Consider the following 144,179-nt stretch of genomic DNA (forward strand, 5'->3'; position numbering starts at 1 on the left):
CCAGATGAAAGTGTACGAGAGTAGACTATTGCCCGAACGCATTAGACTACCAAAGCTGAACAATTTAATGACGATTGACTATTCATACCACATTCAAGCGGTTGACCGCTTTGCTACTCTTGATTTAGAGTCTAATTATTCTGCGATCTCAGCCGTAGCGGACGCTTGCAGAGTACGTAATGAGAGGGGCGAGGCGGCGCGGCCCGGGGGAGGCGGGATGCAAAATGTTGCAATTGCATTTCCCCGTCAGAAAAACAGCTTACACTAGCAAAAATAATTAAGAGTATTAGCGGAGTCGGCGAGCGGAGTGTCGCGCAGTAAATAGTCTGCTAAATACCCACCTACATTTATTGGCGCGGGGGCTTTGGGAAGGCCACTGTAATGGCGGAAACAATTTTGCCTTTTAAAACAGTGTACGCCTTTGTTTATAAACGCTTCCGTTGAACAAGTACATAGCTGCGTGTTTTACGTGATTTCAAGTGATGTCAAAGTGGAAATATGGAGCTCGATTTTTATAATGAGAGTAGGTACCTACGTAGGCAGATCGTTATTCAGCTTTTGAGTGCTCATTATAAAATAAAAGAGGCTTTGAGTATTCCTGAATATTATTAAATTACCAGGAATAAACTAAGCACGAGTTTTTCTTTAATAATTGACCTCGAGTATTCAATTTGAGGAACCTACGCGATTTTATCGTAGACATGTGGGAGTATACAACACACTACCATCTGACTAGGTAGGTACCATCGTAGGTAGCCTTCCATTATCGGGCCCGGCAGGACAGCAGAGACCATTAAGCCGGATATTTTCATACTTATCACCTGCCTAGACCTTAACTGGCGCACATTAAACAATTGGCGATGCATCATTTGTCGTCTGTCGCCGTCGCCCTTGACAACGGTCCGTCCCAACCAAAGCGGAAAAAGATAATCCCCCAATTAAATTGAACCACTACCCATGAAATTGTTTACCTTTTTGAGGTAAAGACTTTTTAGTCAGACGTGGAACGGAATTTCGCTTGCTATCAGGTTCAGCAAAATGAAAATATTTCAAGGATAAAATCAATATACTTACTTGGTTTTTCACGAATTTTATCCTCCCTTCAAAATACCCGTTATTTCAGCCTAGTTTTGCATAAGCGAAATAAACTTGCGTTGTTTTTCAAATAGAACTAAGATCTAAAAGTCGGGCACAAAAAGCGGTTTCTAGGCAAGTCTTTTTAGATATCTAAAACCCCTATTTAATATTTATGAACAAAACAGTACAGAAGACAAGAAATTTATGACTTTTACATATGTTATACCGTATATAGTTTCGCTTCTAAGAGATCACTGGCTAGTCCTTGAGGGTTTTTTATCTGCCATCAATTCATCAAGTTGTAGACATGTCCGGGTGTCTGCTAGTACCCGCTAGTCACACGACAATGGGTGACAGGGTTCGCGGAAAAAATCTATAGTCAGCAAACGTGCTCAAATTGTGGAACTCGCTGTTATAAATTACGATTCGACGAAAATTTCAAAAAAAAAAAATTGCTATTACAATAAACTACAATCATTTCTTTGAAATTGGGCCAAAGCTACCTATTTTATTATTTCCCCTAAACTGATTCAGTTATCCATGATTTACATCTGAAAAAGATATTGCAAACGAAAGAGTTCCTGAAAAAGAAGTAGAATACTCTCCAGAATGATATACAGCTGGTACTTTGCTTTAAAAACTACATAGTAAGCTACATCTCCGTAAACCTAATTAGGTCAAACATTTTAAGCAGATTGGAGACGTATCGAACAATTTATTGTAGGTAATTAGTCGGGTCCGAATATGGGCACATTTACGGGAGCGAGTTGGCATCGGGGCCCCGCTGGCTTTCTCCCAACCCTTATAGAGAAGTGGTCTCAACGTTTACCGCTCGCATTTGGCAGTCTTTCACTGCATAGTAATGCGCGTTCAATTCATGTTGCATCATTACCGGTTTTGAATAATTTAGTGTCACCTTCGACAATACTCTTCGAGGGGATGAAAGTTATTACGTTATTATCTGAGCCCGGATTTGTTTGATGTTCACTTTTTGTTTTACAGTTGCAATATTGGATGTGACGGATATTGCAGTTTCAAGTTTACTTTTGAAACGCTTTTCATGTGTAACCTTTTTGAGTTCCGTAACGTACCTAAGGGTAAAAATGGAACCCTAATGATATTGCTTCGTTGTCTCTCCGTCTGCCCCTCTGTCAGCTCGTCTGTTACCAGTTTACATCTTAATACATTTTAGAACAATTCATTTTAGAACTCCAAAAGATTTACTACATCGAAAGCTTTCCTTCCGTCCTTTCTGTCTATCACCATGCTATACATACATCCTTACAATGACCTAAAAATAAGCTACCGTTAAGAGTTACCTCTAAAAAAGAGACTGATCTTTAAATCATTCAACAAATTTTCCTTAGCTATTTCTTTAAAAACCTGGCCAAAATGACTTAATTCCCGCCTATAACATCCATCTATGATGGGCTAAAAAAATAGAGAAAGTAGAAAATGTATACACCTCAAATCTGAACCTACGTTTTACCAACGTGATATAATGCTAGTGTAAGCATTTAATAACTTCCCCTTGTATTCAGCAAACTCTTTGACCTCCCCTAGTACACGGGCTTGGTAGGTGCTTATAGCTCAACTATAAGCTCTCAAAATCGGGATAAGTACGCTTTTAAACGTAGGTACCTAGAATACCTACATATATTGGTAGTGATTGTATATTAAGACATTGTATGGATACAGTTCGTTCTTCTCTGTTGGATACAGTTATATTTAAAAGTGGAATCTGAAATCGCCAAAGGTGTTCATCTGTCATAATCGATACTAACATTATAAATGCAATCTCAGTCTGTCTGTCACGCCAAAACTACAGTACGGATTGTATTGAAGAAATTTAGTACCACAGATAGTCTAGAGCCTAAGAAAGGACGAGTAAGAGGGTAAGGGGGTCAAAGGTTAGTTTTTTTTAGACTAGTGCTTTGGAATTAGGCTTATATTTTCGTTTACCGAAAGAGAGAGTATATATCTTCAAGGCAACTTTTTTGGCTTTCTCCTTTATAATCCTCCTTTTTTAAATATGATTTAGATCCGCAAATGGAAGCGCAGCTTGAAGAAAGAAATAAGCATAAAATGGTAACACATACGCAGATAGACATTCACATAAGACATGTTTAATTTTAATAGTGCCTCAGTATTTCGTGTGGGTAAAGTTAAGAGCAAAAATAAAAACCTTCGAATTAATAAAAATGCTTTAATTAAGTTAAATCAAATAAATACTTATATAGATACTTATTACAAACAAATATTTTATCTGAATAGATGGAATGCTAAACGTTTATTTTATTGTGAATTATGATATGTATTAGTTATAGCCAATTAGCCACTAGATTTCTAGATTTTATTGCTTTAATATCATTCAGTCTAGTCAGCAACAAAGGACTATGAACACAAATCTAAAAAAAACACAGGTACTTACTAGATTTATTACAAATTTTCAACATTGGCGTCCGGGGATGAGAGCCTTAAAAAATCTGCATCCGCATTGACATCCGCGGATGTAAAAATTGACGTTTGCTACACCACTGGTACGTACAATCGATTGCAATGAGTAATGCCCTATTTTCATGATTTCAGTACTTTCAGTGCTAAAATCTGCCTAAGCCCAAACTCTAAGTGTAAGTGAACATTTCAGAAAGTCTTTTAATCTAATTTAGGTCATCGACTTCTGTTGCTGACTGTCCGTAAATAAGACTAACACATAACGAGCATTAAATAATTGCACCATAATAAATAAGGTCTTTGTACACAATAATCACAATATCAACTGTTTTATTGCTTCAATTTATATTATTTTACATTATAATTACCTATAAGTACAATCAGCAAATTAAATACGTTAACAGCGCTACTATGACCTCACGTATGTAAAAAACAGTTGTGAACTTCATATTATTTTATTTGCTGACTTTACATTCAAATATGCACAAAACCTCAACAAATAATTTCTTCCAAACTTCATTCAATTTCACAAAAAAAATATCTCCCGATCTTATTTAAATACAGCATGCAATTCACGTTAATACATCATAATAGTAAAATAATTAACTAAAAATATCCAATATCATTAATTGAAATAATAATTCGATATAAATAACATAATTCGTCTATAACCCAAAAAAAAAACGAAAATATCAAGACATTTTCTACCTATCATAAAAATAATAATATAATTGTATATTTTTCTAATTAATAATTCATTAACTAACAACGAAGAGCTTAGAATATAATTTCAATTTAGGTACAATTTCATTTATCACAATTTGTAACACTGCCGGGAAAGTATTGGCAGGTTTTTGGCACTGTAATCTTTATAATTTTGATGCTCTATTATTTTTAATAAAATATTTTTACAGTAAGACAGTGCTAATCTCATTTATCGCCAATACGTGTGACACGTACAATATTTGGTGTTTTCGTTCCACTAATCATTATTATTATTACATCATTCTCATTACCCCATAATACTTTTAAATCAATGATATATTTTACTTTAAGAGCTCAGCTCCGACTTGCCAATAGTCACAAACTATACCATCGGACTACAGTCACAATAAATACGAAAACTACACTAAATATTTAAGCTCAGAATTCCCAAATATGAGTAAAACCGGATCACAATACACTATTCCAAAACTGGCTTTATGTGGACGTCGATAAAGTTTGCAATTGCTTAGCAGCCACGGTAGAGCCTATGTAACTTGTACATAATACATATTAGGTAGTACGAGTGAATGTATCATGAAGTCATATTGCCATTTTAGTTAAATTTCAGAAAGAAAACTACTGATCTAGCTTCTTTTAACCTACTACAGTGGGTTGTTGAATAATAATAGATAGTCTTTACATGAAAAAAAAAACTGAATTTTGGCCTACAGGTAGCTTAAACTCAGACTCATACATACGAAAAGCTCAATCTTGTTTGACTGAAAGTCAACATAAACAAAGCTTGACAAAAGGCTAAGTTAAGTTCACACTTTCCACAGCTACAATAACTTCACTCAGCATGACTTATGACGTCACAATATATCTTTAGGCCAATGCAACAAACAAAATATAAAAATAAATCATATAACCGCAATAAAAGACTTGAGCAAAAGCTTCACTACGGCTTTGAGACACTACACGATACCTTTAAAGTAGGTACAATACAAATTAACAACTAAAATAAAATACATTTAGTCAAACGTTGACAGATTTCTTCGAAGGAGGCACACGCGGTGAGTTCGAGTATATTTTCTTAAATAACTCGGGGATGTTGTTGTCAGGGAATAGGTTTGTTAACATCGCTGGAATAAACATAATAATGAGTATCAATATTAGTTTCATTTATTTATATTAGATCTCAACAAGGCCTCTGCATGTTGGACCTGTGTCCGCGTGCACGCCTTTAAAAAAGGCCGGATCTCTTCACATTGAAGCTATTTCGTGAATGAAAAGAGATATAAATAATACCAGTAACAATAATGTCCTACTCCTGAGTACAGGCTTCTTCCTATATGGAAAGCTGTGAGTATTGAGCATAATATGTATTATTTTAGTTTAGTTCAAAAACTATTAAATGAGTGAGCGTTTCTTAAATAATGGTCGAAGTATTTATGTTACGTAATTGCATATATTGCTTGAATAAAAACATAAAAAACACTTACTTTCTAATAAGACAAATATCAGTCGCCTATTAATTTCCTGATTCTGGAACAGATCGAATACCGTCAGCAATCCTCTTCGCGCTGTGTCCGACCCCACTATGTGTCGCAAATCATCTGGAACAAAAAATACGTCACTTTTATTTATGATTTTGCATTTTGCATTTTAATGTGCGAAGAGTATTATATTGTTCAAGCTTATGATTAACGAGTATAGAAAAAAAATAGAAGAATCCGAAAGAACTAAAAGATGTGGTCTATGCTTTCTTCTGGCTTTATTTCTTTTATTTTCCGAATGAATGGCAAAAACGATAAAATGTATGTGTGTAGTGGTTATTCTATTAACAGCAACTTTAAATATCTCTGCGATGCCTTTTTAAAAACCGATGCAAAAAAAGGCTGTAATAAAATTGTCATGCCTGCCTTTTTGTCTGTGACATCATAGCTCCCGAATGGATTGAACGAAAGTTCTAAGCCTTTTCTGATGAGAAAATTGGTGGTGGGTTGTAAGAGGGGGTATACGGAAGAGTAAACAAGTTACCTGAACAAGCGGAAAGTAAAGCGACCTTAGCGGCAACCCTCGTCCTGGCTTTGGTTGCCGCGTCTCTGTTACCGTAGTTTGAACCGCTGCGGCTGGTCAACCACTGTCTATAGCAAAACATATTAGTAAAAACAGTTTAGTTAAGATAACAAACAAAGAAAGTGTATTGTAACGGAATGTTTATCACTTACTTGAAAGTCTTCAAATATTGTACAACGTTCCTAGGCGATGTTAATGACGAAACGAATTCCAGCACTTTCCTGTAATGAAGAAGGTATTAATTTTAGCCTTTACCACACCACTGTTAAATATATCTGTATTAATATTATAAAGAGTAAAGAGCTGTTGTTTCAGCGCGCTAATCCCAGAAACTACTCCGATATGGAAAATTCCTTTAGATAGCCCATTTATCATGGAAGACTATAGAATATACATACCTATACCACTAAGAAAAGAAGCCGAGCAAAAAAAAAAATATTTCTAAATAATTAATATCATTGCATTTTAAATGTATATGACAGACCAAGGTTGAATTCAGTTCTACCCAAAAAAAAAACTATCCAATGTATGAACATATCATCAGTTAAAGTTCCAGAATACTTACTTATTCACTCTATCGGCAATCAATGTCCTGATTGGAGCAAGAAGGCGTCTCCTCAGCCATAGACCCCTTATACCTAATACTTCTTCAAATAACTTGAGAGCCACGCTTTCATCTTCCTGTTAAACAAAAGAACATACAAATTGTTAATGACTGGAGAAAGATCAATCGAATCTTTGAAGTTCTATTAAAATATATGTAGCTTAACATTCATGTAGGTAATCGTAATGATAATACAAAACTCCTTACATCTTGACCATCGGATGAGTTTCCACTTTTGATGCCATCATAATAACACTCATCACTTTTTCCTTGAAATACTTTTGAAATACCTGCAATAAAAGTCGAATAATTGGGTCTGTTACAAAGGTAGAGTTAACACAGTAAATTAAGGTTTTTATGATGGTGTCCTGATCTTACCATCCATTACTCCATCGACAGTGTTTGCAAACTGATCAGGCATGTTCTTTAAAGTCCTCATCCCTGCTCTCAAAGAGTTAACAAGTAGGGCATCAATCTGGAAAACCAAATCAAAGGCTGAACTAAGAATTACAAGAATAAAAAACTAGCATGCCAGAAGTAAAAATTAATAAAATATTTTTATTTATAAAAATATATTGCCACCTTAATTAGAACGTATTGCCTGTTTTTGAGGACGCCAAACCTGCAAGGGACTGTTACAAGCACATCACATTAAATATGACAACAATTTGCTTCATAATATTCAAACTTACGATTTTAAAAATCAAGTCCTTGCAAGAGCGAGACAACTGATTCTTGATTTACTTATCGTGCAAGCTTACTACAAAATCTCATATTCAGCCCATAAAGCTACAAATATACAATGTTGTAACTCACCGTATTACTATGTTTCTCAGTCTGATTCTCAGGACTAAGGAATCCTCCCAAATAGTCAGGAGATAACAAAGTCATGTACTTGGCATCTCGTGACAAACTCGCTAAGGTCTGTAGGTAACTATTTAACATTCGTTTTCGACTCTCCAAGACAGTGCGAGAAGTATTCTGGAATGTTTTCTTACCGGGGAACGGGAGGCTAGCTAGCTCTGGCCACTGTAAAGGAATTTGAGTCATTAGTTAAGGCGAATAAAGTTTCAAGTCGAAGAATTGTATCTATAAAAATAAACTTGACACTTAGCAGTATTAGAATAGAGATTAAAATAGCAGAATTATATGGGGTATGGTTACCTTATCTTTAATAGACGTATGTAGGTCGTAGAAATCACTGTATCTCCTGTATATATGCCATACTTCGTTGTCTGATAGTCTAGTAACAGCTATAGCGTAGATACCAAATGCTCGCCCTTTATCTTGTACTAAGGCTAAGGAATAGACATAAAAACAATTGGCATTATGGAGAAAGGAATAAGAAGAAAAAATAAGCTGAATTAAAATACATTCAAGAGCGTATGCATCGAATGTATTGTATTTAAAATTGAACTTCGAGTCAAGTACATATGAAGATTTTGATGTCTGATGGATTTAGCCTTTTTTACAAGCTGCAAGGTTCGTCCTCCGGGAGTATAATATCCACGAAGTAGTACAATAGTATTTATATTTGTTTTCATCGTAACTTAATTTTTTAAACTGCATTACACATTACCTTACTCACCAGTCTCAATAATACAAGCCGACAAAGGTGACATTAGTTTCTTTGCATTTCTACTAATTTCTGAATGTGACAAAGACAAATTGGAACTGTTCGCCGAAGATAAGTTTGAAGGACCTAAAAAAGTAGATAATAATGAAAATATTTTCATAAAAGTTGTCGTTAAGTTAATGTAAAATGGGAAAAAGAAAAAAGGGGTATTAGGAAATGGCCCCGAAAATTGTCAAAAAAATATATTTCTAATAATAAAATTATCATTATTAAATCAATTTTCAACAAAAAAAATAAGCTATAAACGTAACCTGCACTTTCATTGATCATCCTTTGCGCTAGATTGCCAACAATATCCGACCTAGACCGATTATGTCTTGTTCCTGGTACTGGCAACAAATCACCTGCAACATTGAACAGTTTTGTAACATCAAACATATAACGAAACAACTAAAACTACGCACACATATTCGTGCGTAAGAAATAATCTGAAGAACTACACTATCACATCAGTTCGCTAAAAAGTTTAGAAAGAAAAGAGGGTACCATTGCCAGCGAAGCATATTCAAATCCTGGTTGGTTAACAAAAAAATATTACCTTTTACGGGTTGCTATTAAAAAATCTAACTAATAATCATAAGGTAAATGGGATGGGGTAATAATAAAATTAAATCTGTATATAGGAGTTTAAAATTTAAGAACAGCCATTATCCAAAATAATGGCTGAGTTCCAGTCTGCATAGCAGCATGCATTTTGATAATGCAGCCATAGAGAAGCTCATTATAGAAAATGCTACAATGTATCACGATCCGGTCTATGTTTCTGCCTATTTTCTACTAACAACCGAAAGTAATAACTCATCCATCTATTTTCACTCGAGATAAAATTTTGACAATAAATTAGCCAATATCCTATCTTCAGTACGTAAAATACAGATGGACTTGCTTATCAATTTCGGGTGTCAAAAGGATTTTTTAACTTCGCTTGCAATATACCTAAAGAAACAGTGACTGAAAGGAAGTAAGAAGGAGAAATAGAAGTAATGGTACTATCTAGCAATAATCAAGTTGCCGATGCAAGGATCTACAATACGCATACAACTATGTGGAAGGGTCTAGAACTTCATTTTGAAATTTAATACCAAACGCATTGCATTTAGGAAGTGTGTGGTTCTTGTTACTTGGTACTCTTCGAGTGAGGGACCGGGGAAACGTAGATGACTTGTTGGGCAGATCGTACTTGTATTTCGACTTGAAGAACAACTTTGGCAACTGATTGAGACATGACTTCATAATTTTCTTGCATTTGTCTGCACATTTTGGATGGGTATGCATGGTGAGTGGGGGAAATGGACAGTTAGAGAACACAAATTATTGAAAAAAAATCGTTACTTACCACTGTATTTTTTGTTGTCTGGTTTTTCGTCTTTTTTGGAATCACTGTAATGAAACATATTCGTTAGTGAATTGTTGGTTGTAGACTACAAATATATAATAACTAAAGAAAATTACCTGTTTTTATCAGAACCATCTTCGCTATCTAGCATAAAATCAGATTGCCATGACGGATCATCCTGGAATACAAAAATAAACAGGAAACCTTTACCTTACATACAAATACTATAATTTACAATTTCAAGACTTGTCCCTGCTTCAGACAATTATCGATTCAAAAGTGTTAGTATTTTTAATGAGGCAACCCTATTTAACTGTGGCTGATGTATACATACACGAGAAAATATATTGAGACATAAAATCAATAAATTCTTCAAGACCAACGGTTAAGAAATTTCAGCATAAATTCCAGTTACGTACCTCTAAAGCATCACATACGCATTTCTGTACATCATCAAATGAGATAACCGGGTTGTTTGTAAACTCTTCGCCTTCCGTCGTGATCTTCCTCACTAGTTCTGAGTAGCAGTTCTCTGGTAGACCCATCACTGCTGGCCGGTTTGGAGACAGGTAAAGATCGCAAAGCTCAAGAGCTGATGACCGTAAATTGTCCAGGACGGCTTTTGATGTGTTTGGTGCATCTAGAAATTAAGTATTTTTTATGATGTCTGATGGTTCGAACACTGAAGATTTCTTTGTTAATGTACTGTTGTTAAAATGATTGGCCAAATCTCTAAAAACGAGAAACTTCAACATGACGTAATAAAAAAGATACTATGATGTATATAAGAACTAGCAGAACCTATATAAAACAAAGTGGTAGTTACAAAGATTAATAATGTAAGTGTTAAGTGACTTCTACAAAATTGAAAACTGACCTTCGTCGTTACTATATTACTATAGGTATTTAAAGAGAAACTAAGTAATAAAAAACAATGCTATTACAAAGGCTTACCAGCTTCATTTAATTCAATCTCCAATAAATACTGAGCGTTGGATCTCCACGCGGTTGTCGCCCTCAAAAACTTCAAAGACCTTGTGACCTCTTCCGATACCTTGTCCACATTGGGTGTCTGCGATAGCCCTTCCTGCGGCCCTAGAGTGGCCCTCCTAGCTTGTAAGATACGAGTCAAGTATTGGAGTGAGGAGAGCTTCTGTCGGTCTTGCAGTTCCCATTCACCTGCACTGTCTCTGGAATGCTGTTACTCCATTAAAAATAGGTAAAGAATATGTAGATCTGTTTGTCTGTGCGTCCAGTAGTTACTTTAAGAGGAAGAAGTTTTCTTTCGTGTGGTTACTGTTAGTACTGTTGACACGCCAAAGTAAAACAGCTAAATAACAATTACTGTGAAAAACCATTTCGTGAGTGTACTACATGTATTTCAAAACGAAAATCACCAAATAATGTATTTGTATCTGTTTCTTTCTCTTTCTATCTTACTTACTAATTTCTGTATATCCTTCTGAACGAGTTCCAACGTGGCATCTAATTCTTCCGCGTCGGTGCAGCACCGAATTACTATTAAAAATAATTCCGAAGGTAGAGATGAATCACGGCAACACTGTCAACATAGTTATAAATTTGTAGAAAGGAGAGGAAGGGTAAAATATAAATCAATTCTGTTAAATGAAGAAAAGTAACATACTGAAGCATGTCATACTTGTATTTCTGTTTTGATGAAATAAAACTAGAATACTTTGTTCTCAGAGTTCTTCTTTGATTTAAATTATTTTACCGGTTTATTGCAGTAAGTACTATCCCACCAAATTGCTAATGCGCCTGGTCGCCATTTTAGTGGCGCTTATTTTCAATTTAATTCTATTGCACGCTCTTTTCAATACTGTTTTTTACGTCACTATGACGTCAATAATAATTGCCCTTTAATATGACAAAGTTCCTGCGCTTTATCAATTTGCGAGGATAATAATACTCGTATATCCAAATCCGGTACGCAAATAATAACCAACACTCACACATAGAAAACAAATACCTACTTAATGAGGACCTTTTTTGATTAGACTCAACCCAAATGAACTTACACTTCGAATAATAGTCCTGTTAATATTATCAGGATCGCTTAACAAGTTGATCATTGGTCGCAGTACAACAGCTGACAACAACTCAATCAGTATCAACTTTAAGGCGTGGCAGTTCCAGGCTTCTTCTGGTGCTATCAGATAAAGCACGGCTTCGGACACCTCACACAGCAACTCTACAAAGAAAAATGTATCTTATCGTGAATGAATACAGATGATTTTACAAAGTGCTATTTACATTGTAAGGAATTTGCTTTTGTTTTTCTCGGTTTTGAAGGAAAATGGTCTTTATGAACAACTAAAGAGTTTTTGCAATGGATTATGCAGCGATCTTTTGTTTGTTGGCGTTAGATTTACGATACGAATATTTTATTATAGTAACAATCAGCTATACTTAATGAGGTATGGCCGTTAAAAATGATGAACAATGGTCCAATATTATTTTAATACTGGCCTCGAAACGAATAGATTTTATATGAATGAAAGTCGAATATAGCTAGTAGTATAGCTATTTCTAAGCTAGTTTTCTCGTCTATATTTTATTTTTATTTGTGCCTCAGAACTTCGGACTGTATGAACCGATTTCGCTGATTCTTATTTCATTTAACGTGAAACAGCCGCCCTTTGGCACCATAAAAATTCATCAAGATTGCCTCAGTAGTTTTTATATGGAGTCGATTGTTTGTTTTTTGTTGTCCAAAAAACATTATTTTGTAGGTAATTATAAGCGATACAAATTACGAAAATTCTACTTACCATATTCTTTTTCAGTATCTGTACAAAATATGTCTCGACACAACTGCCTGTTTTCTATAGAGCATTCCAACTCGAAAAATATATCTTTGAGTGTCTTTCCACTTATATTCTCGGAGCTGTCGTAAAACTTAGATTTTCCGAATGTTTGTGCCTCTGCAATAAAGTGATAAAACATCAATGTAATTGCATAACGAATGCGCAATGAAATATCTCAGCGCAATGGCCAGTTACTTGAGGAATCCGCGCATTCCTTCATTTCATCGGATGCACCTTTCGCTTTGAAAGTTTGAATTTTATATGATTGACATAAAGTTCAATATGCTACGTTCAATATTGTTGCAAAACTATTTTTAGATAGGTAATCAATAAAAGCCGAAAATATATTTCCGTTATTATGAGTATGCACAGCTTGTAGAGGAGCTCGTGGCTAAGCTACAACCGCATAAGTGAATCGATCACAGGTTAACCTACTCTTGACGCCGTTGGTCCGTAGATGAGTGACCATCTTTTATATAACGAGTTCTTTCGTGTTTCGGAAGGCACGTTAAATCGTGGGTCCCGGCTGTTATTTCTACATCTTTGACACTCGTTACAGGTAGTCAGCAGCTTTAAAAGTCTGACAACCAGTGTAACCAAGGCGTATCGTGTTGCCCAGGTAACTGGGTTGAGGAGGTCAGATAGGCAGTCGCTCCCAGTAAACCACTAATACTCAGCTGAAACCGGTTAGACTGGAAGCCGACCCCAGCATAGTTGGGAAAAGGCTAGGCGAGTGACATGATGACTGTTATATAGGCATGACATATGCGGATAGTGGGTTTAGTTACTTACCTGGGGGCCAAGGTAAATCAGTATCACTTTTATTCCGTCTATGAGTTTTCTTGTCATCCTGTTTCTTAGGACTGGGTCTCGAAGTCCCATTGGACACATCTTTGGCACTCAACAAATCTATATGTTTCAATCTCACTCTAGACTGTTTGAATAACTTTAAATGTGTTGTTAACTCCTCTGGAAACCGAGTTGAGAGGAGGTGGATCCAATCCACACATTTCACTCTAAAATTCAAATTTATGTCTTAAAACATGGCACTCAATAATTAGAATACAAAGCACATTATATTTCCAGTCCAGTCATCAATATGTAACTTTGTAACCAATTTAAAAAAGTAAACAACACTCCCTCTTTGTAACTATTTGACACCTATTTCATACAAAACTCAACCTCCTCTCGCCATGATACATTGATTTAATTCTGTTACTGGCTGCTACAAAAACAGAACATATTTCTTTTTCTGTGTATTTTGCCTTTTGCATTAAATAGGTGTTGAGAATAGTCTTTGCGCCAAATTAAACCTTTTTTTTTTCTTATTAGCTTACTTTGGACTAATTACAACTTTGCACTTCTTTAATAGAACTCACCTATTTGCTACATTAGCACCAGCGGCCAGCACCAACCGTTTTATAGAGTGATTGATTAGCTCTTCATCATTTGTTAGGATTTCATACCAAGGAGTTACATAATCATTAATGATTATTGTTATAATCTCATTGAGGAATGAGTCCACTGTCTCGCTGCCAGTGATCCTGTTATCATATTTAGGTAATGGCGTTTCATCTTTAAATAATTCCAGTACCTGTAAGATATTTAACACAAATTATTTGAATTAATATTTTATTGATTTCAAACGTTCAACTTTTTGTGAATGAAACAAATTATCCAATTTTAATATTTATATTTGATAAGATTTGGGAGTACCTTCACTTTTCAAGCTTTTAATCGTATTTACTTCAAAAAATAATAAAGTAAAAAAATTGTTCTTACCCTAGGTACTTGAATGGAAAAGTTTGTCTGTTGTAATGGATCATCCAAACAGTCCAAATCAACAGAGAATATCTTTTTATTATCATATGTGAAGTAGAGAATTGTTATTATTCTGTAAACAAAACAACAAACATTAATAAATAATTAGTCTTATTTAGATAATATGAGAAAGTTTGTTGACCCTATCCCATGTAACTGAACTGAGATAAAAAAAATAAGCTGTATGTTTAAGTTCCTTTGACTTTAGTTAAAGAAAAGCGCCCTAAATACCGATAACCCATTACGTTTGCCGGCCTACTTTGTGCGGCCAAAACGCTTACTGATAAAAGCGTAGAGAATAAAATTACTCCGCGCAATTTATAACAATAATATTATACTTATAATAAAGCAAAATACGCCTTCTTATCAACTTACCCTGCGAGAAAAGAGACGATGAATGCAAGGAACGTTAAATACAGCCCAACACCAAACAAACCACTGAATATAATGGTGACAAGGCCTAACCAACCGAAAATTTTAATAATCATGTCTATGTTCTATAACAAAACAACTACAATTTACAATATAATAACAAAATAAAAGTGAAAACAAACTTCAACGCCTCAACTCTTGACGATTTATTTTTGTTAATATGACGTTTCATATGTCATCCGTCATGGGATGCTAGGGATGTGACATCAACTGTCGATACTGAAAGTCCTAATACTGTCCTAAATCAGATAAGTATCACATATCATATTGTAAAGGAATCAACAGACAAACTATGTAGATAGTTTTGTTGGACATTGCTCCAGATTTAGTGTTTTTATCATGCACCTTTTTAATAAATAATAATCAAGCTTTGCATTTACAAGCGTATTGTTGAAATGAACGTAACACATTAACATCACACATACGTAAGTTCACTTGTGAACTTAAGCAATTTACTTATAAAGCAAACTGCTTTAACTCGTTTATAAGTTAAATAAAAGAACTTGCCAGTTACATTATAAGAAACATTGGGCTTCTTCACGTATAGTTTGCCATTCTATATAACAACAAAACAGTTTTTTTATAATTAATGGTTGTCAAACAATTTATGAACTATTTATTTAGATTGGTGACGGATCAAAATGTCAATATTAAAAACTGGTAGTATTTTTCAGTAACTGTTACGTTACGTAAGCTACAGATGAGGCATCCCTAGCTTTGACGTAACCTTAACGTTTACAAAGTTACTTTAATATTAATACGGTTTCACCATTGCATTAGTAAGTATGATAGTAGTAGTAGCCAATAGGTAAGCAAGGAACATAATTTTTAAACTCTACTTTATACTTGAATTACGCCTTAAAGTGTCATACATGGCGTCCATATCCTCAATAGTTATTCAGACGGCGGCTTTGTCAGTTTTCATAATATCGGACGTTAACAGATTACTTAAACAATAAAATGAATTGTTTTATCCTATCGTGAGATATCAACGTCCTATCATATTCATAGCAACGTTTCTTGCTAATCATCAGATCAATCCATCCATGATGCAATCATTTTGTATACATCAAGTATTTATTTGCATAAACAACAAAAGAGGTGAATAAAACAAATTTTGCATAACAGCATTTTGATTTATTGAAATACAACACAATCACATAAACTGTTTATACAGTAGGTATAGATAAAATAGTCTTGAGACTACCTAATAATACTAGTACAATAATTTTATTGTCAAACATGTCAAATAAATAATTTGAACATGATGGTTCATTACAAATTCGAGGCCACTCCCTCAAAACAATTACTGTGGAATATATTTCTCAATTAAATGCAGCTCATGAATATTTCAGGCAGAAAGCCAATGAGGTGATTCCTCGATTTAAAAAATAATACAATAGTAAAGATATAATTTCACAAGACTGATCATAGCGAATATTCAGAAAGTGCGTTAACAATTTATTATATTTAGTTATCAATATGTGCATAAAAATACAATTTCATCATTCATTGCCAATTCCTTTGCCAATTATATTATAAGGTTTTTCTTTGCTTTAATTACATTAGTGCTTCCCAATAATGATTTGAAATTTACTTTATAATGTACTATTACATTAATTTCTTTGAATATTGGATAATATACAATGAACCAATTTATTTAGGTTTTTAATCTGTAAATTGTAGTAAGTTAAAAATCTTTGAAAGGACATTAACATTGGAAAGATTATAAATAGCTCATAATAAAGACGATATTACATTCAAAAAAATTGTTTGTTTATTTTTCATATATTTAATGAATTTTTAAGATTAAACTGATTTCCAAATACCCTCATTTCACATTCAAGGTTCGTTCCTAATTTAAACAACATTAAATACACAACCTTTTTATTATTAATTGTGTGTGATTATATTATAAACATTTAGCACAATATTATGTAGAAAGCGAAACAGTGCTTTGAATATCTATATTGCAAGCTGTTTATAACTTAACAATTAAAATATGTTAAGCTCAATCAATACTCATAGAACAATTTAGAAATACCCTCAGTATCTAAAAAGCTATTTTACTTTACCCCCACCTTCAATAGCTGATCAATGTCATTGGCTGTCAAACAGACTAAATTACCAAAAGATTAACATTGGCAGTAATTGTTGTACAATACAGCAAATTGCCAAAGCCTTAAAGAAAAAGATAGACAACCAATGACAACCGTAAGCCAGTCTTAGATGGTAAATTAAGTTGATTAGCTATTTAAAAGATAGAGGTTGAATGAACACAGGTGATTAGTTTACAGTGATTATTATTTATATTTTTATACATATTAGTAACATGTTTAATATTTCTGTTAGATTATATAAAAGTGGATAACAGCATTAATTATCTTGTTATGATAATAGTATTAGCATTTGAAAATCATATTCAAAATTCGTTTTACAGGCTTTTGGGAAGCATAGCCGGCTTATCAGTTATACTCTTAATACAAGATGTAATTATCACATTTTTATAAGAAATTGGAATTCCTTTAAGTCAAATTACTTAGATACAAAGTGAATCTTGTTTTTATTTTAATTGACTATAATTGTTTAGAACGGTTGTTTAAAAACGCCACCTTAGGTTATGATTTAGGGTTTTTCAAATGAGTGGCCGGAGGAAGAGCTTTAGTGGCGCTGTTTCACAAGTACACATTTAATTTCTACAAGTGCAACACTAGCACCTCCTCATATCTGTAATGGCGCCACTGGAGCGCTTTCTCTCTTTTTTTTATCTCTCCGATTAAGTCGAAATTTTTCAGGCGAGCAATAAATGGGCGTGAGTAAACCGTAATTAAACAATTATAAATCCACCTCAAGAAAGTTACAATTAATTGACTATGACTATGCTCAGAATTTTCTCATGAAATTGAAGAAGAAATTAATTAAGTTAAAATCATTGATGGTTTGTGAAGATGAAACTGTTATTACGTTCTTATTTTAGGAATACATATAAATAAATTGTGTTACTGAAACTTTGGCAACTATGTCTGTTTTTTTTTCATACTTTTTATCAATACCAGATACTTCCATCATTATAAAAAAGCAATATTTCATAAGCCAGATATCTATAGTTTTGTATTGACGGATCCATTCTTACAATTTGATTACATTATCAAATATCTACATGTATATCTATAATAAATTAGTATTTTCATTTAACTATGGCATTACAGAAATAAAATTCGAAGCTATATTGCTTCGAGATACACACTTTATAACCATTAACTATACATTCAGATCTATTAAATAACATAGAAAATAAATAACTAATATAATCATTTTGTTTATTATGCGTATATTGTTATAGACCCTTTGTATGATGCTGGTATTTTTGTGTCTTGTGCTATGTGATATGATATGAAAGAAATAAAGACTTTTGAACTGAATAGGTTTTAGAAAACACAACGCAAGAACTAATTGTGGCTCGGCTTGGTGTACTATAGCGAGAGAATAGTCAGTTTATTAATTAATAAGACCTTACCCAAAATACTAGCTGTAAATGGTCAATTAAACATAAATAAACGTGTATCATCATTCGATTACCACATTCAAAGGGTCAAACTTAAAATAGCCTCTATACAGAAATAGAAATCGTTAAATAATACCGCACGGAATCAATTACTAATTCAAGGCATTGGACCATCATTCTAAATCGGACTTTATATCAACGTCATAAGCAACATTTTAGCAAGATTCGTAATTATGCTTACGTTAATCCATTAGTAGAAAATATTATTGCTTTGTAAGATCGTATCTTGCTTGTTGCGGTAATAATATTAACAGGAGAAATTTGTTAGAGGAAAATTAACCCGACTTAATATGTCGCGTATACTATAAGTTGTTAAAGCATGCTTGCTGCTGTTATTGAAGCGAGACGGGGCACATTACAAGTATCAGCATCTCGCTTTTGCAAAAGCAAAATCCGCGCTTAGAGTGCCCGATGGTAATGACTCAGTATTGTTTGCTTTTATTGCGAATCTGAGATCGTCGAACTTTGTTCAACTTTATTCGATAATCATATTTAAAAAAAGGAATTAAGTGTTCGTTGGTATGTTACTACCCAACTTTCATAAGGTGCTTGTTACCACATCTTTTGTCAGCGTGGGTGGAATACTAAGTTGCTAAAGCCTACGAAACCAGACAGAAGCCTAACAATATACCCTCACAATAAATAACATAACTCTTAATTCGAATTCATAATTTAACATTAATCTTGCAACTGTAAGTAGTCATAATAAATTAAAAGAATACTTAAATCCCATTTGCTATGTCTCAAAATATACACATGGCAGACCCAATGTTAGTTTACTGTTCACCTACATATAGTTGTAACATTAGTTTCTATACATTATATTACATCATACTCAACAAGAATATCAACAATGGACTCAATAACTATAACTAAATAAATACATGTACTTACATACAATCGTTTTGTATATTACGCATACCTAGAGGTATATAATGCTTAGATACATTTGATTAGGTAACATCGTTGAAGGTGTTCAGTTAAACACCATGGAGGCAGATCTTGATCCCACTGTGAAATCTTTGTATTGGGAGAAGACGCAAAGCTGAAAAGAAATAAAATAATCTTACATAACATATTATAGAACATTGTATCAGAGCGCTTACTATAATCTATTAAACTGGCCTGTTACAATTGTGGAAAAGGGACAACGCTATGCTAAGTTTACAGCTCTGTCTCTTTTTTACAAGGCCAACTATCTTATTTAACTATCTTTTTTTCGTGTCTCCACGGAAAGTCGAGTGGTTAAGGTCACCACGCCAAACCCACTGAGCGCGACGTGTTGCGGCTTCGATCCCTGCGTTTGTGTGATCCACGAATTCTTGTCATGAGTCTGGGTGTCTTCGTGCATGTGACTTGAATATTTGTGAAAACCCCCAGCGACACAAGATGAAATTCATTCCTTCGGGAGTAGTACATAAATGAAAAATTCAAGACCTCATAGTACAAGCACGGTTTAAATATTGCATGGAGACAGATTATTGATTCAGCACACATGTTATCAAGTTTGATGACTGATAAAAATCGTGTATTGGTAAATGATGTGTTGTCCGTGAATCATACGGGTTTACCCACGTGCATATACCGTGTTCAGTTCTCGATCGAATTCTGACATGTACTAAGCACTCATCGGTCATTAGGGGGCCAGATTTCGCATGTGAATAAAATAGATACGTGATAACATATACCTACGTACTAATATTCAAAATGTATCGACATGAAAAGCCCCACAGACTTTAATCGATCCTTAGACTAGTGATAACTAGACTGACTAGGGATATCTCAAAATTAGTTTTCTCAAATCAGGACTTTTTTGAGTTACAGACGTTACAGTAGTATTTATAATACACGTATTGAGCGAATATGAGCGCTTACTGAATTCGATCGAACTATTGGTCGATAATTTATGAGGGCTTTCATAATATAATAACATTCCGCATATCTCCTAGAATAGCATATGAACGCTTTCTTGACATACAACAATCTAGTACACAATGAAATAGATTCTCCAAGAAAGGAGACCATGTTACTACTGACTTCTTTTACTGATTAATTAAAATTAAGAGATTACTGAAAACTATGCGGGCAAAACCGCTGTCAAAAGCTAGTAAACTACATAAATGATACCAATGTACATATTACTTATAAACACTTATACACTGGATAACAGAAAAAAACTACAATAATATGTCGATTGATAACAACTAATCACGCGATACGTTATCATAATATGTCAATATAAAAACACTAATAAAATTAATATTAATCTCCAATTTAATACGATTAAATAATACAAGTGCAAAACGCCGCATAAAATCTTATCGGTAGGTTATATTCTTTTCGCGTCACGTCTGAGAGATATAAATCAGATTGTAAACATTTAGCTTCCAATATGATAAAATAAATTGATGTTGACGAGAAAAATCTGAAGGTCTTTTTAGTACAAATATGTATTTAGATTTCAGAGACGAAAACTTTTGATAAAGTGGAAACCATAGCTAATTATATATCAGTTATAATTTTGATGCTCTTTAGGTTTTCTACCTTGTCTGTCCGTCTGCCACTTTACTGTATCTAATGAACTATAGTAGTTAGGCAGTTGAAATATTTACGTTTGATGTATATATTTCTATTACCGCTGTGACAACAACAAATGGCTACCATGGAACAAACGTGTTTTAACAGATACGTAATTGTGAATTGTACGGAATTTCTGCGCGAGTCAGAGTTGCATTCCACCGGGTTTTTTTTAAAGCATGAATATCTATATCTAAATCATCGCCGAAAATGTTTGGAGTGCCCGACAATTTCCATAAAGGTTATTTAGATAATAATTTTCAATGAATTATAAAACCCGGTAACAACAAACTGTTTGAGAATTGAGTAATGTTGGTTTTATTTTACCATACCCAGGTACAAATAGGTGTTTATGTAACTTGTCCGTAATAGGTAAGACAAATCGATAAAAATAAATAACGGTAACATTGATAGCGTTGACATTTGCTTTCAATTGTGAAATTGCGTTATTGTGGACGAGCGTGCGGTGTGACAGGCAGTTGTCAAGTTTACAGTTTGATTTCATATGGAAAAAATATAGAAGAACTATAGCTACTATACGTTGATGTATGTATATAGGTAAATCACACGGTTTTACATGCCTTGTGAAGATTCATAAAGAATAGTGGCCTTCTTCGTTGTCGAGTCATCCCAATCCCGATTTCATCAAATTCGTTAAAGCGGTTTAGCCGTCAAAGCGTCCCAAACAAATGAAGCCACATTTTCTTTCAAGTAAAGATAAGTTTTATAATCTCACCTTATCCTTAAGTTGTTGACACATATGGAGTGCTGCAGTTAACATGAAAAGGACATCACTCAGCCAGGGAACAGCGCAGTCAGCTTGACACGAATCGATTCTCATCGTCCCGTGCACTGAGCTTAGTTGGTACGCGACGAATATAAGCTTGTGGGATTGAATGTAGAAGGATATTGCTAGGTCTTCTGGTAGATTTGGTGATAAGGCTTTCTGAAATCATAATTGGTGCATTTATTACGGCTCTTGGGAATTATTGCTGTTCTAGGGGCATTTATTAGTGTTCTTGGGTCTTTATTTCTATTCTAGGACATTAAGTACCTCTCTAGGGATTTAGAGCTGTCTAGAAAGTTTATTACCGTTCTTGAGCATACATTAAGTATTGATAGCCTTGACGTATTATATTGAAAGATATAATCGTTTTCAGAACGAACTACAAGGAAAATTAACGTTTTTCCTCTTGACCAATATATAGATAGTATTATCTATCTTATTATAATATGCGAAGTTAATACTGTTCGAGATGTATGTTATATAAAAATCATACCATATTTCTACTCTTCATAAGCTCATCAATTGCTTTTTTCTTAGGCAATACTAATGCGGTACGAGCCCGCTGTAGCGAGCCGATCAGACACTGTATAATGTGCAATACTTCTTCTGATGACCTGCGAAACATAAAATATAATAAAACTCAATCAAATCAATCCTCAATTGGATATGGGACAAAACAATACAACAACGACTTGATAGTAATGAATGTGCCATGTGGGGTTTCGTGAGCATACATGATACAAAGTACTTGCGTCATATAAAAAACGCGATGGATCATTATGCGATCTAAAATATTCTTACTGTGCTGAAAGTTCTCGATCCTAACATGAGAAAAACATGATCCCCTAATGCTTGCTTTCTGTTAATGATCTATGAATGTTTATAAGAATAGATTTTAAAAAAAAACTAACTTTAAAAATAACGTAATACTAGTTTTCAAACCAATTATTGGCCACGACGGCTAGTTATGCAAGACACCAGCCAGCTCCGCAAGACATAATAAGCGCGTGCGCCAACAAAGAAGCACTCTCCGTGCCCTTTCTGTCATAGCCCGACGGGACGGCAAACTGACGTGACCAGAGCGGATTCAAGGACATTGCCCAGAATTTGCGTACCCTTCGAAACCCGGAAGCTACGATATTTATTTCTAAAACGCAAGCAACATTCGATAAGTCAGTGCGTGCCTTGGTATCGAACTCGAGGTCTTTTACTTGGCAGTCGGCACTTGGCTATTGCATGCCTCAGGTACGGGGTGTAAAAAAGAAAACTTTGGTAGGAGTTCCTTTTATTTGTTTAGTAAAAAAAAGCCGAAAAGTATGTAGAAACAACCACAAAAGTTGCTATTCACTAATAAATCAGTTTCAAATAAAGACAAAAGCCTGAGATGATAAATAACAGGTGTTCAAGTGAAGTAAATTTACATAACCTTGAGTTAATTCACAATCTATGCTAAGGTCACTTATGATAATGAAGGATGCCAGTTATTTCCTTTCATAGTTAAATGAGTAATTATCACATGCACTCTACAATATATTTGTTGTCTATACTTTTTGATGTCATGTTCAGTATGTATGTGTGGAGTCAGTTTATTTTATTGATTTTCAATAAAGTAAACGTTGTAATGTATGTTATCAACAAACCATTTCGATATTGGCTTCACAAATGTACAATATTCTAAAGTAGTAAAGATGGTTATAATTTAAATTCATTCAAATATTCTCTTTTTTTAATTATATGATTTGCAAAAATAAATGTAACTGAATATGTTTTATAAACCTTCAAGTGAACAAGCATTACAACAACAAATTCTTTTATGGAAATATGCCTATTCTAGTAATGATTACAAGCCACTAAATATAATTTAAATGGTCAGAAGGTTCATACCCAAACTGCGGGATTGACCAAAGTGTTACCTAGCTGGTACACAAAATGCAACAGAAAGTAACATGAGAGAGTTTTTGAAAAAAATGGATAGAAGGATAGTTTTGATATGTTTATACCTATATCTTGAACAGCATAGTCTTGATATTAAATAACATAAATAATTTACTTCCTGAAGATCTTGAATCAACTATTTATAAGTGCTAATATGACAAGAACTAACAAACACTTAATTAAGCCTTGAATTTAAACAATTAAGGGTGATTACAAGTTGAAGTATGATCACTTAATATTCAATTATGCTAATTGTTACTATGACCAGTAATTTATTTTCTGCTCATTTGATTATAATAAATGTTCTTGATACAATAAATGATTTCACAAAAAGGATACTATGAAAAACCACATAATTAGTGAATTCCATACAATAAACCTGTTTGCTATACATTGTAGAATTGTACTCATATGAAAGTAATTGAGAATATATTTTTTAATCATTGTTGCCCTGCTTTGTGTCTATGTGTATTAAGACTGACAGGCTTCAGTTAAGTCTTTTGGTTTACTACTAATTAGCCAGTGAAATGGTGTTCTGTAAGGTCTTTAAATCAGCTAAACATTAGCCAATGTACATACCTGAATACATAGTGTTTGTCCACATTGTCAATATAACCGATGGCTTGTTGTAAATGATTGGCCGCATCTTGGATCTGCTGGAGCTTCCAAGGGCCATCCTGATTGATAGATGTACGGCATATTGTGTGCATCTGCCGTAGCACTTTGAAACTTATGTCCTGGGGAAGAGAGTATAGTATTGACAATGACATATTTGTGATTTAATATTTATTTATTACTGATTTAATTAAAGAGATTTTATTGCTTACTGCATGAGTTATACTGTCTCCAGTTAGTGTCACAATACATTTTAGTTGTTCAGGCTGTGATGTCAGTATAAATTTATCTTGTTTCTGGCCCTCGTTCCCGTACAAGGGCACCGGAAACCTGTGAGCGCACTCCTAAAAAGCAAAGATAAAGAAAAATTAACGTTAAAATATTATATCTAACAAAAACACAAATATTTAAAATTTAATTCATACACTTACGACTAAGACTGAATGCAGCTGATGTAATATCGCGTGAACCTCTTCACGCAGGACCCATTCGAATTCCTCTTTCTAAAAACAAATCACACATTATGAATAATAAAATATCCATGTATTTTTTAAGGTTTTCGTTTCACCATAGCTACACGTCAAACTGATTAACACACCAAATTAGCTGCTTCTTCTTTTTCGTTATCACACATTTCAACAATATGTTAGGAAGCTAATGATTTAATATTCTCCCGTTTATACAGGCAAAGGATGTTCGTTGCCTTTTTCACGAGACTTCCACAAATCACAATTGAAAGGGGCAATCAAAGAAGCGGGGGTAGAATTTGGAAAAGTGACAGCTATGACTTCGTCTAGAAGTGACGTTTAATTACTGTTATATAATGATTTCTTGACTAATGCCTTCCGTTCACTTTTCCATTCAATTAATTTAATTTTGTAATTGATTTTTATTCATGTTCAAAAATCATCAAATTTTATGAATGTATTCATTTAGGTTATAGTACTACTGAGTTATTTTATTTTGATTATATCACAATGTTCTATGGGGGAAAAACATTTCGTTTTTGAGGTGTTAACTGTATTAAAAGCATTAACATCATTTTATTCAGCAAAAAGTTACGTAGCGATCTCGGCAGTGCTGCTACTAATATTAGACTTATATAAAATTATATTGGAACTTTTAAATTTGAGTATATTATAGTATAAATAATACAAACTTTTCTTGTTACGAAATTGAGAGTGTCCCATATTAAATTGCTTGGTGTAATAGTTGTTCTTTGTATAAACTTTTACCATATTCACTGATTTATTGAAGTGCGGAACCTCCTAACAAAGGATACCTCCTAACAAATCACGTAAAAGGAGGTCTCTATTAACTGTAAAAGTTTGAATGTTGAAGAATAAACAAATTTTTGTACGGCGTCGCCGTCACTTTAAATCCATTATTCCCGTTCCCTAATATTTTTGAAGATTAACGTCAATATTGACAAGATTTCATAAACGTCTGTTAATCTGAATTTCAACGAACGTGCGTAATAATGGTGAAACCTAAAACTTTGATAGAATTTTACGATCAATTGGAAAGGAAGAGTCGAGAAAATGGATATACTGCAGGGTAATATAATTTTAAGTTTTTCGTCAAAAGCCTTGCATAGCTGTACAGCTATTAAGTCAGAGTTACATAGAGTTGCATGGATCTGTTATTTATTCTAACAGTGTTTTATTAATAAAAGGTTGTTTTTAAGGAAGTCTGGTCGACACATGAAGTTCCCGTATACATTCTCAGCTAAAATCGCTCAGTTTCCTCTATTTTTTTACATGAAGAACAATTGGATCTGGATGTATTACCCTGTAGGTGCTAGTGTTGCATTCTATGCTTTCTATAAAATACATAGAGTAGTTAATTCCGAATCTAGCAAGAAGAATTGGGCAGATTCACAAAGAAAAATTGCCGAAAAAGAAGCAGAACACCATCATTAAGTTTCTTGTCAAATATTCTATAATGATATAATTAATTTTAAAACTAAAGGAAGCTAGTAGGTAGGGTAAAGGGTTGGCGAAGAAATAAAAAGCAATGTTTAACGAAGCTACGTTTTATTGGTAATTTGTAGATAGAAGTAAAACATTTTTTTTTATTTGATTATAATGGAAAACATTTTCTTAATTAATTATATTTGCAAAGTTAAGATATGTAGAATCCGACGACGCGCGACGTTACCTTATAAACTTCTAAGGCACGATGGGCTAATGGCTATTAACTTCCCATTCTCATATATTCACCACACGTTTAAAATACTTTAATTTGCAACTAATTGAGAAAAACGTATAAGTTCCTCGGAAAAACGCAAATCTGACAAGATTCGAATGGCGAACCTCACAAAAAGGTCTGTTTTTTTTTACTCTCACCCTTTTTCTTTGTCAATGCTTTCAATAAACAGCAATATTTAAGTCATCAGAAATTTTAATATCAGAAAAATGAAATTCTTAGCTCGTCCAATAGTCCAAAGACGGTCAAATGTCATTATAAATAAAAAAGCCAAAGTGTCAAAAGACATTTGTTGTTTGTGTGTCCTTGTTGAAATTTCTGTTTTCAAAAAAAAATATTCCGATCGAACTAATGATGATCGAAAATAGTGAAAACTAGTTAATAATTTGAAGTGTGCTTTAATAGAATTTCGAAATGTGGGTTAAACCTCAAGAAATTTTCCTGAAAACTGCGCTCTGGTAATTATGTTTACGATGGCCGCTTATCTTTTTATTTAATTTGATTGTGAAATGACTATTGTTATTAATTTCGCACTAACTTTAGGGACACTGACGAAACTACGTTGTACTTCGTCCTTCAAAGGAGAAAAGGGCATGGGAAATCTAAAGGGTTCTCCGCGCTTCTTGTGGGTACTATAGATAGCGTACGAGATACTAAACCAGCGCCCTACAGGATTTTGCATCAGACACCTAATTCAGAAGTATATTACGGTAAAGTATAATTATGAACTGTTTCTAATCGATTTTATCCACTTGTAAAAGGAAATAACATGAGTATCAAGAGTTATATGAATTTTTAATACAGGGAAATGGTTTGTTGATAAATATGATGTATTGATGTTAGTGTTTATAAACAATGTAACTACTGTTATTGATTGTTGGACAAAATTTTATAAAACTGCAGTTTGATACCAACTGCATTCTTAATTAAATCATAGTCCTATTATATCAAACATTTAATTATACCACTTATTTTTGAAGTATGTTATCTCCAGTAACGGATCCAAGATTGTCTTTAAAGAGCTGCTGAGGAGTAGATAAAATTTTATAAAATCTCATTTCATTTGGCATGTAAATTCCAACACATGTGGTAATTGAAAAGTATTCTTTTTTGAGATTGGGCGTCATAGATACCACATTGAAACCAGTAGCAATGTACCCTCTAAGTATGGTGCGATGCCTTCACTGCATTATGCTCTACTAACAATTTAAACAAGACAATCTATAAGTAACAATAAAATCTAACAAGATTCCAATATTACAGTGATATCAACAGCACTAACTGAGCCAGAAATACGCCAGGACTGGCAATGGTTGTTTGACAATGTTAGTCCGACATTACATTCATTTGACACAGAGGAAGAAGTGACTGAATTTGTGTGCTGCAAGATTAATTCTATCATCGCTACTGAACAAGAGAACTTTACTGAAGGTAATCTAATTATATCATCTACATACCTTCATCAATTATGATAGGTTGAGCTTCCTGCATAGTCAGATGCATAAACACATTAAGTACTAGTAATTTCCAAGGAGAGACTGCATATCGGACATTCTCACCTAGATAGCCACACAAAAAACCTTAAACAATTGTCCAAGATGTACAAATGGCGATCCCAAACATGGTGGAGCCCATTTTGAAATTAATTGTCACCCATCTCTGGACTTTCCACGCCGCTGATTGATTGACCTGTAAGGATTATACTTTATTTTTATGAGAATTGTGTTATTGTTTATTGCATAGGCCTTTGTATTAGCAGTAGTACATTTATAGGCAGATATTATTATTCATTGTTATTGTATTTATGTTGCAACTTCATTGCATATAAAAAGGATAGATTAGATTGTGCAAATGATGAACAAATGACAATAATGTTAGCCGGATGTTTTTTATAGATTGGTACTTTGCAAAAGATAACTGTTATTATCTGATCTGTAAGATATATTGTTACTTCTAATAATTCTTCGAACTAGTTGCTAAATTAAAACATTCATTGGAATTGCTAAAACATAATAGCGTGTTAATATAAGTAAGAATAACTTTCCTTGACCTTATAAAATTCGCCTCAAATGTCATCAGGTCAACTACATGAATCAAATGGTGTAACAAGCACAGGTCTGACTCATGGAATTCAATTTTTTTCTTTGATTACCGAGTCCATGCCTGACACTTATATTAATTGTAGATATAGCTTTTGTTGCTGGCTCGTCTCGTCACTCCCGAGACAACTGCGCGAGACGAGTTACTCGAGCAACGATTACATTCGCGTCTCGGGGTTTACTTGGTATATGCATGTGTGTTTAATAATTCAAATTGTTTTAGATGAAGATACAGTCACATACAAGAATGTTGACTATGAATTCCATGAACGGTTTCGCATGCCGAAAGATGAGAAGCTCGTTTGTTACTACTCTTGTAGGTAAGTGAATATTTAACTAATTTTAATTGTATAACATTTAACACTTGGATTTTGCCAAAAATCTCCTTACGCGCTTACTATGAGCTCTTCGAGCAGGCTAGACCTGTGCCCCACCGGAGTCGCGCAGATCACCATGAGTGTTGTTGAACTCCAGAACTCCAGTTAGATCTAGGATGAGGACTATCGAAACGATACGCCGCTTTGTGGATTGTTCATTTTCCTACCGGAAAACTTAAATTCGTTCTTTGAGTCTAAATAATCGGAATACAATTAGACAAAAACTATTAAGGTGACCTGTCTGTGTGTAAAACTCAGGTTAATATTAAATTAACCTTCAATAGTAATTGTAGTTACCATCTCAATTTCAATAGCGCATGTGTTTTGAGGATGATTCACGCGTCCATTATCGGGCGGTTCTCATCGACCGCTGTGGACAAAGACGGAGTGATACATTTTATTAAACTTATGCACGCAAAGCTAAGCCGTAGCTTTACAGATTTTCAGCATAAGTCATTTGTTTGCAGACGCGAAAGTCCCCTTACATTAAACTGTGTAATTTATAATTCATGCCTTTGTTAGTCATTTGAATTATAAGATTAACTTATTTAGGTCTTAAAAGAGGTTTGTTGATTGAATAGTTTCTTGAACTAAAATCTCAGCTCACCCTTAGTCGTAAAACTAAATTATCAGCCACGTAGGACCAGTATACTCAAGGTCATTCCGTCCTATCCTCACCCATTTTAAACATAATTTTTTTTTTTTTTTTTTAATAGTTATTGGAAAGGTAAGATGCCGCGTCAAGGATGGATGTATCTCTCGGTCCATTACATGTGCTTCTATTCCTACATATTTGGACGTAAAACGCTGATCAAAATCAGATGGGCTGACGTCACGGAGTTAGCGAAAACCAACAGTCTTCTGTTTCCTGATTCCATCAAAGTGGTCACCAGAGATGGGGAACATTACTTCACGTTGTTTTTGAAGAAAAGCGAAACTTTTGCGTTGATGCAGCAGTTGGCAAATATAACTATGAAACAGTAAGTTTTTTGTCATTATTTTTTTTCTTCTACAGTTGAAGTAATATTATTTTAGGGGAACCATGCCAATCAAAAATAGATTAAAACTTTTCTAAAAAAAGGTTATTAGTAACCATAAGGGTAATTACTAATACCAGTGCTTACTGCAGCATTGCAGTGCAGTTGTAGTCTTATAGCAGGTAGTGGGCGTATCAAGCATTTTTAACCGACTTCAGAAAAAAGGAGGTTCTCAGTTTGTTACGTCCATTGTTATCTTCAAGCCGAGACAGTTAGTACAATAATATACTGTAAGATGATATGTATTACGAAATAAATCTCTAGAGTTGGTTTATACAGCTTCTGAAACCTAAGCAAGATAAGATGAAACCGACTGGTCTAAAAACAAAAGCAGTTACGTCACTGCAATAACCACAGATTCACAGGAGACTAATGTGCCACATAATGTATGTTATCGTATACTTAAGTACGTCTAAATGAGTCTAACGACGTGATAAGTGGTTTTCTATACATACGTCACTCTTAAAGACAATTGTGGACGTTTAGTCACATTTTGTATAGGATTCTTTCATTTGAAGTCAAATAATTGTCTGTAGGAAGAGGTATTTTCGGAAGGGAAATCTTTTCATTCCAAAATATGTGAAGAGTATCATTTCGTTCTCATTCTTAACTGAAAACATTACACTTTTGTTTAAACTGAACGTACAACGTACCAACATACTGTAAAATCAATAAATATATCCAAAATTGAATAAAATGGGTGTTTTATATATAAATTTGTGTTTGTAAAGCGATTGTATAACCTTGGAAAACTCAAAACAACAGATGCGCTAAAATATAATTAGACCACAATCACTACGAACGAACGAAATCTCCTAAACCAATACCAACTGTTTATGAATCAGCTGTTATCTGTTATGATAGCATAATAAATATAATAATATGTGATACAATCATGACAGCTTTCTGTTTTGGCTATTTTTGTATATAAAATTGTTCGTATATCAATGATATGGATTAATTATAATTATTATAACATGCGCAATATTGCGAATTGGATTGCAAGCAATGCAGCTTTTCTAAATGCGTTCTTTGTTTAAACTAAACTATTTACTATAGGCATTTTAATATAGGTACAAAATGATGACCCAATTTTGACCCATTATGACCCAAATTAAAAGGGTCGCTCAGTCAGCATATGACATAAATTGTTATACATTGACAGGACCCATTGAAAACAAAGAGAAACATTGATATACTATATACTCATAGCATAAGTAATCGTTATATATAAAAAAAAACCGCACGAATAACCATGTAGTGTTGGTCAACACGCCAATCGCCAACATGGACGAAGTGTCAGGGGTTTACTCCCGTGTAGGACAAGTATTTGTATGATCCTAAAATGTTTACTCTATTTCTGGAAGTGACAGACTCGAACCATTCAAAGCACATGCACAAATATTATGATTTGAATGCGACTCAAAGGTGAAACTTTTTAGTGCGAGTGTCGTTTTTTTTAACATGCATCATATCTTTTCAGACTAATCGACGATAAATCAGGACCATTCCACACTGACAAAGATCTCTTAACGAAACTCAGTAAAAACGTGCCAAAGAAACCATCCTTCTTAAAACGAGACTTGGACGCGAGGAAACAGTCTAATCTGTTCACCTTAAGGTTCAGATTGCCACAAAATGAGAAGCTTGATGGTTCCGAAGAATGTACCTTATGGACTCCTTATAATAAACGACATAATTGGGGGAGGTTATACCTGTCGCAGAACTTCCTTTGTTTTGATAGTCGGGTAAGTAATATTTATTTATTTATTTATTTAATTATCACACTAATCTACCATTACAGGTTACTTAACCTAATGCGGTAGCTAGGACTAAACAAAGGTCTAAGTATTTATGTGAACTAGGGTTTCAAATATATCTCATTTACTCACGTGCAAATTTTCTGGGTTGCCTAGTTACTAGATTGGACCTTATGCGAATTTGTGAAATGACAGCGGAACCGGTGGCGTAAATTTTTACTTTTAATGCCATATTTTTTTTTTAATTACAACACGTCTTGAAGTTAATTGATAAGAGTGCTTTTTTGAAATAACTGAATTTAGCTAAGGTATATTTTTTATATTTAATGATATTCACTGTTTATATGTAACTGTATGTAAAAGGATTGTGTGTCAAAATATTTTTCAAATAATAAAACTTAAATAATGTTATCGCAAAACAACAAATATAGGTAATGAAAGATTACAACACCAGACAATGCTCCATTCTGCAAATAAACAATTATAAATAGGTCATAAATACAATCGCATTATTATGAAATTTGTTATTGACTTATTTCAATGCTTTTACAAGCAAATATCGTCTTAATGACTCAGTCATAAGGTTGATTTGTGGTAATTAATTATACTATGACATTGATAGCTGTTACCACTTCAGTTTACTTTTAATAAATCATTTTGATAGGAAATAGAATAGAAGATCCGTATTAAGGTGTAAGCAGAAATAGTATGAAGGTTGTATTACATCCTAGCGAAGATAAATTTCCTTATTGACTGTTTCTGATAAAGGAATTTGTACAAATAATTATTGTAGTACGATGCACTTAGCTGTTAGTCTTAATGCTCAGTTCGTAAATGTTCAGGAATTTACGGTTAAAAAAATATTGTAACTACAATATAACATGTTTATGGTCTTCTAACTGTTGCTTTGGTTTCACTCAAACATTACCGTCTTTAAAGCAGTCTTTCAAAAGAATCCTATGTGTTAAGCCGAGCTATCTCAGTATCTCAGTACCTAATTTCATAGAAATCGCTACAGCTTTTTGGTTACACCTTATTTTTAGGGGAAAAAGGAACATTCATGTACAGGATGTTTTATTTATACAAGTTATTGAACATGTACCTTTTAAATGTTTATATTCAAAGTAAGTAAGTAATTTAATAGATGTTCATTGTTATCATGTGTTTCGTGACTAACGAATCGAACGAGTTTACGTAACCTTTGTTGTTCTCATTATCGCGGTTAGTTTTTATGTTTGTTTTAGACTTATGTTTTCATTGCACTTGGTAGAGTTACTAGGTTTATCTTTTAATGGTGTGTTGTAAAGGAGTAAAAGTTGACGGATGCTTTGAATGATACTGCGGTAACGAATTATTATTTTAAAGACGTACCTATTTTAAAATTAGAATGACAATTAAAAACTGATGTTTTTAGAGACTCTTTTGGGAGAGTCTTTCGTACTTATTTTGATTTATAAATGATATTCATAATAATTAAGCTTTTTAATGAAAACTGACTGGCGCTGCCACATTAGTAACACACACATCGAACCTTTCACTCAATTTTCTTTTTCTTCGCATGCGGTTGTTAATTCTTCTCTTTAATTAATACACAATTTTCCTCCAGGTCCGTAACCTAGTCCGTCTGACAATCCCGCTCCGTAACGTCCACCAAGTAGAACGCGCCGACTCGGGCGGCACAGCCAGCTCATCAGCTGACACTGGCAGCATCCTCATCACCACAGCTCATCATACAAGCTTCCTATTTGGGAATATATCGGATCGGGACTTCTTGGTGCATAAGATTTCGGAGCTCCTTGCTAAGTTGCCAAAGTAAGTATCGATCTGGGTCATAGATTTAATCGCCGATGTTAATCTGGTTACCTTTTTTGTTCTCACGAATCTGTCATTGACTTGAAAGGGAGAAATTTTATTGAAGGTCTCTCATTGCACCTATTTGCTTTTTAAAATACAGCAGGCATATGTCTCTATCTACAAATATGCTTTATCTTTCCTTTATTATTTTGCCAATAATGTCTACTTTGTATTATTATTTGCCTGCCTGTTTAGGTCGTTGCATGCCAACGGATTCTTTGTTACAAATGTTTTTTTCCAATGTTAGTGAGTGCTACGTAACGGCTTTATATTTTTCTCTGTTTTGGACATCAGCAAGTTTAGTGGAAAGGCCAAATGAATGTGATTTTTGTCCATTCGTAAAATTCTGCGAACGAAATAACTAAGAAAACATAATAATTTAATATTGGGTTATTCGCAGTTGTTTAATTATATAATACGGTCGCTATTTAATCATAATCATGTTCTCTTACTCATATTCCATCTTGTTTCTGTCGCGGCGCTGCACCTGCGATAAAATAGATAATAGTTTTTAATTTAATTAGCTTTGTGCTGTTTTCTTAAAATTTTCCTTTAACAGTTTCAACTAACTCAGCATGATCCGGCTGCTGTCATCGCTAACATCGGTTTTCGACTTTGGGACTTACACTTAAGGTCCATATTACCGTGTACTAATCCAAATCCGTGAATATGCAGTGATGTGTACAGGGAAAAGGCGAGTAAGGTGTTGGCGCAATCTGAAGTCGAGGGCTGGACTCCACAGCCTCCTCTCATGACGTTATTCAGGACGCACCAGACTTCGCCCATCAAACAGATACAACAGAAAAAGGTAATTTTTAAATCGTCTTTTTTCTCTGTATTATAAAAGAGTAAATTATTCGAAATATAACTTACATGATCTTATAAGTCGCTTAATAAAAAACAGCTATTTAAAAAATTATATGCTCCTCCATGACCGACTGAAAACGTCCCGTATCTACAATTGATTTGTTAGTTGAAAAAGTAAGTCTCAAGTATTTGCATAGCATTTTAAATACCATCAACGATTACTCTAATTTCTTAGGAGAAACAATGGGAAGATCATATGGCGGAAGTGGGTCGCGGCGTCAGTATGTACCAGACGACGGAAGGCAGCGAATTAGTCGTGAACGGTATACCGGAGTTACTTCGTGGAGAGCTATGGAGCGTCTTCTCAGGGTCTATACTTCAGAAGGCACAGAACAAGGGCTTGTATGAACGGTTGGTCAATGAAGCCTTGTCATCTAAGAACCAAGCGAATGATGAGATTGAAAGAGACTTGCATCGGTCTTTACCAGAACATCGAGCATTCCAGAATGATGTTGGTAAGTTATTTGCCTATAGTAATAATTTTTTACGAGTCTAGATGTCCCCTGAGCAAGCAACATTTTTTTTGTGTACGGATATCAAAATTCTTACAAGAATTAAGCTTGTGTATACTGTCACAATAATCCTAATAATTACAAACATTACTTAGCATTTCTAATATGTATTCTTGAGTAGATACCAGTCTTTCTTTTCTAGTCAAACACGATCTACTTGCTTTTAATCTATTTTGCGCATAAATGTTTATCACTTTTTAAATATAGTTATTAACAAACCTTATTCGCACCATGAACTTTTTTGCCATAGGTATCTCAGCACTCCGTCGCGTTTTATGCGCGTACGCATTGAAGAATCCAACGATCGGTTACTGCCAAGCGATGAACATAGTAGCGTCAGTATTACTGATATATTGTCCAGAAGAACAGGCCTTCTGGCTCCTAGCGACCATATGCGAGACGTTGTTACCTGATTATTATAATACAAGAGTTGTTGGGGCTTTGGTAAGTTTTATATACTTGTATTTTATTTTCCAAAAAGATTTTCATTTACTTGGGGTGTGCTTGTAACTGAGGAAATATTTCGAAATGCAGCTTAAAAAACTAAATTGTTTGTTGATACACCGTTTAATCTAACTTGCGTAAGTCAGTTAGCCAAAGTAACCAGTTTAGACTTGACGACTTTTGAAACCGTGGGAATTATATGAAAACTAGTTAAAGCACGACTATTGCAACAGTGGCGCCACTACATTTTTTCCTCAGAATCCAAATCTTAATATATATAAATCTCGTTTCACAATGTTTGTCCTCAATGGACTCCTAAACCACTTAACCGATTATAATAAAATTCGCACGCCATGTGCAGTTCGATCCAACTTGAGAGATAGGATAGTTTAAATCTCAAGTTATAGTCGCAATTTCTTCTAACCACGCGGACGAAGTCGCGGGCAACAGCTAGTACTATATTAAAATTCTCACCACAGGTAGACCAAGGCGTTTTAGAAGAGTTAACCGAAGTCCACCTTCCGGAGCTCCACGCAAAGTTAGACGAGCTCGGCATGATGAAGATGATCTCCCTCTCCTGGTTCCTGACGCTCTTCATCAGCGTCATGCCCTACGAGTGCGCCGTCAATGTTATGGACTGCTTCTTCTATGACGGTGCTAAAGTTATCTTCCAGGTTTGTGTTTGTTAAGACTTGTTTTTTAGTTTTAAAAGTTACGTTTCACGCAATTTCAAGGTTTTGGGTTAAGAATAACATGCGTGTAATGTCTTATTTACTATGAAAACTTATTTACGGCGAAATAAAAACAGACCATATCCAATACAGAAACATACAATTTTAATGTCATCACGTGTCTTTTTACTTTTTTAATGTCTTAAAAAGAGAAAAATGTACCCCTCATTTGAGTTTATACGACACCTAAACTTTCACCACAATTTTCTTTTTATCGACAGGTAACATTAACAATACTGGATATAAACCGTGAGAAGCTGCTCAAATGTACGGAAGACGGTCAGGCCATGCAAGTGCTGAACGACTACCTCCAGGGCATTTACAATGAGGAGGCTATGGCCTTGTCCACTGAGCCTAGGACTGCTGACAAGGTAAATATGACAAATTCTATTTTATTTTTAGTCATTTCACCGCCTATCATCTTCTTTATATTACCCAACTGGGGCAATGGTCCCTATCTTCGGTAAAGGTCAGGCAAGTAAATCGTCAGGCAATATTATACGTATTAATGTATAGACACGTTTCTACTGATGTAATAATTTTCAAAATCAGTTTAGTAGTAGGTAAAAATAAGATCACAAATTAGACCTCTTTATAATATTAGCTTTATTTACTTTGAGTACTGCGTCTTCTGATTCCAACGAAATAAAAAAACAGGTATTAATATACTGGATATATGTCGTGTAATCCTTAAGAGAGAATCGTTCGCTTAGAACAGTGTGAGGTAGCCGTCTGTTCCTTGAATACTCATTTTTGCTTACCTAGCAGTCTTGCCATGCATACTTATGCTTATCACAAAATTGTATTATTCCCTTTGCAGACTATAAAAATCCAAGACTTAATATACCAATCCTACCGTTCATATGGTAGTAACGTGTCAAGCGAGAATATTGAACGTTTAAGACTGAAGCATCGCCTGAGGGTCGTCAGGCAGCTGGAAGACAGCCTCGAAAGGAACACGCTTCGAGCGTTACAGCAAGATAAACTGCTGGAGTTAAATGAACTTCAGGTCAGTGAACTCTCATTCAAATTAGGCTACTAAGTAGCACTTTTTGAAGGTCAGATTACATTGGACAGCACCCAGTTGCGCCCACCCATCACCGCCTAATTGCTTTTGCTGTGAGAGAAGAAACGGCCCATCATGCTCCCTAGCAGCACGCTGTCTCTCAGTGGTAGAGGATATTTGACTAAAAAAATTAAGCAGCATGGATTCCTGGCAGACAGTTGTTTTAGCAACATTTGGCTTCAGGCTAGTAATTTAGTATTTGGAGCATTATGTACACAACTGTAAATAAATAAAAGAAACTTCCTTAATGCTTTATTCTTCCTAAAAAAAATTCCTTTATGCTTTAATTCCGTTTTTCCAAACCTTAAAAATGACTAGACAAGTTTCGAACGAAGTATATAAACCTTACTAAACATGTAAAATATTTTCAGGAGTTATTAAGTGCCATCCGTGAAGAGCTTCTATGGGCTAAGCGCGTGCCTTGTGAGAGGTTAGAAGCCCCTTATGAAGCGTATAGGTTAGACTTCACACAGTTTAAGACTTTGTACTCGGCGCTGTCGCCCTGGGCGAAGGGAGACTTTGCTGAGGCAATCACTGCTAGGATGTTTAAGGTAAGTTTTATTTTTAATATACTAATAAGCCTAATTCCTTAGATGTTCCTTTATATGACTACGGTAGAGATGTGTTCCAAATTCAAAAAAAATATATACAAAAATCCACATTGAAATCTTATTTTATTAACTCATGCAATCCGTCTTCTGAATAGGGGCAGACGCATTACGGCATCTAATCTGATGAAACACTTAAAGATATCATTTCAAGTGGTTCATCAGATATGTATGTATTTATAAAAAATCTTCGTGCTGCGTATATACAGTCTACTCCAGTCCTGTCTATATCTTTAACATAAATTTTGAAACCTAATTCGAAAAGTTCTATAAAATATAAGAAATGTCCCATTTATCAGCTGATGGACTACGACGATGATGGCATGGTGAGCGCCCGCGGCCTGAGCGTAGCTCTCGGACTGTGTTGCCGCGCGGACGCCGCCAGAAGACTTCGCGCTCTATACGCCGCCCACTCACCGCCGCTACTAGCTTCAAGGGATCTAAGGCCAACACACTTCACTGACACAGGGGAAGAGCTCGCAGCTGATGCTATATCGTTCTTTGACAGGTTCGTTCTATTAGACTATTATTTTTTTAGATTATTAGACAAGTAGTGTTCTTGCCGTTTACAAATAGTAAAATATTTAATGAGACTTCCATACACGGGTAAAATCATATGCTCGTACGAATGTTGGAGTAGTCAGTAACTAGTATTTTTATAACACTTGTTTTCTCCCATTTTATAGTGTAGACGAGGATCCCGTGACACCCGAGCCATTGCCGTCGTCTTTACAAAGGTCAATCAGTGAAGGGTGCGGCGATGGTGCACTATTGGATAAAAGTGATTCTGAAAATAGTCAGACAGGTAAACAGTTGGTGGAGTTAAATTATCCACTGATTTATAATAAATAATAACTATCTTTTCACCTAGAACTAATTTTAACTAGATTTTTTGTTGGTAATTTGGTTTAATGATTTTTCCTCTTAAATGCATCTCTTCTACTAAGGTTTTCAACCACTATTTTAAAAAATGCTTTGTTAGACTATTATTTGACTGAGGTTATTGCATGAATAGCAAGTATGGTGTTGTTCACCAAGCTGAATCCACTACTCACAACGTCGCGTGAGTTGATTCTTTAGGATGGGCAATTGTGTGATCAAAGACTGTAGAATTTCTGAGATCCACGAATGATAGTTCCAAGTATATGCTTCTTTATACAGGAGACATAGATGTGATGAGATGAGATAAAGTCCTCTATGACATCTCTCTCTTTTCCCAGCTACATGTTCCACATAGTGGTGGGGTCAGCTTTCCAAATTTTTCTTCTCCACTTTGCTCTATCCCTGACGTCATTCTCGGATAACTGGCATTCTTTCATGTCTTTCAATCTTCCTATGACATGAGGATTCAGTATAATGTGGGAGTAATTCTTTGTCATGTGGTGCAGGTTTGTGCGGCTGCAGCGCACACAGCGTGCGCGCGTGTGCGCTGGGCGGCGCGGCGGGCGCGGGCAGCGGCGCCAGCACGCCGGGCGCGGGGGGCGCGGGGCCGGGCGCGCCCGCCGCCGCGCCGCCGCTGCCCCGCGCGCACTTCCTGCAGCTGCTGGCCGTGCTGCACGACCTCACGCAGCCGCGCCCGCCGGTCTACGAGGCCGTCGTGCTGGCAGGTAACACTACGCCACCATATACTTACCGGCACGGATCTTGAGCGCTGACCTTTCACCTGCGCACAACTGATTGACTTTTTACCCTTTTACGGTATGAAGTCAGACGCGGGGTGGACTACAGTGCAGTGATTGTCCCGCAGCGCGTCACTTGTGATTGGTTGAAATTCGTTCTTTGCTGTAGTTGCATGCACCTCAAGACGACGAACACGCAAAATTGATAGGAGTTTTATTTTACGATGCACAAAGCGATCCCCACTCTTCCACCAAGCGCTCAAAATCCGTGCCGGTAACTATACCAGGGTATCACACCAATATTATTGTTATAGTGTAACTGGCAGCTCATAACGCAACACGTCGCCGATAAGGGAAACTAGGGGAACCATTGTGCATGTAACTTGAATATTTGTGAAATCCCCGCGTAGTAGGCAAAAACTTCTTAGCTTTAACGTGGATAGCATAAAAATAAATGTGCACTCTCTCATTTTCTATTTTCGTAGCGCGATGAGACAGCAACCACAACTACAGACTTCTCAAAATCACGCAGTTTAAATTCATTCCGATATTATAATTAATTAATGAAACAGTAACAGCGACCTCTATACTACGTCACTAACTGTTATCCCTCCTTTTCTCGCACAGGTACACTGCTATTACAACTTGGTGAATGGAATCACCGTCCTCAACTCGATCGTGAAATCTCACAGGATAGTTTGTTCTTAGCTGCTGCCGCCAAGCAACCTGAAGCACAGGTAAATAATAATTTCATTCAAATACATTTACGATAGTTTGCGACCTGTTACTACTCAGGGAATATTTTCTAAACGCATTCAATCTTATCCTAAAACAATTTTCAAAATTCGCAAATTGATTGATGATTCCATAGCCAGGTAATATTCGATACCGAATAAGATCTCTTATGTTATACATCTACAACTTGCTTTCTATCAAACTTAGATTATATTGGATTAGAATATTCTTTATTATTGTACACCATGGAATTACAGCAGTGATTCTTAAACATACAGTGTTAGGGCAAAATGGCGGTCTTAACGCTAATAGCAATATCTTCCAGTCAACCTACCAACCAATTTAAATCACTTTCCAGCAATTGGATCCTAATGGAAACGCGACGGACTCGGAACAGGACTCCCAGAAACCTTCTCCATCCAAAGAAATTGAACAAGACGGTATATGGTCTATAACACTTGAACAATTCCTAGCGACAATGCTAGCTCAACCTCCCCTCGAAGAGTTTTTCAACGAGAAGATATCAATACTACCTCAGTTAGAAGCGCTAAGACAGAGGGACAGGCTGCAGTCAGTTTCATAGCTGATGGAGATAGCCGGGCTGCTTGGTATAAGTATGTAAGCCCTGCTTTTCAAGGTACGGTCTTATTGTGTTATAGTAAGGTTCTAAATTGATTGACGCAATTTAAAAGGGTCTGTTCATAGATGTTGCTTGTAATTAAGAAGCGTTTAATAACCAATCAAACTCGTTTAAAGAGAATTACACTGTACTAACATCATTTCAAGTTTTGATTGAATTGGATTACTAACTATATTATGATAATAATTATTAAATTATGGTTTTCTCACGGGTATTTGCCGGTATCAATCATGAGCTGACACTTCGGCGGGGTCGCGATTCAACTCGGAAGCCCGCCGCATGAGTCAACTGTCATTAAATAAATAATTAGAGGAACTAACTAAATTACACCAACATTTATGTATTCGAGCTAATCTCAGCCGCTACTTCATTTTAAGACGTTTTGAAACAGTGAACTTAATTCTGATGACGGTTAAGTATTCGTCTAAAAATATTTGGTATCTATACATGGCTAATGTTCTTAATAATCTTGTGCAATGTCTGCTTTCAAAATTATGTTGTATTTTTTTATTGACCTGTTATGTAATTATTTAAAAATTCTCATTGTCGAACTATCTATTATATACACAAAATGTATTTAGGAAGTTTCAATGAATTGGTAGCTGTAAGGACTCAAGGCACGCGTCGATTTTGTTGGCACTGAAACCCAAAATGTTTTTAACAAAAATAATTCGAGTTTGGATTTGCCATTTCCAAACAACCGCTTCGTATCATCATCATTCGTGTGCATATATTTAAGTGTAGTGAACGAAATTATGACCTAAAAATTTCTGTTACTTTTATATATTTTTTAAGTATTGTAAATTAAGTTATAACAAGTCTAGAAAACACCAAATGTTAAAAGAGACTTAGCCATGATTTTAGACCTTTTTTAGGGTATAAAAAGGGTGCATTACTTCCAAAGACCAATGTAGCGATGGCATATATATTGTCCCTTAAAACATTTAGTTTTGATGTACATATAATTAAAATGTTCAAGAATCTTACATTCCAATGTTAACATTCTGTTTTGATTATCCAGTAAAGGCTTTTCTATAACCTATAACGTCAAAGAGATGTTTCTATAAAGAAATATCTATTCAAGGATTTAAATGAATAAAGGGTGTGTCAAAACAAAAGCTTAATATATTACTAGAAAAAAATGGTGTATTTTGTAGCGTTACTGGAGATATAAGAGCGTAAAAGAAATCAAGAGATTTTTGTCAAAACGATTAAGACCTGCACTTAACCAAGTAATCAACTTAAAGAGCAAATAAACTTGCGTTACGGCCACATATATTAATCAAAAATTTAATTAAAAACAACTTCATATAAGAAAAATCGGTAATCAACGATACTTCTCCTTTTCGTTTTGTCATATTGAGTATATCATGGTCTAACCATATACGTCGCAACGCAAGTATCTGATACCCAAAGACCTTGGCCTGCGTTTCCATCAGAGAGGTGCAATGGAAATGTCTCGTGCGAGGATGTCTGCTAAACCGTTTCTACCGAAGCTATTCTATCCAGGGCGAGTTACATGCAGCGATTTTGTTGGTGCTTTTCAAACACGTAACTCGTTAAGTACCAAATTTGCTTGATCAAACCAAATAGCAAACAAATTTGTTAATTTTCTAGTAGATTGGCGCATTTTTGGTATTGACACCGTGTGTCAAGACATAAGAAGACGATGGAGTCGAGAATGGTTTAAATATACTATTAAACTACGATAAACAATTATGTAATGCAAAGATTTTCGTCATACTCGACAAACACGTAGTTGTTTGACAAACAATTTGACTGTCTCCAGGGCACTTTACACATCTTTAGTGGAAACCCAGCTTAAGACTCCAAGCAGAAGTCTTATAAAATTGAGTATCGTTAATGGGAACTTGTCGTTGGACCCCAAGTTCGGCGGGTATTCGGATGCGTCGCCTCGCGTATTGAAAGACCTAATTTCGGTAAACATAGCCATATTATTTGTTAGTTAGTCTGTAATTATCGTAAACAATATAATTACCCTTCGTACCTACTCCACTGTTTATATAAACAGAGATATTCTAATATATTACTAACACTAGATTTAGTACAAAATGGCATTTTCTGTATAATATCATATGTATAGGACTAATCTTATTACTATTCCTTTAGATATGTATCCGCTTCCAATAAGTTATTTTTCATAAGCTTGTAAAGCAAAAATAAATATTCATACAGGGTGTTTTTGTTACTGTTTGCGAGGCGAAAAATATGATTTCAATATAAATTTTAAAACATGTGCTATAGGAAATTTAAACAAATATCTCGAATCAATGCTGTTTAATTTTTTATAGCACATGTTTTAAAATTTAAAGGACATATTTTTCGCTGATTCAGTCGTACCATACACAGACTCACCCTGTATCTTTTAATTATATGAACTTCTCTAGTATATAACATATGTATATAACAGTGCCTATTATGGATTTAGTTAAGACCTCAGTTATCTTGTATAGCCTCCTTATGGTGCTTGAGATGTAGTGCTTGTATAAAACAGATAAAAGCAATAATAATATATTTTGCAACAAATTAGGCCATAATAAGTATAGTTTAAAAAAAATGGCAATAGTTTTGCCTTAAGTATATGTACAAAAATATATACCAAAAATAATGTCACTGTTTTAACGTATGTGTAAAATCATATTTTTATAAAACCACGCGTCATCGTTCGGCTGTTTTACCTAACTAAGAGGGCTATCACACATATTACCTTTTTTAAATAGCGCCTTTATTGACACGTGGCAAATATGCTTTTTTTATAAATAAATACGTTATAAAATAGACTTTACTATATGGCTTAATAAACAATGTAAGCAGATTATAAAATATACACGTATATTATTCTTGTATAAGTATAGACGAATAAGAACCTTATGTGCTTATAGACAAAGTGTAAAATGGTCATATTTATTTTTGTACGCCACAGTATCCCAAAACCATATACAAACGAATACTAGATACATTCATATAGGCTTTTAGGTACATTCGATTGCAAAAGGGAGAAGACCGTCCCTAGGATGTTTTTCATTCTTAGTTTAGATTTAAAGCAGAAATATAGCTTCTCGCTTCTGTAAGAGATTGTACGGCTTTTGACAATACATAAATGTTAAACGAACTCAATTGTTACGCATAGAGGTTTAATATAAAATGCCTTTACTTTGTATAGTGAACATTGACATTAATTAGCGGTCCAATGTATAAATACTAGGTATTGTAGGTAACCTAGTAAGCCGCTATATCATGAAAAAACATAGTTATGAATGCATATTTCTGGAACTGGTATAGCTTCTTCATGAACTAAGGAAACCAGATTCTTGGTTGACGTGTAGGATAGTCATTATTTTGGTTGTCTTGTAGCCGATATCTTGGTTGCCTATAGTAGTCAGTGTATGAAGAAGCTAAACTTTTTTGCATCCGTTTTTATTCTCTTATTGTATTATGTATTGTCTCAATACTTATCCCACATTTCTTCGCAGAATGCAATGTCAATACTACGTAAGATCACGAAATGTATATGTAATTTCTTTTTGTGTATATCTATCTTGCGTACAATATACTTTTTTACTATTCTCGTCTTCATGAACTATAGTGTAACTACTATCAAGCACAAACTTATATTTTTTCATGTCTTTTTATTTGTTAAGATTAACCATGTCCATATAAGTAGCTATATCTGAATATTATACAAGTTTAATTGAATATACTTGTTTGACGTTCATGTGTTATTTTATTTATTATTCCTGCCTACTAAACTTGGACAAACGATTAAACTCATTGTTTAAGTGACTATTTTTGCGTTGTTTTTGGCTATATTGTGTTGTTATTTTAAGTTATTCATGAATGTCAACTATTGGTTTGGCGTGGTGACCTCAACCATAGACATACCATCAATAGTAAATAGTATGACCCCAGTATTGATATATTAGGTGACCTGTTAGGTATTTTAATATAAAACATCTATAAGTATTCAAGATTACTACTTAGTAAAATTATAAAGCAAATTCAATTCTTTATTTTCGAAGTATGGATTTAAAGATGTTACAAAATGTAGCCTCATATACTTTTATTTCTCGAGAAATATTAATATAAATAAATAAATAAATAAGCTGAATAGGTTGAAACAAAACATTGTACTGCAAAATTTTATTTGGTATTAAATCGCAATGTCCAAGCATGCTGGGAAACAACAGTAGCTTTGTCTGGCAGTTGTATCTGAACTTGTCCGTTAGTTATGTTCCACTGAAAAAAAAAACAATGTTTAAGTTACGGATGGTTTTACGATTATTGGCAAGATATCGATATTGATAAGAATAGCATCTTTATATGTATATAATTGCTTTTTAGATTTAGGATCCAAATTAGTCTTCTATTTGTACTTTTTAAGGTCAAAACAAAATGAACAGCACCCCGATTCGCCACATTCTCTTGTTGCGGGGAAGAAATGGTAGCTAACTCTCTAGCATCACACTGGTTAGTAAGTTTTTAGTTGTTTTTCAAGTATATGTATATAAAAGAATCGAATTTGGACCTTAGACATTATACATGAACTTTTGACAAGCTTGTAAAAACAACGATAAATGTCTTAGGTATTAATTAATCAAATAAACAGACTAGAGAATAAATAAGATAAGAAACTTCAACATCACCAGATAAAGACAATCAAAGTGTTAATGACACCTTAACCTAATACTTACGTTTAAGTACTGTCCTTCATTTCCCAACATCTCGACTTTATAAGTGCCACTGTGTAAGTATGCAGTAACGTCTGCAAGGTTTAGAACGCTGTTCTGTGGCCACTTGAGCATAACAGCATAGATTGCCGTTACTCTATCAGCTTTTGAGGGCACTGCGGTAGGGTGAGAAGCATTGTAGTCGGTCTTCGTACAAGTGTACCATACTTTAGGATTGATAGTGTCGTTTTGGGAGTGCCATGGTGAGCTGCCGTATATCGCTTCGCCGTTGATTGAGAGCCACTCGCCTAGCGCTAAGAGGCGTTCTTGGAATACAGGGATTATTGTACCTTCTTTTGTAGGGCCTATGTTAATAAGGACGTTACCTAGAAATTGAAATAATTATAACATGGATGCGAAAGGTCTAAAATTTGATTTCAAATATGTACTTAAATTTATTCAAGGTGTATAGGTAGGGAGGTTTAGTGTATTTCAGCGGAGTAGTAATGAATCAGTGACATTCCCATACTTTACAAGTAGTAATCTTTAAAATAATTGCTTACCTCCACAGCTGACTGTTGATACAACTTGATTCAAAATTTGATTTATAGTAAATACTTCATTAATGGACATTTGCCTTCTGTAACCCCATGATTTTGAGTCAACTGTAAATGCATTTTCCCATTTGTGTTTGAGCAGTTTACCTAAAATTAATAATTAAAATAATTAATTGTCATTCTTACTTATATTATAATTTTAAGGAGCTAAATCTGATTTTTATGAACGATATCAACATTTAATTGATATCATGACACAAACCTGGATTGTACCTATCTTGGTAGTTGTAGAAGTCCCCGTGCTTGCCTGGGATGTCAATGCCCCATCTATCATTGACTACTATCTCATCCTTCACTGGACTATCATTATATAACCAAGCTAGCAAGTCTGTTGACCTCCAATAATCATCATGAGCTTCCCAGTCACCATCAGACCAAAGCACTGACGGTTTATACTTATTTATTAGCTGTCTTATATCTGGCCATAGCTTTGTCTCTGTATAAGTCCGAGTAGCGAACTTGGATCTTTTGTCTTCTAAATAAATTGGGTTGAACCACTCAAATAATGAATGGTAGACACCAAACTTCAAATTTTGGCTTCGCACTGCGTCTGCAAGCTCTCCAACTAAATCTCTCCCAGGACCGACATCTACTGCATTCCAGCTGAATGAGCGGTTTGATGGGAATAAAGTGAAGCCTTCATGATGTTTACTTGTTAGGACAACATATCTGAAAATAGATTCATCCTTCTTTTAATATTTTCTTATGAAATAATATTTGTGGTTATTCAATTCCTTTAATAAAAATAAAAAGTTTGCATACTTAGCTCCAGATTTAGCAAATAGCTGAGCCCAAGCTGTGGGATCAAAGAATTCAGCTGTAAACATAGGAGCAAACTCCTGATACGTGAAGCCAGGCGGGTAGTTGTTTTTCATGAAATCTATGTACTTTTTGTTATTCTTACTCGCTAGAAAAAAATACATATTAAAAACAATATTTAAAAAAAAAATACCGTTGCAAGGCAGCTGCAATATTACAAAAAATATACAGGTACCTTTCCAGTTTATCCAGAACCATTCAGAGCCGAAACTAGGTACGGAGAAAACGCCCCAATGTATGAATATGCCTATTTTGGCTTTATCGTACCATTCGGGCAACGGCCTAGTATCCAGATCGCTCCAAATCGGCTTATACCGCTTATTTTGACGAACTTCATTTTCAAAATTATTAACAACCGTATTTGCTCTTATACTAGCATTTGCTAAGCAAATAAACACCGAGAGTATTAGTAATTTCAACATTCTGTAAATAAACAATTATTGATAAACGTAAATATTAGATACCGGCTGTCAAATCAAACTTATTTTCTAATTTTGACCCGCTTGGATGACCCCTGACCTGACACTGACAGAGGCACAGATACGATTGTTGAATCAATGTATCAAACTTCATAGTTTGTTTGTTTCACGGGTTTCACCGTTTGCACTAAGTATACCTAAGGTAACAGACAATAGTTTTTAATTATTAAATAATATCAGAATTTAAAAAGGCTCTGCAATAAATTTGTAATTATAATATAAGTTATTACCAGTCATAACAAAGTGATCAACGCGTCATAATTTCGTATACTTGTAGCCATGGTTTGGATGATAACAAATAAAAAAGGTAGGTAAATCATTTCGAGGAAAGCGAACTTTGAACAACTGGGATATATATAATTAATTTCGTAGAACGAAAATATTGAAAGACACCTTCATCATTAAAATAAATCGACGTTAAATAATAACAGCATTTACCTACAGCTTGATATTTTGAACTGATTACCCAAAATGATTTTGGACCGACGTAAAATATGCAAAATAAAAAAATACAGACCTTTAATAATGCTGGAACTCAATACATTTTCTTTGTTCTCCCACTTAATCGTTATTTTTAATTTAAAGTGATCTCGTATAATAGGTACTAGCGTTCCTGGCCGATGAACAACGGGTACTGAATAATAAGTAAACTGAGTGTTTTTATGAACACGATCCACGAACAAATAGAGTATGGAACTTTGTTATCAAATAGGTCGCAATTTACCTAGTGATTTGTTTAGTAAATTGCGCTATAGCTAATAGTAGGTTACCCTATAAAACAAACGCAAGGGGAAAATACATGGTCGTTGCAATTAATCGACCTCTAAAAATATATTCACTATTTTTATTGTTATAGTGACAACAGAAATACAACCTCTTAACCGTAAAAATTTCAACTACCTAGCTATCACGATGAGATATAAGCCTATTCCGCCTGTGTTTTTCACAAACATTAAAGACTTGCAACGCACCCAGGCTCAGAACAAGCATTCATGGAACGCACAAGTGTTTGTCGTAAGGATCGAAACTGCGACACGTAGCGTGGGTTTAGCGTGATGACCTCAACCACTAGGCTAAAGGATCCGTGCAGTGCTGTTACCCTTTACCAGTATCTACCTATTTACAGCTTTTCTATATTTCTGCTTAGGCATGTTTTTTAATTAAAATTAGACCTTGCTAGGATTCATTTGGTGAATGATTTAAATACAGTGAGACTATTGTTACCTTTTCCGTAGTAATAAAGCCATAATGTTTATTCGTTTGACACGACACGAATTGACTTGATCGATGTTTTTAACAACGAAAAAGGTTGTAATGTAAGATACACATAATATGGTTGGTAGCCGTAGGACGTATAACTCGTTATGTTTTATTAATTATACTGGCATGGAACATTTGTAAAGCAGGGATTTAGAGGCTAATAAAATTGTAAAGCAATACCTAAATACATTTTGGTTCATATTTACAACCACATGGTTTAGCTGATCACTTAGTTATCAACGTCCTTTTTGCATAATATTATTACCATGAGTAATTACCGTAATTGGGAAAAGGCTAGGCCAATCATGAGTACTTACCGTAATTAACTAGCACGTGAAAAATAGCAAGTAAATAGATTTAAAACTGTATTTTACGCACATTTTATTTTTAATTATTTACACTTACAAACAAACATCGCATGAGATCGAAGATTCTATTCTCTATAATACTCTAATATGAAAATAAAACTGATTCTAAGATACTTTACATAATACATGTAAATACATACAGAATACATCAAAAAATTGTTGGTATATCAAGTTAATTCACATGATCATCAGTCTAATAATCTTTGTTAAATTAACAGTTGTCTTCTCGAAAATCGGCTTAATAATTACACCCATACCTACCTAGTAATTGAAACTTTTGATGGCAGATCAACATAAGTTCTATTTAGCTACAAAACGGACATTTCGCAAGTCAGCCATTTCAGGTCATGAGTGCTGATTATTTGTCACTTGTAAGTTGTGTTTATAACCAATTATATTTGCCATGATTGCAGAACTTTATTTTTTTTGGTTATGGACATACAAGAGACTATTGGTTCATTCTTACACCTACAAAAATTGTAAAACATTCTAACTTAGATACTATATTTAGCTTTTACATATTATTGTAATGAAAAGTAGATGACTAGATCCTTAAATACTAAAAGTATTCTAATAAATAATACTTGACTTATTGACTTATGGCAGTAATCTTAAAGCCAATGATAAATTTCCTTTCTTTATACTACAAATGTTTGAGAATTCCACAGTCCATTGACCCCATAAAAAGTGTCCAGCATGCCATGGGGTTAGACTACATAATAGACTTCTGAGGCACATATGGTCTTTTCTGGCAGTCAGGTCACCAATATTACATTTAATACACTAAATTTTCACACTCTGTCCATTTATCATGATAGTTACATTTAACAGTTTTTAAGTCTTTGCAAAAAATTCATAAAAAATCTCAAAAGCAGTTTTTATAATGTCCATGTGTGTCTATTATGGATTTGCAATGGTATAGCTTTTGTTTTTCTCCACTTCCTGATTGGGAAGTGGATGACACTGTTATTGTGCATCCACTTTAAAATTTGTGTAATGGCATGAACCATTAATCATAATTTCATTAATTTCTGGTGGTGGTGGAGTGCGTGGCTCCGACAAATGCTCTATAGTGACTTCAGTAGTAGCCAGTGCTGGTGTTGCATATATCTTGCCATCATGTATAGTAGCATTTTGTGGCTGGCTTGTACTTGTAAACACAGTGCACACACCTTGCTCCATTTTTGTTTCCCGTATCATACTCATTTTAACATCAAATATAGCATCTTGTATTTTCTTCTTAGCGACAAGCAGATTTTTTTCGCCCTTCAATGATCGTAACTCATTTGCGATGTATTCTCCAAATACAGCGAACTCATCTCTTGGTCGCAATAAAGGATATACATTTCCAGGTTTGATGGGTGTAGATTCCATTCTGGGAATTTTGTGAGGTGGTGAGTGGCTGCTTACTCTGCAATTACTTGTAGAATTGTCTGATTGTGATGACAATCCATCTCCCTCTTGACTGTCCTCCTGAAATTACAATATTAAAATATTAATTGTAGTAGGTATATGAACATTTATTTATTGTAGGGCTAAAAAGGAAAGATTAAAAATGATTTAAAGTCTAAGTCTACAGATGACAATACTTCCAATATTATTGCTTTATTAAATAAAAAAAAAATTATGTAGACTTATTGGTATGCAGTTCAGTTTACAATTTACTAACCATGTGCAATACTTTGTAAGGTTTGCTGGACTCTTTCAAGAAGTGCAAATACTCGAAGGCGTACCAATTGCTAACATATCTATCGTTTGGTTCCTCAGCATAGGCCCTGGCTTCCCGAGCTGATTCTCTGTTATACTGTGTACGAAGATGCTGTATCTTCTTTGTAGCGTCTGGTATAGAAATACCCAAAATATTCGATATCAAACGTAATTCTTCACGCCGCTTTTGTTTGTCTCTCCTTGTTTCACACAAAGAAGGATTCCATAAACTAGCATTCACTTGTAACAACTCGATCAACTTCAATGTTCTCTCTTTCGACCACTCCATCGCCCGATTTGTATAACGTCGTAAGAATTAAAATAAATTTACTTAGGTTTTTGCAACAAATCGTTCGATTATTTGCTAAACTGAATACCAAAGTCGGTTCTTCAGTCGGAGGAATAAGAGGGGACAGTCTACTGACAAACAAAAGTGACAAATAGAAACGTCAATGCGTTTTGTATACGCCAAGCAAATCGTATGTCTGTACCTTATATTTTCAGATACATTGCATGTTAAGCTTTATAAATTTCTTTTACCCTTCCGGCTTTTTTGATTTGCTAATTATTTGCCTTTGCATTGTTATTATCAAACAATTCAAACATTCAACGCAAGAACCAGTGGGGCTGCCAGTATCAAAAACGATTCGTACTGAGTTTAAATTATTGAGTATGTATTGAGTAATCTTTTCTTTAACGTCTACCCTTTACTAATGCTAGTTAAAATAAGTGTATAATGTAAATAAATAATACTATGAAAATTATAATTCATGTTATTTTGTAGTTGTTATTCTACTCAATGACGGCTTTTAAAGCTCGCGAATATTAAATTTTTTGTCAAATGCGGGAATCGAAATCAACAACATAAAGATAGCAATCTTCGGGTACTTTATATGTTGACCTATGTATCGTGGCTAAGCTATAACTGTATAAGTAAATCGATCACAGGTTAAGCTACGTTTGATGCGGTTGGTCCGTAGATGGGTGATTAACTTGGTCATGGAGTTCCTTCGTGTTTCAGAAGGCACGTTAAATTATGGGTCACGGCTGTTATCATACACCTTTTATAGTCGTTACAGGTAGTCAGAAGCATGAAAGTCTGACAGCCAGTCTAAACATGGGGTATCGTGTTGCCAGGTTACTAGGTTTCAGGGTTGAGGAAGTTAGATAGGTAGTCGCTCCTTCAAAAACACTGGTACTTAGCTGTATTCGGTTAGACTAAAAGCCGATTGTGTTGACTTTTCAGTAGTCTATTTCTTTAGGTACTTAAAAAGGCAGGTAATCTCCTCCTATTAAGACTTATTTCGTCGAGGCTTCCAAGACAGTTTTATAATTTCCCTTGAGAGTTTGGGACACACCAAGTGTAGGCAGTTAAGTGTAGTGTAACCATGTTGTGTGTAGGTTCTTTTCGTTGGTTTCATTGTAGATCCTAGTTTATTACAATGTGTCAACATCAAACAAGTCTGCAGGTAAATAAAAGATTGCATCTAATTCATTCTCGTTTATTTACAGACTATTTATGTGAGAGACTATCACATTATAAAACAAGTGCTCTAAATTTATATTTATTTACAATATTTACAAACCATTTCCACATACAAATGCTTAGGTAAAATATACATTAAACTCAAATAATAGGAGACTCCATCCATGATCCATTCAGGACTATAATATTATTATCATTTAATATTAAAGGAACCAAATAACAATAAAAGGAACACAAAAGCGTTCGGAATCATGTGATCTTAAAATTAAATTATTACAAATAACTTATTAGCTTTGTAGTATAGAAATATGTACAGAAAAAAAACAATCAGTTCATTTTATAAACCAACAGTCTAAATTAACACAGATAGAAAAGTATCGTTTTAACTCTATTTTAGGGAGATTTTATGTAATTGCAACACTTTTTGAGTGAAGTTGTTTTTTTAGATAGAGTTAACAACAGGTTTCTGTCAGGTAAACTGGGATGCAATTTGAGTGAAAAACTAACATTAAATTAAGTTCACATAAATAACAACAACAATAATAATAAAAAGAAAAAACAAAACCAAGGAATATTCACTACATCAATGGGATTACATTTGTTTGAGTATGCCCTTATTGGCTATTTCATATGAGATTCATTTCAGGAGAAAAAAAGCATTAGGTATACAGACAAAACTTTTAAATGGAAGGTTCACTGAAGGTATTAGTGGTTCATTAAATTAGGTATCTTATGAATGTTATAATAGATAAATATTCTACAGAAGTACACCCAGTCAGCTATAAATTTAACATATAAAATATAGAAGTCTCAATTTTCAACAATTGACAACAATTTGTCTATTTGTTACATAATAATTAAGGTGGTCGATAGAACTTAATCTATTAAATCTGTTTCAAAAGTTACACGACAAGACTTTTTATCAGGAGACCTTTCCTCCAATCAACTTCGCACTTCCCCAAACCCAAACAAGTACATGAGCACTACACTAGACTCATTACATATTAGGCCTACAAAGGACTTCACATTCCACTTTTACGCGGGCTTAACATTCGTAGTAACTGAATAAATACTAGCTAACTATTACTGTACATCGTCCGATAAAGTTCATAACCAACGTTCACTGGGAGCAGGGTCTACGTGACGTCGAGCGGCCGGTGCTCACGAGATCGGAAAAAACCCTTCTCCGTGCGGCACTCGCGTATCGTAACTGTCTGCAGGTTGACCGTCACGTCCGTGATGAAGATCTGGTCTGCGACCGGAGACCGTGCCATCCAGTAGGCGGCGCCGCGCCGGGGCGCAGGCGGGGGTGGAGGTGGGGGCGCCACAGTCACGGGTGCTTCGCCCCACGAGTCCTCGTCCTCAACAGGTTGCTGTGGCGCGGGCGGCGGTGGAGGCTGCGCGCCCTTGGGCTCCGCCGGGGCCGTTGCAGTAGGCTGTGTCTCGGTGCGGCGCTCGCGCTCCGGCGGGGTGTGCGCGTCCGCCTCCTCAGGCGAGTGCGGCACGCGGCGCGGGCCCGTGCGGGGCGCGGCGGCCTCCGCGGCGGGCGAGGCGGGCGCGGGGGCGCCGCCGGGGGGCGCGGCGGGCGGCGGGGGCTGCGCTGCGTGCGCCGTGCGCCCGCCGTTCAGCTTGGAGGAGTCGTGGTGGCGCTTGGCGGCGGGCGGGCTCATGGTGATGGTGACGCCAATCTTGCCGGACTCGCGCGACAGCACCTCGGCCTTGCGCTTGCCGGGCGGCGGCTGGCGCTCCTCCGAGCCGCTGCGCGCGCGCTCCCCGGGCGACACCTCGCGCTCGCGCTTTCTGCCCTGCCGCCTCAGCTCCTCGCCGCGCTCGAAGCTCTGGATGAGTCGCGGGTCTAGGATGTTTTCCTCCGGCTCCCACGTGTTGTGCTTCGGCTTCCAGCCTTTCCATTTCACGTAGTACTCCACTTTGTTCTGAAATGAGAGAAAGGAACAGTGAGTAAAGCTTTATTCATTACAATTCTCAAAGCGAACGGGTGTGTGCCGGTGCACTGACGTGGCGCGACTGCCGGTGGCGTGCATGACGACGGGAGGGTTGCACATAGCCTTGCAGATTTTATGCGATGATAAAATTACGGCGAAAACGGATGTTTAGACACAATTTCGTTGGCCCAGCTCTTTTTGATATACCTAGGCCATATTTATCAATGAATATGTAAGTGGAATTAAGGAAAAAATTGGTACCAGTTAAACTGTTTGTAGCAATAAAACTGATTAAGATGAGTACATAAAGAGTTGTGCTCGGGCAGGCGCGCGAGGTGTGTCTGCATCGTCCATTTGGGGCGCACCTGCCGCGCCAGCTGTGCCGCGCGGCGCCCTCGCTACATGGGCACCGTTACCGCCCGACATGCGCGCCGCTCGGCCCGCGAATAAGCGGCTAAAGGCCATTACAATTACCCTACAACTTATTGTGCACAGAGAAAGAGATGACATGCGATACCATGCTATGGTCTGACGTGCAAAAAGAGGTTGGAAAAAGGATCTCGACTAACGACTGACAGCTACCCTAATTGTACCTACCCAATATCGAGAGCGACGCGCTGACCGAAAATAATTCTCGATAATTTACATATCTGCACTGCAACCCAAATAACGCGCCAATATTCTCTGTAACGATTTTTCATTGCCAGAAAACCAACAAAGGGCGGTTTATTTGCAGCATCCAATTTATCACTAAATTAAAGTTTTACTTTCGACTGGCGTACTTTCGCGCCATTATTGTGGACAATGTGAGGAATAGATACAGGTGACTGTCGTCTGGCACTGTCTTGCACTTAATGTTAATTGCGCATGCGTGGAAACCCTGATGACCTTGTATTATTTTGGTAGCAATTTGGCTGCATAGCTTATAAACTATTTGATATACCTACATATTATTTATTAATGGAAATATTTATTGGAGATAAGCTTTCTATTGATAAAAATTGTTTTATTGGACGATACGTTTGTTTATTGTAGGGAAATGGATCAGAACCTATCTATCTGGGTATCTAGGTCAGTATAATTAGGCTTTTTCGATTTACGCTGTGAATGGCTAAAAAACATTTACCTATGTATGTATACTTAATTTCGTTCTCTTTTACAGATCTTTGAGGGTAGTCTGTTTCTCCGAACTCTAATAGAATATTCGGGAATTTTGTCTGATTGTCCACCTAGGTCTATATTGGTTAACTATTTGATTTAAATAGCTCGTTATTCCTTGCAAGGAAAAATTGCAGCAAATGTATCACCTCTGACATTTTCTCATAAGGTTTTTTTTATCGAAGACAATGCGAAGAGGCTACAGTGAAATTAAATATCGTGACGTCACTCGCCAGTACGCTTTTTATTAGCAAGTGATATTACTACATACATGTCATCATTTTAAGTGCGTTAAATCATCCTAACTTTTTAATGACAAAATGGAAAAAAAAGTTTCGTATGCAAAACAATCTATTACTTATTTAGGATTCAAATTAACGTTTATTATAGACCCTTCTTGTTTTTCTTCTGTTACCGTTTTCGAAGGCCAGAAAGATGAACTATTTTTAAGTCCAACATGAAATTTGAAACAATAGGTAAAACCAAACGTAGAAGTGTCAATGAATAAATAGCATGATATGCATAGCCAGACAGGGTAGTATACAAAGACAGAGCAGAGTAGGGGAGATCTTTGTCCAGCAGTTGGATGGTCTAAGTAAACAAATCGAAATTGTAATTGGCGAGATCTTGAGATATTTTATAGCTTTCGTTTTAAGTGTAGTCTCATACTTAAGCAAGATCAGAACTACGATAGTATCAAAGTTTTTTTTTATGTAATAGGTACATCGCGTTTTAGCTGTCTAATTATATAGATAATTTTTTTTTGATAACTTGCAACTTTTTTCTCTATATATTATAAAATTAAGAAAATCATTAACCATAGGTTTTACACGTATCTATTAGACCAATTAACCCTTCTTGTTAGCTTTCAAAAGTTAATTAATTCTTCATAATTGCAGCAAGCATGAAAAAGCAAACAAACATGCAAACTGCAAACTAAAATGTTCCTATGGCATTAAAAAAAACCGCCAATCCATTAACATATTGTCAAAAGTTTCGTCGTTGAACAAACATCTGCGTCAGTCATAACAGCACTAAGAACATTCCCCAATATGAAACAGCATATTTTATTACAAGCCTCTCACCTTAGGCACTTAATTTGATAAATAACATCAGAGAAAATTGAATTGTAACTTAATACCATAGGGTGTAAAATCGTTCGGCACGGCTGGCGTTTAGGGCGTTTCACAATTGAAGCGGGGATTTCAGACCCTCGCGTCTTATTGGTTTTACAGACAGGAGGGTGAGTGAAAATTGTTCTGCAAGCGATGTCTTTGCAGCGGCGTTCTGTTGAAATTAATATTTTTGGTTTCGTTGAACGATTTTGTTTGAAGTTATGGATGAGTTGGTTAATTATCGGTCTTGTAATACGTCACTTGTATGAGTTGTATAGTTACAAGTATCCAATGTGCAGCAAAAAATATACCTAAAGAAACTCAGAAAAATAAAAGACAAATTATAAAATAATAAAACTGAATCAAAATACCAAAACAAAACTAGTCTAAACAATAAAGCAATCAAGTTTTTAAACTAAAACTCCTTTTCTTAAATCATACCAATAAAATAAAAACCACGTTCAAACAAAAACTACTATTGTATTCAATACTAATAAATACCCAACTCAACAGTCAATTTAAACTACAAAGTCAGAAACCAACAAAGACATTATCGTTAAAAAAATAAATAAAAAGGATCCGTTGGGACGTGTGGGCAAGGTGAGGTCGTTCGGCTGTCGAGCGCCGATTGGCCGGCGCGCGGGGCGGGCGGGGCGAAGGGAAAGCACCCCACCCCCGCCTCGTCTTACTCCACCCCCGCGCGCCTGTACCGTCCTACAACTTTACATATACTGCCAACATAGCCCTTATGTTCTACACATAAGGTTGAATTTCGCTTGAGTGGAGGGAGGATGGTTAATGGCAAGTTTGATGGTTGTAATCGCGCCATGGGCGGACCGTGGCTTGGAAGTATAGACGCCAATTAGCGTCGATCGGAAGCCGCGAAGCAATTAACGAGAATAATTAACGATGATCTGTATCAGGTGAGATGTGTCGATGAGATCACTCGTGATGATAGCAGTGAAGGAATGGGATATATTGATAGTTTAGACTTGAAATTAGAAATCAGTAAAAACAGCTTATTTTTCTTTTAAAGGTAATTTTCACGGCAAGAGTTGTTAATTCGAAAATGCCATCTATTATAGTGGTAATAAGAAATAACAATCCACCACTTTCCGACTTTAACATGACATTTGAGAATATTGAAAGCCACGAAATACGTAGTAGAAATGTTAGAAAAAGACGCAATTTTCATAAATTTTCTTGTTGAGCTCGTTCAGAAAACCCTGTATAGAATTGATTGTGCTATTTAAGACAAAATCATCTTTAAGTTACTAATGCAGTTCAATGTGGTCAAATTCTTACCTGATCACATAAACAATTTTATGTCTAACAACCGAAAGATTTCTGCAAATCTATATATTGAATAGTTGATTCTGTATCTATAGCACCTCATAAATTTAAGTGCTAGACGTCTCCTATCCTTCTGAACCTCCTTTCACAGTAATTATCCCATTGCTTCTGTATAAGACTTTAAACCTGCCCTAAATTTCTCAAAAAATCTCAAATACCGAAGATAAAGCCTTAAAACAAAACCGTCTCCAGATTGTCCAAACCACCGATGTCAGTATCCACACAATTTTGTCCGTCATCGTCCATCCAATAAATAAATAACAGTTAAGTGCACAAGAGGAATGTAAACACCAAATTAGATGCCCGCATATTCAAATGAAGCAGTGATTGTAACGAGGGTATAAATCATTTAAACGTCGCGGCGACAGGTCAAGTGGGACCGCTATGGATAATTACTGATAACTTACCGAGTCATTTTGAGGGTAAAAGAAGACTTGGCGAAGAGGAGTATCTAATAGAATATGGGCTTTCTGAAATGGTCATGACATCATCATGTTTGTCCCGATTGTTATGTTCTGGTGATATCCGTTTGAATAAATCTAAAAGATTTTCCAAATGAGCCATCCCTACAGCAAATATATAAAGTTAAACTAACCTAACCATACTAAACAGTTGGGTTAAGGTTCTAACAAGTTTCGGCGAGACCTTTTGGGTCATAACGGCTATGCTGAGAATGATGGCTGCATTCGTTTCCAAAGATAAGCATTTTGACTGCACAGATAGTTGTAAGGGTAACCACGATAAAACTTGGCACCTAGGTTCCGCGAAGGACAAGCATATTGTTTTGTAATTCTTTAAGTAAGTTTGGGTGTCTTTATGTGTGTGGATTGAATGTTTGTGAAACCCGCGTGATAAAAAGCTTGAATTCGAGGCGTCTTAACTGTCTTAAGAAAACTAAATGGATGAAGAGATAGAATTACTGATAGTCTACGGTGGAGGCTGATTTGGGAAGAAGTTGCGAAATGTCGGCAGACATGTATAAGTGATGGGGATTATTTAGAATACGTTGCTAAATTCTTCTTTTTCCGTTATTACGTATTTTGAGTAGCTAGTTATTTTTCGAATTAATTCAATATCTAAATTTAAAGAGACAGAGAATTTGACAGAAAGTATTTGTTAACTTAACATCGTCTAAAAGAATACTTTCGTCAATAATGTTTCCATAAGAATGAACTAAGAAGATTTTCTTAAGATCATTTACCATCGATTTTATTCTCGTGTCATAGCGTATCCATAAGAATTGCAGTAAAAACCTCTGTAAAAAAACACTTAGATTTGTTTCTTTGATTCTCGTCTCATAAAATTTGAGAGATATCCGAAGTGTCATTAGTACATTGATACTGACGTGTATGCGCGGGCGGCGTGGGCCGGCATAATCTGGCGTGGGCCGAGGCTGCGGCTTTCTATGACGTGCAACAAAAGCCAGACTGGAGGATGGATTTAAAGGTTATTCATTTAAAATAATAGTATGTAGAATGGAAAAGGGCAAAGATCTCTTGTTGGAGGCGGAAAGGCGTTGATATTAAAAGTATAAGAGTGGTTGGGAAAATATTCGGGATACTTTAGCGTTTGTTTTTCGCAGTGAATTGACTTAGGAGATGGAGGATATAAGTGCATGCTACGATTTATAAGTCTTCATCAAGTCAACAGAATTGCTAGTATGACAAGTGTAATTGTTGATAGGTATGCGTGTAATCAAAGTTCAGATAAATATAAGAGATGATCAACTCTTAAAAGCTATAACCATCATGAGTTACAATCTTACATTTAATCCGCGATAAGGGGACGTGAATGAAATCTACCACAACTTCTACTCGATCCAAGCACTTTACTGATAATCGGAACTTTGTTTGACATGGAGAACCCTCCGAAAACCAAAAATCAACAAACATTAGAATAAACTTATTATCCTAAAGTGACAGAAAAATAAATACGGACTTCCGCGACGAACACAGCAACCAAAGTATCGTTTAAACAACTATTTGTCTGGAATCTATTTTTTGCCTTGTGTTCAGTAAATGCGTTGAAGACTCATCAATCGATAAGATGACCTAATATAGCATTCACTTCACTAATATGTTAGCTATAAGCATAATTTGTCATGACATGAGCACTCATAGAGCAGTTAGCATCAAGTGATCAATTTACGGAATTCTAAACTGCGATTCATATTCGGCAAATCGTACAATGGTGTCAGATATATCAAAGGCTACGTTAATAGAACCTCTGTGATCGAATCAATGGATCGAATGCACTTTATAATTGGCCGGTTGGTATTCGTCAGAAATATCCGATCGCTTTGTTTCGGTAAACAAAGACTACCCATACCTCGCTATGGAGATAAAGCTAACAAAGGGGTGTTGAATAAAGGTCACCAATATTCTGCGAATGTTAAAAGTCAAATGGGAATATCCAAATATATCGGAACTTTAGATTCTTTGCGGTTTTTGACGGGGATTTGGGTCTTAGAAATTACTTTTGGTAACTCAGTCTTCAGTGGTCATATGAAGGGCAAGACGTGAAACCAGACGTATAAAGCAGGTATAACGTAGGAAGTAGTTGTAGATTTTGATTTCCGAGCCATTAATGAGATTTCATTTACCGGGTTCTTTAGCACGTTCTTTGCTGATAATAAAATCGGTGTTAAGCTAGTGCCGATACAGGCTGTACCTATATTTTTCAATAGTCTTGCTGTTAAATGCAATAAACGTTATCGACATGCTCAAACGCAATCCTCACGTCTCCCCTCTTTCATTCTAACAATTATTGTCCTGTAATAATAAACAGATGTCGCCTCATTTCACCCTCAACGTCTTTACAAAAACTCTTCCCCACGCCTAATGGATAGCAATAACATTTGAAGTAAAAAACGTCTTTTAATATTGTGCGAAACAGAGGAATTTTTAAAGGGATTTCATTAGATTCGAGGGATGTGAACACAATTTGTATGAGAGTATTGTTGTGTTGGCTCGGCGCCAAATCCGTCCGTGTTCGAGCCTGCGGTGAGCGATGAGGATGGCAGAATAAATATGAACGGGAGTCGTGTTTGTGTGGATTATTTAACGTTTTATGTCGGTGGAGTACCTAGGATATTTTTTGTAAGATCCATTTTAGTTAGGTTCTATTTAAGCCACCCATGGGAGCACATAGGCTGAGTTAGGTTTAAGCAAAGCTTTCAAAAAATGTTTTTTCTTTACTCCAACTAAAATAATGATATTTATCTTTTTACATCAGAACAAACAATATACTTTATTATAAAGTAACATTTTGTGCGGAAGCATTCTATCAGCAACATAACTTGTTTTAATCTTTTTGCGCAGCAACACACCCGCCCCGCTCGGTGGCGGGACGCCGACTAAAGGGCTAAGGTCACAACTCACTCCCACAGACACAACGATCATTGTAGGTGTATCTTCGTAGTACTACGATCTGACGACATTCAGCTTATATCTATTTAGATAGCCCTGGTACATTGGCACGTGTAAAAGTATCTGCTTAAGTAGGGGGAACTTCTTCCGATCAGTTATTACTTTTGAAGCTAAAGTTCAGACCAGTTTTGAGACGAAAACATTCTTCATAATTAAAAACTAAAAGCGGTGAAGAAATGCAATTTTAACTTCAAACGCTAAAGAAATTGAAACTAAAATCGAATGAAACCTTATCAGTGTTCTCTGAATATTGGACGATATATTGGATGTTGTTTGCTACAAAGGCCGGGAATTTATAAGAGCGGTAGGAAAATCGAGTTAAATTGATTTCAGCTGCGTCACACATATTCTGAATTATTGATACAATTATTTTGTACAAACGAACTGGATGCATATTTTACACACCGTACTATAAATTATTATTGTATCTACAAAAAAACTTGTATTAATTGTATTTGCTAAGAAGTGTACGAAATATCGTTTTAAATACCGTAAGGCAAGATCTATTAAATTTTAAAAACGAAATCAAAAGTTACGTAATAAGTTAAATCTGAGCACAAGACGTTATTCTAAAGTAGCCTCAATTTCTCAAATTAGTCACGGTACCCACCTAGTCCTACATTCGATGTTCTAGAATCGCAAATTGCGGGAGGTCACAAGGGAGGGCTGAGGGTTAGATTAATGGTTCGAGCTCAGTCCGGCTCGCCACCCGGGACCGATCAGGCGCTTAAACACGAATCCCCGCAAATTGCCCCGGACAACGCCCGGAACCCAAGAAGGGTCTGTTTGTATTGTCCTTTATCATACGAAGTCTTTTAATCTGTAGATTTGATACAGATCTGAATTACCATAATACCTTAAAAAACTAAAGAATACATTTTGGAATGAAATTTACTTTTTTTGCCTATTCCTTATGGCAATCTGCTTAAACAATTTTTGAGTTGATGACGCTACTGTAATGTCTTCTAATTTAGTTTGAAAGATTTACACAAGCACTATCTCTCTCTTTTTTTTCTTTGTTGACTCATTTATAATAATTACAGTCAGACACATTTTCTTACAATGTAGGTTGCATGTTGTAATAGTATTAATTAAATAAATACCTTAAAAGGTTAATGTAAACGTATTGACAAGGTAAATGCTTGTTGACTACTGGAATTGTTTATATTTATCCTAACGTAGATGACTGTTTGCGATTCCGATATTTTGTTTATATAAAACAACAATCCCTCTTCCAAAGAAAAAAATTTAGAATTTTTTCGCCGATCATCTCTCAGATTGTAAATGAACCACATGAATGTAGTCCGAAGTCATTTTAGAGTATCATTTACGAGATCATATAAACGGAGCAAATTCAAAACTTGTTTATCAAAATGGTCTTTTGCTTCCAGAAATACGGCTATACTTATCGAAGTTTGTCAGTATAATAAAGGTTGCAGTTCGAATAAGCCAGACAGGGGTTAACTGGCTTAGCAACAACTGGTGCGGCAAAGCATTGTGGGTAAGGTCGCGAGTTCACAACCCAAAGTGTCGCGACGCATATCCTGTTTTTTTTTGTCCAGGCGAGATGGAATTCTACCCAAAGAAACTTGTTAAAGGACGATCAAAAATACTTCAGCCTGTTTTGTAACGTTTTAGATAGCCTATGTTCTTATCGCAACGGGGGAATGGTTTTAATTGTAATGAAGCTTTAGTAAAGAGAAAACAAATAAAAGTATACCGGGTTTCGGTGTGGGTGGCTCATGAATGTTTTCTGTTTACCAATTGGATTGAATGTTAATTGCATTTTAAAAGGTCAAATTCTCGATTGAATTTCAGTTCAGTTTTGTTTGTAGACTTTTTTAAATTTTTGTTGAGGCATACACGTTAAAAAATCAGGGTAAAGAAAGAAGAAAGAATCCAAATGGAAATACAATTTAAATATTTACGCTCGTTTTAATGTAAAACAGCGATCACCTGACAATTTTCGTTTCAATTTCACAATTTGTTTAATGTATTATCGAAAAGGAAAGGAGAAAATATTAAAATTGAATATCGGGGCCACTTAGTAGTCGATTCCCTGCAAGGCATAACGGGCTCAATATTTAAGTTACCTACGGTGTAGATTCGAATATAATTCAATTGCAGCGTTTAATTTTGTAGACCAGGGGAGACTCGAAGCGTTAAAATGGATGGAGGGTCCCGAGGGTGAGGCAAGGAGGAAAAATGACAGGATGAATATCTCGCGGGCCGCGGGCGATTGGCGCCATAACGATGTCGTGATTCATTTTTCAGAGGCGTTTGGAAATGATTTGTGGATTTATTTGATAGCAACCTTGCTGTTTATGTACTTCGGAAACGGAATCAAGATTTATGAATAGGTTTCATCGTATTTCGATGCGCTCTTTTATGGGAAAACAAGAGCAATAATGTTTTTTTACCATTCGTCGGCGTGTTTGTGGGTATCGTAACCAATATTGGTGTACAAGGTTTTATTAGTCCATGTACATAATTCATTAATACAACGAGCGTGGGTCGGTGGATCGCTAGATAATCAACGATGGTTTATTGAGCAAACAATTAGCTTTGATAGTTTGTCGTCGCGTCGGCCTCGCGCCGAGCATTACAAACGGGTTAAATTGGACGAGGTTCACACCCCGGACCATGCTCGTCTTTATTCATACCACGTACAGACCTCCGCAGAGCCGGACGTGACGTACCCATCAGCGTCCATTTGCTATGCACCCGAGATATGCCAACCTTTATGTATGCGTACGTCGACACCGCTAAACAAATTACTAGACACAAGTTGAATAGAAGAATAAATCTACATTTGTAACTGCGATTTCGTATAGAATGACATCATAAAACCATAAAAGAGCAACAATACGACAATAACCATAAAGAAAATAAGGTTTTCCTCAGCCGCATATACTAAAAAATACAATCAATGTCATAACAATACGATTCCAAGAGAATTTTTTCTCTCGCGATTCAGCGCCGCGCAACATCGCGCGTATTCTTTCGTAACTCAAATACCAGGAGCGCAGAAGTGCTGAGCAGTAGTACACGGTTGAAACGAGAGCTGTGTGCGAAGAGAAAATTGATATGTCAGACAAGGTAAGCAAGTGTGCCGGCCGGCGAAACGGCGGCAAACACACGAGACAAGCGCGGCGGCGTCAGTCGGCGAGCGACTGTGCTCGCAGATGGACGCACTTTATTCGCTACAACTTTATTAACTGCCATCGTTTCCAAATGAAATAGTCACTTTTTTACGGAGGTGTGAATTGAATTTGTTATGGCTGTGATTACGGTCGCGCATGATAAAAAAGGCTGATAGATTTGATTGTTTCAATTTATGCTCCATTTTTTGTATGAACCTTTACTATCAATTCATATCGTACTTTTGATGACTATGATTTTAAAGGCGTGTTTGTTTTGCAAGAGTACTTTAATGAATGTAGGTATTTATTAGAATTACTTTACAGTTTATAAGTAACGCAATTAAAACAACTATTTTAAGAAAGTATCTGGTTCTGATATACAATGCGTATAGCTTATACGTGTATTCCATTATATTAAATGTGATAAGTATGGACAGTAAAACAATAAGTATCGGAATTATAAACGGTGTTACAAACGGGGAGCGCGCTTAGCGGTCGCACGGTCATCGACTCAAAGAGACAATTAAATCGCCGGCACTTGTCAAGTGCCGAATGACATCGGCGACACGCATGTAGCTGGAGAAAGAATTATCGATTTTAAAGTCTCGAGTAATCGTAACATGCGTGTCTCCAGTCCCCGCATGCTAAAATACCTGTTCAGCATTTCCGTAACAAGCAATATGTGTAATAGGGGATATGTTTGAACAAATTACCGGTTCGGGCAAGGTAAGCAGGTCCCTCGTTTCGAATAAAGGGGCTTCCGACCCTCCACTTGTGGCCAAGTCGGAGAGCAAACACTTGTGACGACTTAAGACGAGGGGAATCGGCGAGATTTGGTTAGTGGACATGCGTTGCCAAGTCCTATATGAAAGTTTCGAATGAATTTATAATAACCTTAAAAGATTGCAAGCGAATTTCAGGCACGACTCTTTCCTAACAATGGATTACAAAACGAAAGGGTGAAAAAAGATACATTTGTTATAATTCCGTAATAAATACGTCAGTAATAACTCAATTAAAAGTGATCACACCCCATGGCAGGGACAGATAAGGGTTCTAAGCCAGATAAGAAAAAAACACAATGATGACGAGCGGGTGCCTCCGGCGTTGGGGTGCCGCGGGGAGACAACAAATATTTTCTGATACCCTGACCCTACCCTTCATAACAGCACCGAAACTGATTACATTCCATTGTTACTGAACATATTAAACAATGTGCAAATATTGTTGTTATTTGAGACGAGTAGCACTCGCACGACTGCCTCTCTACGTCGTGCACCCATCATTATGTGGTACAGTCGTAAATTAAAGTGCGAAATAATCATAGCCCTCGTGGCGTTGCGTTAATTGGTATTTTAACGAGCGCGGTTTCGCTGTCGAACAATAGTTAGAAATGTGGCATCACGTGGGAACATCTCACCTGCGGCGCCGTCCCGCGGTATCCTTCACTAATTACCATCCTTATCTGAATCAGATAAAGGTTTACAAAAAACCACCGTCCTTTCCTTTTCGTTTTACATTTACATAATAATGCGTGGGGCATAACGACCGGCGGCAAGCCAACAGGCGCATTATTATAATGACGCCGCCGGAGCGCCAACTTGTCTCTCAGTTTTTATGTACAACTCCTGCAACGGTGTCCATGTTGTCGTTCAGACCAAGCGAGGAATTAATAAATACCGATCGGGTATAGCGGATACCGAAAGAATCCAACAGAAATACTATTAATGAAGGCAGACAGTACTAAGATCGAATATATGGCACTTAAAATTCTTGAGTTCACATGAACAAATAACTGTACAAAAATTTGTAGGAGCCATCTCAGCGTCCTCAATTTTACGAGGTGACGACATCCATATTCAGTAGAGCTCAAAGGCCTAAAAATAGTGCGGAGGTATTAACTTAAGATCGGTGTCAAAGATAAGTGTTCGATTTCAAACAATCGAAATACAGATCGATAAAAGTACTGTAACGTGGTACTTATAGGAGCGAGTTTTGCGTGGCGGGAATCTTAATGTGAGGACGTCCGAAATCAAACTATCGCTTGAGTGAAAAATAGAATCTCACAGGCCGAAATATGTCCAAGGACGAAACAATGAAGACTAGCACTTCAAAATACGGCTTAGTTCAGGACAGTGGCATTCGATTGCGATGTAACGGAACGCGGGCGTGCATGGGACAATGCAGTCTGTGCTTTAATTGTGTGGGGTCTCCCATATGACGCTTCCCCATTCACTAGTTTAATATTCGAGGCGAACGTGCATGCGATTAAGTATGCTTTCCAAATATAGGGGACCCTTCACATGGTTTTTTTTTTTATATTAAAAGGGTGGCTTGTACCTACTATGCAAGTATATAAGCCCCTAGCTATGTCAAGCGATGCGTGACAGCGAATTCTAAGGAGTAGAAATTTTTAAATTTAATGTTTTTTTTATTCATTCCAAATTAGTTTCCAAAAACACAGTTTGGGAAGAGGTAGAAAAATATATATCGTAAATAGGTAAGCACTCTTTTTCTGCTTGATGGGTAAACACATCTTCCTATCGTCAGAATTTCTACATTGCCTATATTTTCATATCTAAATTATTGATTAAGATATAAAGTTTTCACCAATGAAATTGTGTTGATAAAATTATACAGAGGAGATAACGTCTTTCTTTCCCTTTACGTAAATTTTACTCACATCGACTTATATTTTGTACTATTTTTCTCCACAAGCAAATCTGTAAAAATGCCAATCTTTTTATAAAATTTTAAATAGATCAGCTCCACAGACGTCTCTGTTCCCTCGTCCACTTTTTTATTTCATTCCAATACAGGGATGGATAAAATTACGGTGAAGCATTGTAAAGCGATTATTTATAGAAAATTTGGTCTCTTTGTGTCGCTTCCGAGAGCACACTACGGATGAGTTTAGAATTATTATCGGCACCACAACGGCGTGACCCTATAACGGTCTATATTTTTTGCGTCTTGTATCTTTTTTATATCAAATTGGGGAAAAAGCCGTTACAGCACTTAAATTTCACTCAGATAACTATAATCTTTGCCTTCCAGGTATTTTTTCTGTTGGAATTTGCTATAATCAGTCGCTCACAAGAGATATGCCGTAATTTTTAGATAAACAATCTGAGGTAAATAAGCGATTCGCTCTGAGCTATTACCTATTTTTTTCCTTTACTTACACTATTAAAATACCTCGAACCTACGTAGTTTTAATATATTTCAACGCAAGCCTTATATTTTCGGAATTGCAAAATAGCGCCATCTAACAAATAACCCTGGAACTATGTCGTACGACACTTGGCTAACAGACTAGCAGAGGAAGAGGTTGATCATATTGGTACCACGGCGAAACCTGACAATATCTATTGATACAATGAGGGGTATACTTAAAAAATAAAAAATAATGTAATTATTCATTAAAATAACCACATACATAACAAAAAAACACAAGTTAACTTTGTGCGACTACAATACAACAACGTTTCTGCCGGCCGGAATATTGCTCGACGCTGATTGGCCGAACGAAACGGCGGGGAGCATGCGCAACTCGATGACGGCTCGGTTGAAGCCAAATACTGGCGCGTTCTCGCCGAGATACCAGGGCTACAGAGCTCTGTAGGAGTTTCTATGTTGCTACGTAGTCGAGCGAATTTGAGCTCTATTCTCAAGGAACGAAACTCAAAGTCCTCTGGTTAAAGATTTTTCGTTTATGTTAGACCACGCTGGCAGATAACGTGGTAAGTGCGTCGTATTTAAAACTGGTCCTTATCGCCTTTAGTTAAGAGTCATTTTCAAAGAAAAAATACTTTGTTTTGATATTAAGTAGTTCCTTAAAATCGCCACTGGCGCTAGTAAGCGGGCGTTAAAGAGTTTTGGCGGTAAGAGACCTATCAAAATAATAAAGTGAAGTGAAATTGTGGTCGTGAGCGTGACGAACTAATTGATGGTGTTTCTTGTAATCTTATAATTCTTGATTTATGATAACTAGCTGTACCTACATAAATAAACGAAGATTTATTTAAGAAACACGCTTTATTTACCATGCATTTCGGTTTGTTGTGTTAAAAATATGCTATTTTGGGTGATGTGGTAAGTGTTCATAGGGATGCAAAAATAACTTGGCTTGCGACTGTAGAGTTATTAGAGAGCGATATTAATTGCTTGTTAGTTTTCTAGTATCGTAAATGGCTAATCTTTGGTTGCGTTTATACTGAAAACTTCAAAACATTAATATTCTAACTTTGTGATGTTCTGTATATTTAGTAATTTAACAAAAATTATGATTTTGCATTTTCCCTGATACAAAATCTTCACAAGCAAAATTTTACGAGTAATATTATCTTAACAGTTTCAAAGTTACAGGTACGACAGAAAACAATTTAGTCATAGTTAAAAATTTACACCAAATAACGTTACCGAGAATCGTCTTTTTAAATCTTTGCAAGAGATTCAACGCCCTCCTTTAGTTCCAAGTTCATTCACTAGATGTCAGAGCGATCGCCGAAATTCTCTGAATGAAACCACGCTTTGATAAAAAGAAAACTATTTGTGTGAATCAAAGCAGAATTTCGTACAGAATGTAATCTTCGGGTTTTTAATTAAGGAGTTTTTTTTATAATATCGTGATGTCCCCACGAAAGTATACAATAGTTTAGTACCAAGATTTTCGGTAGAACCAATATTTTTTTTTTGGGTTCTTAGAATCGATCAATTAATTAGGTACTTTCTGAGAAATATCTACAAAATTAATAAGAAATCTTTACAGTTAGAAAATTAGCTCTTACTTTCCTCCGCAAAAGCGAGAGAGAACACGATATTAAAAATAAAATAAAACTTGACAAAGCATGACTTGACAATCAAATGTTTCATACAAAAATATTATAAAAAAGGATCGTTCAAGGAATTTCATATTGGAGCAAAAGTTACCCCCTAATGTGTAATCAAACGTAGCTAAATAAGTGCTGTAGAAGCTGATTTAATCTTTTAACTTGTTATACACGAAAGTGACAGGAAAATTTTCCTTAAAATGGAGTATAAGCAAGTGTGCCTATGTCTATATAACAATAATCGGTGATAGGAAGACAAAGGACCAAATATTGCTATTTCTAAAGAATCACTTTATGTATTGGAAAGTGCGTACTCAATACCAACAGATTGAATCACTAGCTATTGTTGAGACAGAATAGGTAACACTGATCATATTTATGAAAAAAATACATTTTCCAAATTACCAGCTAAGAACAACATAGTGTATTTAAATAGAGATGATAGATGTGTAACATAATATTTCAGGTATAAAACTATTCTAGTTTTATCATATTGGTTCTTTGAGTTAGCGAAGTTAGCATTGCGAGGATTATGGTCTAGATTTATATTGATAACAGTTTGGACAAATAGATCATTTTGATGTTTCCGGATGTGTTCCAACTGTAGAACATTTTACATTTTGAGTCGTTTATATTTTAGATGTTTAGATCTTATGAAGTTTATAGGTAAGTTAATCGTTTTTTTCTCTATTAGAAGTTGAGATCGAGGCCCATTTTAAACTGGCTAGTCGATGTATACGACCTAATAAGATAAAAATGATTGATCTCTAATCATCAGAACATTGAACAATGATTTTGCTAAGGTATTTAATGTTTCCTGAATTCGGCGTCAACGAAATCACTTATAGAGAAACAGGTTTTCTTGAAGATATTAACGCTAAATCATAAATATAACTGTTTGGCCTGTACTAACTTTATTACGGAACAAAATTAGCTTGTTTATACGCCATTATCGAAAACATGTCTTGGTTCAAATTGAGTTTTCCATTCAATTTGTTCTAACGTTTGATGAAACGCGTAATTGGGTAAATGTGTGAGTATTAAATATTAGTTAACGCTTATTTAAGCCGACGAGCGTTCTTGATATACTTATAAGTAAATCTGGGAAGAATATAGAATTTTAGAAGGACTGGGATTTTTAGTCTATGTTGTAAACTTTGATAAATTGAAGAGGTATCTCCATATGCAGAAAAACTAGGCGAAAATGTAATATCAGGGTACAGAAAACATTAAAAGTTTGAAGCAAGTATAAGTACTTTCAAAGAATAAAGTCCGTTCTTCTTAAGTCAAAGGTCGCGAACTCGCGACTACGGCAATATTTGGGTATTGAATGTCTGACAACGATTCAAAATAGCTACAGTGTTCAGTACACAACCTAGTGTTAGATATTTTGTCTGTTGCTTCAATAATGGCACGTTTTTTAAAATATTAAATCAATTTAGTCTAAAATTGAAGATGTAATCGCATTTTGAAAGGCTATGTGAGATATCTTAAATCTAAAGTTATGGAAAGATTCACCAGTTTTCCTCGTCAGTCAAATTTAATTTTAATACAAATTTGTCAAAATCTTAAATTGTTATCACGGAGAGGCTTTGAAAGAATCAATATTTATTTCGAGCTATGATTAATGAACAATCCTTAAGCTTCGACTAACATGCTGTTTTAACAATCGTGTATTCATAGATATATCAAATCTCCAATGTGAAAAGGCAAATAAAGTATCCAAATAGAGACTTAATGACTTGTAACACCTCAGAATCACCGATGTTCGCAACACGTGTCAACACGAAGTCATTCATTCAAGTGTATGTAAAAATAAGTAGACTTCATTACAAATATTAGATATTTTAAATAGAAATAAGGAATGCTAGAATGCTTATAACAACATTGTTCTGTAACATTAAATGTTTTCATATTTCCATAGCATGTCCCACGTACTATGACTCCGATAGGCAAATCTTTCCATACTTCATACTTACCTTATAACGCCTCTCCTGCCAGCAAACTTACCTCCACTCCGTCATGTTTTTATTTTACTTAAGGACAATAGTGAGATTCATTCAGTCAGACGATATTATTCTAGATGTTTTCAATGATACCTACATAGTGGCCAGACTTAGGTATACAGACGATTGTCTCAAGCTGTCAATTGAGACGTGTTTTGATAACCGACTAAGCCTACTTCCTTCATCGAAACACCCGTTGCAAATATCGCCGACTATAATGAACCCCCTAGTGACCCCAACATGCAGTTAGGAAAACATAAAAAACCAAACCCAAAAGCCGAATTTATTGTTATCAATATCGGGATCAGGTTAGTAACGGGGAACGGCACCAACAAGATAATGAAAAAAGGCACATTACAATACGGCAAGGTTACCCCTCACACGTTTCTTCCAAACTTGTTTACTGTCAAAAACTTAATGTAATCTCGAGAAGGGCACCGATCGTAAAGAAGTATTCAGTTTCTCACTGCGGCCCCCAGTCTCAACACAGACCTATGTAAGGGGACCCGTGTTAATAATAAGCATCAAAAACACCCGTGAAAAGGAACACAAAACCCTTACGATAATTTCTGAACAGCTGCGTCACTACAATGCTGGGATTAATACACAAAATGTAAACTACAGTCTACTCTTGATGCATTTTATATAAAGCGTTTTATAAGCATGTTTTGAAATTCGGTGCAAGCAAAAACAATCAAGCGTTAGCATGTTGCGACACCAGCAGTTTACAAATAAAGCGCACCAATCGAACCCGCCTGATATGTGATCTCGCATGCAAGTTTCGCAAGGTTAGAATCTGTTACGCGAATGTTTTGTGAAGAAATAAAGCTCACCTTTCTAATTCTCTTCTTCATGATACGCTCAGCGGCGTACACGCTGTCACCGAGCTCCATCTTGTGCATCCCCAGTTTGATTGGTTGGTAAAGTACAAATCCAAATCCAAAAAACACTGCAATCCAAGTATTGTGATCCAATTCACTGCATCCGTTTGGTAGCGCACTGCAATCCGATACACATTCTATGTCACTGCACACTCTTCGGGCACTGTCACTGTTCAAAGTTGGCGCGCGAACGATCCTGTGTACGGCGCGCAGCGGCACGTCCTCTCTTCACAACGTCACTGCCGAAACTGAAGTAGGGGGAGGAAGCAGGTTCCCCGCGCGCCCCACTTGCCCCGCCGGCCCCCGCCTGTCGCACTGCGCTCTTCGCCGACAGAGCGCGCCACGAGTCCGCCAACACCCGCTCGATATTCTGTAAACAAGCTTTATTTCATCAGTTTTGAGTTTTCAGGGCCTCTACTTACGATTATCTTTATTATTTACGTTTGTTGTTGACGATAACTGATATTATACAGTGTTACAAGTGCTTTTTTTCTTTAGGAGTATATAAATGCATATCTATATAGTACATAAAAAAGTATATAACGTTTTATATACTTCAGGTAAATAAGCACTAAACCATAGATAGGTATGTAGAAATACAAGTCTAGAATCTAACCCCAAGTATTTAATTTCAAATGTAAAGTAATATCGTGATTGAGCGCGTTGTCGCGTCGTTATTGTAGGTATATTGCGTTGGCAGAGCGTAGTGAATGCGTCTCGCTCGAGTCGGTGGCGGGCGATTCCCCGTGGCGGCGCGGCACGGGAGCGCGGCACGCGGTCGCCGCGGTGGAGGCACAATAACGCCGGCGAGCGCGACGTTGCCGCTGTGCGCCAGCTGCGAGAGAAAGACCGAGCGCCTACCCTATTATTTACGCGCGACGTTGCCGCTCCGAACGGCCTACGTTGATTACGAGGACACCGCTTTTACGTTCGATCATCCGGCACTGTAATACTTGTTTATCTCACGATTTTTGACAGTTATCGAAATTCTGATTTAACCACGCTTGTTATTGGGTATGCCTGCATGTTACTACGAAAAATAATGATATTTACCTGGTTCGATCAGCTGATGTATGTTAACAATGTATAATAATGCACATTCCGCGTACAGACCGGCCGCAAGTTCAGAGTCGCGAGAACAGTTCGTTAATATTTTCGCTGGAAACGTCAGCGAAAGCGACCAGTCAACACTGCGCGCGTGAAGTAACTAAGGCATTTTCGGTCGTATCGAATCGGGTTGGCATTCGTGAAAGGTCGGTATTTTGGGCCTCGCGGGGCGCGGGACGTAAGCGTCAAGTCAGCGCGTGATTGGTCGTGGAACGCGGGCGGCGGGCTCTGCGTGGAGAGAGCCAATGAGGTAGCGCGACGCGGCGCCCCGCCCGCTACGACTTGGCCGTCGAGTGTTTTGTCCCTCTCGCACGGGTACTCGGTCGATTCGAGCGTTGTTTTTTACTAAGAACGGCTCACATAGAAAAATAAACGGACATTTTGGAATGGATTACGTGCGACGAGAAGGGTCGCCGGATCCGGGCACACACGCATTTATTTATTTTGTCTGTATTGTTGTAGGGAGATATGGCGCGATAAATAGATACAGCTTGCGTCGACAACACGTCCGCTAGATAGCGGGGGTTTATTTTTAAAACTGTCACGTTTGATGCATGGCCGGTGGATTGAATTGACAGTTCCGAGATAGCAGAGATGTCATCTATTTTATTGATATTCTGACATCGTGTGGAGGTAATCGAACAGTCGTTTCGTGTGTTAACACTCATGTTTCTCTTTTAACTCTGGTTTAAAATCGGGGCCTACACGACACAGCGTTTTGTGTTATTCAACCTAACGCGAACTGTTTATCATAACCAACTCCCTCCACTGTTCAGCCCAACAACGGGTTTTCTACTCTTCTTCGCACTAATTTTGGAAAATCTCAACAATCTTTCGATTTAACATAACTTCTTACGATTAATATTTCTACCTACTAATCTTTGCAAAATGTAAGTTAAAGACACCTGCGAAGAAGAGAAAGAGGCCTGCTTTGCTGCGTTTTTGAAGAAAACTAAAAATGTAGAGCAAGTTCGCGCGTTCTCTGCGCGCTTTGTTATTGACAGAATCCACCGTCTTACCTCCCAATATATAATATTAAAGATTATTGAATGCTGCAATGGTTTAATCACGCTTGTCCGACTAGTTTCGGACTACGAGTACACCGCGCCAGCTCATGATTTAGGTCAATAATTACCTAAGAGTTTTACTCTTAGTAAGTTTAATTAAGAACTTTACTCTTACGTCTGACTTTTGGGAGCGGTATCAAGAAACGATACTTTATAATGTGAAAAGTCAGAAATATGTCTATATTGAATTGTACAATGAAATCCTACTGCTATTATAAAGGCGAAAGTTTGTAAGTATGGATGTATGGATGTTTGTTACTCTTTCACGTAAAAACTACTGAATGGATTTGAATGAAACTTTACCACAATATAGCTTATACATCAGAATAACACATAGGCTACAATTTTTGAGGTTTCTAATGTGAGGTCGTAAAAATCACATTTTTGCGCTTACATTGCAAACGCTGAGATAGATAGAAGGCAGGTATAAATTATAACTTATATCTTCTAACCACGCGAAGTCGCGGGCAACAGCTAGTATTAAGCATAATCCGGTGAAGTAGTCTATGCTGAGGATAACCACATAGATATGTTTATAAACATAGATATAGATACGTATTCAGCGGTTTTATCTAGTTAAGCGATTTGCTTTTCTTTATCCTATTTGTACGTTCGGAACTCTCAGTTTCGCGAGTCCGACTCGCGCCTGACCGGTCTTTCTTGACTACGCATAGATTTTTTTTTTTTTTAAATGCGGACAACATCACATACATTGTTCTGAACCCAAAGTAAGTTGCTAAAGCACTTGTGTTATGGAATTCAGATACAACGAAGGTACCACAAACACCCAGACCCGAGACAATGTAGAAATGTGAATTTTTACATTGACCCGACCGGGGATCGAACCCGGGACCTCAGAGCTAGCGACACCTTGAAACCGGTGCGTACGCCACTCGACCACGGAGGTCGTCGATAGATAGGTACGTAAAGCATTTACTTTAAAATAGATTCTTAACGGCTCAAATGTTTGTATGGATAAAGATGAATTAGGTGGCATATGAATGAACAGGAGAGGAGAATGGCGGCGTCGAGATGCTTCAGAGTTAATCATCATTGACGTCATGGGTATTCACGAGGACTGCAACAACAAGAAATATGGATAGATATTGGGTGTCAGCTTCTTATTTAAGCAAATGATACTATGAATCTCGGACAACCAGTTTTTTTTTAATAAGCGAGTAGCCGCCGTAGTGAACTTATTCCTTGTATTTTTCGCGCATGGTTTCACAAACATTCAAGTCACATGCGGAAAGACTCGTAAGATGCTTGTTCTAGCATTGTGGGAAGCAATGTTCGTCCTACGCTGGGACCGAAACCCGGGATACGTCGCGCGCGCTTCTGGTTTTAGGTTATTGACAAAAAATCGATACTCGGTAAATTCGATGTCTTAAAAGAGTTAACCCCACCTGTGTTATTACAACATCCATATTTCTATTGCGTTTCTCTATGTTTTTTCGAAATTCTGTAGTTTTTGATGAATTATTCACTGCATTTCATAGCCGCGCAGATTATGATTGAGTCGTTAAAATTCAACTTTTCACCCGAAATAAACGGATCTCTTGATGTACGATCGACGGGTTTAATTGTAAATAGAATTATAAATCGTGTATTCGTTTAGGTACAGCTTATATTTATTGTCATACGAAAAATATAGGTAAGGTAATTTTTTGGAAGTGTTGCCTAGAATACGGCGCCGCGGCGCGCCGAGTTCGCTCACAAAGATATTCTAAATTTAGGGTATTTCCACGTACTAAAATCTTTTTTGATCACATTTTAACTGTGCATAAACCACGTTTCAATTACTTCAAGCTGTCGATGAAGAGATATATTGATCCGAGTCCTTCCTGGAGAGCCACGGGATCGGTTGCGCGTTGTTTCCGCAAGCAGTTCAAGTGCATTCTCGTTATGACTCACAGCAGTACCTACACTTGAAAATGTTGAGTCTTTTGATCGCAATAGCACATTAAACCTAGCCAATAGATACAAACAACATGCATCGGCATCTTGTTTAATGTAGTAAAGAAAAAATGCGTCTCTACCTATAGCGTGTTTTGGCGCGTCCGGACACGAAAGAACTCTTGTTGACGAGATCGTGAAGATAGGTACCAATGTTTTCTTTTGTGTAGGCATTGGATTTGAAAGTTGAGTACTTGGGAAAGCGGTCGCCGCCTTGCGAAGCACTCATGCTGGGAAAGTTAATGGCTGACTACGCAACTAGAGCCGCCGCAGTAAGCGCTCCGGGCGACGCGGCGACGGGAGCGACGGCATGATTCTTGGCCACCGTAGGCGCGGGCTTGCGCACAGTGAGTGATGGAAGCTCACCACCCGATCAAGACTAAGCCTGCACCACACGCGCATTCAGATGACAGCAAGCTCAGGTATGCTCATTAGGGCTGATGCTTGCTGGGCCATTGTCCGAAAGGGTCACCGGGCACACAACGGGCATAAGAAGAGTCTTGGGTAGATTTTAGTCTGAAGTCTGATACTCTCTTCCGATCAAACCCAAGCGGGACGAGTCATTTGACGATTTACCATCCGGAAAATGGTTGAGAACTAAAGCAAAAATCAATGATAAAAACCACTGAAGAGGCAGATTTCGTGCACTTTTACAGTAGATGTAGATTTAGATGGTCACCAAGAAAGCGACAATTTTTGGTTTGAAAAATCCTAATTTCTATTTTTATCAAGTGTATTGCTTTATTGTCAGCCTGTTTATTTATTAGATTTGTAGTTCATTAGGTTTTTTTTGACTTCCTTGCAAGAAACAAGTCGTGGGATTCGTTGGCATTAAATTTATAGTTTTCAGTATAAATAGTACTTATACACATCCGTTGCCGAGTTTTTACGATCTCAAACCTTTTCACCTTGTGCCCTCCAGCTCTGGATTAACGATTGATATATTGTTATTAGATACCTACATATGGGGCGCATCGTTTCCTTTCTTTGTTCCGAAGAGCTAAGAAGTCCGTATGGAACTAGATTTATCTGGCTGAAGCCGGTTTCGCTCGAACCACGAAAACATCTAGGTAAGTACGTGTAGATTCGCTTTTGAATCGACGCCAATATGAGTCAGAATTAAAAGAAACAAAAGTGACGCGCTTGTACCGAAGTGAGATATATACCTAATTTGTTGGTTCTCAAACCTGATAGGGCCTTTGGCTTATAAAGGAAAAGGTTTGGTGATATTTCATCCTCGCTCGAGTATTCAACTTGATTTTGTCTTTTTTGTTATTCTGACAGATTTAAATGACTTTGCGGTTTAATCCGTTTTACGAGTGGGAATGTCATTCTGAGGTTGTTTTTATACCTACATGATCTGGTATTATAAGGCCGGTAGTTGTTTAGGTACCTACCTACTCAAGTTGAATTTGGAGAAAGGAACGAAATTTTATATTGGAGCGTAAATTCTGGGGTTTTACTTTGACTTATTCACACAAGAATTGAGAAAGAGTGATTCGTTGGATAGAAATCTGGATATATTTTTGATTTTAAACGCTAAACATGGATACCTGGGCCTGTAATCAGCAACATTATATATACATATATATATATATAGAAATATTCAATTTCTAGGAATGCTAACGGATCACACAAAGTATTGAACATGGATGCCCTTTTATTCGTTTTTGAAGTTTCCTGTACCATTTTCTGTCCAAAGCTCTCAAAATAATAAAATGATGCATTTACCCAAATAAGTAAACTTCTTCGACTAGCGACTATTCTTTATTGTTATTTAGAAATTGATCACCAAAACATCGGTAAACATAAGATAATTTATTGAAAATTCAAATGTCTTGAACCCATGACATTAAGTTCCCTCATTTGAATACATACGAACATTAGGGCATCAAGGTGCGTAGGAGTGAGATTGTTATCGAAGATGCCCGAAGTTACCCGATGTTACCCGACCGCGCACGAACTAATCGCTTAGAAAATTCGTAACGACTGTTTTTTAACGAAGTAATATAAATGAGGCTATCGTATGATGGAATTGAATTAGATTTTGTTGTTTTATTTTATGGTATAAAGTAAGACGATGGGAGCGTGTAGCTGATGAATTTATGGTTTGGAGTAACACGAGGAATGTGGGGGAATGTGGATGTATGTAAACATTTTTTTGGTGGGGCTTGGAGAGTGACGTAATTCAGAAAGGATTATTCGTTAAATAGTTACTTTTGAAAGATATTAATAGAAGGGGTACACATGGATTACGCGGTTATTTACGACACTTATCATTAAAAAAACGAAAAAAATGTAATCTTTTGAATTTGTAGAATTTTATCATGGGCATTGCCAATACAATGCATACAATGATAGCCCTTATTTACTAAATCTCCTCTATTAAATGTACCCACAAAAGCCTCCTAAACCCATTACTATAATAGCTCAAAACAATATTGCATAACAACTAGAACAAAACGATAAAACAACAAAACAAAACAAAGACCAAAAAATATAATCTCATCATCTGTAATTATCTACCGAGACCAACTAATCATAGCATAATGGAACGCCTTTACCGTCATAAATAAATTCTTTATGATCCTTCACCAAAACTGGTTTCCACAAAAAATATATGCTCCGACAAAAACCATAGAAAAAAGACAATGGTGCCATTGTAAATACCTAATAGAGGGATTTCAATTTCGGAGGCAAACGAAAAGGTTCGCTTCGAATGACAATGAAACTGAAAAGTCCCAAACACCTTTCTATTTGAAGAATTTTAAAGCGTAAAGCGCTTTAAGCTTTGCTACGTTTAGTATAAGTCGTTTCATAAAGCGACAAAGCCGCTGCATATGAAATTCGAACTTAGACACCCGGAGCGAAATAACTGGGGTATCCCATTGATCCCTGCTTTATAAGCCGATTCAAGCGAGATTCAACTTTAAATTTCTTAGCGTAAGGTTGATTTTTGACTCGAGGAATGATGTTTTGTAATAAGCCTGGCTTACATAAAGGGGATGTGAGATCTGACAAAGTTGCGCGTTGTAATGACGTCCTGACAATAGGCGTTCTGGGAACCGACGGTGTTTTTGCCACGTCTGTGCAAATTTGCCAAGTTTCGGCATCGCATGTGGCTCCAGGCTCACAAAGGAACGAGTTGTTTGATAATTATGGCAAGAAATGTGGAATTCTTGAAACAATGGCTTTGACTTTTGTTTGAATGGAATTTGTATTCATTTTAAGATGTTTGAGCTCTAATTAGCATATTTGCGAGAATTCGCGTAAAGGTCACACTTGATGATATCATGCCAAGACACGTAACTCCATTTAAATCCAAAACCTAAAATACCAAATATCACATTTTAAACTAATGTATACCGCAAAAAAGCCGCACAAATTCTTGTCAACCCCTCTATGAACTACCAAATTGAATTTCCTTATTTTATACTGTAACATCAAAACAGGGAAACTTTATAACTTCCAGAATAAAGATGGCAAATCTAAAGGGTGTAAAAAAAATTGGAAATTCCACGGCTAATTTACATACTTTTATCTCGAAAGCCTCTGAGAGATGTTGCAATTTCATCTTAAGAATTTCCTTATTTATATAAATAAGGATAAAATCGTATTAAGTATTAGATGTTTCTCGCGATCTGCTTATTCAAGCCAAGATGTTTAATTATTTATATTTCTATAATAAGTCTCATGAAAGAGTTTGCCAACAGTTTTCTACTTAGCTGTCGTTATTTTATTAATGACTTTATATTAACGAAGAGTCAAGTTAAGGAGAAACTTGGACCCGGGAAACACCGGTCGATATTTAAATAATTTAATTTCTTTGACAATTATCAACTTATGAGGACTCTTGAGCACGTCCCGATTTTTGTATTCGTCATGAAATTTAGCTACTTGTCACTTTGAACTTTGGTTCTTGAATTTTTGAATCTTAGTTCAGTACATCGGATGTTATAATCTTCTAGGTGCTCTGTAATGCTCTTAATAATAAACTCAAAGTTAAGAATATAGTGATGATAATCGTACTGCAATGAGGATACTTATATTGAATCGATTAGGGGCATCAAAAATTATTGATTTTTATCCTTTTAAGATGGTTTAAGCAGGAATATATCGGGTTAGAGTTTGTAATAGGCAGTTCCAGTAAAGGAGAGCTAAGTACCAAATTATACGAATTAGTTCAATTAGACCTAAAGAAAATAACAATGTTAACTGTCAATGTAACGACTTCTACCTAGAGGCTGCTGGTTTCTGCGTATTTCGTAAGATATCTCTATCTTACGAAATACGCAGATTGTATATATATATATCTTGTTTTTTTTTTGTTTAATTACTGTTGATAAATAAATTTTTAAATAAATAACGGAGGAGGAGGAGTATGTAGACTGGTATTTAGAATAGCTAGTAGTATAAAGTGATGCGTCTAGGTCAGAAGCGTGTTTTAGCTATTTTATTTGTGAAGCAAACCTAGTTATACACCCTGTCATTCATTGATCGCTTCACGCTAACAATAGATTTTTAGACATTACTTTGCTTAAAGAGGACTAGCCATTCTCTTTATGGAAGCAGTCAAGGCTTCACATTTTTTCCCATCTTACCTTATGTATTTCCTCTTAGATCACTCAACTCTTCGACGGATGAACGACCTCCACTTGACTATAAATAGATTGGCATTTTCATAACTGACAGTTAAAGCTTGTTAAATCATTGCATAATCAATAAATGCCAGTGTTTTAATTCCGTTGGAAATGTACCAAGAAGGAAGGAGGATAATCTATTTACTATCGGATTTTATTGATTGCAATGAATTTATTAAGATTATGTTATTATAGAATGATGGTAGTCGTTTCCTGTGATCATGTTGGTTGGACTAAAATAGTTTTATTGGGTAACAAGGTTATAAGTATTGATCCGGATGGGTCGCTTGCGGTAGGAGTGTGAAGTAGTGAGAAGACAAGATAAATAATTCTCGGAAGTGGTGGGTAGTGTAGTGGACAAAACATTACTTAAGAATAATTTGTTTCGTCCTCTTCGCGCGTTTTTGGCCATAGGTCATAGTGGAATATTATCTAAAAGAGTTATTTGCGGGACTAAGGTAGACTTACATATGTCCAGCAGTGGCTCGGCATGGGCTGAGTAAAAGGATCGACACCTTATCTGAAGTTAAGTCGTGTCCACCGACAAATTTGTAGATAATCTTCGAAATTCATTGGAATACCCTGACGACTGCGTGAAATCCATACTGACATTGGCACAAGTTCAAGTCAGATTTTATTTTAAGTAAGTTAAGTGAAAAAAAAGCATATACCTATAACATGTCATATACAATGTAATCTTTTTATAAATGCAAGGCCTTATGTTTGTGGATACCTGGGACTTAGATTTTAATAATAGGTGTAACGGGCTCACTGTAAAGCGTGTTTCTTGTATTTTCATGTGTTTTCTCGTATTTGGGTTTCGTTTTATGTTTGGTTAACCACTCAGGAAATGGCATGAGAAAATATTGAAGCCATAAAACTTAACCGCTCGACGGAAACTCGTCGTAATAAACATTCCTTGATTTAGGAGAGATTTTGTGGCACTTTGTGTTTGTGATGATATGAACTTAGTTAAGTTTGGTTGGGAAGAAGATACCTGTACCTATACGGTTGACTATGACTTGTTATGACTCTTCTATGAAGGCCACTATTAAAATATTAACGATACTAGCCATTGGGTCAGTACTAGTTCTACACTATCTACGAGATATTTTTGTAAGCTGATGTAAAAACGAATAGTTTATTTCATCATTAAATTTACACTACCATATTTTCTTTTTATCGGAAAACATTAACCCAACCATTCCGATATATATTACATCCAGGTATCTCTCCAATAATCCCCATTCCATCATTACGATCAACTCTAAAAACTTCCAATATCATAAAACGCACAGAAATACTTCAACAACCCTTCACGGACATGAAGAGATAAATATTCAGTCAGCGACCGGCGGCGTGTTTTTAATAAAATTACCCCCGGGGTGGGTGGGGGTGGCGCGGAAATTGAAAACATCCCATACAACCCGTGCACCCCGGACACCCCCGGTTATCTGTGCGAACCGGGCCCGGGTCGGGATCGAAAGCAGTCGAGGGTTTAGTTACGGCATGAGGGTTTACTTGACTTGATGGTATGTTTTGAGGAATATACTTGATTAACGTTAAGTGATAATTAGGATTTATTGACAAGTCAGTCGCGATATGAGATTAGTTTCTATGTTGATGAAAGACTCAGGCCTTCGCACCGAGCACTTAATGTTTATAAGACTAACTCTTTGTGTAAGTGTCACGACTTATATGGTTTAGAGAGGCATCCCTTCCACATCTACAAGTCCTAATTTAAGAGTTCGTAGTAGGCTCTCTAGATACTTACGAATACCTCTTACCTTCTTACCTCTTACGACTAGTGTCGCAAGACACGAGTGAGGTGCGCGGGAAATATTATAGAACATAAGCGTGTGCGCCACCATAGGTGCACTGAATTCTCCCATACTCTCATAGCCCGATAGGACTACAATCCGACAAGACCGGTAAAAGATCAATCGCAAAACCCACTTTGCGTGCCTTTCAAAACACGGACGCTGTGACATTTATTTCTATAACGCACATAACATTCGAAAAGTCTTTTCGTGCGAGACTAGGCAGTCCAGCAGACTTACCATTACCTTCATTCGGCTACCCAAACAACACTATTGCTGATACGGAAGCAAGACTGCACATACCACGCAGAGTGACGTCACGCTTACACAACTGCAATATTCCTACTTAACAGTTTCAGACTCTGTTCAAGAGGACTCCGTAATACGAATAAACCAATATTAAAAAGTCGGAGTAACGATTTATATCTTCATACATCTTGTTATCATATGACTTGCTCAAATCATCACAGTCACATTGCCGCAGTGTCGCTTTCACCGGCCGAGCATGAGCACACAATCGCTGCGCCTGCGCCGACTAGCGCCATTGTACAAGAGTTATTACTGTAATGGCTGTGTGGTCCGATGTGAAACGCAATTGTTTTATAGACTTTAAAACTGTTATATTGCGGATAGAGAAATTTAGAGGTATTATACAGCAAATGAAAGTATGGACTGGCACGAATACAGGTACAGTTATTTGAATGTTTGTTTTTTGAGGTTATGTATGTCGATGTCTATAGCTTGGATTTGAAAGTACGAGGAGGTAGAGAAAGAAAGGTATATATAGAAAATATTTTATTAGTCGAATGTAATATGTAACTACTAGCTGTTGCCCGCGACTTCGTCCACGTGGTTAGAAGATCTTGAAGCCCTCAAAGATGAATTGTTTTTTCCGTTTTTTCGTCTATTTCGATTGTATCTTCGCTCTAATTAGTCGCAGCATGATGTTATATAGCCTATAGCCTTCCTTGATAAATGGTCTATTCAACACAAAAAGAATTAAAAAAAAAACCAGTAGATCCTGAGATTAGCGCCTTCAAACAAACAAACTGTTCAGCTTTGTAATATTAATCTATAGTCTATACTAATATATAAAGCTGAAGAGTTTGTTTGTTTGTTTGTTTGAACGCGCTAATCAGGAGCGAAGATACAATGGAAAATGTGTAAATAAAAGAGGGCAGGTATGGATCATAACTTATATCTTCTACCCACGGGAACGAAGTCGCGGGCAGCAGCTAGTATAGATGTATGACTTGCAGTCTGAAAAAAACTTAATAGACGTAAAGTATTTTTTTTCGTAAACTAGACAACGTTATTTATTGGATTGATTTTAATTTTCACATAATTAAACAGCGATAAATTTTACTCTTAATTATGCATCGCACAATTTTGAGTAATATTCGCGTATCTCGTATGATTTGCGCCGCCCGCGACGTATACAAGACAATGGCGTGTCGGACAGGGTCGCCATCCATCATGGTTGTCCATTGAAACGTCACGGAGCCGCACCGCCGAACTCCCGCAATACAGAGTATACAGACCAATGTTTCTACTACGAGATTTATAAACAGAACTATTGGAGAAGTGGGAGCGAGATACCATGACATACTCCGCGTAGCGACGTCTCATCATAACATGAGGCCGTTTTTATTTATTGCGATAGGTTTAATGGTTTCCTGAAATATTGCACCTAACTACTAGCTGATCCAAAAATGTTTGGTAGTAATATAAATTGATACGGAGAAAGAAAAGTGTATGGATGTGAAAAATTCATAGTCGGTTATCAACTTACCCAATATGCGCATTAATTTGAGGATCGGTGCAGCCGTTACGGAACTTTTAACTACAAAAATGACGACACGAGAATTTTATATCTATATCTATACTAATATATAAAGCTGAAGAGTTTGTTTGTTTGAACGCGCTAATCTGAGGAACTACTTTTCCAAATTGAATAAATCTTTTTGTGTTGCGTAGACCATCCATCGAGGAAGGCTTTAGGCTATAAACCATCACGCTGCGACTAATAGGTGCGAAGATAGAATGGAAAATGTGAAAAAAAAACAGGGCAGGTGTAAATCATAACTGATATCTTCTACCCACGGGGACGAAGTCGCGGGCAACAGCTATATTCAATAATAATCAATAATAAAAGTACTTTTGCAGGACCTACCTATTCCTGAAACATCTCTTCGAAAAAACATTGGGAGACCACAAAGTATTTATTAAATATTTACTCATTTATAGAGGCCCATTATCATGATAACAATGGAATAATTTATAATTTACTGACAACCAAACTCAACAGGATATTGTTTAAACTCAATTATAAATAAATTATCATTTTATTACCCGCCGATATTACTTGTTGTTGATTCGTTAATAGTTATTAGTAGAGGCAATTATTTGAATATTGTGTACCTATTATTTACTCAATAATACGGTGTCAATAAGCAATATTGGAATTATGTCAAACGTACCTACGTAGCTGCGTAGTTAATACAATTGAATGTTTATATTACTTTTGTCAAATATTGTTTAGAATGCACATCAGGGCCCTCATTCCGTTACTAACGATTGCACATGAATGAATGAAAAATTGGATTAAAATGACAATATCAATATTCGAACACAACTTATTGCCTACGCATAACAGAATTATCAGAAAATTACATATTAAAACAGTTGCTGGAATTTAGACCTGCAACTGGGTCTCAGCATTATGCTGAGCATCGGCCGTTTTGTGTTAATATGACGCATATTTTCCCCCTTTTATTTTCTATTTTAATTTATTTGTTTTTGTGTGTATGCGTCACTTTTTTAGCACAAATAAATATATTTTCTTTCTTCTTTCTTTCTTTCTTTCAACTATGTGCATAATAATTCAATCTTTGAAACCCTAGTTCACATAAATACTTAGACCTTTGTTTAGTCCTAGCTACCGCATTAGGTTAAGTAACCTGTGATGGTAGATTAGTGTAATAATTAAATAAATAAATAAATAACAATCCAATTGCCATTCATTCATCGGGCATTGTAAAATAGCAGAATTGGGGCACAAGAATAACGCATTGGAGAGATTTTTCCAGATGTTATGTTCTCGCGGGCCCGCGGGCAACAGCTAGTGTAATACCAAGTTATTTGAATCAATAATTCATACCCATTATAAGTGCACTGCAGTATTAGTTCATCAATAGGTACTATGTACGGGTATCTTGCATTCTACTGCGAGATATAAGACTCTCCCAGGTTGCGAGTTCAGTCCGTGAGGTTGTTCTTAAAATAATAATAACTGATCTAACCTAAATAATGACACTGTCTGAATTATCCGTAACCAATGTATCCTATAAAGTAAGCCGTCTAGATATATCTAGTCTATGCTCTTCCTTACTTCCGATTTCGGATCTGTGCTCGGATGTTTTGGGTTAGATTCAGGAAATTTAGTTTATTTTCACTGTTTCGCTATTTTATAATAAAACTGTAGTTCGTAGATATTTCTTTTGTAATAATTAGCTCTTTTGTTTCTTTATCATTACGTTTTCTTGACTGTTTTATGCGTCCATAAACCATTAGATAAACAAATAAATTATATAAGGACGGAAATAATCAAGTAAATAATTGAAAATTAGTTATATTTTTAACAAACCGATTTAAAATATTGGTCAGTTTTCATTAGCATTAGCCACTTAATCAACGAATCACGAAAGCGCAAATAAAAAAGTTTCCGTTAATGATTTGTTTGCATAATAGGAAAACACTTATGCTTCTGTTATTGAAAAAAAATAGTAATAAGTACCTACAATCTTGAAAGAGAACATATCTAAATTTATACAGACGTTTTTCTAAACAATGATTACTGGCTATCAACCTATTAGTAGCAGTAACAATTGCTATTGTTACGAACTTAATTTGCCAGTAAACGGCGTTAGTGGCAACGTCTTTACGCCATATGCCAGACATGTGGGCCACAATGCCGCTCTATCATTCTCTATGCTTCACTGCACCGCGCTAAGGCAAGGAGTTTTTAAGTCTAATTAGATGATTAATGTGTTTTTGAAGAGCTTCTTTAATTTATATAGTTTTAGATATTTAGGAACTTGATGGATGTTAATGACGGTTGTTTTTTTTAGTGTGAAGTTTCGGGGTGTACTTTTTTAAGTTAGATAATCCGAAAGAGAAAATGTACATTTAAATGTTTCGTATGATTTAATCCGTATACTTATTAATTAGAGATTTTTAATCTATCAAGATTTTAAGAGTATCACACAACTACCTATATTTACCGTCAAAAACATGTCGAAATCTTAACTACTAACTCAACACCCGAATACATAATAACGTAAGACATTAACAGGAGATAAAATACATTTAATTAGGAGACTTCTGAATCTGCAGAGAAAAAATATAAAATGTCACCAAATAAACCCTTTTTCTCACGTAGTCGTATAATATAATTGGCTCTACAATAAAATGATAAATAACTTTATCGATACCAAATTATAGAGTTGTAACTCGCAGTCCCACGGAACATACCTACAAATCGGGTCTCGACTGTTAACTGTCAACTATTCCTAATGGTCCTTCACACATTGACAACCTACATACCTACACATAGATACTACGTAACACGTAAGTTTATTAGTTCATAGAAACGATTTAAGACTAGCTGTTGCCCGCGACTTCGTCCGCGTGGTTAGAAGATATAAGTTATAATTTATACCTGTCTTCTATCTATCTATCTGCCTTCTATCTATCTTGTAGGATTCAGTCAGCGTTTGCAATGTAAGCGCAAAAAATGTGTTTTTTTACGACCTCACATTAGAAACCTCAAAAATTGTAGCCTATGTGTTATTCTGATGTATAAGCTATATTATGGTAAAGTTTCATTCAAATCCATTCAGTAGTTTTTACGTGAAAGAGTAACAAACATCCATACATCCATACTTACAAACTTTCGCCTTTATAATAGTAGTAGGATGAAAAGTTTTCTCACCAAAGAGGACTAGAGAAGTAAGGTTTTATTGTAAGTAGGTGATTACAAGGGAAGGAATGCATTAAAGAAGCCAGGTTAAACACTCAAATTACTTTTCCTTAGTAGTACGTTGGTATTGTTTTTTCTAAGAGCTATGTTATATTTCAAACAATCAAATCTTGGTTATAAATCAATAGGTATAGGGTTATATTGAAACCACCACCGCTTCAGTCACCTATTTTCATATTTCAAACAATCATCAATATGTTACCAAAATGTTAAGGGAAATATTACGCAGAAAAAGCATACACTATCTTAAGTAAGGGATGCGACACACACACATCTTGTTTACACGGCAAAGGATACTGCCCGCTAATGAGATGCGCACACGCAGTAACTACGCGCCACCAGAGTGCGTAATTCTGGGAAAACAGGACAGTTGTAGAGCCCGCGGCTAGTGGCTCCAGGAACTGGTTATTGGTATTTTGTAGGTAAATAGACCAACAATCAACATTGATAAGTAGATTCTTAACTCTAAACGGTTATTCTATCTTATCAGTCTATGGTTGTAAGGTCAAGTCTAAAAATGCGGGGCTCGCAAAATGTAGAGTTCTAGTTCAGAGCTGTTAGTTAATATTTCTACCCGAATTCTTGAAAAGGAATGTTTTTTGCCTGCGAGTAGGAGCCTACGCTAGGCTAAAACATTACGCTCCATGTCGTATATACTTTGTTATACATTGTTCAGGGAATCCTTGGTATATTCAACAAACCTCTGTAATTATAATCATTCCCCATAATTCCAAGCGATGAAACTGATGAGATGAAAAATGTTATTTTTGCATTCCATTCATCTTAAACTGACAATTGACATTCCAGCTTTGATGACTCTAGAAAAAAATGCAAATATCTAGAAAATTAAAAAAATGATTCCGATTTACCGTTAAATGAATTTCTAGAGTAATGAGGTGGTATTCGCAACACATCACAAAGGTGGTATATTATTACGGTGCCTATTCTTACTTGTAGATAAAATTGAGTAAGCCATACCAAAAAGTTTTTGTGCATGTGATTTGTATGTTTGTGAAGTCACCCGCGACACAAGGATTAAATTCCTTACGGCGGCGGAAGTCGTTTATAAAACTGGATTTTCTGAAGAAAACTTACGATTTTCTTTTAAGTAAAAAAAAAAATACTAATTTCAAACACCATTTTGAAGTCTGTACAAACATGTTATGTAGAGTCTTGCCGTAATTTGTATGCCATTCGTTTCTCCGACCTATGGACTGTGCAACCATAGCAGACCAATGATTGACAGAATGATGTATGAATGGTTATTCTACTCAACGGAGTTAGACGAAATTTGGTACACAAATAGTTTATAACTAGGATTAACACATGGATAGTAAATCCCGATTTAATGTTCTCGCGGGATCGTTTTTGAATTTTATCGGGCGGGTTCCCGGACAAGATCTCGTTTAACAATGTTGTTCGGGTAATAGAGATTTCCGATTACTAGTCAAAATATGCGGCGTAAATATAAAATATACAGCGATCTTGAAACCTTGAAAGAAGGTTTCGCTGATACGTCAAATCATCATATACTTAGTGTTTAATGTATCCAATTCAAAAAAAAAAAAACAAATTATGGAGTATTCTGATGGCAGAATACGAGTACGCTTTTAATTTAACTCCTTCGTATCCATCTAGCTAATAGGAAATTAATAAGAAACTTAAGCATGTGTTTAATGTTTTCGGAAAGTTTCCTTGATTTACCGGCTAATAAGGATTGGATGGTGACGGTAAGTTTCCTGGCTTCTTCTTATTGTATTTGATTGAATTCCTTTTAATAGCAAATTTAGTAAGATACAACTTAACAATAAATCTCCACATAAGACTCTACAAAGTTACAACCTTACTCAAACGTCACGAACAGACAATTACAAAACAAAATAATGTTTTCTTAGACATAATCAACTTTTCATCGAACATAATACTCATTCATACCGTAAAGGGATTAAATTCTAAACGCATAATAAACGACCAAGTTCCCACGTCATCTCAACGTCTTTATAAACCATTCACGCACTTGACCCTTCAGCATAATACCATCCGCCGAGAAACGAATTATCAAAACGAATAAAACGTAAACCCTCACGCACACATGCACACCGATAACCTCATTCGGACGTATCAAATGTTTTAACGCACACATGTGAAGAACTAAACTCTAGTATCTAATGCACACATGTAAACAGCAGCCAAAAACACGAAGACACGATTATACGAATTTCGTTTACACACACATGTAAGCGTTCGTGTTGTGTTCGTGTGGCGTCGTGTTTCAAACGCTGGCTAGAGTGTTTCGGTGCCAGCGGCGGCGTTAAGCTGGACTCGTTGCGCAGTGCGGCCGAGTATTTTTAGAGCTGATGTTTTTGCGTCGGTTTGTTACGCATTACCGTTCGTTCGGAGTAAAATTGCGGGTCGGTATCCGTGGCCTAATGAGACGCACATACTTTAATTGCACCGTGTATGGTAATGCCAGTTTTTGTCGGAATAGGCCACCTTTAACGTACATCGTATTAATTGAGAACATCTCATTTAATTTTAATTGGGACTCTTCTTGTTAATGTTTTGTTTTTGAATGTTCTACTTGCTAAATTAAAATTTTTATGGGTTTCAACTGGATTTTTTTAATATATTGTGATGGTAAATAAATATATTTCAAGGTGCGGAATACAAAATGATTTCATGATTTCGATGCCGGTATAGATACTCACTCTTAAAAGCTAACTAGTCTATTTGCTCTAAATTAGTTTAGCCAACTCTACCTTTTCTGAGTAGTTAATGATCGTTTAAAGATAGAAAAACAGTTTAATGAGTTCAAAAAACGGCAACACGTGTTTATTTGCCAAACAATCGCAATTGTTCGAATCGGTATTCTCAAAACAAGAGCCGTATTAGTTTGAATAAATTGATGATTATAAGCAACAAATTATATTAAAAATAAAAATAAAACGAGAAACATTATTCAAAACCTTCAAAAGAAGCTACTTAGTAATGTATTTCTATAATATTAAAATATTCTGTCTGTAGTTCTCTACGAAGAATTTGTAAGCGCAAATGTAGAGTCGCCAGAGGCGGCATTAAGTTGGAGCGCCCGTTGAAACATTCCTACAAGTTGCGGAGAAACTTTGTTCATAACTTTGTTTGTATATATTTTAGAAGTTATGTAAATATGTAGTTTAAGAAATTGGACTTTAAGCTACCGTTTAGTGATATTTAAAATATACTATGTTCATTTAAAATTAGTTCTTAAGCAGTTGTTTCGTCTTTTAGATACTTGATTGTAATAAATAAATTCTTTTGATCATTCCTATTAATTAAGAATTTATATTTATTTATTTTTAGGCAGCATCTAAACATTTTTTGGAAATAATCTTTGACGGTATTTCATGAGGTTGGGTATAGACAGTTTCACGTCGTGTTTATATACTTAATTTCTTGTTTAATCATTTTAACCAAGAATATAAACTATCTACTTAGGTGTGATATATCATAACTGTTACACCGAACTCTTTCTTACCATTATTTTAAGTACCTATCCGAGATTTCGTTCGCTTTGAATATCCTGCAATTCTTCGTCAAATAACGATCCAAGTTTTATTTTCTAACCCGAATACTACTCCGTTATACCAAGTCTATCTATTTGTATATTATTTTACTAACTGTTGCCCGCGACTTCGTCCCCGAGGGTAGAAGATATAAGTTATGATTTATACCTACCTGCCCTGTTTTTTTCACATTTTCCTTTATTGTATCTTCACTCCTATTAGTCGCAGCGTGATGGTTTATAGCCTAAAGCCTTTCTCGATGAATGGTTTTTCAATTTGGACCAGTAGTTCCTGAGATTAGCGCGTTCAAACAAACAAACTCTTCAGCTTTATATATTAGTATAGAAGATTATATGTACGTCTAGCTCACCTCTGAAGCCTACATTAAGGCAGCCTTGGAATTGAATAGGTAAAGATGTCCATTTGTATTATACAGGTTTTTTTTGTGCTATACAGGTTGATTTAAAACAGATCCCGACCATATTTTTGTAAGTTTATATTTATAGGCAAGCGTTATAAAAATAGGGGGTCTTTGAACACATTATTTTTAAATTTTGCTTGAATCGTGTGCTTGATATATATCCTAAGCTCTAATTCCGCTATTTACTATTGCTGATGGCTGCTTCGAAGAATACGAATAGTGTCATTTTTAACAAACTCTAACACCGCATGCCAGGCCAATCACGAGACTTAACACCCTCGACAAATCCCGGTGCCGTTTTTCTTACATATTTCCCTCTTTTTCGCAACTGATAATAATTTTATAATAGGCACTAAAATCAAAAAGATCGATGCGTGACGGGATTTGAACTTAAAACTTATCGCTTGGCAGTAAAATGGCCAAACCACTAGGCTAAAACTACTATACTACCAAGACCAAGGTACGATTTTCCTGTACCTAGACACAAGTCTTCTGCTTTAGGCTTATAGACACGTGCATTCGCAAAGGGTGGTGCGAAGTCGTGTCATCCGCTGCGTCATCTCGTTATGACGTCATCGATATGAATGGATACATTTGACGCGTATCTAATGTTTCGAGTGTTTGTTTAGTAAGTATCTGTCATTAGTTATGTTGTTAGACTGATAGTGATGTTCTATGTTATGGAAAACGAAAAAATAGTCGTTTTTTTAGTACCTACGAAGGCTAGTTTTTGGAGCTGATTTCTTAAAATATTATTATTTTTTCTATCCTTTAGTCTTTAGCTGTATTTGTCTTGAAGATGCATAATTGTGATAGATAGCCGTTTAAGAAGGTCTTAAAGTTAGATTAATTTTAAACGTGAAAGAGATAAACGGTAAGATCTGTTAAATATTTTCATTATATGTACATATTATGATTTAAGTAAATATCTCCGGTAAATTATTCCTTTATCAGAGACGTAAGCAACGTTTCTAGTAGCAAAATTCTTGATTCACAGTTCACGAAGATTACCCGGCACCCATTTTAGATTTAATTGTTGCAATAGATAAAGAAGTTTTATAGGTGAATGGCAGGCCTTTGCCTAGAAGGGTGATTTACTAAAGTGGTTATAATGTGAATGTGAGAAGGTAAGGATTTGTTTTTTGTATGTCTGTAAATATATTTGATCCCGTGTCTGTATAAACGACGATTTCGGGCGAAGCGCGGGATTGTATAAAGAAATATTTCTATTCTGTCTATGCCTATGTCTCTGAAAAGAGCTGGCACGGTATCGGGAAAGTTAAAAACACAGCACTACCAAGAGCCGAGCGTAAAAAATTGGTGATTATGACATGAAAATCACTGTTTTTAATATTTCCGCTAAAATCCGGCTTATTTCAAAGTCAAGTTATTTATTTAATTTACTTTCTGGTTTCAGGAAAACAGGTTTCCGCTTCAGCTCATGATAGGACTCCGGTTGTGTCCAAATCTAGTCGGGCTATACTTCGGCGTTTTTGTTTCGTGATACTAAATCTAATCGCGTATCTAATGGCGGGCTCCATGACCTGACTGCGGAAACATAGCATAGTGTTGTACTATCGATAACTACGAATCATGAATAAAATATAAAAGTTGCACTTCCCGGGAAGTTCGCTTCCTTCATGTATGTTATCGACATCAATGTTTCAACAGTATTGAGTAATATTTGACGTATTTCCGCGTGCCGAATAGTTTTAGGTAGTTATGCTGAGTTGGTTGGCTAAATGTTACTAAATTCATGATAAGGGATCGGATAATAATGAAAGATTCTGGGCGTATTGCGGATCTATACCGAGATTGAAAAAAAATGCTCAAAGAATGCGCAGTTATTGTAGGGGATACTTCATTTTTAATTTGGCTATCCATATTGAAATACTGCAAGTAAATGTACGCGTAAGAGGTCAGTGTTCTTCTAAAACACCTATTTTTGTCTCATTAAAAGACATCAATTGGCTCCTCCCACTTTGGGTTGAACGGAATAGAGTGTCAGTAGAAGACTTTTGTTGACTGTAACCATGTTTCTTCTTTTTGTTGTTTGTGGCGGCTCTGAATTGACAGATTACAGAAAACAAGACTTGAATAGGCCATCACCTTTTCACCTTCAAGGCCATGAGATTTTTTCTCTACCAATAACCATTGGTAGAGAAACAATTTGCGATGGCTAAGAAGAACACTGCCATTTGATGGAGGTCGTAGAAATCCATTGCCTTCGGATTGCAAGAGACAGATCTAGTCTAGATAGTCTTTGCCAGTCTGAGATGATGAAGAATAATTTATTTTTTGCTTTAGATTAATGATGGTGATAATTTTCTCTTTGTAGATGAGTTGCAAGGTTTGGTGGAGGGTATATTTGTCTTCATAGTTTAACTTGCTTCTATGGTACGATACTACGAGTATTTAAGGGTTTTTATCGAGATGCTGAGGTAGTGTCGTTGTTTTTTTAAGTACTGAGAAGGGGATAGAGAAGAGGGACTTCCGAGGTTCATGCTCATGACGGATATTAGAGGTAGATCAAAGACAAACTATCTCAAGGCTGGGATATGTTTACTAAATTATTTGCTGAAGTTGGACAGCATTGATCCTAATATTAGTATTACACTTATTTTCAATTAGAGTCTGAACATATCAGCGTACATTTTTTATTCATTTTAAGGCAATCTCACTATATTGATCTGAACCTATAAAGCAGGAATTTATGTCCACATTACAATGGAAAGCAAAACGGTTCCGTGCAATAACACGAACGCTTTGATATAAATTTCTTAACACCACAAAGGAAAGTTGAAGACGTTCCAACAAAGCCTGAGTATGGCAATTTTGAATGACAATTGTTGGAGTATCGTGAAGTGTCTATGCGAGATCACGATGCCCCCATTCACATCGGGTATGAGCCGACGCTCGCCTCATCTGCATCCGCCATTTGAATTTGTAATCAGATTTGCGGGACTCGAGTTCATCCATCATTCATTACCTCCTCGAGTTAACGACGGCCTTAAACGTCCCGACGATTCTCTTTAATCAATTAGATGAAGGTAAAATGATGAAATCGCCGGTCGAGAGTCTCGCCGCGCCAGTAACCGCTCATTATTTCTTTTTACACGTTTTTTATTGCGGCAACATTATACGTGGGTGTGGTTGTAATTTCCTTTCACCGACGTAAGGGCACACACGCAATCTAAAAATTTTACGATGGATTAGCAACTCTATGACTTTGTTAACAAGATTGAATTTCGTCTGTTGAGCGGCTTCCTGATGAGAAGATGCCTGATAAAATATTAAGGCGTCCGTCCCTTTCTGTCCTACAATGTTGTTCTCTGTCGCTCGCGCTAAAGATTTCTGTGGATGTTTTTACGCGCGCCGGGGGGCAAAATGTACGTTGTTTTGGCGGCAAAACGCTTCGGGGACTTCGTAACTCAATAACGCGAATACTCGGAAGGGAGACAGCGCAACATGTTTTATTTACGGCGTTTGAATTGAACTGCGTTGGTTTTCCGAGCTAGTGATGTGATGAGTCAGCGTGTTTGACGCAATGTGTGCGTGACAGCGTGACGGCGTGACGTCCACGTTCAGCTCATATTGCTTCGGAAAATGGGTTGTTTACGAGATTGGCTCTGTTGACACGCGATGGCTTTTATGGTCGGAGATATTGATGTGGCTCGATATACAGTTATCGCCGTTTTTTACTTTCAATACTGTCCTATTTAGGTTGTTATGAAGAACTCTGTTTTTTGGCCTACATACGGAAGCCATAAAACTGTGATACATTCATCATAGCGTCGAAGTCGCTATTACTTTTATGTATTATCATCAATTTCAGATTTATCCACTGTGGTTTTCCGTAATACTGTTTCAAAAAATACGCAACTTCAGAACTAGTTTTAATATTAAAATTCTAATTTAGACAGCATGACACAAGAAATTAAAACTAGCAAACAAAATACGACAGCAAAATCTCTCCTAACTATAATAAATGGCCGCTTTGATCCTGCTCGTATTTTATTAAAATACGTACGAGCGTGCATTACCCCAATTTAAGCGTGCAATTAGTGTGCGCGATCCCTCGGGGGTGGTATCCCCCACGCGGGGTGGATGGGGGTTTACCCCTCGCGAGGGGTGGCCGGGTATAGCGGACAACCTTTGTGATCCCCTTTGTTCCGTGCCATTTCCACCAGACGCGGCGGACAACGGAAATGGAATTGGAAAATGATTTGGCTTTTAGTTGATTGCCTCGCACTTCGTTCTTGTTGAGGTCGCTAAAAGGATGCTTAGGGTAGCTAAGCTTTTTATTGTTCGGAACTATTGTCGTTTATCATCATTACGTTATCGATTTTCTTAAACGGTGTCCTCATTTTCGGTGTCTGCTTATGTGGACTATTGATCCATCCTGCCAACGTAACTTACTTAGTTATAAACCCATACTTTGTTATAGTTATATGTTGCTATTTTTTTTCTAAATTATGTTTTTTCATTTTCTGGATTTCCATTCTATTAACTGACGTAAAAAAATACACTCAGATCACTCTCAAACCAACCACAACTGAATTTTCTAAACAAAAGTGTGTGTCAATGTTTACTTTTTTCAGCTAAGTAACGTCCAGCATTCTGTCTATGAAGCTATAAACTAAACAATCATTATCATAAAGAAGAGAAGAAGAAGAAAACGCACATAGGCAAATAGATTGGTCTCTAACTTGCCTATCTTTCTCATAAAACATTTATCATAAAACAAACGCGTGTTAAAACGCTTCACGAACTACACAACAAAATTTCTCCTTCAAGTTTCAACTCGAATCGATCTACAAGGAGATCTATCACAGTATCTTCACAGTTCATGCTTTGAGTGAGAAAACAATCAAACAAGCAATTGTCACGAGCAATCGCGTGAACGATCGCATTGTACTGTGTCTGTGATGGCTGAAAACATCCGAGATACAATCAACTTCTACAAGTCTTTGCTTTCTCAGCAACATTAGCGACGGGTCTTGGTTTTGTTCTACCTAGATCTAAACAAAGATAACTGAAGATAAAAATCGTCGTAAGTTTCTACAAATATTTGATACTAACCCATCTAAGCCATCTCTGAACATTGTTATTACAGATAGCTTTTGATAAACTATTAGAATCTCTGATGGCAATTGGGGCTAAGAAAAGTATTTATACTGTTTAGGTTAATACTCAATACTCAGTTCAATATGGACCCTGTTGGGCACGCAAAAAATATAGGAGAGAGGAAGAGGGCAAATTGCAATAGCAATTCAGAAAAATTAATATTGCCATAAATAATAATTGTTCATAGAAGGGAGAGAAAAAAGAGTTTATTAGTAAGATAGAATCTGTGGTAGCAAACTCGTTTGTGGCTACAATAGCATCTCGGAGTTAAAAGTCATTTCATTTTTTCAATTACTTTCTTTTCACTAATAAAGACATATTTTAAAATATTTCGAATGAAAAATAACAATAATAGAGATACGAAAAATATTAAAACTACAGAAAACATTTCAACCGACATAGTTTCAAGACTTTCAAAAGTACAACTACGGAAACAAAACACCAAGAATGTAGAATATCCGAATAAAAAAAAAATCGATCACTTATGCACCTTTTACATTTAATTATATACCCATCAATTTGGGCTCCACCTGCTGATCGACTAGTTAATTAAGTGCTAAAACAACGAAAGTATAAAGGGATAAAAATTCGCTCCGCATTTTCGCCGTCATTAAGTGTTTGAAAAAACGTGCGTCGTACGGGTGGCTGCGATGGGCCGTAATTTCGCGACATTAACGCAACGGCATGAGACGAGTTGTCTGACAAGTCTAGTGTATACTTATCGCGACAATGATAATGTAGTCCACATAATTAAAGCGTCCGTAAGCAAAACAATGGCAATTAAGCTTAAGATACATTTTTTGCGTCTGCTCATAATACATTCCATTGATCGATATAAAAAGTTCCAGTATCCCTATAAAAATAGACTAATTTCAAAACATGATTAATTATGTTGAATATCAAAGACTTTCAAATATATCTGGACCATTATCCGTGCTCTTCTCCATTTCATCCTAACCCCAAAAATCTTCCAGGTAAACTAAAATTTCAATCATTTACCTCACCACCTCCCTGAGTTTCTTTCTAAAGCCAAACAAATTTCTATAACATATACATAACAGCTTCCTGGAGAATTTCTGTAAAGCCACACATTTTCTATAACATATACCTACCTATAACTATAAATTTGCTTCGTAGATCCCGCAGCCCGTTACCGAGGGATCTTTGAGTGCTTACCGAGAACATGTCATTACCGCGCACTTCTTGCGGAAATAACGGGAGATGTCATCTGTGGAGACAGCGACAGCTTATCTTGAACCTCAGATCACTTGTTTTTACATGTTTTTGATGATTATTGAAGATGCGTTTTAGTGTTATTGAAGAGGTAATGTTACGCAAAATTATTTGTTTTTCGGAAGATAAAGTGGTGAAAAAAAAAGTAGTTGAATATACGAGACTGAATTCGACCGGATGCTTGGAATTATTGGTAGCCTTCAAAATCAAACAAAATATTAAAGCCATTAGCAGAAATCGAACTTATAGTGTACTGGTTTGAAACATGCCATTTAACCGTCGAACAAAACGCATTTATTTCATCCCAAAAAATTCATTTGATTAAAATGTAATTCTAACGTTCATCATATAAACGATTCCAAAAAACTGCAACCGCATTTCATTCACTATGCTGATTCCAAAAGAAAGGATACCAGCTTCACTATCATCGGAACGCCAATAACACTATAGTAGAGAGATGTTTCCCCGAATAGGATCCATCCGGCCCCGGGGTAATAGCGGTCCCTATCTCCATTTAGCATCCGTGCCCCGTCCGGCTCGATGGAAAAAGAAATATCGTTAGATGTATTCATCCGAAAACTTCGGAATGTTCGCGAAAGTTCTGGAAGCCGGCAGGTTTTTTATGAAGCTTATTTCTCTTTTCTAAGAGGATTGTTTTTCGTGCTCTTAATTAATATTGATAATTTGATCAATAAAGGTGTAAATATTTCCGTGTTTACTTCTGTTTAGAATGTTTGTATAAAGAAAAGTTTTGGCTTTTAGTTCTACAGAAAAAAGTAGTGTTTAACTTGAAGACTTCTCCTTCCCTAATAATATCAAACAACGGGTTAAGGATATGTAATCAATTCTAGATTTTAGTAAGTTATGTAACGGAGACGGCGCGGCGCTGCTGTGAATAACCCAAGAAGTGATGGCGGGATGATTTTTACGCATACCGCGTGGGGTAGCCCAGGATAGAGAACCGTGGAAGAATTTTCGAGAAGCCTTTACCCCGCTGCGGGGTGCAGAAGGCTAAATAAAAAAAAACATGTTTAATAGAGCAATCGACAGCCAAAAGATGGAAATGAGTACACCTTTCTAGTAATTATAATCAATAATTTGTCATCAGTAGCTATGAATGGAAGCCGTTATTATAACAAATAAACTTTTATGTACCTCAATATACAGGGCTAATAGCAAAAAATAATGAACTTCGCAATCAATTATTTAAAGTTAATTTCAATTCAATTTCAGACCTTCAATCAAAATTGTCAAAACTTTTGACCCTCGTTCCTTGTCAACGTCTTTATCTTAAGATGTCATCACTTGCCCTTCCAATTTGATCAGCTTGATTTATCTTTTAAATAATTATCATGTCTTCAAGTCAGCGATGAATCGTTTGCTCTATCCTCAATATAAAAGATATTGTTCCTTTTAGCTTAAGATTTTATTGAGACATGGTTTTTCGGAGAATGTTTTTGTCACTTGATTTTAGATGAAGAAATTAAGTGATTCCTTATATGCAACGTATGCATATTATGTTACATATAAACTTGGATTTATAGCTTATCGTATCAAATTAAAATTGTAGATAAGGTAAGTGGCGTAAATGGGAGACGTTTAATTCTTTAATATATCTTTATGTTGTCAGTCCTAATTTGAGTTTATAGCATTTATATTCAACTGAATTTGAAACAACAATAAGTGCGCTGTTTTGAACAGTTCCAGGAAGTATACAAACCTATGTTGTCTGTCTTTCCTTGCCTTATGAATTAAATTTATGCAAAGTTAAAGTTTGATTTCTGTAAAAGGTTACATAAAATTATCATATTTAATTGTATTGTCATTAGCATTAAATAATTGTTTGCCAACGCATCTATCGTGAACATTAACATATAAATAACGTGATTTTAACTCAAACCATGTACCTGTACTGGCTTTCCATGGCCGTATTTGTTTACTGCATTCGATGGATGCATGTAAAGATCTTCATTAGCCAGAACATCTATTTAAGGAACTTAATATCGAATATATCCATCAATTCGTATCTACGAAGTCTTTTGGAAATAAATGCTTCAAGATTGATTCCGATTCTTTGGAAAAAAACAAGTTCTCGCGTTTCCGTGTACATTAGAATGAACGAACAAGCGAGGTCAAGATTATAATTTTTAAATCTGACATTTAATCTTATCAAGAATTTCAATTCAATCGATTTCGAATACATTAACTGGATTACGTTATTAATTAACGTTATGTGGCGCAAACGTGTGGATACATGCGTCGTGTGTCGTGCAAAAACTGTATGTTGGCCAATAGTTTGACATTTGTGGTGTGGGCTATATTCCTTGGACACAGCGACACGTTAACGACACACTCGCTATTGAGTAACGTTTATGGGCCATAAAACTATTTTAATCTGTCCATTAGTATGCTGGCGGCTCTCGTCAATTAGGAGACGGCGAATGTTGCCACATTTACTCTGAAGTTCCGAACCCGCCGTACATGGAGTGTATTTTTTATTTCAATTATAGCAAATAATATGCCCCGCTGTTACGATGAATTATTAATTGAATTTCGCTTGTTCGCTAGTTTGTTTGCTTGGGAGGTATGATATTTGAGGCTTCTTTTTATTTTGGTTGTTTATTGACTATGGTAAATATATTAATCTCTACGAAAAATGTGGAGACATTAAAACATGACACAGTAATAAAAAACTACATCACTAAGAAACAAATCACTTCCTTTAAATAATCAATAACCTTATTCATAAACCTATTAACATAACAAAGTTATCAATAATTTCTGAACCTCACGCACACCGCTTCACACATAAAAAACCTAAGGGTTGTAATAAATCCGATCGTCCGTAACTTTAATCTGGCAACCCAGCGCATGCTCGGAGTTGCTCGCCGAAAAAACTCATGCGCAGGCCAGTTCGACCTGTTTCGCGTTCGCAGAATTAACGCGAGAGCGAGAAAAAAAACGAATTGTCAGTGACCGGTGGCCCGAGCGACTGTCGTCAAGGTTCTCTACTTTTATATTTTACTCTAAATATGTGGTAATTGATACTAAAATGTCAAACGCTAGACCACATTTTGGTGTTAATTTGATGACGGTAAAAGCTGTTCATATTCCATGTAAATTGGAAGCAATTGGCATCAAAATAAAAGTATATAATTTTGAAAATAGGTTATCTTATAAATACGTGCGCTACATAGTCGAGTAATTATAAGATATTTATAGCTGTATTAAAGGTCGTTTTTTACAGGTCGTTCATTTAAAATTATAAGAGAAAAACTTTATAAATATAGGTTTACAACCACCATAATCAGGCCACGTGGCACGTACTCAATATGTTTAAAAAGGTATAGGAGCTAAGATAGAGCAACCATCTCTAATGACTAGTGGCCATAACCTATAAATTAAAAACAACGCAATGATTTATGTAAATTGAAGATACATATTCATTTCAAATTAATTGAGTCGTTACACTAAAATGAGTAATAAAGATAATGTATTTTTACCTAGAAATGTATAAGGAAGGAATATCATGACATTCTCAAGGTGCGAAAGTTTTCGTAAACAATGTTCTTAATATTGACATTTAATTTTTATCACAAAAAAATTATACAGTGATAGCGAGATACAGAAATGTTAATTAAGCACAAGCTGCAATTTTAAAATGTTACCGGCTGAAATAACATGAAATGAATTTGATTTTGACATAACGTTTAGTAGAGCTAATTCTTATTCACTAAAGACGGCTGCTTAAGTTATCAATATACAAATAGCATATTGTAATAATGAATTGAAATGAATGAAGGAATATCTTGGAGTTTCTTGCCGGTACTTCTTCAGGAATAACATTCTGGAACGGTGTACCTAGAGAAATTACTATAGAGTTTTAAAAGTGCCTGAAAAACACCCTATTTGAATTTTAAATTTGCGATTTTGATTTTAATTAAAAATACCGACCACACTTGCAATGAGCTCTTTCAGGGAGTCTTTCTCCTTGTGGAATCTACACGCCGCCGCGTTGTATTTTGCAGTGATAGCATCAAATACAACTATGTACTATTGTATAAGTATTCAATCATGCCTAACCTCATTCTCCATTATATCATGTCTCCATTATAGTAAAGAGCCTTTTACTCATCTTTGTCAGAAAAATAAAATAAAAGATTGTTGTAGTAACAAAAATATACAACCGATTAAAAATAAAAAACCACCGGAGCAAACCTGATGAAATTGTGGGACTAAATGACAGCTATTTCAAATTAAATGAAAACATAATTAAAATTGGTCCATCCAGTCCGAAGTCATGAGGTAACAAACATAAAAGATACGGACAAATTGATAACCTCCTGCTTTTAGAAGTCGGTTAAAAAGCTACAAAGTTTCCCCGCTAACTTTCATGTATTACACCGCGATGTTGGCACATGCATTACCGAAGGCGAAACGATCAAGACCCACCATTTATATCACAAGTTTCGGCGCACGAGTTGATTCTTAACAGCACCGTATATGGACAGACGATGTACTCGCTAAATTTATATTTAACTTTAAAGGTTTTGTGTAAAGACTACAGTAAATATAGATAGAGCTTTTGGAATTAATCTTGAATGAAAGCGCCAAAATTCCATACGGCTTGTTTTTCATTCCATTGAATCATCTTTAAATACATAACGTTTGTTAGTGATATGGCAGGTCAAGTAAAAAGTTTTAATTATTATTTCTTTTTAATTTCTTATATCTTAATCGTGCTGACATAAATTATTTTTTGATATGAATACATTATAATTAATTTATACATATATACACTTTAATAGTAAAAGCTTTAAAAGCTGGATGCGAGGAGCCGAAGATAGGGGAGGCCCATGTCCAGTCGTGGATGAATATAGGCTGATGTACTTTACATTCTTTTACACACTATTTAACGTCAAAATCCTATTTAATTTGCGCCTGTCTACTATTATTACAGGTCTGTGGTTATTATATGAAATAAAATTTTAGGTCAAGAAATTTAAATGCTTTTGAAAGTGTATGGCAAATTATGCGTTTCCACGGCTACTCATTTGTTAGCTGGTTAATTTATGTTTTTAACGACATTTCTATGAACGTACATATATCGGGTCTTTTCAAATAAATACAACTCTTTTCTTCACTTTAATGCTTTTTCTTTTATAGCACAGTATTTGTTTTTAATAAGTCTTTATGGCATTGGAGGTGGTGTTGTGAAAACTCTTCGCTTTACTTCAAAAGGCTCTTTGTTTTATAGCACCGTATTTGTTTTTAATAAGTCTTTAAGCATTTTGGGAAGGTGGTTTGATGAGCCATACTGATGTTAGACCACCAGTTCTAACTTGAAGATTGATGCGTTCTTGCAAGGGAGATGTCGTTCAACGCTGTTTATACCTACGTCCCACTTCTACAACTTTAAGCGATGGAAGAAACCCTTAAGCCTTGTGAAGACAGTAGAGAAACAGAATGCAATTCTCAAAATTAGACTATTCACCTGCAGTTGTCTTCGACCAAAAATCTTACTAAACGTATCATCCATCGTCATCGTGGTGCCCAGGGAACTGGATTGAGGAGGTCTATAGGTATATAGGAAGCCTATCCTTGTAAAATACTGGTACTTAGCTGCATTGGTTTGACTGGAAGCTGTCTCCAACGTAGTTGGGAAAAGAGGCTGATGATGAAGATCTACAGTTCATCATATTATAAGTATGCCGTACATCGAAAGATTTTAATCTATACTCTATACTTTAAAATATAAAACTGAAGAGTTTGCTTGTTTGAACGCGCTAATCTCAGGAACTACTGGTTCAAATTGAAAAATTATTTTTGTGTTGTATAATTCACTCACACACACCATTCACCTAGGAAGGTTTTAGACTATATACCATCACGCTGCGACTAATGTGGGCTGGAAAATGTGGAAAAAACGGGGAAAATTATTCATCTTCGAGGGCTTCGGTCTAAAAATTCCTAACTTATATCTTCTAAACACGCGGACCAAGTCGCGGGCAACAGCTAGTCACATGATAAGTATTCAGGACAGTGAAAGATTTTAATACTGTATAAGTTAGACACTTGAATGTCATAGTCGTAAAATAACAGCACGAACACACGACATGATGAAGACAATTTTCGATACACGCGATGCGCTTGTATCAATTTATAAAGCTATTTCGAAATTATCAGATAGCGCTATTAGGCTGCATTATTTTGAACTTAATAAGATTTTAATTGAATTATTTATTGTATAAATACATATTAATATAGTTGGCTTGGCGTTAATGCGTAAGGTTTTTTATGCATAAGGGCGTGGACCCATGTCTACGGTGCGGCGCCGTTTGCCGTGCAACGGTACGGCACCGCCGCCGGCAGGCGGCGCGGCGCCGTGCCGCACCACGGCGTCGTGTACCGGCTTTACCCAATATTTTCTTTGATTTTGTTTTTCTTCATTTGTCGTCGTCTTAAAAGCAACAGGAGCAGGATACGTCTTTCGCGGTCCATATCAAGCCAAAACTAATTTTGGTACCTATACGTGCTGTGCGGGTACGTGCCGGTACACGACGCCGCACCGTACGGTACCACGCCCTAAGGTGAAAGTTCGATTCCAAAAATATAACATACTAGCAGTTGCCCGCGACTTCGTCCGCGTGGTTAGAAGATATTTAATAAGTTATGACACCTTGGGTTACAATATCGCAATTTTCTTACGGAACCCTAATATTTTTGGTATAAATTATAGCCTGCGTTCAGCGGGGATAATGAAGCTTCACAACAGTGAAAGCATTAAACAAATCGGACCAGTAGTTTTTAACCCTATTCGTGTCAAACAAACAAATCTTTTCTCTTTATAATATTAGTATAGATTCGTTTAAATACCTTACGAAATTAGACAGTTGTCATAATGGGTATAATTATTTTGTATCTATCATCTACCTATTATATGTATATGCAATAACGTTACAGTAGCGGGTATTGAGTAATACAACTAATTATAGCTGAGTAACGCGGAAACCAATTAGAAGAAAATGTGTGTCGCGCGTAAACTAGTGCGTCGAGTACAACGGCTTTGTTGTCTCACTAATGAGGTTGTTGAATCACTGCGCCCGGTGGCACTGTGGCGGGCATGTAGGGCTGGCGATTATAGAAATAACATATTAAATATAATATGTAGTAATAATATTTCACAACTTGAACAGAACATTATCTAGTCTCATAGTAAGCTTAGTAACGTATAATGAGTACCTGACAATTGAAAAACATACTTATGTAGGTGCATAATTTAATAATTAATTGTACATAAACTGATTGGGTAATAAAGATGAAGAGGAAAAAAAACTAGAAAGGGATTCATTAAAACGGCGACTCGGAAGGTTAATCGAGTTATTTTATTTTGCTTTGAGAATGTAACTTTACAATTTAGTCCGTGTGAACCTGGAAGGGATATTTAACTAACTTTGACCCGTATCAACATATTGCTAATTTTTGTAGATACACAAATTTCTTAAGTATAATAAATAATGAGCAAACACCATTATTTCATGAAATAGTCATGAGCCATTCTGATTCTTAACTAATCTATACTTTACTAATATATAAAGCTGAAGAGTTTGTTTGTTTGTTTGAACGCGCTAATCTCAGGAACTACTGGTTCAAATTGAAAAAATCTTTTTGTGTTGAATAGACCATTCATCGAGGAAGGTTTTAGGCTATATATCATCACGCTGTGACTAATAAGAGCGAAGAAAAAGTCATAACTTATATCTTCTAACCACGCAGACGAAGTCGCGGGCAACAGCTAGTTATAAATATAAAAGCCCAGTGTTCAGTCCTAATAACGCATTGCTCTGCATAATTACAGTAAAAAAGAAAGTACAGATACAGTCACAGTTTGCTTATAAACTTTCATTGAAACTATGTGACTTTTTGTTATCCTATGACATGGTAATAAAATGCGCGTTGAGCGTTAACTATGCGCCAATTACAACATTTTTTTGTCACTTTTAATTTATTAGATGAGATAGGTTTCACTGTATGCAACGAACTGTGGCGACTGTGTAGGGTTGTCGAGAAAAATGGATAAAAATAAATGCGACTCATATTTTTCAACAGTGCAGTTTTCTAAATCAGTGTTTTCATTTACAAAGCCCTTAATAACAAACTTTAACAATATTTTAATTTCCAATTTAAATACTACGACTCTACAAATATTGTGGCAATAGGTACTAATTACATTGTTTTTTAAGCTGGGTTTCACAAACATTTAACTCACACGCACATTGATTCTTAAAAAAATATCGTGTAGCCGTATTAGACTTGACATAAAATTAAGATATTTTCGATGATCGGCTTTAAAAAACCAAGTGGGTGTCAAAAGATTTCAGTATACTGAAAATAATATGCATAAAAAGGTAAAAAGCGACGGAGCCATTGTTGCTTTGTGAACGGCTGTACGAATGCACGCGACGAATTCGCGACGTGACAAGCGTTACTAACGACTTAGGGCTGTCACAACCGTCGCGGCTTATTATATTGTGACGGGTCTATATTGTTCGTAGCTCTGTGGATATTTGCACAAGAAACACTTTGAATATAGGATTTTAAGTATGACAAGATTTGTTTTATATTAAACAGACGGAAAACAGACAAAAGAGGGTTAAGATAAATCTACTGAAAAAATTGTTCCTGCCTTTGAAGATTTTATGGTCACAAATAATTAAAACAGAACAATTCGAAAATATCTTGAAGAAAGGTGTTCTCTAAACAAGTGTTTCTCTACTTTCAAGCAAATAAACATAAAAAAAAACATTGCCTTAAGTACGACAGCTCATCTTTCTTCGTTAAACACATCAAAATAAATAAAGGTGTATTAGTACCTTAATTTACTAATTTATAAAACCTGTACACATTTTGCTTCCACCGGCAACATTAACGTGAGAATAACTTTTAATGATACAATAAATATAGAATTTAAATTGCTTATTTAAGTTGAGTTGTTCATTTAAGTCGTGGCTATTTTGCAGAGGGGCTACCACTATGTTTTAAATAAATGTAATTACAGGTGTGGGAAAGAGAGGCTGCTCTTTATCGTATAGTGCGCTATCCCTCTTCCACAACTATTAAAATGTTATTTTATCGTAGTTTCTCAGGACTTTAACTTAATCTGATATAATAACAAAAAACTTTAGGTTTTATTGTCATCGTAAACGTCGAGTTATTTACTTAATGTAAGTAGGTGCATCGCGTTTGTGGGCAGTATCGATATCAAAATCACCTTTAATAGAGCGCAATAAGGTTGAGTTTCGTAATTCTATGTTCTAAAGCTGTATTGATAGGTGTTATCGATAACATAGGTATAACAAAGATTTTTAAATTAAAAAAATATATTCCTCAAAAAACAAGGAAAAACAATAGAAATAACTACATAATTAGGTAGTATTTATTTTTTACAACATAATGAACATTCACGGTCATTAAACACTAAAAGCTAATGAGCCACACTTCACTTACAAAAGCGTTCTTAATGACACACTAAAACTACTGACCAAAAATGTATCAGCTATAAAAAATAATATGAGCCATAAAATTTATATTTTTACAGCGTGGCAGCCCTACGGTAGTTACCGAGTGACTCGCGTTAACTACCGCGTAATCGTCGGCTAGTAGGTACCGGGATAATTGTTTCCTATTCCTACCTACTGGGCGATGGAACTTAGAAAGGAATAGGTATTTTAACTGTTAAATAAGAAACATTGAAGTACTTGTTTAAAAAAAAAATGACTCCCGCCGTAAGAAATTGAATCCTTGTGTCGCGGGGGCTTTATAAACATTCAAATCACATGCACAAAGACACCTGTAAGAATGGTGATGAACAGAGAGGTCTTTGTTTACTATGCTTTGGACTCACACAACCCGCTTGCTTGCTGTTTACACAGTGCTAAACGAGGGATTTCTTTACATTTTTCATGCTTTCAGTTCGTAGTACTAGGACCAAACACAGGCAGCGGGCCATGTTGCGGTCTTAACTTGTCTTTCTTTTCTTTCTTAAGGATCATGTACAATATGGTTTCAAAGTTTTAATAGGCCTTTGGCGTGGCTTAACAAACCTTCAAAATTGCTTAGGTGTGGTGGTTTCCTTACGATGTTAAGCCAGTGACAGTTATTTGTTGTTCGTTCATTAATTCAAAAAGACAATGGTCAGTGTCGGTATTCGAACCTGCAACTTTTGACTGGCAATCCAAAGGTCATAGATTCATCAAGATTCGACTTCTTGGCTATTTTTTCAAGCAAGACAAGCATTTTTCGAACCTTGAAATTGATAACTTAAAATTTTCCTCATCCGACATAGAAACTCACAGTAATAAAGTCAACGTAAACAAGCAAATAAATCACAATTCCGATTGCAGTAGAAAAACTACAAGTGTCTTAATAAATCAATCCAGAAAGTTAAAAACGGCTATAATTAGCGAGTAATTAAAAACAAAAACTAAACGTTGATCAAAGAAATACAAAGAAAATGTATGTGCAGTGAAAGCTGAGCGGCACGCGACCAAAACAAATTGCTGTGTTAGGCATTTTTTTGTTTTACTATCGATGCGTAAATTGTTAAAGCCCCTTTGCGTATTAATGTATTATCAGCTTATATTTTTAATTTTTCACGTTCAATTGATCTTATGACAGACTACGTAATTTTGTATATAGGGTCTTTAGGCTGAACGGACCAAAACGAATGGACAGCGGTCCGTTCCAACCTAACCGAAAACAGTCTGCGTCATAATGGACCAGCGATGTCGTTAGATGTCTTAATCTCCGTCAAAGTATGTTTCAGAATGAGATTTCGCCAGTTTTTTAGTCCTTTTCATAATCTCCGGAGTTTTGAAGCACTCCGGTAATTGGAATGAGTCGCCTGCGTATCTACCTTTTCGCTAGGTTGCAGAAAGTAACTGGGAATCGAATAAATAAATATTCAGGAATGCTGACTGTTAATAATAAAAATAATAATGTAAAACTACTAACTTTCTCCATTTCAATTAGCGATAGTTAATAAAGGCAGGTGAAACAGGCGGTCACGAAAAAACCGCAATAGAGACAAACATAAGTTAACAGCTGTTATAATTTTGGAAATATATATACGAGTACAAATAACTGACACAGGTCCTTTCTATATTTAGGTCCTTACAATTGGCGACATTTAAAACCGATCGATGTTCAGAATACGGACACAGTCAATATACTCAGTATATAGGGTTGTTGAAAATATGGGAACTTACCGCCTTAAGTAAGCCTTTTTTTCCGAGGAATTTAATCGGGGATTTCACAAACATTCAAGTGACATGTTTAAAGGCGCTCAGACACAGAACAAGCATTAGTGGATCACAAAAATGCTTGACCTACGCGAGGATTGAATTGCGATTGGATTGAGGCATGGTGACTTATGCCACTCGGCTATCCGGCTATTTTTGTTACTTTAGAAGTAATGATGAGTATGACCTGTTCATCATCTATGAGGCTAATAATCGTAAAAGCATGTTCTGCGTTAATTCCTAGATTGCTACGTTATGGTTTAGTGGTGTATCGATGTTATTATTTTATTAAAATTTATAAAGTTTTCTATGCTATTTTTCTTAAGATTTTTTTTGACAATAGTATGATTTCGTAAACATTGGAATTTTGAATAATAAAGGCGATATATTTTACAGTTGGGTTCAGACACGCATTTTTCTTGAATCGCAATAATAAAGCCACCATGACACTTCGCTACTTACTTACACTTACTAAGTGGCGTTTGTGAATGTACTTAATGTTAACCCTCCTTCAGCCACCTACTTTATAAAGCGACGTACATTAAAACAAGTATGTAATGGCGTAACTATTAATGCTTGGCGGGTCATTACTGGCTTTATTGCCACTATAAGTTATATTAATGAGTTTATCAAACGTAATTCTAAAGTTATATGTAGGGAGTAACTTGTTACACGATAATTCAGGAAACTACAGTAGTGATATAAAATGGCTCTCTTTTTTTAGAACATATTTTTTTTCACAGTTACAGATTTAGATGATCACATTATCAATAACTCCGAAAACTAAAAAAATCGTAGAATTAAAAAATCTGAATTCTCTCGTTTTTAAATGTTACTCCATTCAAATTTTATCAAAATCAGTCCAGCCGTTTTTATAGCTGTAAATTGCATTGTCATCGGGTTTGAAGCTACCCTGAAAATTTCAGCCCGCTAGCTTATCGGAAAGTGCCTCAAAATGAGTTACAAAAATCCAACCGGAACGACAAACAAACATGAAAGAGAATGCATAAAAAAAATTGGGAGGAAAGGAATTGTCAAAAGTCTGCAGTATGTTAAATAGTTCATCTTAGAAAAAAAAATCTTAAAAAATGCTCATATAAGTTACGAACAGCAGCTTCAATTTTAACAGCTACTCGCTCAAGAGAAGGAAAGAGAAGGCAGTATAGTTAGAGGGAGCAAGAGCATAGTTCGTGCCTCGATACGCTTGGCGGCGGCATGCACCCCATACACCGGCTCGAATTTATAAAGAACATTTTTTTTCGTTTTTTTCCAGCGCATTGATTTATGTTCCAATCATCACTAAAAGCTTTCGAGTAATTTCAGTACCATTAATTGCTTGGAGATCTAAAACAGCTGTATTGTTTGATGGAAAATGTGAAATTACTGTTGAGTATATTTTTCTTTTTTGTTAGAAAGCTAATTTAACCTTATATTCAGTTATAATTTTCATAACAGTAGTTCTAAGTAAGGATTGAAGGAGAGTTCTCCTTTCCTTGAATTCATTCAACTAAATAAGAAGCAAAAAATACGCGTTTATATTGAATTTTGAAACTGTATTGAAAAAAAATCTACGAATTGGAATAAAACTACTTTTACAGATTTTATCGTGGTTTAATTTTAGATTTTATTTCCCGACGTTTCGAGATACCTGCAAAGGTGTCGTAGTAGTTGAGTAGTTTTATTTCAATGTCTAACATTCTTGTGAACCTTGATCTAAAAAACATTTTTTTGTACTTCAGAATATACGAAACATTTTATAATTATAAAATTAGTCTAATTTAAAAGAAATGTGTGAAATGTCCCACTTTTATTTGGGCTATATTACAGGTACCTCCTGCCGAGGGGTTAAGTATTTGGTATTCGAGGTGTGTCGAGACCGCTTCGTGTCCCGTCACGCGTGACGCCGTGCTTAGCAGATAATGATACAAAGGGATATTGTGTGAAGGAACAATGATAATAATATTGTGAAGTTTTATTGGAATTATTTTGTCGTACTTGACAAAATAATCAACCATTATGACCTGCTTGAGTAAGTGGCATCAATGATTGAGACTGTTCCGATTTAATTTTCAAAAGATGCCTTTGTCCTGCATTGAGACGATTACAGACTTGTAAAATCATTTTTATTAAAAAAATTACTCTATTTTTACAGTTCTCTAAAGAGTATATTTAAGTTTATTTATTTGAACAAAATAAAAATTACACTCAATTACAAAGTTAATTATAAAAATTACCGGCTACAATACAAAATACTTGCCCGTAGCAAGTAGGTGCCCGCGACTTCGTCGCCGTGGTTAGAAGATATAAGTTATAATTTATACCTGCCTTCTATCTATCTATCTGCCTTCTATCTATCTTGTAGGATTCAGTCAGCGTTTGCAATGAAAAAATGTGTTTTTTTACGACCTCACATTAGAAACCTCAAAAATTGTAGCCTATGTGTTATTCTGATGTATAAGCTATATTGTGGTAAAGTTTCATTCAAATCCAGTCAGTAGTTTTTACGTGAAAGAGTAACAAACATCCATACATCCATAATTACAAACTTTCGCCTTTATAATAGTAGTAGGATATAAAAGTAGAATTTTACGTCTACAATCTACACACATTGAGCATGCTTAAAATACAGACAAATTCCAAGCATTTGAATTCTTTGTAGACTCAGCTCCTTAACATCAAATTATCTAAGAATTCATCTAAAATATTTATTTTCAAATATATTGGATATAGCCTGCGTGACAACCCCCAACAACTTCTACGGCATGTTTTGTATTTAGATTCTGAGCTGAGAGCGTGCCGAATCCCATTGCGCGTGACTCTATGCCGACTATAGGAATGGGACTAATATCATGTGGATTTATGGCAGGGAAAAACAAGGTAGAAGTTACTACGAATACTGTTCCGGAATGGGCCAGGCCAGGTTTGTCGCTTGCCTGGTGACTCCTGGGTCAAAGTAATGACCCAGTGGGTTCTGTCCAACATTAGGTAAGCGGTGACGAGGACGACCCAGGAAGGATCAATAGACCGGACAGAGTAGAACAATAGAGAGGAGGAGAGGAAATGCAGGGCAGAGACTATCTTCTCTGCCCTGCAGTGGGCAATGTCTGAACAAAAGAATGTGGTCAAGTATTTTTGAGGTTTATGACGGTTGGATGGCGTCGCTCTGGGAGGCCTATAAAGCGGTGGCGTGACGATCTTAACGCTTACCGTGCGGGCTAGTTTTATGAGGCCCAGAACAGGAAATCGTGGAAGGCCTTTGCCCAGCAGTGGGACACAGTAGGCTAGATAAAAAAAATACCTGAAAGCCATACCATCACTTCCTAAAGTAACATTATTGCAGATGTTTATGCATGACAGGGCGCGAGACAAAGAATCGCATGTTTTTCCACACGTAATGGAGGCAGAACCCAAGATTTTTGGGACTTTTTTCAGGCATGGGTATCCTTATTAACACACCTTTACGGCTATAACCGGACTCTTACTGACTACTAGCCGACGTACAACGTCTCCGCGTTTGGTGTATGCGCATCCAGTTTTGAGGGTCCGCCTACTTTTCCACCATGCCTGCTTTTGTCTTTACGAGGCGGTTAAATAGCTTCTAAGATGGTTGGATTCCGCACTCAGAGGATATGAACACCCAGACCCGAGACTATGTAAAAATGTGATTTTTACATTGAGCCGACTGGGCATCTAACCCGGGACATCAGAGCTAGCGAAACTAGACATTTAAACCGGTGCGTACGCCACTCGACCACGGAGGTCGTCAGTGAGAGTTAAATACTAAACACTTTATTGCGTATACATATAAATTTAAACTTATATTTTGATAAAAACAAAGTAATGACGTACTTTCTACAGTCACACATTTCTTAATACCATACATGTAAGACACTAAGCACTTCGTTACTATTACTGCATCAATAAACTAATTTCCTATGTGCAAACTGTTACGTAGTTAAGCCTAATGGCAGCAACACGCGCTGCGCACGCGCACACCGCACGTTACATTCGAATGCGTAAATTAAGCTATAAAGACTAGTGCAAGTGAATGAGGTTGTAACTCTGTAGTTATTTGTTAAAAGGAATTTGCGTGCAATAATATTATTCGTCGTGAGATTTTGCCGTAGAATAGAACTATCAACCAAGCCTTCTTCCCAGTCAAACAGGCGTCTGATGGAAGAAAAATGTAATACAATGGGCAACTGCGTTTCCCTTCCTCAGGTTAATTCACTGGTCCGTTTGCTCAGAATTGTGACAAAGGCATAGCATCAGCTTTGGGGAGGCCTAAGCCGGGCTGAGTCCTATGGACCGTGATAGGCTAACAGTAGGCTATAAAAATATGTTGAATAATCCAACAAACAAATATAAAATACTTTAAATTAAGTAGCCCTGTGTACTTCTTCATCTAAAGAATACTCCAGGATGCAAGAAAATGGGAACAAAAATATTTATATAAAACAATTTGCAATTCCGATACGAAGTTATGAAAGGTTTTTTGTTAAATAATCTTAATCATTAACACGAAGTATAGACTATTTAAAGAGTTTTGTTTTACAAGAAAAGCTGTCATAACACATTACCCAACAACGTTCTATAGTTTGTTGCAAAAAGTAATTTCACTTAAGTGGAAAAGGCAAAAAAAAGAAAGGGTTTATATAAAGATGTTTTTAATTAACTTTTTCTTATTTTAATATTTATGTAAGCTCACCGCCCGTTTAGTAAAAGAGTAAGGAAAAATAGTATTTAGAGAGTTCTAATGCGTGTGCGCAGCGCGATCCGGTGACGCGTGGCGACTGGATGACATTATGGCACATTAAGTGACCATGATACCATACCATACAATACAATAAATATAAACAAGTATAATTTTAAAAAGTGATTTAATTTTCATTCAGTGCGTGTAATAATGCAAAGATCTAATTTTATGTGCGGTGAAACTTTAAGCAGCCTTATTAGTTTTTAATCTCCATTTATTCTTCCCGACATGTTTAACAGTTATACAAATAGTTAAACACCGAAATATATCAGATTATGTCATTATTTAGTATATTTTGTAGTAAACTAATCATTCCGCACTGTCGGAAGTCATTAGGAAACTAATGACCATTAACAATTGTGTAGAGACGGATGTCTAACAACGTTCCAAAACTTTGTTTTTGACTAAAATACTTTATTTGTTTGGTTATTTACATAAACACAAATTATTTAATTGACAGTGGTTTTAAAAAGATAAATAGATCATTATTTTATCTGCTTCCCAAAACCGCAACTTTGAAAATCATTAAACTAATTATACAGATTTCATCTTCTATCAATTCTATCAATATTAAACAATTAAGGCAGAAAAAATCACGCGAAACAACTTACTTCGGAACCATACTAATCCTATGAACTAATTGCAATTACCTTGCGACACTAAAACAATAGAAAATCAACGAAACTTTAGAACAAAAGCAATAGTTATTAAACGGAAGGAGAACAGACAGGCGAACAATGACGGCAGCTACCGAAGCACGCGCTCCCGCGGGCTGTGACTCAGCAATTATCGAGACCGGCGCCAACAAACTGACAGACACTTCTGAATTTATTTGAGTTGAGAAATCTTTGATTTAATGAGGCTCTCTTTGAATGCTTTCATTGTTGGTTGATGTGGTGAAACTCTGAATTGTGAAGGTTTATTGATTTGAGGATGTGGGTAATAAAGTCAAGTTTTGGCCTGTTTACACACTCGTTAGATATTAGATTTATTTAAATATGTAAGTAAGGCTTACTGAAGTTTCAATAGGATAACTTATCATGATTACCGGTGTTCTCAGAGGATTAAAAACTAAATACAAGCACGAAAGCACTTTTCACATCCAGTTTAAAAATGCGTAAAAATGACTTGGTTTTCGTGAAACGTCGGCAACAATAAAAATAAATGTATAATAAATTATTGGTGGATAAAGGAAAAGGACAATAAAATTAATATTTATAATTACCTTGAATACAAAAAATATACGGTATTATATGTCAATGAAAACAACAAATTGCAATAAACGACCTCAATATACTTGATTATTCTTGAAACCTAAAGGCGTTGCCATTTAATTGAATTCATGTTTAATTATTAACATTCACTTCAGACTTCATTTTTTACCAACTTCAAAACTGATCGTATTTTTTGGTCACGCAATAATACCTAGTTGTTTACCATCCTTTAAGCCGAACGTCCACCGACGGCTAAACCAAGTTAGTTTACCTTAGCTTGCAAACTTGGGCCTGTTTTTCATTTATGGTGCATTTTACGTAGCTTAGCTAGCACTGACGCACATGTATGAAAAACTGGCTCAAATTGTGTACTTTACTTGTATAATGTATGATTGTGAAACCACGCGACACAAGGATTAAATACCTTAGTTATCGTAAAAAAACATATAATAATATAGTTATATGGTGGCCTCCTGAAGGCGTCACCAACAAAAATGTATTAAGTACCTATATGTTCTGTTTAACCAACTTGAAAAAGCAGTTGATAATGAGCTTTGTTGGAATCCATCTTATGTATTGGTAACACCATAACACCTGAAGGCGTTGCCATTTTGCCATTACATTGTATCTACATATATCTACAGACCTTATTTAAAATTCGGTGTAAACGAGTTTTAGGATTCAGATTACGATTCAGATTGTAAACGAGTGGAACATTCAAGATCCAGCCGGAGTCGTGCATCAAGGCTAAATATCTGCGGCAGCTGCAGCGGAAGCTGATAAGAGCTGATAACGTTATCAGCGCGATAGCAGCGCTTTGTCGCGCCGACACCTGGCCGTGTTTCATACTACCATTATGTATTTGGGACTCTTATGTGGTTTTATGTATTTATAGTTAGGATACAACCTTTTTGGGTAGGTTTATAATAGGGATGACGACGGGGTATAAAAAGTAAAAATATTTTAAATCCGTCATATAAGAAATATTTGACCATTTCTTAACAATAAAAAATGACAAAAATAAACTCCTTATGGGTTTAGGAGAGAGGGCCTGTGACGTAGCGGCTTCGCAAGATTCATTGATTCAAATAACATCACGCGTAAGTTAAACTCATTTTTTGATCAATTTATGTTAGTGGTATAAAACAACAATATAATCATTATTATTATATAGGCGAAACATTAAAAAGAAATAGTCATCCGTATTTTGACTAAAAGTGTTGAAACTCTAGATTTTATTTACCCGTTCTATATTAGCGCCGTTTTACGTGTGTTTAAATACATAACAACTTCAACAACAACTTCTTTGTCTTTGCAACGATGAATCTCGGAAAGACAAAGAAGGTAGATAACAAAGCTCTATCAAACGTATTATTATTTGATTAGTTGATTTACATATTCAATCTTTTCCTACAGATGTAAATGTATGTAGGAAAAAAAATGAAATCTTGCAGATAATATATAGATATTAACCTAAATTGCAAGTAATTGATAGGCTATAGTAGGTGTCTACAAAGAGCCCGTGAAGCTATAGGCTGTGAAATTTTAATGATGATTATATCATATAATTTTTTTTATTGCCCTGTGTATGATTTCGCTACTTTAAGAGGATTCCAAAATAGCGCTTTAATAATTAAAGTACGTAATAATAAATTGTCTGTTAGAGTAATATCTTACCGCCGCATAAGTTAGGAAAACTAACTGTTGGGTTTCAATCTCTTTTTGGGATTAGGTACTATAAAAATGTATTGTAATTTTTACATTATTGTGAATGAAGGTAATATATTTTTATATTGTTATTATGTATTTTGTTGAAATCCTTTTAATAATTTTTATTAAAATAATTTTAATATTTTATATTTTTTTATTTAATTTTACTTTCTTTCTATTCATTTTCATAGAAATATTAAAAAAATAAATAATGTCATTTTTTTTATTTGATAATAAATAAGTTATTCTAATCACTACATTTAGAATTTATTCTAAGAGAAATAAACTGAATTTATTTCATTGTTCGAATCATAATATTTAAAATTCCAAATATCAATTAATGTTGCTAATTTAGGTATGTATGAATGCAGATCCGAATTTACTCGATACAATTGATTGCGATCGGTATTTATTACCCGGTTATCATTTTGGGTCACTTAGATAGGGTTGCCATTCAATTAAAAAGGACCACTATTGCAATATTCCTATATATACACATTTTTTTTTCCATTCCCGCTTAAGAATAACAAAATCAGTAACAAAAATGTTTTGATACGAATCTATGAACTATACAGCTTCCAAAAATAAATTAAACAATCCATTTGACAAAATATAATATTGCTTTATCAAAAACTTCAGCGTTCTAATATCTTCGTATTTTTTATGGGTCCAAGTCGGAGGTAACTTACAAAAATCGTCCTAAATCGATGGATTAACTCTCTTAGAATCCAAAACGTCATTGATTAGTCGCTATAAAACAAATACCAGGACAAGGAACCAGAACAAAGGAGGAAAGGATAAACATTTTCGTATACTTGCCAACCCTAGCCAAGAACAGCCACTCAGAATACAGGAATGTTTTGAACGTAGGCAGTAGCGATATGATAATGACGAGTCACCGCATTACGACTTGTAACCTTTACGAAAACAGGATACAGTACAATACCTGACTGTCATTATTATTGTCGCTTGGCTTGGTCTCTCTCTGGTTTCTGGGTACAAAAAATAAAACTTCGTTGTATTTTGATGAAGTCGTGAAAAATTTAAGGTAGTGTCTTCAATAACTAATATTTTTTTAAGCATTTTTGTAAAGTCACACTGCTGGGAAAAAAACCCCCTGTTTTCTGCTTTTGGCGTTTTTATTTTTTTTGCAGTTTTTTGACTGACATCTCATATCTGACAAGACTGAATCGATCGAATCGCAGCTACTGGCTAAATACTTATTTTTAGATGATCAAATGAATTTGTATGATAAACTACGCAATATCATGTTTCATATTTTTTTGGGGTGAAACGGTAATGACTTCAACTCACTTCGAGGGCACGGCGTGGGGATATGTCGGACTTCTACCGACTAAAAATCCCCATTCTACTGCTTAAGGTAGAGTCACGGGATCGCTCGCGCTTGCTCTGCGTTTGCATGGTAACCAAGTGGTATCACTATTTCACTACCGACTTAAAGGCTCTTTGATCGGATCCCGACAAGCACCAATGACTTTTCAACTTCCTGTGCTTATTCCAAAAGAAATATTTATATTTTTTTTTTCCCGGCACTCCCGAGAATTTTTCAAAGATTTATTATACTTTATTATTCTTAGACGCCAATCACTTATGGTGAAGGAAAATATCATGAGGTGATCAATGCGCAAACCTTCACAATACGGGAAGAGGCCTGAACCCAGCACAGGGCGTATATAGGCCGCGGCATTAGGTACCTATTATTTTCAAAACCACGTCAAAGTTCTATGGTAGACATCCACCATAGGAAAAGAAGAAGAACCAGATAGACATTATTATAAAATATCGTTTTAACTTTAATTGAGTCTTGAGTCTAACTTTAATTGAGTCTTAAAGTTAATCAGTGTTATTGTTAAGATTTTATTCTTACTTACCCATATATCAAAAGCTACCTAATAGTAACTGACAATTGACGCAGTACAGTTTTGAATCACCAGCTGTGGTTTTCACAGGAATCGTTTAGTTGACGAAATTCCGAAGCAATGATCAACGTGGAACAATGACTAATTATGAATGACATTTTGACGTCCAATGCAAATGCTTTCGAGTTCCTGGAGTCGGCTATTAGCTCAAGAGATCTAAAAGTGTTCGTTACTTGGAAATATTCGATGCTGAAAAAAAAGCGCATATGCAGGATTTGTTGAAGTATTAAAACGTAACGTAGTTAAATGTAACGTAGAGACGATGGTGAACTCAAGCTATATTTGCAGAAAAACTGTATTTTTTCTTTCAGGAAAGTATTTTTCATGTGTCTTGCTTTAAAACTGTGTTAGTACCATCAATGGATTGGAAATTATCTCACTTATATTAAAACATAATATAACATAAATATGTATTAACATAAAAGAATACGGGGATTAACGTAAAAAATCGCGTTAATCCTCGTATTCTTTTAAAATTATCTTGCTTATATTGTTCAGTTATACAATTCATATTATATAACTAGACCCAGCATTATTATTATTGAGTCGGCTTCTCGGTTACCCCGACTCTGCGCAGCAAGGAGGCGGTCCTCTTGCTTATGATTGCATGAAAAAAAACCTTCAAAGCGATTCCCCACAAACATTTCAGATATACTATAGAAACGAAGCAGCCTGAGCAACAATGATTTTTACCGATTACCGTTTATCCTGAAACACGCTAAGCGACCTCCGAGTATTACTAATCCACAGACTTTTTCTTGTAGAAGATTTGGCAGTATGCCTTAAAAAGAGAGATCTTGACGTGCTTGCTGCAACGAGAAACCCTGCGAGACAGTATGACCGATTGTAATTACACAAGAATAATTGGACCACGACAAAATATTACGTTAGTTTCTATACGCATCTAAATTTAAGACAGTCAACAGGCAGGGAGGGAGCTTATACCCGACAAGGATCTTAATAACGAAATTAAAACCAACTTAACTTAAAGTAACCGCCAGGGTTTCTAAAAAATATTAATTTTAAGGGCCAACCTATGATAATATGTCCACCAATTTTGTCTTCACATAACAAGAATAACGATTTGCTTTTTCATTTACGGTAAAAACGAAAAATATCTTCACAGTATTTCAAGCTGGTACGCGAATATAACAGGGTACGAATATATAATAAGGTATTTAAGTCATGCTTATTTGGACAGCTGGAAATCGCCACAAATGCACAAACTACTCTATCTTCGTACTTTACTTTTTTCGTTTAATTTTATAATTAATTCTTATATTAGCATACCTAATTATTTAAGTAACTCTAAACAGTTTTAACGAAAGAGGTTGCATGCAATTTACTAAAAAGGTAGAGTTCGGTCGCGTAGTGCTAAATTCGAATTTAGATAAAACGTGCCTTTTTCGGCATTAAATTTAAATTTTAAAATAAAACTCGAGGCATGCATATCACGAGTTTCGTTAATATCTCATGCGAGTGTCGCGTGCCGGAGTCATTGACTGGCGCAGTCCAGATTAGAAACGCGCCGCTTTCTACCAGAGGCGGCCTTAAGTTGGACTGTAGTGCGCTGTTGCCGCTTTGGCCGTCGGTATATTTGACGTAAGGATTCATTGGTAAATGGAAATTGGATTTTCAGGGTTTGTGTTTAATGTGTAGTTATGACGATTGATGGTTTTAGTATTGAGATGTATTGTAGTTTGTGTGGTGTTTTGTTTTTAGTGAAAATCTTCACAGAAGGCCATGTTTTTGGAGGTATTACGATGGTCAAAGAAGCTAAAGCTATATGGGGGTTGAAGAAAATCCTAGTTTTCTCATATTTCTGTATACAAAAGAAGTATAGTACTTTTGTAGAGAGTAATTCAATGTTGTTAATTATCGATTTAGTTATTTTTGAGATCGTCTTATTCAGTAATCTCTAACCCGCTTGTTCCTTACGTTTTTCCAAGCAATTATTGCCCATGTAATTTGTAATTTAATGTGTAATCCCAAATTTACAGTTGTTAAATATGTTTAAGGCTAACCCAGTTCAATCATACCATTAGAAACGATATCATTCGCTGCTCCTTATTTGAAGTGCTGTGATTAGTTGTTCGACATTTCATTGAACAACCACATTATTTAACAAAGCAATAAATAACCTATACTATAGAAGAATTTGTGCTAAAGTACTAATTCAGACATTTTTAACTGCGGGTCCGGATACTTCGCAATCAAAGCACATTCTTTGTTTCACTAAAGCACTCTACATAAATGAAAATTGTATATTCATTGCAATAACTCTCACGATCTCACTTAGTCTTTACATAACGTAATTTAATGGACAAGTTTACTTTACGCAAAACTCTATAAAAGGATTGCGGTTATACAAGCTTGATATAAACTCGTTAAATATTGCAGCAAAACTGACTATATTCTTGGAAACGATAATTGAGCAAATACATCGCATTTTCGTTCATAGGTTAACAAATAATAACAAAACATGGTTGTCTGATTGATGTATTTTATTGAAGACAGACGTGATACAGCATCAGATCAGATGGTCATAACTGATATAAATGAGTTCGGAAACATTGCAGTATTCTCATAAAATCTCGTACCGTATTTGTTTGTAGGTGATAAGCCAAAGCCATGGTAGAGTCGAAGCCTGTTCGTAGATTAACTGTATACACTGGTCAGAAGAACACCGTTTATTTTCTTTTAAGGTGTGGCCCTCATGGACATCCATTTGGAGAGTGCTGTATCAGACCCCTGATACAGACCGACTGACTAAACCTGAACCATTGTGTAACATCTCCCGCGCTTGGTCGGTGCATGGCAATGCATTCATCACGCTCATCTAGCCAGAGCAACAGCCTGGACAGTTAGTCTTGCTGATATAGTTATTGGCTGGGCCGAAGACCCTTTGGGGGTGAGCGCAAAGCTGCTGCCAGTAAATTTCAGCACAATTAAAAAAAAAACATACCTCTCGTTTTCCAATAAATAGCATTGTATTCATAGCTCTTGCCGTGATGATGGGCATATTTGGGTAGCGGCGATCTATAGGGATTTTTTTCGCGTGATACAAAAGTACTTAATATTCTACTTCTATGCTTAAAGAAAATCACGGAGGTTAGGGTGTTAAGGAGCAACTTGGAGGATGTCTTTGACCAGCAGTGTACCGCGATTGGCTGACTTGATTGATTGCTGACAATAGAATATGTTTAAAGTTCTCAGAAACTATTTAAAATGATTTTTCACTTTGAAATTTGATAGCGCGCGATCGTATCTGTTTTTCGTCGTGTCGTAGAATTTTCTCTATTAACGCAAATCTCAGAAAATTATGAAAACCATAGCTAATAAATAGATTACAAAAAAGTAGATGTTGCTTTACTTAAGCATCTTGTTCATTTAGATTTTGAATAAATGGAAAAATTGCCTTGAAATTGCCCATTTTTAACGAGTTTACAAAAACGCAGTAAGACTTACAAAACATTTCCCGGATAATTTCTTTTTTCTTAGTCTCATAATGCTTAAAAACCAGTGAGTTCGCGTAATAACAAAAATAGACTTTGAAAAATACTAACTATTTACTTTTGATCCGCGGTTGGTTTAAGCAGCTCTGGATTCCACAGTTGAAGTTCGATTTATCTAAGACATTTGCCGGTGGTAAAGTTAATTTGTTCAGATACTTTAGCGAAAAGGGTTGTCCTTCTCCTTGAAGTAAAAGGAAACTAATTTACTAAAGGTATTGAATGAGGAAAGATCGTTTTATTGTTGAATTGCTTGTAGAGTCTTTCTTACCTTTTAAGTACGTAGGACTCTCAGCTAATATTCGTAATCAAACTTCGTGCTTTGCCACTATTTAGTGAAATATAGAGGCAAATAGATATTTAAGATCATCATTGAGTTAAGTGTTATGTTTTAGCTTTAGTAAAGAGACTCTACTTACGAGTAAATTGACTTTGTCTCCACAGTACAGAACCCAATAAAATATGTATAAAAACAGTTTTAGCGTCACAATATTCACCCTAGGACATTGAGAAACAACCTGTGTTTATTATTTTCTATGTTGAAACGCAATCAGTATTAAGTCAACGTCACAATACTTGACACGATAAGATTAAACATCACAGTAAATCACACTCCCACGCAAGTCCGTGAGAACACAGCCACATATAATTGGTAGGCTGCTAAAATATTCATGAAGTCCATATTTGCCTTCATAAAACCTTCAAATTAATTATTAGTTGCAAAACCATTATCCAACTTAAGTCCGCCGTATCTTGTATCGAACCAAACAACCTATACATAGCCACCTGGACGGTCACATAGAAAAACTGCTTAGTTACACACCGTCCTATATCTGAAAAACATTCTAAAAACAACCCTAACTATTTGCACATAAAGTACAGAATAACAAACGCCTGGTAAATAGAACCTTGTCGCCCTAAGCGTCTGTCAGTATTCTGTTAGTATACAATAAATATTCGGCGCCAGTTGTCCCAGAACACACATATACATAGAGGAGCAACGTTGTAGCTTGCCAAGAACGGCAACGTCGCACCGCTCGCCGGCGGATTCCAAGCTTGTTTCAATTTAATACACTTTATTATGACAACGTTCTACACTGAAATTGGATAAAAAAAACTCTGGGTTATCAACCTTAAGTTTATAGAAATAAGGTTCAGTATTGCTAGTTTTTTTTGTACAACTTTGTCTTATTAAGTGTTTTCGCGGCTGTCCGAGGGTAGCGGGACGCGTGGCGTTCTCGACGCATTGTGTTCGTTTTTTACGAGACGCGATAGAATCGATGTCAGTTGGCAGATTTTTTATTTTACCGTTTTTTGGCCTTGTTTGCTTCGAATAGAATATAGACAATGAACGCATTGCAAAACAAGACTCGATGTCGCATTGTAGAGTTGGGGAAAACGAGGTTTTATCCTCTGTTTGTTTTGCAAAAACATCCAACTGAATTAAATTTATAAAATAAATACATTTCACACAGCACACTTAAATCACAAACACGATCCAAAGGCGTTTGTTTAGAAAAAAGAGTGATTTCACAGTATAAATCGTCAAAAACGGTCATATTAACACGTTTTTCTTAAATTATTCAAAGAATTAAATATGTTCAACAATTGTACCATATGTTTCTAATAGTGCTTACGTGACTGAATCTTAATCTAAATACAGTTTTGCTGTACCACATCTGGTTTTTAAGATATCAAGGTTTTATTATTTCGTGAAGTCGGAACAAATCCCCATACTGCTGCCGTTTTCCGTTAAAAAGGAATGAAGCTATTATTTTTATTTCATTCTGCGCTACTACTAATTTAATACACTAATATACCATTAGAAATATGTAAAAATAAATCGAAAATATTTTCAAATGGCTTCAATACACGTAAAAACTAAATGTAGAGTCAAGACTGTATTTTGACTTCATTGCTTATTACAAGAAATTTCGTATTAAATATCTAAAAAATATTAATAAATAATGAATAATTCTTACCTAATAGTTTAATACTTTACTCTAAAATACTTATTCCAAAGTCTTTTATAAAAATATGAATGTTATTGAACAGAAACAAGCAAATATCGCGCCATCAAAATCGTCTCTACAAAAGCTACAATCTCAGTTTATCAAAGCTTATAAGTATATTCTAAAATCAGGATTTGTTTACAAACTCCTTAGTTCTAGTCTAAATGGTATCTGGAAACATATTTCAGTGGTTAATGTAAACAAATGCTTTAAAACACTCAATCAAGACTCGCTCGCTACTTATAACACAACTTCGGTCGTCCGTGCACCAAAAATAAAGCTTCTGAAATAAATAAACCAAGTTGTTTTTAATAGTTCGTTCTTTACTGTACTAAATAAAAATTCTTGTAAAAGTTCTAAGTCTAAGAAGGATATAATAGATCTATATGAAGGTTAAAAACACAGTCGCAAAATGTAGAGTCACCGCTCAGAAAGAGTTATCGGAATTCATTGTGGTAGTGATTTACTCGTTAATTGTTTACAAATATGACTATTAATTAATACAATCTTATGAAGGTTTGTACTGCTGTTGATTTTTTCAAAAAAAATATTTAAATTAATACGAATATATGTCAGAAAAGAGAATTATTTGGGAGTTAAGTCCGAGCTAGAAACTCATGCAATACGATTCGAATGACGCAAAACTCACGCTTTAATTAAAACTAATCTTAATTACTTTAGAATATTATACTGACGCTGTTAACTAGAAATTCGGCAATTAAAATTCACTAATAAATACGTTTTTCTTTGTGAAATGTCCGCCGTGATTTATTTTTACTAACCATATAAGGTGGTCTAACGCATTTGTTATGGAGAAAAGAATGTCGAAGATCAATGAGTACCTTACCTATCAAGCATTAGTGGCAGAAGCCTGAGTTGACCTAAGGAAAAATAAGAACATTTTTGAAATTCTTGCTGTTTTAGGAACGGATCGAGTATTTTTTAAATACCCAGGTATATTTGCGATAGGACTATGATATTGTTTTCCACAAACTACGGGATATTAGCCATATATCTAGCTGTGGATGCTAAGAAAAAGATGAAAAAGACGAGTTCATCCATTAGGTAATTTGTCGTGGCACGGTGCACGAGATTGAACTCCTCCGAAACGGCTCGACCGATTCTCATGAAATTTTATGTGCTTATTGGGAAGGTCTGAGAATAAATCAAGATCTATTTTTCATAGCCCATATTTATTTATTCCCTGTTCTAAGCTTAAAAATTATCAGCTTCTGACATAGTTTCAGTGATCTATTATTTTTTTATTCTCTTAATCTAATTTGTGTGCTAAAACAACGTTTGCTCGATCAGCTAGTTCAAGAACACCCGCCGCTGTTTAGCAACCCTTCGCGAGATACACAAGAAGAAAGAATATATGATTTCCGATTGCTACTGTATAAACCTAGATAGGCGAGAAAAAGGATGTCACAATAAAGAACGCACATTGGACGTATAAAATGATTTTAAATTCAGTCGTCGGCGATGCCGGCGTTTATCAACAATCGTTACGGCCCGAGATAAATCGAGTGTTTAAATGGTATGTATTGACAATATCGAATGAATGGGCGATACAACTCGATTTCATTGTATCGGCCGTTCATTCAATCTTTCCTTTTTGTTGGATTCCGACGATTGAAACCGCAAAGAATGGATCGATTGCGTCATATTGCATTCGTGTTTCGCAAGTCAAATTCATAGCGATTCTATGAGTATTGTCTGAGTAACTTTAGATTAAAGGCCTGTCTTAGCGCATGAGCAGCGATATCAAACAAACTATTCAATTTATTTCTGTTCACATTTGGGCATAAGTACTTTTTCGAGTAATACCTGGATTTCCGCTAGAATACTTTTAGTTCCTTCGGAAAGCAATTGATCTCACACTTTGTCTTCATCACACAAAACAAAGGGTATTTTATGACAGTATCTGAGAAATGCGCTTTTCCAACAAGAATAATAAAATTTTGAATTTTAAACAGTTTTCTGCATAAGCGTTATTTAATTGTTTGATATTCTTCCAAGGTGTGTGGAAGGAGATATCAACGAATTAAATAAATATTATAAAATGTCGTTAATTGTAGCAGAATAAAAAAGTTTCTTTACCAAATTGGAGAGAGGTAGTGGCTGTGATATCCTGACGAAGTATTCCGGCATGCACCGATTTTTCAAATAATGTGTGTAGGTACTTGCGTAAAAAATAAACAAACACCATTTTGCTTATCAACCTTATAAAAAAAACAAGCAGAAAAACTAACCTCCTTTAGATAAACTACTAATAAAGTAAACGCTACAAAAAAAATATCCCGTCTTACAACTTATTTTTTTTTAAATTTCTGAAACACGTTCTCATAATCAAGAACAACGACAAAACATGCAAAACACGTGTAAGCAGAGTAATTATAAACCATGTAAAGTATAATTCTATGTATTTAGTAACGCCTAACATCTCTCAAAGCAAGACTAAGTTGTGCGAGCGAGATGGCGCTCTACGCTAAGCCGTTCGCTGTCTCGCTCGCACTACAACGTCAGTCTAACTTCTAGAGGTATGATTCTCCCTATGTATAACTAGTCTTGTTTTTTACTACCCTATAGCGAATAATCGACAAGTTACATGGAAAGTGATAAACAAACTCATTAAAACCATTGTAAATATGTTTTTATCCTTATAAATGTTGTTGTTTGCGGTTTCCGCAACATTGTAGACTGTAGGTTAACTTATTTACCTAAGTTACTTCGTTGACTTATTAATAGGACATTTTTTCCCATTTTTTTTGCGTTGTCTTTCGATAGAGCTATGTATGGAGATCGTTAGTGATGTGAAATATTTAGTGTTATTAGAATATTAAAAAGTTTGGTTTCTTGTTGAGTGCCTTCTTTTTCCTAACCTTTTTTGAAGGAATGGCTCCTCGACTGCTTCTCTTATTTCTCTTATTTTTATCTCTGCCTCTTATTTAGTAGAACACTGTCTTTTCCGTTAAGCGATTACCCTTACACCCTGTGTTGTTAAGTTATACGTACACATTAATTATAAAAACCTACCTTTCAATTGATTTATGATTGTACTAGCTGTTGCCCGCGACTTCGTCCGCGTGGTTTGAAGATAAGATATAATTTATTCTATCTATTTATCTATCTTGTAGGATTCAGTCAGCTTTAGCAATGTAAGCGCAAAAAATGTGTTTTTTTACGACCTCACATTAGAAACCTCAAAAATTGTAGCCTATGTGTTATTCTCATGTATAAGCTATATTGTGGTAAAGTTTCATTCAAATCCATTCAGTAGTTTTTACGTGAAACAGTAACAAACATCCATACATCCATACTTACAAACTTTCGCCTTTACAATAGTAGTAGGATTATTTTGTTAAAACCCCGATCTTTCGCCGCTTGTTGGTTTACACATATCTGCGAAAACCTGTATTTTCTTTTATTTTCTATCAAATATCCTCTAGGTATATAATATACATTAAACAATACACTTGCCTGGTCGACGATAGCTCAATTGTATATATTAGTAACATTTACTGATACGAAGATTACCGCAAACAGCGCGGGAAAACCCGGACGCCATTTTAGAATGCTCTGGAACAAAACACGCGAGTGATAAAATTTGAAATGTTATTTACGTTCGACGTTCGCGACCACCTTGGTGGTATACATACCAACATAGTTCCCTACATATTGATGAAAACCAAGAAATAATGCTGAAGAGCGACATAGAAAACACGGTTTATGGTCAGAAGTCAATCGTGGCCGGTCCAGTCGTAAACTCCTCACAATGGATCGTAAAAATGCTTTATGACTAGTGTTTGACGCTGATTCTGTACTAAGGGTTTAGGAACGAGAGTCACTTTGGCGATGTGACTTAGTATCGAGGTATTTTCGACTAGACCTATCACTCCATTGGTTTAGGTCAGATAAACAATCTTGGTGAGTCTTTCTGCCTAAAATCTCAGTTTAGAAAATAAAATGCGACTAAAAATCAATGTAAATGTAAATGTAAATCTAATATACCAATCAAATATATCAGTCGTTTATTTATGGATTGTTTAGATACCTTTTACTAAATCGATGCAACTAAATCAATGGAGTAAAGAACATCATCGGCGATCGTGAAAGACACCAACCTAAAAACGAAATCGCGTATTGCATACAAAGAACAAACATGGATGGAACAAAACATCTGTAAAATGAATGTTTCAAATGTTTTTGAAATGGTCTACACGCAAATTAAACAATTTTAGCTAAAATGAGCGTTGTTTTATCGCGTTCCGTGCAATCCGCGGATCTTTCACAATAATTGGTTCACTTAAAATACATCTACATCGACAAAAAACAGATTATTCAACTGCATATTTAATAAAGTTTAATAAGTTTTACTTGTAATAAGACTAATCACACCCGAGATTTTCATCTAGAAAAGTCTATGAGACATAGAAATGTCACGGTAAGTTCAAGAAAGATTACTTCAAAGACATTTTCAGACCGGCGGCGCGGCGATCCGTTCGTTGACTGTCTAGACTAAACCTGGACCTCTACGAAGGTTAAAGTCGATTTTAATTTAACTTGAAAATAGAGTTTGAGTTTCTTGCAATATTAAGCTTTGAAGAGCATAACTTCGGGTGAGTACCTACTTGAAAAATAGCTATATCGTACGCGCGACTACTGGCTCTTACGGAAATTTTTTAGAGTACTTATTTGTTTATACCAAAAAGCTTCTATGGTGAACTTCCCAAAACTTGATAGATACTTCTTTTTTTAGTAACATCATGGGCGGTTAACCTACCTTAAAAGCCTTCTAGAAAAGACAACATCGCTCCACGGACTTTGCTATACCCTGTAAAATATTATCTGCGGCTTTTTCTGTGTATCGTTAAACTCACAAATTAAATTACTATTCATCCTGTCATGTAATCGATCTTTATGTAGGTACTAAAAAATCATTTTTAGTCCTTAATTATTAATTAATTGAGCATTTACCTAATGGTATTATCTCGCTTACAACAATCATTATAGGTGGCCGTATTGACAACCTGTAATAATATTCCCTTAGCGCATAATATTCTTCTACAATCTAATGTCATTTATTTAAAGCAAGCTTAATTAAATTAGGTTCAATAAAAGATTATAGTGACACGCCGTATTAATTATTCAAAAGTTGTGAATAGATAATGTGTGACCCGCGTTGTTTGGGTGTGTTTCATTTGCCGTAAAACCTTATTTTCCATGTTGATTATTGTATATTTTTTTTCAACAAGTCCTCTTAGATTCGCAAGTATTTTAGGTTTTTTGCTTCCAAATATTTAATCGCAGTCAGTCGCATTTTCTGGCGATATTTGTCAAAATAAGCGATTATAATCTTACCTATCTATTATATTAATGCATTTATAATCATTCGAAAGATGTTAAGCAACGAAATATGATTAAATTTTCGCGGGAGGCCCAACATTTTACCTTCCAAGTAGGTACTACCTAGCTAAAGCAATATTTTTCTACGTATCGCAATAAAAAAACGAAGATAATAAAAATATTGACTTCTAAACTTCACTCATAAATCAAATTCACGTTAAAAATGTTTAAATATCGTGACTAGGTGCATCAGGTTACCTTGAATCTACAGGGTGTTCCACCCAACCCCACTGAATAAAAACTACATTAGCGATAGGGTGTGACTTTATTCCGGAAACTGGCGTCGATTTATAAAAAGCCGTGATGTCATGATTATGTGGCTGGTATTAGATGAAGGTTATTAATACAAAAACCTACTCGCGGTGATATTGGTCGTTAGGATTTGAAGGTTATTTAGCAATATAAGCTATATCGTATACTGTATTATAATGTTATTTATAGCATAGTCATGTTTAGTAGAGTAGTATAAACGAAGGGGCCTATGTTTCGAAATTATTCGTAACTTTCGGCTCAAGAGAAAACAAGCAGTTGTCCATCACAACTGGTTAAAGATTCTTAGTGGTAATTAGATTTCAATTTGTATACAAATCTTGAAAATGACGTGTAAAACTACAAAATATTGCAAACAGACCAAAATGAGGATTAAGTAATTTGCAAAATGAACTTCTCCCGTCAAGAATCAAATGTTTCCTTTAAATTTTTGCCGCTGATCCAACATCTACGCCATTTACCGCGGCAAAAAGCTAAAAAATCTAGTAATTGTAAATATTACAATTATCAATGTTACAGTAAGTAATGACAGGAAAGTTTTAAAAAGATGTTATCTCTTATAAAATTCCGTCGCGTCACTGATTGGTTATAAATAAAATGTGACATAGATATCACAGTACCTATCGGTAAAGATATACTGATATTTTAATCGCGGATTAATTGAATAGGTATAGATTCTCAACTTGATAATGGTGTGAATTATTGTACTTTATATTTATCTTTATAATCACTTTGGACGACTGTGTTGATGACGAAATGTGTTAAATATATATTGGTTAAGACGCGAAATGGAATAGAATTAGTTTTATCTTTAGTAAACCTAAAGCTAAAGTGATTTTTTTTTGTTAGAACGCTTTAATCTCAGGAATAGCAGGTTCGATTTGAGAAAGTATTTCAAGATAGTCAATTTATCGCGCTGTGATAATAGAAACAGAATGAACGAAAATTTAATGTCTCAAAAAAAGGGGAGAAATTGCGTACATTTTAAAACCATTAATCCTGGTTTCAAAATTCCTAATTTATGTCTTCATAACCTAATTTATATTTTCTTTTATTTGGCCAGTACTTGCCTTGTATATTTTTATAGTAACTTTCGTGAGCATAGCTCAAACTTAAATGATACAACACTCTGCGCGTAATTTGCGTAATTGCCCGACAATTTTTACCCATCTGTGTCACGAGTCGAACTTGTGGAGTTAGTAAAAGTCCACGCTCAAATCCGTAAATAATCGTTGTGTTTATTGCAAAATTAAAAAAATATCGGGCTGAATAAGCTCATGAAAATATTATAACCAAATATTTTAAACCCGAACTCGTGGTACGGGCATTTTGACCACCAGTCAACTTGACTACATTGGCAATGAACAAAGACTTAAATAATAGGAAATGTTGCCTCATAAAAATAAGTTTTTATACTGTTTTAATTAAGTCTGACATCGCACTGATTGGTTTTACAAGATAATTCTAAAGCGGTGACTTATTATGATTTATGGATGAAAATGTTAGGAATAGTTATATCTTTTTAAATATATGAATATCGCGATCTTGTACGTCTAAGAATTTATCTCAGGTATAAAAGATAGAAAAGGTATTTGTTTTATTTAATGTTTTCGTGTTACGAGGAGAATTTAAAGATTCACTCAAGTGACTATGTTTTCTTTGTAAGGATTCAGGTTCTGTCGCAGCGTATCGAAGACTTAAAGTACATAATACCATGTAGTTGAAGATTATCCGGTATTGCAGAAACCCCGAGAAAAATCTTGGTTAAAACCAAAAATCTTTTCGGATCTATGTTTAACCGTACAACAGTCGTAAAAGAGGTAATCGTTATTATCGGTATTACATATTCTGAAAAAAAAACACAAATAAATAAACAAGAACTATTAATCATAACTTTTATGATTCGCAAGGATACAATAAAGACGATTTAATGTTTATAAATAACTCACGATACATATCATTTGACATTTATTGTTATTTACTAGTGTTTCTGAGTCAGTGACCATAAATCAACACCAAGTGTATAAGTATGTATGTATAATGCCTATTCACATAAAAAAAGTAAAAAGGAGTGAATATTTTCAAAGCTTTGACGGATTAATAAATTAAATACGATTTTTAATGAAAGAAAAGGATCGTAAGTATGTTGTACTTAATTATGGGCATTTTCCTTTCCCGATTAAAGAATCCTTCGTATATTAGCTAAAACATACATAACAATTAAAATAACATGAGTTTAAGCCGTTGGGAGTTAAGTAACGTGCGTGATATTCTTTAAAATGTATATTGTCTCGACGTTATATAGGCATTTGTCAGTGTCAAATATATGACAATTAAAGGTGACTTTTGACTCAGTGTCAATCTTGAACAGAAATAAAAACTTTGAACATCGAAAATGACTTTTCTCTGAGCACTGATTAAATCATTCAAATGTATTGTATTATAATTCACATGTCAAAGTAACGTATTGAGAAGAAAATACTTCATGACAACCTCGGCCGCTCTATCAAGAGTGCAACGAATTCCTCTGCACACAATTTCGGGACACATCCTTCGATTCCTCTTCGTTACATCAATACATTTTTATGCTCCATGAACATCATCATTCCCCTGCCCTTCTTCCAATTATTATTCGGGGTCGGCGCAACATGTCATCGTTCTCTGACGTCATCTCACGAGAAACACTCGTTGCAATCATATCGTATTTTACACAATCCTTCCGTCGTTTCTCGTTGTTCGTTTATGCTCCATGACTCTAATAATACTATATTATCACAAGGTACCGACTAGGTAGTTTATCAAGGCGGCACATTCGAGACGCGAGAGATACCCTCTGACACTACGGATAGGCGCTCTCGCCTCCTCGTCATAAAATGTCTATTTGAAGATAAATCAATCTATAATAAATATATTTTTATGATTTGTATAGAAAACATGACATTCATGGCTTGTTAGTGTAGGTCCGGAATTTTATAGTTTTATCGTAAAGAGGCTGTTATGGATTAATTTTAACACGTAGACAGAAGCAGAGGTAACTTAGATAATGGGTAATTATTATGAAAAATATAGTACAGTTTTTCTGGTTTTGGTTTATGTACTATTCTGGTTATTTTTTTAATAAGCCTTGACAACATCGTATATAAAATAACCTACAACCTACTTGTCAAACGATCGAAAAGGGAGGTTCTATGTTTGTTACCTTAGAATTCGGACTGGATGATTCGATTTCTTGATTCTTTTTTTATTTAACGTGGATAGCTGTCATTTGGTCCTATAAAAATAACATACACAAACCATTGTAAAATTAAAAACAGAAAGAAAAAAAGTGACGATTACTTGTTGTTTTAAACTCTTTGCAGCCAACTCCACACTTACACTACATAAGATACCCTGTCATCATAACTTAAACGCTAAATTTCCCCAACATCTGTAAAAATAAAGATAACGAGGTGCCGGCAATTATAGGTAGCCCCTACACAATAATACTTTACACAGCGCACTCAATAAAGTAACGCTAAGTGCAAAATAAAGATCATTATCAAATTCCACGTCTATATTAAGTCTGAAAAGAAATGCAATGACGTTGGTATAGTAAACACGTCAGTGCCTGTAACACGAGATACTAAAACAGAACTGACGCTGAAGAAGCGAGACAGAGTTATACAGCGCGTAGTGATATCTCGCTTGCAAAATGACAGTAGTTCTGCTTTAAGACCTGCGCAGACTTCTGCAAGTTGAATAGGCTATTAGGGTACAAAAATGAATCTTAAACCTTTGTGATGAAGGTGCTTTCAAGGTCGCAGTGTTAATACTTGTGTGGTTGAGTGTACGGTCATTATCATTAACCTACCTACTGGCGATAACAGTGTCATTAACAAAGATAGCACGATTAATAAATTATGCTCGACGTCGCGATAAAAATGTTTGCCTGTCTTGTTATGTAGTTTTTTGCTGAAATTGTGTTTTACTTTTGTTTATAAATAGGTTTGCAGCTTGAATTACTTACATCCATTGAAATAAGACCATTTTTCGGATCACGCGGATCACTTTCAAGGACTCGTGGGTAAGCGCTGTAAACAGTGTAGTTTTAAATAATATTGTTCTTTTGAAACAATTTCATTACATTTATTAGAAATTTTCATGTGTCGTATTAATGAAGTTTTTGCGCGTGATCGTGTTTTGTTTCGGTACGCGAAATGAACTTATTTTACTTTTCATAGGTAATAATGTTCTTTTTTTAATGATGTTCGTTACAAATCGTCGAGGAAATGCGTCTGACTCTTCTCGGAATCGAAACCAATGATTAATGTCTTGAACTGTTCTGGCTGATTTCAGCCACGACAGCTACTGTTGCAGTGATATAGCCAAAAAAAATCTAACATCGTGAAGAAACAGTTTAATAGTTTGGCGGTTTTCACTTACACATAATATGTATAAGTGAAAACTAATTCGTGATTTTCGATAAATAAATATTTGATCGTTCACAAGCACGCTTGTGTACTCGGTGTTTCTTAATTCTCATAGCCCGACGCGACTGGACAGAGTTTTATCGGTCGGACAGTATTCAAAGTTTTAAGTGCCTTCCTAAACACGGCAACTATGATTATTATTTCTGTAATGGACCCATCGTCCGATAAGTCCATGCGAGCCTTGGAATCGAACTGGAGACCTATGACGAAGCAGTCTGCTCTTACCTCAAGGCGCTATCACATCTTCACAAAATGTCATCTTGATTAGATTTAGAATGAGGATAAAACATTTTTCAATTAGTCAAAAGGAAAAAAGGTATTGTTATTATATTATTATAACCTTTTATTCCTTATAACATAAAATGACCGTGAGATTTCTTGCTCTTGATCACAACAATCGAATAGCAAGGATAAAAGTCTATTGAATTCTAGCGCAGGACCTGAATACTAACATATTTAAAAGGATCTTTACACTCAAGAGACGGTTATTGAGCGTTTGAAGATTCTTGTAGATACCTAAACACATTTGAAATACTAATTAGTTGTCTACCTAGACTAGTAAAGGATAATTTTTGGATGCTATCATATTTCGCGGGGTCGGTTTTTTTTTGGAGACGCCTACGTTTTACATTCTATTTTCTGAGCCATAAGTACTGGATTTTTTTAATCACTATAATCTGTGGTCTAACTTGTGCGTATGCAATATTTCAATAATTGAAGTTTAATCGTAACGTTTATAATTTGACCAATATCTATATTCAAATTTAGTAAGCATAATGCTCGGTTTTCTAGTGACTTGCAGAGGTGTTGATCAAGTAGTTTTGCAATACTTTTATATTTCACTTAACATATCAAGACAATGGACGATCGTTATAGTGACAAATACAGGACTCTACAAATGAATAAACATGTTCATTCTTCTTTCCTTTTGTTTATGAACAGAGGCAGTTTTAAGGCTTTTGCGCCATTTAAAAACGGATAATACTATTTACATGATTTATTTGTCACCAAAGATTGTTCTTTTGTCACTAAAGAAGTTAGATGGGGCGTAGTTTGTATTGCCGGGATTAAAATTAATAATTAATAATTAATAATATTCTCAGTCTTTCTGTGGTCCTTTTGATTTCTATTAATTTGTATCTGATTGCTATTTGGACGTGATCTACACAATCCAATTTACATATTTATAGATCTAAATAGTTTCGCAACATCGACGAAATCGCTTGAAATATGTGATCTGTATGTTAATAATGATTTGTGTTTTTGTTTTTAAGGCTATTTTAATATAAATGATATTTTTCAATATTGATCATGTGAAAGTTTTTAGTAAGTATGAATTTTGTTTCTTTTTTATGTTCCAAGAAATAATATGTTGCGTGTTGAGATGATGCGATATGAATACGAGTAACGAAAGGTCGATGAAGAAGCCAATATTTGTAAACAAATTACAGTAGTCTTCTCCAACTCTCTTTCTGTTTTTCTCATTATACCAGAACTCATCAAAATAAATTTTAATGAATATTGTATTAATAAACATTACTTAACATATACAATTACTTTTATTACTGATTTAATATAATATTGGCTAAAGGCGAAAACCCATTACTAATAGGGTGACATGTGGGCAAACATGTCCGCTATGTAAATGCGTATTCAAATTATCCTCCATTGCGAAATTAAATAAAGACAGAAACAAAAAAAAAACTTATAGCTTGTTCATAATGCTTCACCCGCCCCCCCTTTGCACAATAGACATGCACAGAAGGGCGCAACACCCTCCGCAATCAATTGAACCCTCTTCTATTACCATTGGCTATCCCTCTCTAACACACCATAACCAGTATTCCACGTCTCTGTCTCATAGACGAGTGGTTACGAATGGCTCCGAGCGTGGCCTCGGGCGACGTCACCAGTTTCGAAAACAGAATTCTTTTGGTTGCTTGCAAAGTTAGTTTTCCATTTATCAAAATCTATTTTGCACTCTATTTTCTGGGACATAAGTTTTGGAATCAATTAAATTTGTAATTTTTAGATGTTTTTGTATGGTGGTAAATGTACGATTGATGTGGGCTTCGCTATCGATGATGACAGATTAAATCGCGTTGACGCTTTGGGCGGGAAAATGGAAATTTAAGAGGGAAAAGTTTATTGCTCTCAATATGAATATATTTTAAACAAAATCCGAGGTATAATTTATTCACTTCAAATTAGATTTATTGTAACGATCCAGATTTGTAAAATATATTTACAGGAAAAAATTGCAAAGACGGTAAGGTTTTTTCAAGCACACAGTTTGAACTCACTTGCATTTCTTGAAATAATTATGTATGTGGCAATCAACAATACATTAAAAGTAACTAAATACGAAGCGCACGTGGTTCAGTCGATAATTTCAAACTCTACAAACGATTTTACTTCGAATTATTATTAGTAGTATAAGAGTAATTGTTGACAAAAGATTCTAATCGCATGCGAAAATAAAATTTAAGTGCTTTTTTGTCTCTATAATAAGTAGTATACCATATTTTTAAGAAATCTATTAATACGCGCTGCGTTAACACGCGGGACAATGTTTAGAAAAACATTTGAATACTTGAATACCAACATAAAGATATTAACAGTATATTTTACTTATCGATTAATCCAGCCAGTTTTGGTGTAACGGATTAAGTGAATGGTTATAATGCATACAAGACGACACTGGGCACGTTTTTAACTTAAACAAAGCTAGGTAATTCTCTCCATGATTCTGGTCTTATTGCGTTTTCGTTCATGTTATATTATTTTAAATGGCTTTAAATAGTTCGTTATCATCTTGGAATTATGCCCATATCAAGTATTAAATGTTTAAGGGCTTCTTCGCTCTTACGTAGAGAGGATTACGAGGCACGCGGGTAAACTGTCAATGAATCAGTTTCAGCCATATTGCTGAGAAACTTTCTGTAATTTGATTTTAGATTGATTTTAGATTGATTTTAGATATTAAAAAATAAAACAGTACATAGTTCAATACTGCCTCATTGTGTTTTTGAGACAATTAAAATGATATCACGTGGATATTGTATTTGAATGAAGAATATTTGTATCGAAGCGATTACGTCTTTAAGGAGAGCAGTGTTGTATCTTTGAAATTGTTTATAAAATAGCAACTTTCATTATATGAATTCAAAGTTGATAGAGTTTGTACACAAATGAATTACGCGATAATAAATTAAAATTCTGATTACCGTCTGCGATCTGCAATTTGCTTGTAGAGTACTTTTCCCGTGAACATATTGATGAAATGTATCGTGGGCATATATTTTTTCCTTAGCTCGATGACGGTCAACAAATATATAATTATCTATTTCATGTTTTCATATTATGATACATACTTAATACTAGTCTGTATTCTTCCTACTGCAAAACAAAGGAAATAAACATGAAAGGGTGGTTTGAAAATAGATCAGCATAAAATAGATCGCTGGTTGGCGATTTCAGATTTAAATTCTTGGGCTCTAGGTTTTTATAATATGCTTTCTTTGTGTTTTCACTATGTTTTGGTTTATCGCTTATCTACTATATAAAAATAAGTCGGGTTTTCCTTCCTGACGCTATAACTCCAAAACGTACGAACTGATTTCCACGGCTTTGCATTCGTTGGAAAGTTCTCGGGCTTCGTGAGGTTTATAACCAAGAAAATTCAGGAAAAATTAGTTAGTAGGTAGGTAGAAGGTAGAAAAAATTGCATTGCTACGCATGCCGGGTACAGTTAGTTCCTTAATAATACCTCATCTAGTCAGCGGCCAGTCTCCGCCTGCTAATTTAATCACATAACCTTGTGTATAAAAGTATATGGCATAGTTTTCGGGAAAATCTTTGGAACTTGCCCTCATAGAATAGTAAAGTACCACAGCCTAATTATCTTTACAGGCAGTATGCAATAATTCCGCGTCTACTTTGGATTTCTCATATCTGTTCTTCCATAAAACGTTGGTGAATGATCCATGGAAGATCATATCGCATTTTAGATTAAAGTTCGGAACAAGGCGTTTGATACTTGTATCCAAGTCATAAAAACGACCGAGTCTCTTCTCATAAAGCTATGAAGTGAGTGAAAAGATATACCTGCCTATATATTATAGGATTGAACCCCTTCGTTTCAAATTATCATGGCGGAGAGATGATAGTCTGCCGAAATCGAGAATGATCTTATTGCATGGTTTATGCCTTTCCTTTGCCACAAGCGCGTCTTTTCCATAATATTCCTTTTCTTTTGTTAATAAGCCGTTTTATTAGGTACATAAAAAAATATTAATGACCTGTCACCAAAATTCAAAGAGAAATGAAAAACGAGTAGGTACATCAGAGTTGATCAGAGCATCGAAGATCAGAGCATTGATATTGATGTTTTAATTAACGAGTAAAATTGCTTTTACGTATTTATTTCTTTACATCTAATAGATAAGTAAAAGATTAAGAAGTTTTATTGCGAATGTATAATGATTACATGTCATTTAAAAAAAAACGTTTTACGAGTCCTGTAAAACATATTTATATTCCGCTTTGATCGGCTTGCATAAACACAATTTGGTTCATAATATTATTTCTCACATCTTGGTATTTAACGATCAAAAGTTCATCGTAAAAATAAGAAATGCAATGTAATTCTTCTATTTTATCAAGTATCACCTGTTTGCTAATTGAAACACGTTTGCATTGAACGTATTCATGTCATTTTTGACTTCGATGTCAGTTTATCTAAGTCACCTGCCAACGTTGCCGATCTTCAACAATTTTTTCCAAACACCGTTAAAAGATTGTGCAGATAAACAACATGGTTAATTTGACATGCCAATGTAATTCTTTGTTTGGTGTAATGATTATCTACTTATGCCATTCAGGATTTCCTTGATAAAATACAAAAAGATTGAAGTTTTATCTTTCTAATGAATAGTGAAAAGCATGCGATTGTGTCCCTCTAGCGGATGTTTTAAATTATACTGCGAGACGTCGAGCACCGCGCCACCTCGACCGACACGCAAACGATCTCAGGTACCAGGCGCTCATAACAATGAAAGAGTACCTCGCGTTAATACCGATGTTCCCGTCTCACTCGCGCTATCGACGACCTCAACCCGTCGGAACGAGGCAAATGGCCTTCTCAATTCCCCTTGCAACCAAAATAGAATCGTGCCGCTATAGAGATAAGGCCTTTTCTACAAATTATTCTAGCTACACATCGCTCAGCTTTAATGATCCCCATCGAAACCTCCATTGTGCGACGGAAATGGAAACGTTTCTGAAACACGTGAAGAATTTCTGTTATATTTCGTTGGTTTATGCTACCCTGATAACTTCGATGCTTACGGATCATTTTGGCGTGGTTGACATTCCTTTTTTGTTGGAGTCCCGGAGTGGAGAATGCTTTGAAACAACCCGAGATCGGCGCGGTTGTGTCGTGTTTGTCTGATAAAAAATAAAGTGGAGGAAATTATTAAACTGAATGTTTGCTTGGCGCTGCGTCGGTTTTTATCAATATGTTGGTCGTTTCTCCATTGTCAGCGTATGGCCATCGCGTTTGTTGTTGCCTTGTAACTTGTGGCGGCGCGCTGCGGCGGAATTCGGCCAGTACGATTTATTTACCTTTTTGGATCTTCATTCACAATAAATAATGAATGATGTATCGATGTAGAAAGATAAATTTTCATAACACAAGAAAAACTACTATCGGTGATAAGTTATTATTAATTATAGCTATGTTATGTTTGATGTTATATTACGATTTCAATCGATATAAAACGTATTTTATTTACGAAGTCTTGCGGTTTAAGGCCAATCCAATCATATTTTTACAAAAAAAAATACTTCAAGGTGATTTAAAAAAAAACATCAGTTTAATTGGGCTATTTAATATAAAGCCGGTAATCAACGCCGCCGCCTCGTACATTTCGTTGATAACAATAATGCTGTATGTTATAAAGAGGCGCGCGAAACTGCGGCTTGTTTTGAAACTAAAAGAAGAAACTTTTTAGATCGTCAACTGGGCTGCAAGTCCAATCAACTGCTGCGGTAGAGAAGATGGCGCGTGCCGCGACATAGCGGGCAATCCTACTAGGCGCGCAGAAACGCAAAGCGGCTGTCACGAACGAGCGATCCCCGCGTTGTATGTGTTATCTCGATATTTTAATAGACGCTGTTAGTTTACACGCTTGGACTCTATGCAGTTCACGCAAGGGTCATTGTAGCTTGATCATTGGAATAATGTGTGGGTTAGTCAAGGGGAATGTGTTTGATAACCACTATTGTAGTATGTTCGCCGGGTAGTCAGCGCGCACTGCGCAACTCCCCAGACACACGACGTCACATGCACGCTTGCCGCACACACAAGGCGGGTCTAGCGGGTGAGAGAACCTCTCAAGAACATTATGCTAACAATACTAGAGATGCGCCGAATAACTATTCGGTATTCGGTATTCGGCGTATTCGGCAATTTTTTCACTATTCGTATTCGGCCGAATTATTCGGTTTGGTGCCGAATATATTCGGTTCTTTTTTTCCGCCACATTACCCGATGTAGAACTAAAAGATATAACTTGTTCTGTTATAAGTCTACGGAATACTATAAAAAAATTGTTGAATTCAAAAATACTTTAACTCAGTGTTTATTTTTAACCAAAAATCAACATATTTATTTAACAACACTTTACTTACAACTTTCTAGTCAATATTTATTTTAATCATACATTATACTTTTAGACCTCCAACAAAACAAAATATTTCAACCATAGAACAAGATAATAATCCCTACTATAATATTATAAATGCGAAAGTAACTCTGTCTGTCCGTCTGTTACGCTTTCACGTCTAAACCACCGAACTGATTTTAATAAAATTTGGTACAGAGATAGAGTTGACCTTGAGAAAGAACATAGGATAGTTTTGTATCCCGGACTTATGAAGACTTCTCTTGCAAACGTGATATAACCGACATCGACGCGGGCGAAGCCGTGGGCGAAAAGCTAGTAGTATTAATTTCTGAAACTAAACAGTTAAAACTTAAAAAAAATATTTTTTTTTAATGTTTGATCTTGCGGGCGGCAAGTAAGGACATGTTGAAACCTGTTTACTAATAAATTAAAATAAAATAAATTGTAATAAAATTTTGAACCGAATAGTTCGGCCGAATATTCGGTTCGGTAAACTTTAAACCGACTTTAATATTCGGCATTCGGTTATTCGGTGAAACCACTATTCGGCGCATCTCTAAACAATACTAATTGGAGTGGCTGGCTACCGTTAGGTGATTAAAGAAATAGGATGTTTCATATTTTTGTAGTAAAAGAAATATTTATTTGTATTCCTTTTTGAGTGAGTACAGTAAATATATCCGTCTGGAAGAAATTAAATTGGGGTTACAAAAATTTATAAAAATTACCTTATTTGAAAAACCACCGTAAATAGCTAATAAAGAAAAAAAATGTTTACGAAAATAAACAAGAAAAGAAAGGAATAATTTATTACTTGCTTGCATAAACCTTGAACTAATTCAATAAGTTAATTATAATTAACTGACGATTGACATAATAATTCACACGAACATGCGTACCGTACGCTCATAAAAGACAAACCGAACACAACATAAGCTCCGTTCGCGCGAGTGTAGAGTTACACTCGGAAAATGAATAGACAGAGTATCTATTTAACCACAATACGGTTTCTGTTATTCACACAGATACAGTTGTATCGCTTATGTACTACCGTCCAATTTATAAAGACCTTTACGCTCGCCTCAAACATCCTTTTGAATCGTTGTAGTGTAATGTGAACGCGGGGTGGGGGAGGTCAGCGTGCCTGGCGGGCGTTGTGTTCGAGAAGTCTCCTCGTCGTTACTGCGCGCCTAGTAAGCTGCGTACAGTGCGGCAGGTTGCCACCGCATCGTCGACCGCGGCGGTGGCGGCTGTTGCCGTCGAGCGCCACGGGCCGCGCGACGCCGCGCCGTGGGAGGGTCCCCTGACAACAGGGCCCCTCGGCCGTCGTCCCTAGTCGCTGTGCAAACATCACTAAGTACCTACACATACATACTACCCACGGCCACTGAATGTTTACTACTGTTAATAACGCTACTAGAATATCACGATGAGACGCTTCACTGTCCTGCCTGCTATTGTTTGATTCGTTTGTTTGCTCACTGATATCAAGGACTCTGAAGTTCACATTGCACGTTCTTTATATCATAGCTTATGAATAGTCATTAAATAAACAACAATTTTGGTCACACTTAAACATCGCAATAACGGATTCATGGTAGATTGCGTTTCAAATTTTCTCAATTTGTTTGCAAATCAATTCGCTTAGCTCGGAGATTAACGGTTGTAAGTATTTTTGTATTGTTTTGCATTACTGATTGTAAATTATAATTGCCTCATGTTTTTAATCATTTATTAACGACCTACAGATTCAGTGAATGCTTTGTGCCTACTTCTAGAACTAAAAAGGCTGATTGGTATGGGTTTAAGTCGTAATCATTCTATTGTAAATATGCTCTACAGAACGGTTGTTTGATTCTGAAATAAATACAAAAATGCTGTTATTCTTCATTCAATGACTTAGCAACAACGATTTCTTTTTATTTTTTGGTTTACTAGGCACTATGAAGGTTGGTAACCGGCTTTTATCAAGTGTTTTTGCTCTACATTTTTGAGAATAATAAACAGGAGGTTTTTTACTATTGCTAATAAGGTTCATCTTAGTCCGAAGCCAAAACGAATACTGGTGGATATTTTCTTGTATTTTCTAAAGAAACTACGAATCGTTAGTAAGAGCGTGATATAGAAAATTTATAATTAAACTCATGACGTCAATTCGCTAACACTCAATATTCTGAACGTCCTATTCAACATTCTTTTGCAGGTTTATGAAAGATTTTCACTACATCCCCGGATAAGTTATTACTACGTTCCGTTTATCGAAATCAGGGTTTTCTTAAAGTAAATTCTTTGAACGATTTGTATTAGGTAGGTACTTGCCCAACGACCCGAGTGAAGCTCTTTATTGAAAACCAAGATTCGACTTTTTGAAACCATTCGTTGCTATAACTTGATACGAGATATGAAGAATTGAATGCCCAAAAAAATTATGACGTCGCGCACGCCTTGTGCGCGAACTTCTCTTAGTACATTAATTTCATAGTCACATGCGGGAACAGCATGAAGCATCACCAACCTAATGATAATCGCTGTGGCCAAAATAGGCCAAGATGTCATCATCATCATATCTATCTTTAAACTTTTGCAACGGTCGCTGGGACTATGGTATAGCATCCATTCAAATGCCATATCATTATGATAAACCTGATTGATATTT

General features: G+C 35.6%; 6 protein-coding genes across 10 annotated transcripts; 1 reads left to right on the plus strand and 5 right to left on the minus strand.

Moving 5' to 3' along the window:
• Positions 1-4,237: 4,237 nt before the first annotated feature.
• On the minus strand, positions 4,238-15,120 carry LOC113504493 (sorting nexin-13-like). Of its 3 annotated transcripts, none has more exons than XM_026886810.1 (23): positions 14,916-15,120; positions 14,502-14,613; positions 14,099-14,313; positions 13,512-13,735; positions 12,684-12,836; positions 11,931-12,103; positions 11,336-11,452; positions 10,846-11,089; positions 10,311-10,531; positions 10,008-10,069; positions 9,892-9,935; positions 9,677-9,805; positions 8,807-8,899; positions 8,508-8,621; positions 8,084-8,217; positions 7,736-7,948; positions 7,298-7,394; positions 7,127-7,209; positions 6,881-6,996; positions 6,468-6,536; positions 6,277-6,383; positions 5,739-5,852; positions 4,238-5,378 (listed from the first exon to the last, which is right to left on the minus strand). In XM_026886810.1, the coding sequence occupies exons 1-23, from the start codon at positions 15,026-15,028 to the stop codon at positions 5,272-5,274; spliced, it is 3,054 nt and encodes a 1,017-aa protein (XP_026742611.1). In that variant the 5' UTR covers positions 15,029-15,120; the 3' UTR covers positions 4,238-5,271. The 3 variants fall into 3 exon arrangements, with proteins under 3 accessions (XP_026742611.1, XP_026742610.1, XP_026742612.1); XM_026886809.1 differs by having other exon boundaries at positions 9,638-9,805; XM_026886811.1 differs by lacking the exon at positions 9,677-9,805.
• Positions 15,121-16,087: 967 nt separating this feature from the next.
• On the minus strand, positions 16,088-25,298 carry LOC113504655 (protein rogdi). The gene is made up of 7 exons (XM_026887075.1): positions 25,050-25,298; positions 24,883-24,954; positions 24,664-24,795; positions 24,416-24,573; positions 22,395-22,515; positions 21,851-22,060; positions 16,088-19,582 (listed from the first exon to the last, which is right to left on the minus strand). Exons 1-7 carry the CDS (start codon positions 25,083-25,085, stop codon positions 19,514-19,516), a joined length of 798 nt encoding a protein of 265 aa, XP_026742876.1. The 5' UTR covers positions 25,086-25,298; the 3' UTR covers positions 16,088-19,513.
• A 1,775-nt stretch (positions 25,299-27,073) lies between these two features.
• Positions 27,074-44,744, plus strand: LOC113504654 (TBC1 domain family member 9). The gene is made up of 19 exons (XM_026887074.1): positions 27,074-27,117; positions 27,203-27,369; positions 27,923-28,090; positions 28,982-29,078; positions 29,852-30,115; positions 31,656-31,920; positions 33,539-33,744; positions 34,462-34,594; positions 34,829-35,108; positions 35,416-35,609; positions 36,089-36,283; positions 36,562-36,711; positions 37,161-37,349; positions 37,778-37,957; positions 38,314-38,522; positions 38,701-38,819; positions 39,403-39,621; positions 40,261-40,370; positions 40,727-44,744. The coding sequence occupies exons 1-19, from the start codon at positions 27,074-27,076 to the stop codon at positions 40,949-40,951; spliced, it is 3,414 nt and encodes a 1,137-aa protein (XP_026742875.1). The 3' UTR covers positions 40,952-44,744.
• Positions 44,745-45,154: 410 nt separating this feature from the next.
• On the minus strand, positions 45,155-48,567 carry LOC113504563 (alpha-L-fucosidase-like). 2 transcript variants are annotated; one of them, XM_026886926.1, is made up of 7 exons: positions 48,129-48,567; positions 47,308-47,555; positions 47,076-47,220; positions 46,516-46,982; positions 46,260-46,400; positions 45,721-46,082; positions 45,155-45,265 (listed from the first exon to the last, which is right to left on the minus strand). In XM_026886926.1, the coding sequence occupies exons 2-7, from the start codon at positions 47,552-47,554 to the stop codon at positions 45,170-45,172; spliced, it is 1,458 nt and encodes a 485-aa protein (XP_026742727.1). In that variant the 5' UTR covers position 47,555; positions 48,129-48,567; the 3' UTR covers positions 45,155-45,169. The 2 variants fall into 2 exon arrangements, with proteins under 2 accessions (XP_026742727.1, XP_026742726.1); XM_026886925.1 differs by lacking the exon at positions 48,129-48,567 and having other exon boundaries at positions 47,308-47,725.
• A 953-nt stretch (positions 48,568-49,520) lies between these two features.
• Positions 49,521-51,507, minus strand: LOC113504564. The gene is made up of 2 exons (XM_026886928.1): positions 50,909-51,507; positions 49,521-50,712 (listed from the first exon to the last, which is right to left on the minus strand). Exons 1-2 carry the CDS (start codon positions 51,233-51,235, stop codon positions 50,206-50,208), a joined length of 834 nt encoding a protein of 277 aa, XP_026742729.1. The 5' UTR covers positions 51,236-51,507; the 3' UTR covers positions 49,521-50,205.
• Positions 51,508-52,432: 925 nt separating this feature from the next.
• On the minus strand, positions 52,433-74,158 carry LOC113504515 (chromobox protein homolog 7). 2 transcript variants are annotated; one of them, XM_026886847.1, is made up of 3 exons: positions 73,345-74,158; positions 72,244-72,661; positions 52,433-54,366 (listed from the first exon to the last, which is right to left on the minus strand). In XM_026886847.1, exons 2-3 carry the CDS (start codon positions 72,310-72,312, stop codon positions 53,569-53,571), a joined length of 867 nt encoding a protein of 288 aa, XP_026742648.1. In that variant the 5' UTR covers positions 72,313-72,661; positions 73,345-74,158; the 3' UTR covers positions 52,433-53,568. The 2 variants fall into 2 exon arrangements, with proteins under 2 accessions (XP_026742648.1, XP_026742649.1); XM_026886848.1 differs by having other exon boundaries at positions 72,244-72,672.
• Between the last annotated feature and the right edge of the window lie 70,021 nt (positions 74,159-144,179).

The sequence above is a fragment of the Trichoplusia ni genome, chromosome 22 (genome assembly GCF_003590095.1).
Source record: "Trichoplusia ni isolate ovarian cell line Hi5 chromosome 22, tn1, whole genome shotgun sequence".
In the NCBI taxonomy this organism is placed as follows: Eukaryota; Metazoa; Arthropoda; class Insecta; order Lepidoptera; family Noctuidae; genus Trichoplusia; species Trichoplusia ni.

Excerpts from the sequence above, each read along its gene's own strand:
- LOC113504493 (XM_026886809.1), bottom strand. The coding sequence starts at position 15,028 with ATGATTATTAAAATTTTCGGTTGGTTAGGCCTTGTCACCATTATATTC. Across the intron at positions 10,532-10,845 it reads GATTGAATTAAATGAAGCTG|ATGCACCAAACACATCAAAA; the intron begins GTAAGCCTTTGT and ends CTTAATTTCTAG. Across the intron at positions 8,218-8,507 it reads GGCTTGTATTATTGAGACTG|CCTTAGTACAAGATAAAGGG; the intron begins GTGAGTAAGGTA and ends TCTATTCCTTAG.
- LOC113504655 (XM_026887075.1), bottom strand. The coding sequence starts at position 25,085 with ATGTGTGATAACGAAAAAGAAGAAGCAGCTAATTTG. Across the intron at positions 24,955-25,049 it reads AAGAAGAAGCAGCTAATTTG|AAAGAGGAATTCGAATGGGT; the intron begins GTGTGTTAATCA and ends ATTTGTTTTTAG. Across the intron at positions 22,516-24,415 it reads GACAAACACTATGTATTCAG|GTCATCAGAAGAAGTATTGC; the intron begins GTATGTACATTG and ends TATGTTTCGCAG.
- LOC113504654 (XM_026887074.1), top strand. The coding sequence starts at position 27,074 with ATGTGGGTTAAACCTCAAGAAATTTTCCTGAAAACTGCGCTCTG. Across the intron at positions 27,370-27,922 it reads TAATTCAGAAGTATATTACG|TGATATCAACAGCACTAACT; the intron begins GTAAAGTATAAT and ends CCAATATTACAG. Across the intron at positions 33,745-34,461 it reads CTCCTTGCTAAGTTGCCAAA|TGATGTGTACAGGGAAAAGG; the intron begins GTAAGTATCGAT and ends GTGAATATGCAG.
- LOC113504563 (XM_026886926.1), bottom strand. The coding sequence starts at position 47,554 with ATGTTGAAATTACTAATACTCTCGGTGTTTATTTGCTTAGCAAATGCT. Across the intron at positions 47,221-47,307 it reads GTTCTGGATAAACTGGAAAG|CGAGTAAGAATAACAAAAAG; the intron begins GTACCTGTATAT and ends ATTTTTTTCTAG. Across the intron at positions 45,266-45,720 it reads ATGAAGGACAGTACTTAAAC|TGGAACATAACTAACGGACA; the intron begins GTAAGTATTAGG and ends TTTTTTTTTCAG.
- LOC113504564 (XM_026886928.1), bottom strand. The coding sequence starts at position 51,235 with ATGGAGTGGTCGAAAGAGAGAACATTGAAGTTGATCGAGTTGTTACAA. Across the intron at positions 50,713-50,908 it reads CTTACAAAGTATTGCACATG|GAGGACAGTCAAGAGGGAGA; the intron begins GTTAGTAAATTG and ends TTGTAATTTCAG.
- LOC113504515 (XM_026886847.1), bottom strand. The coding sequence starts at position 72,312 with ATGCACAAGATGGAGCTCGGTGACAGCGTGTACGCCGCTGAGCGTATC. Across the intron at positions 54,367-72,243 it reads TGAAGAAGAGAATTAGAAAG|AACAAAGTGGAGTACTACGT; the intron begins GTGAGCTTTATT and ends CTCTCATTTCAG.